The 139,753-nt window shown below is 47.8% G+C and overlaps 6 protein-coding genes across 16 annotated transcripts; 3 read left to right on the top strand and 3 right to left on the bottom strand.

The window, feature by feature from the left end:
* Positions 1 to 25,937: 25,937 nt before the first annotated feature.
* NLGN3 (neuroligin 3) lies at positions 25,938 to 47,127 on the bottom strand. Of its 3 annotated transcripts, XM_066249846.1 has the most exons (8): positions 47,003 to 47,127; positions 43,956 to 44,612; positions 43,277 to 43,336; positions 39,505 to 39,564; positions 37,729 to 37,878; positions 31,500 to 31,685; positions 28,368 to 29,157; positions 25,938 to 27,788 (listed from the first exon to the last, which is right to left on the bottom strand). In XM_066249846.1, the coding sequence occupies exons 2-8, from the start codon at positions 44,410 to 44,412 to the stop codon at positions 26,945 to 26,947; spliced, it is 2,547 nt and encodes an 848-aa protein (XP_066105943.1). In that variant the 5' UTR covers positions 44,413 to 44,612; positions 47,003 to 47,127; the 3' UTR covers positions 25,938 to 26,944. The 3 variants fall into 3 exon arrangements, with proteins under 3 accessions (XP_066105943.1, XP_066105944.1, XP_066105946.1); XM_066249847.1 differs by lacking the exon at positions 43,277 to 43,336; XM_066249849.1 differs by lacking the exons at positions 39,505 to 39,564; positions 43,277 to 43,336.
* A 2,017-nt stretch (positions 47,128 to 49,144) lies between these two features.
* MED12 (mediator complex subunit 12) lies at positions 49,145 to 74,096 on the bottom strand. Of its 8 annotated transcripts, none has more exons than XM_066250431.1 (46): positions 73,838 to 74,096; positions 73,252 to 73,356; positions 72,853 to 73,044; positions 71,511 to 71,670; positions 70,280 to 70,461; positions 69,640 to 69,750; positions 69,271 to 69,525; positions 68,743 to 68,889; positions 68,050 to 68,149; positions 67,794 to 67,930; positions 67,458 to 67,589; positions 66,969 to 67,095; positions 66,283 to 66,512; positions 65,465 to 65,545; positions 64,732 to 64,902; positions 64,378 to 64,522; positions 64,161 to 64,211; positions 63,760 to 63,878; positions 63,454 to 63,597; positions 62,851 to 63,014; positions 62,492 to 62,623; positions 61,852 to 62,079; positions 61,532 to 61,676; positions 61,244 to 61,364; positions 60,779 to 60,880; positions 60,567 to 60,692; positions 60,169 to 60,344; positions 59,813 to 59,992; positions 58,382 to 58,453; positions 57,824 to 57,957; positions 57,487 to 57,648; positions 57,125 to 57,236; positions 56,875 to 56,964; positions 56,290 to 56,399; positions 55,922 to 56,057; positions 55,503 to 55,664; positions 54,179 to 54,553; positions 53,826 to 53,976; positions 53,471 to 53,676; positions 53,227 to 53,304; positions 53,083 to 53,137; positions 52,920 to 53,007; positions 50,330 to 50,564; positions 49,893 to 50,027; positions 49,599 to 49,680; positions 49,145 to 49,418 (listed from the first exon to the last, which is right to left on the bottom strand). In XM_066250431.1, the coding sequence occupies exons 1-46, from the start codon at positions 73,934 to 73,936 to the stop codon at positions 49,375 to 49,377; spliced, it is 6,489 nt and encodes a 2,162-aa protein (XP_066106528.1). In that variant the 5' UTR covers positions 73,937 to 74,096; the 3' UTR covers positions 49,145 to 49,374. The 8 variants fall into 8 exon arrangements, with proteins under 8 accessions (XP_066106528.1, XP_066106529.1, XP_066106521.1 ...); XM_066250432.1 differs by having other exon boundaries at positions 60,567 to 60,680; XM_066250424.1 differs by having other exon boundaries at positions 52,920 to 53,137.
* Positions 74,097 to 80,935: 6,839 nt separating this feature from the next.
* Positions 80,936 to 85,037, top strand: IL2RG (interleukin 2 receptor subunit gamma). Its single transcript, XM_066249088.1, has 8 exons — positions 80,936 to 81,116; positions 81,333 to 81,486; positions 81,711 to 81,895; positions 82,101 to 82,240; positions 83,044 to 83,206; positions 83,760 to 83,856; positions 84,112 to 84,181; positions 84,524 to 85,037. The coding sequence occupies exons 1-8, from the start codon at positions 81,002 to 81,004 to the stop codon at positions 84,707 to 84,709; spliced, it is 1,110 nt and encodes a 369-aa protein (XP_066105185.1). The 5' UTR covers positions 80,936 to 81,001; the 3' UTR covers positions 84,710 to 85,037.
* Positions 85,038 to 85,566: 529 nt separating this feature from the next.
* CXHXorf65 (chromosome X CXorf65 homolog) lies at positions 85,567 to 87,489 on the top strand. Its single transcript, XM_066250211.1, has 6 exons — positions 85,567 to 85,719; positions 85,839 to 85,925; positions 86,128 to 86,262; positions 86,577 to 86,645; positions 87,053 to 87,156; positions 87,372 to 87,489. The coding sequence occupies exons 1-6, from the start codon at positions 85,695 to 85,697 to the stop codon at positions 87,468 to 87,470; spliced, it is 519 nt and encodes a 172-aa protein (XP_066106308.1). The 5' UTR covers positions 85,567 to 85,694; the 3' UTR covers positions 87,471 to 87,489.
* Positions 87,490 to 89,121: 1,632 nt separating this feature from the next.
* Positions 89,122 to 95,099, bottom strand: FOXO4 (forkhead box O4). The gene is made up of 3 exons (XM_066249600.1): positions 94,177 to 95,099; positions 89,620 to 90,679; positions 89,122 to 89,313 (listed from the first exon to the last, which is right to left on the bottom strand). The coding sequence occupies exons 1-3, from the start codon at positions 94,627 to 94,629 to the stop codon at positions 89,306 to 89,308; spliced, it is 1,521 nt and encodes a 506-aa protein (XP_066105697.1). The 5' UTR covers positions 94,630 to 95,099; the 3' UTR covers positions 89,122 to 89,305.
* A 23,031-nt stretch (positions 95,100 to 118,130) lies between these two features.
* SNX12 (sorting nexin 12) lies at positions 118,131 to 129,436 on the top strand. 2 transcript variants are annotated; one of them, XM_066249783.1, is made up of 4 exons: positions 118,131 to 118,399; positions 126,100 to 126,195; positions 127,059 to 127,183; positions 127,581 to 129,436. In XM_066249783.1, exons 1-4 carry the CDS (start codon positions 118,247 to 118,249, stop codon positions 127,681 to 127,683), a joined length of 477 nt encoding a protein of 158 aa, XP_066105880.1. In that variant the 5' UTR covers positions 118,131 to 118,246; the 3' UTR covers positions 127,684 to 129,436. The 2 variants fall into 2 exon arrangements, with proteins under 2 accessions (XP_066105880.1, XP_066105879.1); XM_066249782.1 differs by having other exon boundaries at positions 118,131 to 118,411.
* The last annotated feature ends 10,317 nt before the right edge of the window (positions 129,437 to 139,753 follow it).

Below are 139,753 nucleotides of genomic sequence, written 5' to 3'. Positions count from 1 at the left end.
AATTGAGCTAGCTGGCCAGAGCTGCCATTTTTATATCTTTTTTGATGAGATGTCTGTTACGGTCTTTAGCCCATTTTTAAATCTGTTTGTTTGTGTTCTTATTATTGAGTTTTAAGAGTTCTTTCTATATTTTGGATAACAGTTCTTTATCAAATGTATCTCTTGCAAACATTTTCTCTCAGTATGTAGCTTGTGTTCTCATTCTGTTGACATTGTTTTTCACAGAGCAAAAGTTTCTCATTTTAATTTTATCAATTTTTTCTTCCATGGACTGTGCTATTTTTATGGTGTTGTATCTAAAAGTCATTACCCACAACAAATAAATTTTTTTTTAACTTTAAAAAGTGAAATATAAAAAGAAAGGAAAAGTTAGGTTTTCTCCTATGGTATATCGTAAGCGTTTTAAAGTAGAATGTTATTTACATGTTGGTCTGTGATCTATTTTGAATTAATTTCTGTGAAGGGTGTAAAGTCTGTTTCTAAATTTTTTAAATATTTTTTTTGTGTGTGACAAAGACAGAGAGAGGGACAAATAGGGATGGACAGACAGACAGGAAAGGAGAGAGATGAGAAGCATCAATCGTTCATTACAGCACCTTAGTTGTTCATTGATTGCTTTCTCATATGCCCTTGACTTGGGGGCTATAGCAGACCAAGGGGCCCATTGCTCAAGCCAGCGACCTTAGGCTCAAGCTGGTGAGCCTTGCTCAAGTTAGATGAGCCTGCACTCAAGCTGGCAACCTCAGGGTTTCAAACCTGGGTCCTCTGTGTTCCAGTCCGTGTTCCACTGTGCCACTGCCTGGTCAGGCAAAGTTTGTTTTTATATTCATGGTGTTGTTTTTTATTTGTTTGTTTGGTTTTTGTATGTAGATGTCCAGTTGCTCCATCAACATTTGTTGAAAAGACTGTCTTTGCTCCATTGTGTTGCTTCTGCTTCTTTGTCAAAGATCAGTTGGCCATATTTATGTGGGTATATTTCTAGGCTTTCTGTTCTGTTTTATTGATCTCTTTGTCTATTTTTTTTGTCTTGATTACTGTAACTTTCTAGTAAGACTTAATGTTGTGTAATGTCAGTCCTCCAACTTTGTTGTTTTTCTTCAGTACTGTGTTGGCTATTCTGAGTCTTTTGTTTCTCCGTATAAACTTTAAAATCAATTTGCTAATATTCACAGAATAACTTGCTGGGATTGTGATTGGGGTTGCTTTGAATCTATAGGTCAAACTGTAAAGAACTGACATCTTGACAATCTTAAGTCTTCCAGTCCATGAACTTAGTATATCTCTGTATTTATTTAGTTCTTATTTGCCTTGGTCCATTAGAGTTTTGTCACTTTGTTTACATATATTTATACATACCTTCTTAGATTTATATCTAAATATTTTATTTAGGAGGATGCTTATATAAATGGTATTGTGTTTTAAATGTAAGATTCCACTTGCTTGTTACTGCTATTTAGGAAAACAGTTGTCTTCTGTACATTAACCTTGTATCCTGCAACCTTGCTATAGTTGTTTATTAGTTTCATATTTTTTTGTCAATTCTTTCAAATTTTCTTGCCAGTTTTATTTCTTCCTTCCCAATGTATATAAACTTTTTCTCCTTTTCTTGAATTATTTCATTAGCTAGAACTTCCAGTACAGTGTTGAAAAGGAGTAGTAAAAAGGGACAATATAAACCTTGTTTCTGATCTTAGTGAGAAAGTTTCAAGTTTCTCACCATTAAGCAAGCATATATTTTTTTGCAGATATTTATCAAGAAGAGGAAATATCCTTTTATTCCTAGTTTACTAAGAATTTTTATCATTACTAGGTATAAGATTTTATTAAATGCTTTTAATACCTATTGATATGATCATGTGACTTTTCTGTTTTAGACTATTGATGTGATTGATTACATTAATTTATTGTATCAGCCTTGCATACCTGATATAAAAACCTCCACTTGGTCATGGTGTAGAATTCTTTTTATATATTGTTGGAGTTGATTTGCTAATATTTTATTCAGTGTTTTTGCATCTATGTTTATGAGAGATATCGGTCTGTAGTTTATTGGTTTTTGTCTTTTCCTTGTAATGTCTTTGTCTGGCTTTGGAAATCATGTAATGCTGGCCTCGTAGAATAAGTTAAAAAGTATTCCCTTTACTTCTATCTTGTGAAAGAAATTCTGGAGAATTGGCATAATTTATTCCATAGACGGTTGGTAGAGTTCACCAGGGAAGCCATCTGGGTCTGGTGCTTCCTTTTTTGGTATGTTATTGTTTCAATTTTCTTAGATCTACTCAGCGTGTCTATTTATTCCTATGTGAGCTTTGGCTGCTTGTGTCTTTCAAGAAATAGGTCCATTTCATCTAGGTAATGAAATTTGCTGACAGGGAGTTGTTCACGGCATTCCTTTATTACCCCTTTAATGTTCGTGAATCTGTAGTGAAGATCCCTATTTCATTTCTGACACTAGTAATTTTTGTCCTCTTTTTTTCTTAGTTAGTCTGGCTAAGGCTTATCAATTTCATTGATATTTTCAAAGACTCTGCTTTTATTTTCATTGATTTTCTCTATTGATTTTCTGTTTTCAATTTCATTGATTTCTGCTCTAATTCTTGTTATTTCTTTTCTTTTGCTTACTTTGGATTTAATTTGTTCTTTTTTCTAGTTTCCAAATGTAACAATTTAGATTATTGATTATTAGATATTTTTTATTTTCTAATATAGGCATTCAACACCATAAATTTTTCCTTAAGTAGGGCTTTTGCTGCATCCTAAATATTTTGAGGTGTCTGTTCATTTTCATTTAGTTTAAAATATCTTAAAATGTCTCTTGTGATTTCTTCTTTAACCTGTGTATTATTTAGAAATGTAATTTTTAATCTTCATGTACTCAGAGATTTTCCAGTTATCTCTCTGTTACTGATTTCTATTTTAATTCCATTGTGGTCTGAGAGCAGGTATTATGTGATGTCTATTCTTTTAAATTTATCAAGATGAGTTTTAACACCCAGAATATGCTGTATGTGAATGTGCCATATGAGTGTAAAAAGAATGTGTAATCTGCTATTGATAGATGAAGTAATCTGTAGTCTATAGATATCAATTATAATTAAGTTGAACTGATTGATGGTGCTGCTGAGTTCAACTTTTTCTTTACTGATTTTCTGTCCACTGGATCTGTCCATTTCTGATAGAGGGGAGTTGAAGTCTCCAACTCTAACAGTGGATTTATCCATTCTTTCTTAACAATATTTTTTCAATTACAATACAGTATTATATTAGGTTAAGGGGTAAAACATGGTGATTAGACTTTTTTCTTTTTGAGAGAGAGAAATAAGAAGGGAGGGGGGAGGAGAGATATGAGAAACATCAACTCGTAGTTGTTTCACTTCTGGTTGTTTTTTATTGATTGCTTCTCATATGTGCCATGACCAGGGGGTTCAAGCTGAGCTAGTAACCCCTTACTCAAGCCAGGGACCTTGGGTTCAAACCAGCAACCTTGAGCTCAAGCCAATGACCTTGGGATCACATTAATGAGCTAGCGCTCAAGCCAGCAACCCTCTGCTCAAGTTGGCAAACCTATGCTTAAGACAACGAGCCCATGCTCTAGACCAGGGGTCTCCAAACTTTTTACACAGGGGGCCAGTTCACTGTCCCTCAGACCATTGGAGGGCTGCCAAATACAGTGGTCCTCTCACTGACCACCAATGAAAGAGGTACCCCTTCCAGAAGTGCAGCGGGGGCTGGATAAATGGCCTCAGGGGGCCGCAGTTTGGGGACGCCTGCTCTAGACAGTGACTTCCAGATTTCAAACCGGGTCCTTCACTGTCTGAGGCCAACATTCAATCCACTGAGCTACCACTGGTCAGACTCACATTTATATAACTTATGAAGTGATCACCCTAATAAATCTAGAATGCATCTGACACCATACATAGTTACTACAGTATTATTGACTATATTCTCTATGCTATACTTGACATTCTGACCTCTTTTATTATTTATTTTTTTCTTTATTTTTTGTGACTATTTTTATAGCTGCAATTTGTACATTTTAATTCCTTCCCTTTTTCACCTACCTGTTCAACCTCCCCTCCCAATCTGGCAACCATCAGTTTGTTCTCTGTATCTATGAGTTTGTTTCTATTTTATTTGTTCATTTTTGTTTCTTTTTTATTTCATATATAAGTGAAATCATATAGTATACCTTCTAGTTCCATCCATGTTGTTGCAAATGATGAGATTTTACTTTTTTATGGCTGAGTAATATTCCATTGTTTATATATACCATCTTATTTAACCATTCATCTATCGATGGTTACTTCAGTTGCTTCCATGTTTTGGCTATTGTAAGTAATGCTGCAATGAACAACAGAATGCATATGTCTTTTCCAATTAGTGTTTTGTGTTTCTTTGGATATATACTCAGAAGTGGAATTGTTGTGTCCTTCTTTGTCTCTTGTTACAGTCTTTGTCTTTTTTTTTTTTTTTTTAATTTTTTTTTTTTATTTTTATTCATTTTAGAGAGGAGAGACAGAGAGAGAGAGGAGAGACAGAGAGAGAGAAGGGGGAGGAGCTGGAAGCATCAACTCCCATATGTGCCTTGACCAGGCAAGCCCAGGGTTTCGAACCGGCGACCTCAGCATTTCCAGGTCGATGCTTTATCCACTGCGCCACCACAGGTCAGGCTACAGTCTTTGTCTTAAAGTGTATTTGTCTGGTATAAGAATTGGTACTTTATCTTTTCTTGTTTCCACTGTCATGAAATATCTTTTCCATCCCTTTACTTCCAGTTTGTGTGTGTCTTTCAAGCTGAAGTGAGTCTCTTGTAGAGATCTTGTTTCCTTATCCATGATCCAGCCATCCTGTCTTTTGATGGGATCATTTAATCCATTTACATTTAAAGTAATTATTGGTATGTATACAATTATTCCTAGAGGCAGGCTTAAAACTTAGACCTCAAAGGTGGGGGATGAAGAATATGATCATATATCATGGATGATCAAATTTCAAGAGTGGGAAGATGGCTTAGGAGGAATCTTTGCTAAGACTAATCTGGACAGGCCAAAGACAGGACAATGGTGAAGGTTGAGGCATAGTTGAAAAAAAGACTCACAGGAACCTGACTTAAATTTGGTCAAGGAGATAGTCTTTGCTAGTCCCTCCTCTTGTACAAGGAAAGAGGAGACATTCTTCTTTTTTCTAACCAACTTTAGTTCATTTCTCATCAGGTTACATTTTGTTCATTAATAACAAGCTGAACCATATGTTGAGACTTGGCAGGAAAGGATGAATATTTGTTGGCTCGTGTGAACTATCAAGCATTTAGTAAGGGAAATTTCCATGAAAAGAAGGGAAAAACAAAGATTAATGGTTGGAGCAGATCATAAACTCAGTTTATGAATCAAGAAAGCAGCTAGTCAAGAAGATTTCTATACACTGGGCTCGAGGCTTCTTTAGGTGGTAGAATGAGGACAGCAGTAGCAATCTTATGGATGACAAACTAGGGTCCCAGTAAGGATGTGAGCAGCCAGGTTTCAGCTCTCAGTGACACCCAGTCAGAGCAGTGGGAGAGAAAAATAAGAATGCCAGTTTGGAGACTTGTAACCAGCTGTTGAGGGAAAATAGAAGAATCAAGAAATTGGTAAGGAATGACAAAGTGTGCAGATGGCAGAATCCAGTCCAATTATAAGTGGAAAACAAAATAGAGAACAAAATGTAGTTCACCAACAGGTGAAAAACAGCTCAAAGACAGTGAACAGGACTAGAATCTAATAACCCACAAGAGTGACAGTTACAAAATAAACTAGTGGGGGTATAATGTACAGCAGGGTGACTATAGTTAATAATGGTGTATTATATATACTGCTCACAAAAATTAGGGGATGTTTTATTGCTTCATATTCATTTTGAAATATCCCCTAATTTTTGTGAGCAGTATATTTGAAAGTTGCTAAGAGAGATCACAAGAAAAGAAAATCATAACTATATGTGGTGTTAGATCTTAACTGGACTTATTGTCATCATTTTGCCATATATACAAATATCAAATCATTATGTTGTGTACCTGAAACTAATATAATATTATTTGTCAATTATCTCTCAATAAAATAAAACAACATCTGCTTTTCCTACTTCACATAGTTGTTGTAAGGGACAAATAAACTAACGCAAAAACACTTTGACAATTGTAATGCACCCACAAATGTGGTGTGCAAGATTATTATCACTGTTGTAATTATTATTGACCATGTTAACAGTTGCTAGCAGGGTTATGGACCTATCCATGTTACAACTAATATTTCCTCATAGGTCTTGCAAAATCAAAAGGCTATATTCCTGGTAAGAATGTAGTGGGGCATTGTTTACCTATGGTATGTGTTTACTTGGAGTTCACAAGGTTCTTTTTGTGTGTGTACATTGGGTCTGCCCTTAGACTCTGTTATGGGTTGAAATGCATTCCCTCAAAAGATATTGAATCCTTAACCTTCAGAACTTGTGAATATAATTTTACTTGGAGGTAGGGTCTTTGTAAATAATCAAGTTAAGATAAGGTCATTAGGGTAGGCCCTAATCCTATGCAACTGGTGCTCTTATAAAAAAGAAAAACTTAGACACAGAGACAGACAAATACAAAAGAAAGATGATGTGAAGACACAAGGAGAACACCGCCAACAAGCTGAGGAATGCTCGAGACTCCTAGAAGCTAAGAGTGGCATGGAACAGAGCTTTTTTTGGAGGTCTCAGAAGGAACTAACCCTACCAATCCTTTGATTTCAGGCTTCCAGCCTTCATAACTGTGAGACAATAAATTTCTGTTATTTAAGCCAAAAAAAAAACCCCCACCCAAACCCAAACAAAATAACAAAAAACATCACAAGGGTATACTATATAGTGTTCTATTGAAACAAAATTTCTCTTTTTTATGTCTGTTTACAAAATAAGTCTGGTATCATTAGATTTGGCATGGTTATTTACATACGTGCATCAAGGATGAGAACTGACCACAGAGGCCTTCTAAAATTTGTGTTGGTGGAAGTTTTCATAAGAAATTTCACATTAGCCTGGCCTGTGGTGGCGCAGTGGGTAAAGCGTCGACCTGGAAATGCTGAGTTTGCCGGTTCAAAACCCTGGGCTTGCCTGGTCAAGGCACATTTGGGAGTTGATGCTTCCAGCTCCTCCCCCCCTCTCTCTGTCTCTTCTCTGTCTCTCCCTCTCCTCTCTAAAAAAAAATGAATAAATAGAAATTTCACATTAGACTTTTAAAAGCCTACTGGAGGCTAAGCAGCAAAGTCAAGAACTTGCCACCAGATTTCAACTGCAATACTTGCAGATTTGGGTGAATTTCTCTCTTCTTGAAGTCCCTAAAACAGCCTACGATTCCTGGGCCTCCCAGGAAGTGACCTTCCTTACTCACCCGTGAGGCTAGGAGCCCTGTAAGCCAGGTACCAGGCCAGTTTTCTCAAGAGGACTTCTGTGCATTGGTTCCATAAAGTCAACTTTAGTTCCTTAAAAGTGTTTGATCATATCTGATTCTGTGCACATCATTCTCAAATCTGAGATTTCAATCAAAGTCTTAGTTTTATATGCAATTTTGAATTATGTTCTATTACAACGAGGACAGATTCTTACTGAACTTTTGCAAATTATTATATTGCCTTGAAAAGAATAATCAATAAGAGATTTTAATTCCAGGGAGATCATTAGTTTGAGGGAAAAGATGAATGTTTCATTTCTGTGTACAGAAGTATATAATCTTTGTTACAAGTACAGATGACTTAAAGGAAAAGAGCCCCAGCCAGTTGGCTCAGGGGTAGAGTGTCGGCCTGGCATGTGGACATCCCAGGTTCGATTCCTGGTAAAGGCACACAGGAGAAGGGACCATCTGCTTCTCCACTCCTCCCCCTTCTCTCTTTCCCTTTCTCTCTGTCTCTCTCCCTCCTGAAGCCATGGCTCAATTGGTTTGAGTGCATCGGCCCCGGATGCTGAGGATGGCTCTGTGGAGCCTCTACCTCAGGTGCTAAAAATAGCTCAATTGCAAGCATGGCCCTAGATGGGGGTTGCTGTGTAGATCTCCGTTGGGGTGCATGTTCGAGCCTGTCTCTCTGCCTTCCCTCCTCTCACTTGGAAAAAAAGAAAGAAAAAAAAGAGAAAGGGGTTTCTTAAATCCATCAGTCATTTTCCAAACAAAAGCCATAATCATCCTTCATCAGTTCATTTGATCCCATGTACCTAATGGTTTGTTTTTGTTCTCCTTGATTTTGAGTGAGCAGTTTTATAAACCTATTAGCTTTTCCACTGGAGTTCTGAAAACCCTGACTCAGTCCAGTAGTGTGGTTTCAAAATTATTTACGTAGTGTCATCAGAAGCCTATGCCTTAAACTACCTGGCACAGTCCCTTCCATGGGTCTCTGAGACTGACTTAAATTTTCAGGAATTTTGTGTGTTGGCATCAAATTAGTAGCTTCAAAAAGGCCACAGTGGGTGTATTTACAATACAGAGGTCATTACATCAGCATTCTCCCAACCAGCCAGAGCTGCTAGTTCAACACTTACCAGCACATCGCTGGATACCCGCAACTCAATATGTTCCAAACTGAACTCCTTTTTTCCTGTCTGACCTGTTCTTCGTCCTAGAGTTTCAATCTCTATGCCAATGATGCTACCACAGACACGGTTGTCAAACAAGAAATCTTTGGAATTGTCCATGATTCCTTTGTCTCCATCACTAACCATATCAATCACCGAATCTTATCAACTCGCGCTCAGAAGTAGTTTCTTGAATGAAGAATCCTTTCTGTTACCTTCTTGGTTCAAGCTCCCCTTTGGCCTGCACAATCATAATAACCTCCTTAGTGATCTGCCTGCCTCCATTGCATCTGAGCACTGTTTCCCATATAGTCTTCCTAAAACATCCCGATGCAACCCAGTCACTTGTCAACATAAAGACTACACTGGCCCTCCTTTTTCTATGGGAGAATGTCCGAGCTCTTTAACAGCACCCACAAAAGCCTTCATAATCTGGCCTTCAGACTCACAGTTCCCACCTCTCCTACCATATATGCCACAGTCCTGTGTGAATTGCTTATTGTTCATCAAATGTGCCCTACTCTTTCAAAACGTTTTGTTGCCTGGGCCATGCTATTCCATCTGTGTGAAATCCTCTGCACCAAAGCCTAGGAAATTTCTTCTCTTCTTTAAAGATGCAGCTCAGAGTTAATATTTTTTGGTGAATTTTCCCAAGAAAAGGTAGTCTCCCCTCCACTTCACCGTACACAGTCTGTTTGTGTCTCTAACAAAGAACTAATCACACAGTATTGGAACTACCTGTTTTACAGGTCTGGCTCCCCCTCTAGGTTGTGTCTTACCCCAGTGGCCAGCATAGCACTTGGAACACAGTGAGAACTCAAAAATGTTGTTAAAAGAATGATAGGAAGGTGAATGAATGAAGTTGACTCATAGCTCTAGTAACTGGACTGCGGCCCTGGCCAGTTGGCTCAGTGGTAGAGCATCGGCCTGGCGTGCAGAAGTCCTGGGTTCGATTCCCGGCCAGGGCACACAGAAGAAGCGCCCATCTGCTTCTCCACCCCTCCCCCTCTCCTTCCTCTCTGTCTCTCTCTTCTCCTCCCGCAGCCGAGGCTCCATTGGAGCAAAGTTGGCCCGGGCGTTGAGGATGGCTCTGTGGCTTCTGCCTCAGACGCTAGAGTGGCTCTGGTCGCAACAGAGCATGCCCCGGATGGGCAGAGCATCGCCCCCTGGTGGGCAGAGCGTCGCTCCCTGGTGGGCGTGCCGGGTGGATCCCGGTCGGGTGCATGCGGGATTCTGTCTGACTGTCTCCCTGTTTCCAGCTTCAGAAAAATACCAAAAAAAAGAAAAAAAAAAGAAAAAAGAGTAACTGGACTGTTTCTTTGTTTCTGGTCTAAAAGCCCCTATCATAGGCCCCTATTCTGGTGTCCTCAGCACTTTAGTCCTACCTACCTTGGTGCCCTGTCTGGCACCTTAGTATTGTCAAGAATAGTGCTTCATCTAGCTCTAGCTGGACCTTTTGACATCGGGCGTTCTGCTCTGGAAACCCAGGTCCCATGGCAGAGCCTCTGTTACTGTCTGCCAGATTCCCTGGCTGCCAAAGATCTGCCTGTCTGGCTTCCTCCGAGCGTCTGCTGCATCCTGATTACCCAGCTGCTTGCTTTATTTGCCTGCCTACATAGCTGGCTGGGGGCCCTTCTGCTGCTTCTGGGATCTTCTGCTTTACACTGGTCTGCTCTCAAAAACCCTGGCCCTCCCTTTTCTAGCTTCCTCTGCCACCAAATGTTGCATCACTGTCTAACTAGAAAATTAGGTAAAACATACTGACTAAATTCATGGCCTTTAGACTCTTACTGACCAGGTTCAATCAAATCTCACCTCTTCCACTTACAGTCAGTGTGTGATCTTGGGGCAAGTCACTTCATCACGTTGAACCACAGTGGGCGGGCTGCAAAACAGGCCTGATAATGATAAGGTCAATGTGAGCTTTAAATAAGATAATATGCTTTACACAGTAGCTGACACATTGTAAATACTCAATAACTATTTCCTATTATTATTATCTTTATGTTCCAAATATCCAGGACAGAGTTGACACCGCAACAAATGTGTGTTGAGAGGGAGGGAGGAGAAGCAATAACAGGCACAGGTTGTTCAAGCTTTCCTGATCAAAGGCTTCTCTATCTGCTCATTCTGCTCCCACCTCAGATGCAAATAGCTGGTTCTGTCATTCAGCTATTTCTGAAATCCCACCTCCTTCAGGAATCCTGTGTATTGGAAAGCCAATGGCTTTGCTCCCCTAATCTGCCTAGATATAAAACTCCCACGCTTGCCCACCCCCACTTTCCATCGCAATTGCATGCATTTATACTGACTCTTTTGCCCTACATTGATACCAGGGGATACACTGACCCCCTGATGCATCACTGGTGTGAACATCTCTGGACTACACATTTTCCACGTTAACCCACTCCTCCTCCCATGAGTATGTGCTTTCTGCGTTTTCCATGTCACTCAGCCCTAGTTCATTCTGGTTGCCAGAGCAAGGATTGTGTGTAACTAATGGAGACAGACAGAGCCTGGGACAGAGAAATGCATCAGAATTGTTTTTTGATGAAGATGAAGGCCAGGAGGTGGAAGCAGAAGCGGAAGTTGAGAAGCGGAGAGGATCGTGTCTGCTTTACCCTTCACCGCAGAGGGGTCAGAAAACATGCCGCCTCTTTCCCATTCCTTGGCTACATTCCTCTCAGAGGCCAGAGGGGAAGCCTGGACAATGCAAATGAGTAGTGCGTGGGACTTAGCCAAGGGGCCTCAAAGGGCAGAGCAGCAGGGCTGGCTAGGACTGGGCAGCAAAGAAAGGTGCCTACGTTTCCCTCCACCTTCTTTGTTCCCCCAAGCTGCAGAGTACTCTTTTCTCCCAGAGACACAATACCAAAGTGAAGAATCTCCCTCCCATGACGAGCCTGAGTCTAAGAGCACTTGCAGACTGGGTGGTCTCTGAGTCTCTAGCGTTTGGTACCATACCGACTCAGGGAAGTTGTTGTGAACCCACTATGCATAAATCTTATACAAAGAAAGCAGTGTTAAACGTAGGCAGAACTGCAAACTTTCAGTCACAGGCTTTTAACTGTGCTATAAGAAGCATAGAAGTGGCGACAATTGTGTGAACGTGAAAGAGCAACTTAGTCTCCAAGCATCCAAAGGGGACAAAGTTAGCCGGCTCCCTGCCAATTTCCTACTATAGATCGCCTGTTGGCTTCATTTGACCTTATCCAGAAATGCATGCTGTGAGGATATGCATGGGCACAGCATGGCAACGGACCCTGGCCCCATGCAAGTCCATTCATTCCTCTATTTAAGCAGACTGGGTCTGTGATGGCAATTTTACTTCCGTCTCAGCCCCTCCTCATCTTTGCTCTCCCTTCTTTCTCTCTAGCCCCCACTCCCATTAACGATTCAATGTGTGTTTCCTATTCTGGACTGCAGTCCCAGCAAAATATTCGTTTATGCCTGATACATATAGCCAAGACCCACAGAAAGGTTTGGGGATTTCAATCTCAATTGTGCCACCATGGACTCCTCACTGAGTGAGGGCAGCGTCGGAGTGGGACAGCTTGACCTTTACTAAGAACTCAGAGCTTCCTGGTGTGTAGACTTGAGCTGGAAACAGAGGCAGAAGTCCTGCGGGCATTTGTTCCTTCACCCACCCCCATCATGTTAAAGAGAGAGCTCAAAGCACAGCGACAGATTAAGCTCCTTATATAAGGAAATGGACCTCCACTTTCCTGTACGGAAATTTTTTCCCCCTTCTTCTATGTTTAAAGTACATTGTAAAAACTAGACGCGACAAGATTCACAAAACCCATTTCCCCAAAGGGTGGGGGGCAACTAGGAGCCGAAGGAGAAAAGACGGGCGGGGCGAAAATGAGGAAAGCCAGAGAACTAAGAATTTAAGGCATGAGTCATCAAAAAGAAGCCGGAAAGGGAGCGGAACTGGTAATCTCAGCTGGGAAGGCGACGAGCATTCATTAGACACTGTTCGTGTCAATCACATCTGGTCCACAAATGACCTGAGAGCATGCCGGTATTCTCAGTCGGAAAAGGGGTGTTGGTGGGCGGTCTAAAAGCTTTGAAATAGGAAAAGACAGAGAAAGCAGCTGTCAGAGGAGTCTGAGGCAGCGCTGGCAGATTTTGTAGGAAGATGGCGTTTGCCATCAAGGTCACATGGCTACTTTAGGGCACTGTCTGAAATGCTAGTGAGAATGATACAATCACCATAGGACCCAGATTTTCAGAAGCAGTCTCGAATGCAATTATTTTCCAGTTAGACTTATAAACGCAATTGTATTTGTCAGAACACATGTGCTGAAAATATCATCAAAACAATATGTCAAGGGGCAAAATTTCGCTGGAGTTCTGCTCTCGGGAAGCAGGGGAGGGTGGGTGGAGGAGCTCAGGGGCCAGGGTGACTGCAGAAGGCAGAGAGAGCGTGCCAGGCCAGAAGCAACGCAGGTAGCCAATTCGCCCTGGTCTGCTAATCTCACCAGATCTATGTCAGGCTAAAGCAGGGGTCCCCAAACTACGGCCCGTGGGCCACATGCGGCCCCCTGAGGCCATTTATCCGGCCCCCCTTTGCACTTACGGAAGGGGCACCTCTTTCATTGGTGGTCAGTGAGAGGAGCATAGTTCCCATTGAAATAATGGTCAGCTTGTTGATTTAAATTTACTTGTTCTTTATTTTAAATATTGTATTTGTTCCCATTTTGTTTTCTTACTTTAAAATAAGATATGTGCAGTGTGCATAAGGATTTGTTCATAGTTTTTTTTATAGTCTGGCCCTCCAACAGTCTAAGGAGCAGTGAAATGGCCCCCTGTGAAAAAGTTTGGGGACCCCTGGGCTAAAGTCTAGGTAGCTTGGTCTAACCTCTGACCTCTCACTTCTTATGATCCCTGTCCCCATGGCCAAAAGGGGTGTGGTTGGATGCCCTGTACATTGCACCAGGTAAGTTTACTTACAGTTAGATTTTTGTTGATAAGAAATATGAGTTAACCCATAATGCCTATGTTCTTATCATTAGGTTTCTAGAAAATGTTACTTTTAAAAATTGCAACCTTATATCTAAAAGGATTTGTTAATTTCTTTTTTTTTTCTTTTTTTTTTCTTTTCTTTAGAGAGAGAGAGAAACAGACAGGAAGGGAGAGAGATGAGAAGCATCAATTCTTTGTTGTGGCACCTTAGTTGTTCATTGATTGCTTTCTCATATGTGCCTTGACTGGAGGGCTACAGCAGACTGAATGACCTCTTGCTGAAACTAGTGACGTTGGCCTCAAGCCAGTGACCTTGGACTCAAGCCAGCAGTCATGGAGTCATGTCTGTGATTCCAAGCTCGAGTCAGTGACCCCACGCTCAAGCTGGTGAGCCTGCACTCAAGCCAGGGACTTTGGGGTCTCAAACGTCCCAGGCCATGCTCTATCCATTGCGCCACCGCCTGGTCAGATGAATCTCTTGGCCAGTCTAGTTAGAGGATGCATTCATGCCGCCCTGTATAGTAGGGACCTGTATAGCTAGGGCATGTAAAAAGAGTGATCTACAAATTGAAGCCTTCTTAGTTAATTCTTCCCTTTTGCCCTTCAGCCATTTTCATGCTCCTACCCCTACAGCAGGTCTGGGAGGGTGGGGCACTTCAAGGGGACCTGAGAAGCAAGCAGTGGAAGAGAGATTAACTTTTTCTCTAGCTCAGTCTTTTTTTGTGTGTGTGTGACAGAGACAGAGAGAGGGACAGATAGGGACAGACAGGCAGGAATGGAGAGGGATGAAAAGCATCAGTTCTTCATGCGGCTCCTTAGTAATTCATTGATTGCTTTCTCATATGTGCCTTGGCCGAAGGCGGGGGGCTACAGCAGAGTGAGTGACCCCTTGCTCATGCCAACAACTTTTGAGCTTAAACCAGCGACCATGAGGTCATGTCTATAATCCCCTGTCAAGCCAGAGACCCTGTGCACAAGCCAGATGAACCAAACTCAAGCCAGCGACTTTGGGGTTTCAAATCTGGGTCGTCTGCATCCCAGTCCAATGCTCTATCCACTGTGCCACCACCTGGTCAGGATCTCTAGGTCAGTCTTGTCCTTAGCAGTGAACACCCCAATTTGAGCCATCCATTCATCCTACTCTTCACTATTATTAACCCATTGTGAGGTGTCATCAGACCAATCCAGTTTTAGTTTTACTGATCTATTTAGGAAGGAGGTGTGAGGAAAAAGGGGCTACCATCTGTTTTATTCTCCAAGGTGCTGGTTCTTCCTCACCTAACTTTTTAGAAGGGCTGTAGGAAGCCTAAGTGTAGCCTCTGGTTTAGTCATTCTAGAACAGCATAGCCCACTCTGAAGGAAACATTTAAAACCTGAGCTCACAGGGAATCAAGCCCCTTGGCTACTCTAGAGGCTCACAACAATTTCTCTTGGTCACGTCTGAAAGCAGGATCTTGTATCATTTATTACAAATAGTCAAGCCATCATAACAGAGTGTGTGAGAGTAGAGGTGGAGGAAGGGCACATGGCAAACCCAGTGCTGTAGTACTTGGGGAAAATAGAAACTTTGGCAACAGAGGAAAAGACTGTCATGAGCGCTGGAGCAGCAGTTTCCTGTTCTCCCTCTGCTCTCCCATTGCCCAGATCCCAGAGTGCCTTTGAATGGCCAGCTGGCTCTACCCAGCTGGAAGGAAACTAATCCATCCCTAGTTGCTGGGGGGGGGGGGGGGGCAGTACAGTGCTCTAACCTGGGAAAGGAGGCGGCTATCCTAGTGTGTTATATTCTGTCTTTGACACCAGGTGGCACCAAATTATAACTATTAAGTCCAAAGAAACCAGCAAGAAATGGACCTTGAGAGCCCTTGAACTATTTTCCTCTCTCTCCTTGCTCCTAACAAGAAATTGAAGAATAAGAAACCTGTCAGACACTTCTCCCAGGAAGAAATACAAATGGCCAACAGATATATGAAAAGATGCTCATCTTCTTTAATTATTAGAGAAATGCAAATCAAAACTGCAATGAGATACCGCCTCACACCTGTTAGATTAGCTATTATTAACAAGACAGGTAATAGCAAATGTTGGAGAGGCTGTGGAGAAAAAGGAACCCTCATACACTGTTGGTGGGAATGTAAAGTAGTACAACCATTATGGAAGAAAGTATGGTGGTTCCTCAAAAAACTAAAAATAGAATTACCTTATGACCCAGCAATCCCTCTACTAGGTATATACCCCCAAAACTCAGAAACATTGATACGTAAAGACACATGCAGCCCCATGTTTATTGCAGCATTGTTCACAGTGGCCAGGACATGGAAACAACCAAAAAGCCCGTGAATAGATGACTGGATAAAGAAGATGTGGCACATATACACTATGGAATACTACTCAGCCATAAGAAATGATGACATTGGATCATTTACAACAAAATGGTGGGATCTTGATAACATTATACGAAGTGAAATAAGTAAATCAGAAAAAAACAGGAACTGCATTATTCCATACGTAGGTGGTACATAAAAGTGAGACTAAGAGACATTGATAAGAGTGTGGTGGTTATGGGGGGAGTGGGGAATGGCAGAGGGAAAGGGGGAGGGGGAGGGGCACAAAGAAAACTAGATAGGAAGTGACAGAGGACAATCTGACTTTGGGTGATGGGTATGCAGCATAATTGAACAACAAGATAACCTGGACTTGTTATCTTTGAATATATGTATCCTGATTTATTGATGTTGCCCATTAAAAAAATAAAATTATTAAAAAAAAAAGAAACCTGTCAGAGCCTGACCAGGCAGTGGCACAGTGGATAGACCATCAGACTGGGATGCGGAAGGACCCAGGTTCAAAACCCCGCGGTCGCCAGCTTGAGCTTGGGCTCGTCTGACTTGAGCAAAAAGCTCACCAGCTTGGACCCAAGGTTGCTGGCTCAAGCAAGGGGTTACTCGGTCTGCTGAAGGTCCGCGGTCAAGGCACATATGAGAAAGCAATCAGTGAACAAATAAGGTGTCGCAATGAAAATCTGATGGTTGATGTTTCTCATTTCTCTGTGTTCCTGTCTGTCTGTCCCTATCTCTCTGACTCTCCCTGTTAAACAACAACAACAAAAAATTAGCAAACGCGACCTTAGTCTCTGCCCTTCTCAGAGACATTTCTCAGCTGCAGATAAGGGAGCAGGTGATTTCCTGGTATCTTTCCAGATGCCTTCAGAAGAGTTGTTTTTCTTCAAGTTGATTGCGTGAGACCAAGAAGGCTCCTCCCCTTCTGAAGGACTGAATGCTTTAGCATGGTGTGTTGGGGATGACCATTTCTACCAAGGTCCATATCTACAAAGGTTGTAAGGTATCTCACTAGCCTCATTGCCTCTACAGGCAAACAGGACAGCTTCCAGCACCGCAGGCCTGCTCCATGAATTCCATTCATAGGGTCCTCCACCTGGAATGTTGTTCTCTTTCAGCCATTTTTGTCGGGTCCGTCCTCCTTGTCGAGGTGCAGATAGGAACTCTGTGAACCCTTCCTTGATTCCTCCCAGTTTAAAGGGACCTCCCACTGTTCAAAATTACCACAGAAACTTGTCCTGTTTTTTATTTTTAAATTTTTATTTATTAATTTCAGCAAGAGAGGAAGGAAGAGAGACAGAAGGAGAGAGACAGGAACATCAAGATGTTCCTGTATGTGCCTTGATTGGGGATCAAACCAACAACCTCTGTGCTTTGGAACAATGTTCTAACAAATTGAGCTATCCAGCCAGGGCTCTACTTTATATTATAGTTATTTGTGAACATATCTCCCCTTTAAATGTGAGCAACGGCCGAGGGCAAGGTTCAAGGGCAAGACCATATCTTATTTATCTCTTTTTTCCTTATTTATAGCTCTTTCCCCTTTTTTTATACTCTATAATGGTGAAGACAGTAGGTGCTCAATAAATAATAATGATGATATCTTTATTTTTTTTAGTGAAACAGAGACAGAGAGACAGACTGACAGAGACAGACAGACAGGAAGGGGGAGAGATGAGAAGCATCAGTTCTTCATTGTGGCACCTTAGTTGTTCAATGATTGCTTTCTCATATGTGCCCTGACTGGGGAGCTACAGCTGAGCCAGTGACCCCTTGTTCAAGCCAGAAACCTTGGGCTCAAACCAGGGACCCTGCACTCAAGCTGTTGAGTCCGCGTTCAAGGCAGCAACCTTGGGGTTTTGAACCTGGGTCTTCTGCATCCCAGTCCAACGCTCTATCTACTGCGCCACCGCCTGGTCAGACTAATGATGATATCTTACATTTGTATCATGCTTACTGTTTATAAAGCACATTCACATTCATTTTTCACAACAATTCTGTGAGGTAGGTGTTATCATCCCAATTTTACAGATGAGCAAAGAGACTCAGAGAAGTTCAACAACTTGCTCAAGGTCATACAGCCAGGAAGCAGCAGAGATGGGTATTGATGCAAGTTTTGTGACCCAAAATTCAGTTCTTGTAACTTTCTGTGCCTGAGCTATTGTTGGCTGGAAATTTGTTCATGGAGACTAAAGCCATGGAACTCATGTGTGAACTGAGAAAAAAGGAGAAGCTCTAAAGGTGAAATCTCTCTCCTCCCCACCCCTTCCCACTGCCTTGTTTCCAAAGAGGGTTTCAGAATACAATTTCATTTTGTTTAAGAACATCCTGGTGTGCCCTGGGCAGATGACTCAGTTGGTTGGAGCATCGTCCCAAAGCACAGAGGTTGCTGGTTTGATCCCCGGGCACATACAGGAACAGCTTGATGTTCCTCTCTTTCTCTCTCTCTCTCTCTCCCTTTCTCTCTCACTAAAATCAATAAATAAAAACTAAAAAAAAAAAAAATGTCCCGGTGTGAGAGGTCCTTGTGGATAAGAAGGGAAAATGTGGGGTGAAGACAGGACAGTAAGGTGTATTCACAGCTGGTGACTAATGGATCTTTGTCAGCCTGGAGGAAGGTCCTTGGCCTGTCCAGTGATTTAATTAATAACTTGGATGAGGACATTGATGGCATGCTGATCAAATTTGTAAATGATAGGAAGCCGGTTTGGGGAAGATCCCAAGAGGCCATAATGAACCAGAAAAAGGAAATGTAAAGTTTCATAGTTGAGTTTGTCAAGAACAAATGTCTAAGTGCAAGGTAGGGGAAACATGACTTAGTATAAATCTATGTGAAAGGCTTCAGGTGTTTGAGGTGCCTGTAAGCTCGTTATATTTTACATGAACTGCCCGAAATGCTAATGCATTTGGGGCTAGAATAAGAGAGATTAGAGTTGTGCTCTCTTCTCTGCTCATTAGACCATGGTGGAGGACTGTCTTTAGTTTTGAATACCACACACGAACGGGGGCATTAGCCACAGGGAGCATGCACAGGAGGAAGGCCAGGAGTGGGAGCTGACCACAGAACCCTTATATATGAACTACTGGGGCTGTTGAACCTAGAGAAAGGATTAACATGGTGATCACGGTGGTTTCAGATATTGGAAGGTTCAGAATAGAGAGAGGAATTCGCCTTGTTTTGCTTTTAAGAGGGAGCCAGCAGGGGCAAAGGGCAGATACTATGTGAAAACACATTTGACTCAATCTGAAGAAGAATTTTATAATGGTTCAAGATGACCAAATATTATGCAATAGTTTGCTTTGAAAGGACAAGATTTTCCCATTACTGGAGGTATTTAAGCAGATATAAGATAACTATTTTGCAAGGAGGTTGCAGAGGGAAATCAAGCATCAAATCACAAAGGAGGGGAATTAGGCAACCATCAAAGCTGCTTTTGACTGTAATTTTGGGCTTTAAGGAGGGGGAGCTAAAGGTGAAAATAGTTGTAGCCCTCAGAGTAGGTACCTCTTAACCAGTTATTATCTCTGCTTCCAGCCTCCCCTCCTCCGGGCTACCAGCACCCAGGCTCCAGAGCTATTTTCCTAAATGCTTTACCCTAAGACCTTCCAGTATCATAGGATCTCATTTACTCTAAATGGTCGTCTGGTTTGGGCCTTTATCAGATGTCTTTGCATCATCCGCACAGAGTGGTTATCCAGTTACTGCCGGAATAGCTTTGCTGATGGAGCGCTGCCTGCTTTTCGAGACAGTCCACTGCAATTTCAGACAGTACTAGTAATCATCAGAACATTTTTCCAGAACACAGTGACCTGCTTATATCAGGATGGTGAGATCAGGTTTTTTCTTCTGTTTTGGAAAATGGTGGCAATCAGTCTTAAAAGGACTTCAATAGGCTTGAACTATGAGCTGAAAATTTTTTTATCTTATTTTTATTAATTTTAATGCAGTGACATTGATAAATCAGGGTACATATGTTCAGAGAAAACATCTCCAGATTATTTTGACATTTGATTATGCTGCATACCCCTCACCCAAAGTCAAATTGTCTTCCATCACCTTCTATCTGGTTTTCTTTGTGCCCTTACTCTCCCCCCACCCCCTCTCTCTCCTTCCTCGCCCCCTCCCCACCCCCACCACACCCCCCCGTTACCATCACATTCTTGTCCATGTCTCTGAGTCTCATTTTTATGTCCCATCTATGTATGGATTCATATAGTTCTTAGTTTTTTCTGATTTACTTATTTCACTCCGTATAATGTTATCAAGGTCCATCCATGTTATTGTAAATGACCCGATGCCATCATTTCTTATGGCTGAGTAGTATTCCATAGTATATATGTAACATAGCTTTTTAATCCATTCGTCCACCGACGGACACTTGGGCTGTTTCCAGATCTTCGCTATTGTGAACAATGCTACCACAAACATGGGGGTGCATTTCTCCTTTTGAAACAGTGCTATGGTGTTCTTAGGGTATAGTCCTAAAAGTGGGATAGCTGGGTCAAAAGGCAGTTCGATTTTTAATTTTTTGAGGAATTTTTTACTATGATTTTTTCATTATAAAAAAGAAAGAAAAGAAAGGCATCTTCCTTGTGTCAAACCATAACTTACTTTTCTACAACTTCCACCTATAAGGTCCTGGAGCTCTTGGAGATATACATGGGAAAAACCTATAGTTCCCTCTTCGTCATGAACCTGGTACTGCATTGCCAACAGTGGGCACATTTCTCCTGGGATTTGCCAGTCCCTTCACTATTCTCATCACCCTGTCTCTGGATATACTTTTGTTGACATCTCCTTTGAAGTGTGATGCCTGCAACTGAACAAAGGGCCTCAGGTGTGGTCTGACCAGCACAGACCACACAAGTGCAGTCACAAGAGATGATCACCTCCTTTACTCTGGACATTATACTCTTATTAACCTAGCCCAAGGTCACAAGACTTTCTGTAGGAACCACAAACCACGCTTTTGACTCATGACTCATGATGAGCTTTTATTTACTCTAAAACCCTGTAAACCACATGTCTCCCATCCTACACTGATACTATTACATTTTGGAATTCAAATGACTGACTTTATATTTGTCCCTGTTAACTTTCTTTCTATTTTTTTTTCACAGACTGTAATCTTTATTGGAATCAAGTTCATATTTGTACGAGTTTGTTGAATAGTTGTATCTGTGAGCTTAGAGACCATGTCCATCTTGCTCACTCGTCTTTCTTGTTCTGGATACAGGATTGACAGTCAGTGCCACCGAGTTCATTACAGCCCAGACTTCCTAAGATACTCCATCTCCCAGCCACGCTGCTCCTGGCTCGTCCACTGCCGAGCTGCCCTTCCCACATACTTCTGTGGGTTCCTGCGGAAAACTTCCATGTTCCTGTGTCTGTTTTAAGGCTCTTCATCTGGGCTCCTGTGCCTAAGTTCTCTGTGGGACATCTCTCACCGCCTTAGCCCTAACCCTTTCACTGGATGCCTAGGAGCAAGGAAACAGGAGTAGGGACGTGAATCATAGAACGGTTATGTCCCTCTTAACTTCCATTTCGCTATAGTGGGTCTTGACATCTCTACGAATTCTGATTCTGTCATGTTGAATTTCTCTCCCAGCTACGTATAAATTTCAAATTTGATCTAATGACATAAAAGTAGAACCTTTTTGTGTGTAGTCATTTGATCGGTTAAGAATCTGCCCATGTTTATTTTGATTCACTCCGCATTTCTACGTCTTGTCCCAAGAGTATGGTGAATGTTTTGTTGAACTCCAGATGTACTGTAGCTATAGCATTCTCCTCACCTCTCATCCGGTCACCTTGTCTGAGGGAGTGAGTTGAGCAGTGGATGATTTGTTTTTCCTGAATCCACGCAGGGACTGAGCAGTCTTCACTTCCCTTTGTAAGTGATCACCCACCATCCTTCGAATGATTTGTCCTAGTCCCTTGCCTTCAATCAATGTTAAACTTTTTGATCTATAATTTATGGGACTCATCTCTTCCCATCTGAAGAACTTCAGAGCCATGTTTGCCCATCCCTACCCCTCTCCACAGGGTCTGCACAGCCACCACCAGCTGTCCTGCTGTCTGAGCTGCCAGTACTCAGAATGCCCTGAGCTGTGACGAGCCCTGTCCTTTCTCCTCTGGAACTTTTCTCCTCACAGAAGAGAAGGAGCAAAAGAGGAGCCAGCTGAGGAGGGTTTGTTCTCTCTAGAACACTTATTAGCAAAATGAAGAGTCAGGGCATGTCGTCACTCATCCCAAAACACCCAAACACCTCTGCTGTTCCGAAGACCTCCACAACCTGCCTTTCCCATTTGCTGTCTGAGCGTTTAACTTGGACCCCCTACTTTGGTCAAATCAGTCTCTACTGCAACTCCAGCCTAGACCTTCTCATGGGATCGCTCTGCCTGAGCTCTAGCTCACAATTCGGATCGGCCACGATGCTACCTGCCTACCCAAATCCCCCCTTGCAATGTCTTGCAGTTTCTCCAGCCCCTTTAACCTTAACTATACAATTGAAGTCACATGCTAAATCATGCATTTCACTCCTTTTATCACTGTTCAGTTTTGTCTTCCTGATAGTACGCACCCCAAAGAGGGTATTTTCGATCCTTCACCATATATATAAACTAGCACAAGGCCAGGCCTACGGTCTTGACAACCATCCTTGCTTTCTATGGAGATTTTCAGTGACCAACCTCTGGCTTTTCAAACCACAAGTTCAGACTCCAAGAGAGCTGTGTCCAGCTCCCGAAGGTCTAATATAGAAACCAGATAAATGTAGGAATGCATGCTGGAGCCTGTCTAGGCACTAATGATTTTTGCAATGTGAAATAAAATCCAAATATATCCTCAGCCCCTCTTCAGACAAGGAGCTGGGCTTTTCGGCTGAGCTCAGGACTGACTGTCAGCGGTGGGGATAAGAACACTCAAACTCCGGAGGCACAGCACAGACTGTCAATTAGATTGAAACCCTGCGTGTCTTGGTGGCCACCTCTTCCACCCAGACTTTTCAAAGGTGTAAAGACCAACTGTAATCTCCTTTTAAAAAAAATGTATTTATTGATTTTAAAGAGAGAGGAAGGAAAAGAGAGAGAGAGAGAGAGAGAGACAGAAATATCTGTGTTTCTGTATGTGCCCTGACCAGGGATTGAACCGGCAATCTCTGTGTATCCAGATAATGAACTGAACTATTTGGCCAGAACTCTCTTCAATTTTATTATTTTTTTTAAGATTTTATTTATTGATTTTAGGGAGAGGAAAGAGAAAGAGAGAAAGGCAGGGGTGGGAAGCATCAACTCATGTTGCTTCACGTATATACTTTTACTGAGCAAGCCCAGTGTTTTGAGCCTGCAACCTTAGCATTCCAGGTCAGCACTTTATCCACTGCGCCACCACAGGTTAGGCTGTTAAGCAGTCACTGATGGATACCAAAAAGGATTGGAGCTGGGCTTATTATAGCACCTTAAGTTCTTAGAGGAGAGGCAATGTATAAATCTTCCCCAAATAGAGATCCTCCTGATTTGGAGGTACACACACACACACACACACACACCCTAGAAGAGAGAAGGCCCAGTTTGGTGATATCTGAGATGGAGCAACCAAGGGAGTATAATAACAAAGACTTTGAGTTGACCTAAAAAGGTCACGTAATCCAGCCCTCTGCTTTCAGGAAGATGAACGGCAGTGTTTTCCTTAGTAGTCTTTCCCTCAACTGGGCAACTGATTTGGAGGACTTACTAAGTGTCATGATCACCTCTTAACCATATCAATGTTTAACTTAATCTTTCCCCTCTATCATTCTCGTAAGAAATGGCAGTGATGTCCATATTTAGTAGTTATAATTTAAGTGATATAATATACTTGTCGCATAGTAGGTGCTCTACAGTTATTGAATGTTACCTCACCATGTTCCTGTTCCTCCTTTCTATTTATTTATTTATTTTTATTTTTTATTTATTTATTTATTTTTATTTTTTTTATTTTTACAGAGGCAGAGATAGACAGGGACAGACAGACAGGAACGGAGAGAGATGAGAAGCATCAATCATCAGTTTCTCGTTGCGCGTTGCGACTTCTTAGTTGTTCATTGATTGCTTTCTCACATGTGCCTTGACCGCGGGCCTTCAGCAGACCGAGCAACCCCCCGCTGGAGCCAGCGACCTTGGGTCCAAGCTGGTGAGCTCTTTGCTCAAGCCATATGAGCCCGCGCTCAAGCTGGCGACCTCGGGGTCTCGAACCTGGGTCCTTCCGCATCCCAGTCCGATGCTCTATCCACTGCGCCACCACCTGGTCAGGCGTTCCTCCTTTCTAAATTAAAAAACTAAACAAACAAATACCCAGTCCTTTGGCACATTGTTTTCTTTCTTCTCCCGACCCTCTCCAGCTTTTCCACATATGCTGAAAATGTGATGACCAAGGGCAGATACATTAATGCTTTAAAACGCATAACCAATGCTAGGTAGGATGGAAAAAGTTGAGGACCATGGGAAAGGTTGCATTCCAGGTCTGTTTCTAACGCTGTGACACTGAATTTTTGGGGGTCCATTTCCCCAATTGTAACATAAGTGTGTTGGACTAGATGACTGAGGTTACTTTTAATTCTAAAATTCAGACTCTGATTACTGTCCAGCAACTTCATGCTATATTTTTGTTATTATACGCTAGTATTTACATTAGTTTAGGAAAGAATAAAGGGAGGGAGACTGGATAGAGGAGAAACCAGTTCTACATTATGGGCCCATTCTGCTGTGACCCACCCTGACACTGTGTCCCCAGTTCTTTTTTTTTATTTATTTTTATTTTTATTTTTTATTTTCTGAAGCTGGAAACGGGGAAAGACAGCCAGACAGACTCCCGCATACGCCCGACCAGGATCCACCCGGCACGCCCACCAGGGGGCGATGCTCTGCCCCTTCTGGGCGTCGCTCTGCTGTGACCAGAGCCACTCTAGCGCCTGGGGCAGAGGCCAAGGAGCCATCCCCAGCGACCAGGCCATCTTTGCTCCAATGGAGCCTTGGCTACGGGAGGGGAAAAGAGAGACAGAGAGGAAGGAGGGGGGATGGAGAAGCAAATGGGCGCTTCTCCTATGTGCCCTGGCCGGGAATCGAACCCGGGTCCCCCGCACGCCAGGCCGACGCTCTACCGCTGAGCCAACCAGCCAGGGCCCCCAGTTCTTTTTTGTTCTTTTTTAACTATACTGTGTCAAGTCAATCCTTGCCCATCTTTCTTGTCATCATGCATGATACAAGTAGATTAGTCCTTGTAGTACCTCGTGTCCGTCCCCTCTGAACATCACCCTGCTGTGTTGGTTCATTTCCCTCATAGTCTCAAGGTCACTTTGAAGAATTCTATTCCTGGTTTCTGGGGTGTCAGCAATCCCACCCAACTGTCACACTTGAGGAGCAGACTCCTGCTTAGGCCCTTCAAGTCACTGAGAATAAGATGAAATGCCATAATGCTAACCCTGCAGAACCCTCCCCACCGAATGTGTCCCCCAAGGTCGATAGGGAGCCATTGATCACAGCCTGGAGAGAAGCTTCTCCCAGGACCCTAAAGACTTCAATTCCAAGTCACAGAACAAGAGACAAACATCTCTGGGGAAGAGAGGGCCCCTGCTTGGTCAGTAACCCAAGGCCATAGAGTCTACAGACCTGATGCCTCACTGGGTTCAGATATGAGTAAGCATTTCAGCATGTCAGAGGTCAGACCTCCTCCCAGTCCCCAGTCCAGGCTGAGGGCAGGGTGGTGGCCCTGGTGGCAGTGGCAGTAGAGGAGAAGGAAGTGTTATTTTTGCCATTTCAGTAGGAGGCCCCGGGGCGCTAGGAGAAGGCTTCAGCAGCAGGAACCTATATAGCCCTTGGGGTGGGGACAGCAAACTGAGGAAGACTGGAGAGGTCTTCCTACAGGGCCAGCAGAGAGCAGCCTAAGTATGTTATCAGCTTAAAGGCACAGGAGGCAGAGAGCCGCTGCGATCCCCAGCCCGCAGAGGCGACTCCCAGCCTGCAGAGGCGCCCTGCTGCTATGTTTGTCGTTTGTCAGGGCAAGTCCTGTGCAAGGGAGGCAAGTTGGGAGTGCTAACTGGATTTTTTATTTTTATAACAAGACACTGTGTTTAAAATTTTTACAAAGGACAAACTCCATGGGTTTCCGTTAGTGTTTTAAGAACTTTTCTTTAAAAAAAAGCCAACAACAACAAAAAACACTGCCTTTTTGAAAGAGAAATGACAGACACAAAAGAGACTGTAAATAAAATGGGGTGAGTTGCTGATAGCTTTACCCCAAGGGCAGAGGCAGAACCCAAATTATAGCGGAGTCCCGATAATCACGTGGCCTCCACCAAACCTCAGTCACCAAACCTACTCTGCAGAGATGGCTGGAAATGGTCTCCCGTCAGGCTCTCCAACCCTTCCAGCGGCCACCCCTTCTTCTTCTCACCCCACAGTCTTCCTCAAATCTGTTTCTTTCTTGGGGATCTTGTTCCTTGGTTGGATGGTGTGAGCACGGCGAGTCCCAGGGACAGAAAGACCTGGGCCTGGGGTCTTCCTTTCTGGAGCCTCTTTGCACTCACAAGTTGGAGAAGTATTTGTTCCAAAATTTTTTTTTTAAAAACATCAACAAAAACAAGACCCAGAAAAAAAGACCAAATCTGGGGGAGAAAGAGCTACCCTGCTCTTTACAGCTCCCAAGTCTGCAGTTGGTCAGTGGTGCGGTTCCAAGAGAGGCGCAGGGCGAGCACCAAGGGGGTGGCCAGCGGGCGCTTTCAGGCCCCCGGAATGTCTGCGGTCCGGCTCAAGGACCTGGCTTCAGTGGCTGTTCCCTCGGGAAGCCGAGGACCCATTTGTGTCCCCGTTTGAAGGGTTTGTTCAGGTTTACTTCCTTTATTTGTGTTTTTGTACATGCAGGCGCATGTCTACATCTGTCTATGTTTGTGCAGGTGGGTCTGCTGTTGGGCGTGGGTGCATGTGTATACATATATGTGTGGATGTCTCTGTGTGTGTGTGTGTCTGTGTGTGCATGTGTGTTCATGGGTCTGGGGGGAGGGGCCGGGAGTAGGCTGTGCTCTGGGCTGGAGCTATACCCGGGTAGTGGAGTGTGAGTGCGGCAGCCCGGTACTGTTGAACCCTGCGGCAAACGTGTTATAAGGGTGCAACGTCTGCAGCCCTACCAGGGAATTGGGAATCATGGTGATGGTGTTGGGGGTCATGAGTGGGATGTCATCAGGGGAGCGCCGCAGGGTCAGCGTGTAGTCAGGCAGCGCAGTGAGGCGCAGGGTGTCATGGGGGGGACCAGCCTCACACTCATGGTGGGTGGGGCCCAGCTGCAGGGCAGCCAGCTCCTCCTCAGGAGCAGCTCCCAACTCAGGGGCCCCAGCTCCCCGCTGAGGGCTGGGCTGCCGCAGGGGCTCCTGCCGTCGTTTGTCCTTACGGTAGTAGAGGGCAGCGAAGGCCAGAACGTTAAGGAACAGAAGGGAGGCGCCCACGGCGATGGTGACACTTAATTCAGTGGAGTAGTCACGAGGATTCTCCACCAAGAGCGGCCCTGCATCCTGCTCCCCATCCCAGGGGCCCTGGGCGTTCTCATTGCTGTAGGCTGGGGGGATGGCTGGCCGCTTGGTGCTCCAGGTTTTGCCGTTGGGCCTTCGGGTGATGTGGGAGCTGTGGGTGGTGTCCGGAGGCGGCACTTTGGTGGTTGTGGACGTATAGTGGAACATGTCATGCAGGTTGTACAGATGGGGCACCAGGTGTTTCCAAAAGGCCACCTTAGTGGCCCGATAATGATCGCGGACCCTCGGTTTCAGGCCGATGTGCAGGTAGAGCTGGTCTCGGGGATTGTATTTGGACCAGGCCACTTCCTCAAAGCGGTTCGCCTTGGTGTGAATGAACTTGGTGTCCTGGGGGACCGGCTTGTTGGGATCCCTGAAATACCACATTGAAATCTGGGGTCACCATTCCACCTAGATGTGGAAAGGGTCCAGTATTCTTCCTCTGACACCCGCCCCTGAAAACCTCCTCCCCAGTCCAAAATTTCCCCATTGCCACCTTTGTCTCTATTCCTCTTTCCCAGCCTTGAACTCTGATTGCCCACAGCACCATGGAACCATCTTGCCCTCCCCTGTGCCCATCCTGTAAGACCATGCACCAATCCTTTCAGCTGCCCAGTTTTCCCAAGGGCCCTTTAAGGGCTCTTTCTGATGTACTTATTCTGTCTTCACACAGCCTCTGAGCATTTCACCTTGAGTCCCATAGTTCAGCCCAATGACTCTCACTCCTGCTCAGCCCTAACATTAACCGAGTTATGAGTCTCAGCAAAAATATGAAGGGAAAGAAATGACATGAAAGACTCAAAAGGAGGAAGTATGGGGGGAGGGTGAAAGGATTGCCAAGAAAGATGTGGGGAATACTATGGGAAGGGTGATGATAGAAGAGGTTTAGATAAGAGGAGTAGAGAGGAGGGCATGCTGGGGTCCCACAGAAGAACACCCCCTTTCTCCTTACCCAGTCTTGGCAAAGTTGGTCCAGTAGGTCATGACGACAGCACTGAGCATAACGTCATTCTTGGAGAAGTTGCAGGGGAAGAGATCAGTGGGGCCCACCATAGGGACACCAAAAACATAGGGGACTTCATCCCCATGAGCTGCATCTGACCACGCAGGCTTCATGAGGCTCTGGCAGTGATGGTAGAAGGCGTAGAAGTAGGTGGGTGAGCCGTAGCGGGCGTGCAGATCAGCTGTCACCACTGAAGGCTCCACCCACTGGTGGTCAGTGAAGAGGGCCACCAGTGTTTTCCGGCGGGTCTCAGGGTTGTCACGGTCTGCCCAGTCTGTGTACATAAACTTGATGGTCTCCCGCAGGGTGTCCTTACCCTCAGGATATCCATACAGATTGTCCACAAAGTTGGAGACTGAGTAATCAAAGTCAGTGCCAGAGACACCATCCTCAGGGTCCACCACCCCTTCCACAAACTTGAGCCCCTCGCCCTGGTTGACACCCAGCATGATGTCGTAATTGAGAAACTCACCCTGTTCCATGAGAATCTCAGGGTCGTCAGGAATGACATCACCATCAATCACAGGGCCAAAGGCCACATGGTAACGGGCGGGCTGGATGTCCTGCTCTACCAGCTCTTTGGCACTCTTCTGCCGAAGACAGTCCACCATGTCCACTGTGTCCAGCACATTACAGCCCACCTTGTCTGCCAGCAGGCTGGTATATTTCACCGGTTGGTAGTTCACAGCCCAGCTGGACAGAGCAGAGCCACTCTGGATGATGGCCCTCTGAAAAAGCCCTATGGAAGACAAGCAGCACCAGGTCAGGTCTGTTTGTCACTCACAGTCCAGGCCTCCCACGCCTGCCTCTGAGGGACACCTCCTCATTCCTTTGTTACTGAGGCTGCCCTATGGGTTGAACGGGCTGGGAAGGAGGAAAACCTTTAGGGCTGGGATGATTGGTGAGGACCAGAAGACAGGTTGCTGGGTCCCTTCTCTGAAAGGGTCCTTGCTTGTTTCTCGCTTCCTTGTCTTGGGGCAATAGTTGGTAACTTGTGGGTTAAGGACATGCCAGGGAGAATTAACCCCTTGGGTCCCAGACACCAGCTTCCTTAAGCTCCCTCTATCTCTCCTTGTCTTCCCCTCTTGCTTCCTGCCCAGCTGGGCCCAGTTCTGTGCCAGCACACCACCAGGGAGCTGGCACTTCCACCACAAAGGGGTCTTTTTCATGAGAGATGAAAAACGCAGGCAGGAGAGAGTGTCGCATTCTGGGAGTTTGGGGAAGGATTCCGAGGGCAAAGGTCTCAGGGCCTGAAAGTCTCCAGAGAGAGTGTCCTCCACTCCACAGTCTCCACAGAGACTTTCCTTTTCTCAAAGCTACTAATGCCTCAGACCTGGATTTCCCACTAGTTGAGGGAGAGCCAGACCCTCAAACTCAAAAAGTGAATGATTCTTCTCAAGAAAAAAAAAAAAAAAAAGGTGTCATTCTCTCCCTGCCCCCAGCATCATCAAGGGATGATCTGGTCCTTAGGCACACAATCTTATTCCTCTAAGAGAAAGGCAGTTTGGACGGGCGGAAAGAGAGGGAGAGAAATACAGATGACAACCTAAGAGGCAGTGTCACTTTACGAAAGGTTCTCCTCCACGAATCAATTACAGAAAGGCACAGAGAACAAATCTTTAAATCAGGCCAGCCTCCAGGGACACAGGCCCCCTGTGAGACAGAGTACAGCACCACTCCAAGGAAGGCCTTCTCCTCCCAGGGCGACAGTCCCCAGTCACAGGAGGTACCCTCACAGCCATCACTTGACCCTCCTTTGTGGAAAAAGCAATTCCTGCTGCCATCGCTGTCGCCTAGAAACACCTTCCAAGGTGGGACACAGATCCTACCTTAGACTTCCTTCACCAAGGCAGTGCCCTGGAGGGGCAGACACAGAATTTCCAGGTCAGAGAAGGTGGTTTTTCTCTCTCAGCGGGAGATCATAGGAGAGACTGAAAGTCTTGTGAGAATGTCACTAACTCATAGGGTTGATTTCAATGAAAAAGCCATGTCTTGGCCCTGGCTGGTTGGCTCTGTGGGTAGAACATTGGCCCTGAGTATGGACGTCCTGGGTTCGATCCCCAGTCAGGGCACACAGGAAAAGTGATCATCTGCTTCTCTCCCTGACCCTGTCCCCCTTCTCTCTCCCTTCTCTCCTTCTTCTCCTCCTGCAGCCAGTGGCTCGATTGATTTGAGCATTGGCCCTGGACGAAGGTTGCCAGGTGGATCTCAGTCAGGGTGCTCACGGGAGTCTGTCTTTCTATCTCCCCTCCTCTCACTTAAAAACAAACAAACAAACAAAACCATTTCTTCTTTCACAGATTTCCTCACTGTAGAGAAGGGCACCTTTACCTCTCAGGGACAGAATGTGCTAGAATCCAGAGGTGATGAGAACATTTCCTGTGAGTCAAAAAGGGCCTATTCAACCCTCTCGCCAGAGTCACTGACAGAGGGACTCACAACAAGAAGAGGGGCTTCCCTTTGGGCTACAAGTTAGCGTTTCCCTCACAGTTTTACAGCCTGGGAGGCAGTCTGAAGTCCAATAGCAGGTGTCCATCACTCAGAACAAGCCTGGCCTGCAGGTCAGCAGTCCTCACCTGAGACCCATCTCCCCACTCAAGGACAGTGCCCTTCTTGAATAGATGTGTTCTTCAGAGAGAATGGTAGAGAATAAGGGTTTCTTACACCTAAAAACTAACCTCCATGCTAGAGTGCTGCTACCTTGCAGTCACGTGTCCCTCCCAAACCGGAAAGACTTCCTGGCCTCACAAAGATGTCTTGTCCCCTCCAGAGAGGCACTGGGCTCCCACGCGCCCAAATAAGACGCCCACATCAGAAGGAGATATGAATGGGATTACTTTCTCAAGCGGTAAGTGGCATTCTCTCCACCCCCTCTCTCATTGGGAGAATTCTTTCTCCTTCTAGTAAAACATTTCCTTTCAGCTTTTCCCCCGAAGGGATACTGAGCTGATAGAAGAGGGAAGGCTGATTGCCCTGGTGCTACCGAGCCGGCCCTGGGCACTCTGGGACCTGGAAGGCCTGAGGCGCAGGGTGGGAAGCCAGCACTCTGTTCATTTGTGTTTTGACGCCAGAGCTACGCACCCTCAGAGTGATGTGACAGTGTGAGGAGGCTGACACAGGATGCTCCGATGCCTGAGCCGAAGACGGTAATTCGGCGGGGATCGCCACCGAAGAAGGCAATATTCTCACTCACCCAGCGGAGGGCCTGGATTTGGTCAAGGAGCCCATAGTTGCCCTTGGCGGCCTGATCTCCAGTGCTCAGGAAACCTGGATTCAACAGAGAGCATGAGGACAGTGAAGGCGGAGAGATGGGGGACCTGGGTTATGCTGGCAGTGGGAGTCAGGGCTGTGGGGCCAGAGGATGAGCATGCAGCACAGTTCTAGCCACCCAGCCAGCATAAAGCACTGCTCCTTTCAGCCAAGTCCAGTACCATCAGTACAGGAAGGATTGGTTCCCTGCCTCCCACCCACTCCCCAGTTTGGAAGGAGAGGTCTCCAGACCATTTAAAGGAGATGCCTCCAGTTGGGAGACTTGACTTGCAGGAACTGCAAATGGCCAGGACAAAGCATCCTCCTCCCTGATGTACTATCCGGGTCATGACTCTAGCACCTGGCAAGATAGAGTGGAAAAAGTAGGAACCCTGGACTCAGAGAGTCCTTGGTTCAAGTCCTGGCTCTACTACTTACTAGCTGTGTAGCTTTGGGCAAGTTATTTAAAATCTCTGGGCTATAGTTTCTCTTTCTGTAAAATGGGGATAAAAAATACTCCAACAGGTTGTCACAAGGATAAAAGGAACATACATAAGCATCTCTAACATACTGAGCACGTTTCAAATGTATAGTTACTTCTCTTTCCCCTTCTTTCTCTCTGAAGAAAGTGAAGATCCCAAGAGGCAACAACCCTAAGCTCTCCTTCCCCTTCCCGTGTAAGCTAGTCCATCTCCACCTCTTTCCAGGGCCTCAGGTGCCCCCTTCCCCTCATTCTCAGGGCAGGTCTCATTCCCTTCCTCCAAGGACTAATGAATCAGAAACTCAGGGGATGGGGTCCAGCAATCGGTGTTTAGCATACTCTGCAGGTGATTCTAATACTTGCTCAGGTTGGAAGACCACTGAGTTGGACCATGTTTTTCATCGGGCAAAGAAATAAGGGAAAGCCAGTACAGTACATTATTACCACAGAAACAGGTCTTCCCGCCTACCCAGTGGGATTTGCTGCTGAGAAGACATGTCACCATGGAGACTACCTTCCCACCCACCTACTGGGATTTGCTGCTGTGGAGACTTGTTGCCATGGCAACTACCTTCCCACCCACCTGCTAGCTATCCCACAAAGATGTCCTATGTTTCCCCCACCACCACCACCACCCTGCTTCTGTTTTAGGTGGATCCTGCTGCCTCATTTCATCCCTCTTCCCTGATCCCTAAGCTCCTTGGAAGGCTCTGCCTTCTCCCAGCCTAGGCTTTCAGAAGGGTTCTTTCCAGTGTGGATAGTTGTGATGCTCTGACACATTGGAAACCCATACCTGGTACGATCAATATCCTTTGGTTCCACAGTGAAAAGCTCATTCCGAGCACCTGACATCAAGTTTATGAGAGGACATGTTTGGGGAGGCTCCCTCAGCTTACAGAGAGCTCTCTGGTAGTCCTGGAAGTCCACAGGCAGAAGCTGAATTCAAAAAGACTCAAGCAGGCACAAGCCCTCATCCTTCTCAAGTCCTTCTGTTTCCAGCTTCTGCAAGAGAGCTCATTTCACCCTCTTCAGATGTGTTATTAATTTACCTTTGATACAATTAAGGATGGAAAGTACTTAGTTATTCCTCTCAAGACCTAGTCACAAGCCCTCTCCAGCCCCAGGATCCCAATGAGGAAATGAGACAGAATGAGAGAAAGCCTGAATGGGGGTGAATGGAGGAGCCTTTGTACCTCTGGATGAGGGGCCAGCTACTCCTCTGCTGGTCTTTTCATGGACTAAAGGTGCTCCTCCAAGTCTGAGCAAGCATGCTGACCAAGACTCAATCCAGCTGTCCAAGCCTAGAGACCCTCTGACAAAAATCTATGTGCTTCCTTTAGCCCACCTGTCCTCCCCTCCTTCTTTCCCTCTATCCTCTTTCCCTTTCCTTTCATTTGGGCAATAGCACACTGGGCTTTAGGCTTTTCCAAGGAAGGAACCATTCGGTGCAATGCATCAAATACATCTGTCCCAATCAGGAGGAAGAGCCTGCATTTGGATGAAGTCAGGCAGATTGCTCCATCATGTACTGGTTTCCTGGGTTAGGAACAAAGACTTGGATGGAGGGTTCAACCATGACTCTCGGCTCCCTTGGATTCCAAGAACCTTGGGATAGGAAGCACTGAAGCATGTGGACGATGTCATATCAACTGTCCCTATTACGAGAGTCCTGTTGAAGTGCTGTAGCCAACAGGCTCAGGAAGATGACACAGCAAACATGATCACACACAACACCTGGCAGGCTGGGGAAGCAGTCACTGTCCGTTAGCTCCCCCATACTCAGCCCATCCATGCAAAACATGTGATAATGAGGGCCAAAATACCAAAATCCAGACTTCAGGAGAAATCTGAGCTACTCTCCGTGAGCCCAAGTTTATGGTGCAGTATGCGGTAAGTTGCTTCTCAACAGAAGACAGGGAAACCTGGCACACTATGTCAAAACCAGATATCCATGTCACTCAAGGCTTGATGTTTACCAGGTGTTCAGTTTGTCTGAAGGGTACCTGAGCAAGGATGTAGGATTAAATTCTGGAATCCAGAATAAAACTTGGCAAGCCCCTACTTCCTCAGCCCCAGAGATAACCACATCCTATATCCTTCTCGAGTCCCTTTCTTTTGTTGGTCTCAAGCTCAGTGGGGCTTCTAAAATAATAGCTACCACTCTGCCTTGGCCATTCTCCAAACATGTATCGCCCAAGATGTGTAAAGAAGCACCTTAGAGTGAACTGTGTGTTTGGGCTCAGTGCTCCAGAGAAGCAGCCGGGATGGAAGGTAAATGAACACATATACATACAGCCGGTCCTCAAATAATGTAGTTTCCTTCAACATAGTTTTGTTATAACCTTGAGATGCAGTAGGAACTTAACTCTTGTTTCTATCAATTAATCTATGGCAAAATTGATGTCGTTATGCATCCGTCTTGGGATGATTTGGGAAACAAAACAGCAAAGCCTCAGCTACACTGAGAAAAATCTCTATGTGTCAGGGACAAAGACATGTCCTACATCTGGCCCCAAGAGACAATAACATCCTGTATGTACCCAGAATCCAATTAGTGGCTTACTGTACACTTGTGTTCTGGAGCAAGCACTGAAGAAATACACCGGAAGCAGTAAAGAATTTCTGACCAAATCTCTGTTTATGATGCCTTCTGAGGTTTGGGTAGTATTATTTTGATCATTAACTACTTAATCCCAAAGAATAATATCTCTGCCCCCACATATGCTGTGCTGGTTATCCAAATGAGAGAAGGTTGTGAAGTGGGGGGTTGTTGACCTTCAGAGGGATCCATGAAATCATCGCTAAATGTGTGTGTGTGTTTCCAGGGAGAGTCCATAGCTTTCATCAGAATCTAAAAGGGGTCCAAGACTCCCCCAAAGTTAAGAACTTCTCATACAGAAGCTTAAGAATTCAAACAGCTGAAGGATCGTGAAGTAATCAGCCAATCACGGGAAACGCTCAATAGCAACAGCCTTTTGTGCAGCCCACAGCTCGGGAGGGGCGCTTCAAATCTCTCTCCCATCTCCTTTCTGCCTCCTTTCTCTGTATCGCCTTTTCGTCTTTCCCTATTCTTTTCTCCTCTTTCATTTTTTCCCTTTTTTCTTTTCTTTTCTTTTCTTTCTCCTCTCCTCCCCACCTCCTCTCTTTCCTTCATCCCCAGCCAGTCCAATAATATGGAAATGAAGCATATTCTTAGTATTCACTGTGCTTTCCAATACAACTTCTAGAACGAAGCTTTAAACTGATAATTTTTAGAAACAGCTGAATTGAATGTTTTCTATTACTTTCACTAAGAAAAGGAAGTAGCAAAATTACTTTTGGCCTTAAGCCACTGGGTATGAGTGCCCTCTGTGCAGCTGTGTGTGATTGCGTTTGTATACCCATCACCCCTGAGGGTACAGCCCTAGTATGTGGGTTTCTGGCCATCTTCAGGGTACTATTTTTACTATTACAGATTCAAAGCCCCTTTCTCAACAGGACAGAACAGCTTAAGGGAGCCTTGCCAGGGTGCCTGGGACAATTCAGAGAGACAGAGGGGCAGCAGCAGAAGCATGAAACCCAAAGCACGCGAGACTGCTGAGAGACCGACGAGATGTCCTACGTGCTTCCCCAGTATCCAGATGCCACTCAAGGGCACACAGGCTCCACTTTTTGCAGGAAATATCACTTCCCTGGTCTGAACTCCAAAAAGGTGTCTTGCTATCCCACATAGTGTTAAGAGGAAGTCAAGAGGAGACTGCCTCTCTGTAGACATAACAGTACCCATCGGTAAAAGGCAGTACCAGGGTCTCTGGGCTTAGAACTGGCAAAGCAGTATACTCAAAAGCAAGGTAAAATAAGGTCCTGTCAGCCAACGAGCCATGCAGGAAGCCATGCCTAATTGCTGGTTCAGCATGCAAGCCTACAGACCTGACCACAGCCTTGACCCCCACAGGAATTCTGAGGACACAAGCCCTCCAGGCAAGAAGTGGCTTCTTCATGCCACTCCAGGGAAACGGGGCTGCTGGTGCCCTCTGAGGCCTAACTGAGCATCCGAAAGGGAGCGAGGACCTGTATGCCTAGTCACTCTCTCTGAGGCACTTGTTCACCTCAAGACCTTTGCCACATATAGGCATTAACAGTCACCAAGGAAGATGTAGCATCGAGTGGCAGCCTACATCATTGAAACAAGAGTATGGATGACCAAGTATGTGTGAGGAAGGGCACGTGGGTGTGTATGAGGAGGCAATGGGAAAATAAGTGTGTACATGTGAGAGTGTTTGTGTAATGGCTTGGAGTGTATGGGGATGTGTTCATGCACAGAGTAGAGGAAAGGTGTATGTGTATGTACAGGGGCTATGTAAGTGTGGGTGTGCATGAGTGTGAGGTGAATAGAGATGTGTGTGCATGGATGGCCAGGTGTGGGATTATGAAAGTACATACAGTTGTGGGGTAAGGTGAGGAATACATATGTGCATATGTATGTGTTGTATGCATATATGCAAGGCATGTATGGGATGTGCGTGTACATGTGGGTGTATGTGTAGGAGGGGCTATGGGTTTGTGTACATGTAAGGGGATATACATGTAGATGTGCAAGCAGGAATATGAGGGTTTTGTGTGTAGAATTTGTGCATATGTGGGGGGCATGGATGTGCAGGTATGGGTACATAAGTGTGGGAAGGGGGAATACTGGTTTGTGTTATGTAAGGAAGGTGAGGGACATATATGTGCATGTGAGTGTTGGACAGATGCAGAGGTGGGGTGTGTAGGGTGATGTGAGTACGTATGTGTAAGTGCAGAAGAAACATTTATATACACATAAGGTACATAGGTGTAGGGCTTGTGTGTGGATGTACAGGATGTGAGTCTTTGTGTAGAGCACACATGTGGATATAGGCACATGCAGGGAGAGTTATATGATAATGTGTGTTTGTATGGAAGGTGAGAGAAACCTATGTAGATGTGGGGTAGGGATATGGGGTGTATAGACACATATGGGCATGTAGATATATGTGGGGGCAGACACATGTGTGGAGTGTATATGGAGTCCTGGGGGAATGAGTGCTTACATAAGAGGGACATAGATGTGGATGTGGGGGTCTATATGTGTGTGTGTTTGTGGAGGGTGAGTGAGAAGTCATCGTATGCATGAGGGTCAATGAGGGCTGTGTACACGTGTGACATATGAGGGTGTGCGGGTGTGCGGCTATGTGGCTGGCTAGACTAGATGGAGTGCCTGTGTCTGTGCAGAGTGTCTCGGAATGAGCCCGTGGGTAGACAGGATGAGGACAGGACACTAGAAACTTAATGGGCTCTACAAGACTCAGCTGAGCAAAAGTCTGGAAACAGAGACCTGGATTAAGACCTAAGAGAAGATTTTAAGTTTTAATTGAATTTTCAGTGGCATCAAAACACCCAGGAAAAGGCCTGGGGACACAGGAAATCTCCTGTCACTTGGGTGGGGTTAATGGGACAACATTTGACTCATAATCAGCCTCAGCTAGAGAATCAAGGCCACCTGTTATTAACTCCCCAGCATTCGTGCCTCCCTCCTCAGGAACCCAGGCTTCCATCTGGGCACCGAGCGGGGAACCATACCTAGCACCCCAACCCGATAGTTGAGGGTGATAACGATGACATTGCCATAACTGGCGAGGATGCTGCCGTCAATCATGTTGCCTGTCCCTTCCATGTAAGAGCCTCCATGGATGTAGACCATGACTGGCTTAGCACCACTGTCCCGGATGTCTGTAAGGAGAAGGGGTGAGACACAGGCTGGGTAGGGTGCCCTTCCTCCCCCACCCCCGCCAGCCCTGGGGGGGTGTGGGCAGTAAAGCTATCCCAGGTGCCAGGACACCACCGCCATGTCTGAGGGCAGGACTCAGGGGGCTGCTTAGCCTGGACTTCAAGCACCGGCCAGAGACCCGTGGAGGACTTCAGTCATGTTTCAGGTGCCTCCCAGCAGCCAGGTGGGCCTGTCCCAGCTGAGCCCCGGTAAGCTGTGGCTGGGCCCTGGAGGCAGGGGGCCAGGAGGGAGAGGAAGGGCTGGTCCCTTGGTTGAATCGAGCGAGTCCCTGCCCTGCACACCCAGGGGTCCTGGGACCTGATATGGCTTTAGAGAGCAGGGGCTGGGGAGCCCTGGAACTCCCAAGACTAGATCAGTTCCATGGAAATACAGCCATTGGCAGCAGCTGGCCCCCCAGTGCAGACAGAGACAAGAGGGGTGGGAATAGGGGTAGCACAGGGAGAAAACAAGGAAGACTGTGGAAAAGGGGGGTGAATGGCAGAGACGGGGTGGGGGGAAGCTCAGTGACATGGTTTTCCAGCCATGTGCTCATTTACCCCGTTTTCCCCGGGCACTGGGCAGACTTATCTGGAGCCACTGGGGGTGTGGAAGAGGAAAAGGAAAGGGCAGAACTGAGAAGGAGAGACCCTGCCCCGTCAGCATTAAGATGAAGATGGAGCCTCCCAGAGGCTGTACAAACGAGGGACCTTGAAGTGGCTGCTGCCCAGCCCCAGCTGCCCGGGGGCAGGGCTGGGCGGGGCACTCAGGAGGCTTCAATCTGACCACCTCTACCTGTGGCCTCTCAACACTTGGCCACACCATCACAGCCCTGCCAGCCACCAGTGGGCCCCCTGAACTCTCTGACCTTCCAGGGGCAGAGGGCGGGGCCATGGCATGGGGGTAGAAGGAGAGGTTCTCCGCTGCCCAGCAAAACACAACCTGCTTTCCAAAGGATCCTATGCCATCTCCTGACTGGGCTATGGTGTCCTGGGCTCAGCCTGGCACTTCAGGACCGAATCCCGGCCCTGGCCTGAACCCACTGCAGCCCCTGGACCCAAGGCCATCTCTCCCTTGCTAGGAGAAAGGGGGTAGGTTCCAGCTGGAGCTCTTTTCCAGCCCTTCTAGTTGTCACTGCCTTGCTCCTCAGTCCAATGTCCTGCTGGGCCCCTTTCCCAGGAGCCAGTCTCCCCACAAAACACAGGTGTCTCCCCCCCCCAACCCTGCCTTCTCTCCACTGTCCCTGCTGTGCAGTGGGGGCAGGTGCCCAGGAGCCACAGAAGGTGGGAGAAAGCTATCTCCAGCAGTCCCCATTTGCTACTGGAAGACCAAGAACAGGTGGGTGACCGGGGCCAGGAGGATGCCCTCCCCATGGCTCTGCTCGTGGTCCTCTGCTCCTGCCAGCTGTGTCCATAACCCTGGAACTCCCAGTGGCCAACCAGGCCAAAGATGGATGAACAGCCCAACGGCTTTGTACAGAAACAGAAACACACCAACGGAAGGACAGACAGACAGATGGGGCTTCTCCCCATCGAGAGGGGGAGGGGCTCTGTGCCATGCACCAGCTGCCGCGCCCTGCAGCCCCCAAATACCTTCATCTTCATCCCCGTCATTATCCGCTAAGTCCTCGCCCTGTTTCTTAGCTCCGGATCCTGGGGACCAGACACGGGGAGACACAACAGCACAGAACAAAGAACAAAACAGAGAGAGAATTCAAAAACAGCATGACTGCAGTGTGGCCCAGCAAGCCAGCTCTGGGCCTGGGCCCAGGACAGGCAGGAGGGATGGCAAGAACTGAGGGAATGGGTGGGCTGAGGCCCAGACCTTCATCAGTATGATGGTGGGTGCAGGCCCTCCTGTGTGCCCTGCTGCCCTGCCTCCCTGTCCCCAACAGCCCATTTCAACCAACAAGCTTCCCAGTTGAAAAGAAGGTAGCAGCAGGTGGGCCAGGGCACAGAGCCAGAGAGCCAGTCGGGGAAGGGACCCCGCCCATCTGGAAGGGGCTGTGCATGTGCACACAGGCAGGCTGAGCTGGAGAACACAGGCTTAGGCACTGAGTGTGAGAGGCGGCATTGCCAGCATGTGTGGAGACGTATGTGAGCTGTGAGGGCAGAGAAAAGCACCAGGGACCCCAGCTGAGCTCCCCCAGCCCAGCAAGCAGTCTCACGCTGGGCCTCAGCTGACCCTGATTCCCACAGGAGAAAACAGGTGATGAAACAGTCCCTCCGGTCTTCCATGTTGGGGCCCCTGCTCTGGTTAATGGTAAATGGGGTTCCTGCACATAGGAACCAGGCCTGAGAGCAGCAAGCTTTGCTCTGAGATCTAGAGAGAGCCAGAGGGAGGGAAAGAAGGAAGAGGGAACAGAGAAATGAGGAGAGGGGAGGGAGAGAGAGAAACAGAGAGAAGCAGAGAGAGAGAGAGAGATAGGAATAATGGTAATAGCTCCTGCTACGTCCTATGTGCTGAATATCTATCATGTACCAGACACTCTACTTCTGCCACACGGTTTCCCCTTACACCCCAGTGAGGTGGGTATTCTCTTTATTCCTGCTTTACTGATGGGGAAACTGAGGTTCAGAGAGGTGAACTGACTTGCTCAAGGTCACACAGCCAGAAAGTGCTAGAGGTGAGATTCGATCCCAGGTCTGCTTGACTCCAAAGCCCATGGTCTTTCCACTGCACCATGCCATCTTTTGGGGATAGGGGAAAGGGAAGGAAAAAATGAGCAAAGAGGTGGAGCATGGCTGGGAAGGGAGGGAAGGGAAGTAGAGAAGAGACCAGAGGAGAGAAGAGAGACATTTAGGACCTGGGGAGAACTGGCACCAATTCTTCTTCCTGTTCTAAGGAGACAAGAAGTGCACGTTGAGAATGGCCATCGAGCTACCTGGGTGCTAGGCACTGTGTGGGAGCAGAGGTCAGTCTGCTGGCCCCAGGGCTGGCCCTTTTCTCTAGGACACCAGATACTCTAAGCCTGGAGCAGCAAATAGCCTGGTTTCTCAGCTGGCCTGGGCTCTGATGACTGAATTCCCTTATAGCTATTATCAAAACAGAAACTGCCCTCATTATACAAATGGCTTTTCAACTAGAGCAAGAGCCCAGGAGAAGGGGTAGAAACTGCTTGCAGCTTCCCAACTTCCAGTGGCATCTACCCTCTTCACTCTGAGACCCTGTGGGACATGGAGCATCATCATCCACACAGTGGGAAGCCCCCTCCCAGAGGGAAAGAAATCCCTTAGCTCTAAACTTGAATTCCCTCCAACTTGATGGGGGTGGAGGTGAGGATGGGGCAGGTATTCTCAGGAAATCCTTTACTTCCCATGGGTCCTGACTTAGACGATGCACCCTCCTCCCTCCATGGGATCCTTGAGTTGCTGCAGTCCCAGGCTTCTCCACACAGATGCCTTTACTCCTTCAGCTAAGCATGTGCTGAGCAACTCCTTGCTGCCACTTCTGTCACCCAGGCCAGCTCGACCCCCATCCCCCACCCTGACATGGCACAGCTGCAAGGTCTCAGCCAGGCCAGCCCTGCCAACCCTGAGCACACAACCTTAACCACCTCTGCAGATGAGTCTCTTCCAAAGGGCCAATTGGCCCTGGATAGGGAACTACTTTGAACAGCTAAATGACCAAATTACCTCCTGCACACTGTCTGAAAACCTATTTCCCAGGTGGGCTTGTGGGACTGAGCTAAACCAGCTGAGACTAAAAATACTAGTCTAGGAGCTTATTCAGAGTAGTGATCAGACCTTTGGTTATTTCTAAGTCTTTCCTTTGCCTCATCATCTCTCCACATTCCCAAAACACCTAGCACTTGGCCTTGCCCACAGTCTGCTACCGTGATCAGTAAATGCATCTGAGTGGCACTTACAGCCAGCTTGCTGGCCAAACTCCGAGGACTGGATTGGACTGCCCTGGGCTCTTGCTGCTGCCCTGGGGAGATCATCGCCCTAGGAAATGGTTAATGTTAAGGTCAACCTCCCATACACCCCAGAAAGTAACTCATAGCAGCAGGTCTAAGAGACCTCTCTTTGTGAATTCATCGATAGGCTAATGGAATGTTATTACAGAACAGTCCTCCACCACCTTCAAATGCAGAAACAGAGCTTCTTAAAGGGACAACATGCCTAAGCGATAGCTTGGACTCGGTCCGGCTTGTGGCTCCCAGACCTGTACTGTTGTTACAGCACCACAACGCTTCTCCATTGGTGTAAAAAGTGTTTGCTGATAGCCTACTGGGTGCAGGAGCCTGGGCTGGGGCTGGGGATATGGTGGGCCACCCCCTAGGGCAGCAGGCCTTCTTCCTGGCTTCTGTATCAAAAGCATTCAGCATGGGCGCCCGACATGGAGAGCCCGAGCCCTGCTCCCTGACCTTCTCACTCAGCAGGAAGCACCCGGTTGGGGAGTTCTGAAGACCCCACATGGGGGAACCCTGCTCTAGAAACTCAAAGAAGAACAAACTGCCAGCTTCTGAAGGGTTGAAGGGATGAGGCTGATTTTCCAGCAGTTTCTTAGGCTGTTGCTGTTTCCAGTTTGGCCTAAGCAATTTTCATAGTTGGGGAGGAGGTGGGAATGGCCGGACTGGAGTCGCCTCACGTGCTACAGTGGAAAGAACACTGCTCTGAGGGTCAAGAGACCCAGGTTTTGGTCTCAGCTCTGCCACAGACCAGTGAGGGGCCCTTGAGCAGCAGCAAGTCACCCCCTGGGCCTGTTTCTTCATCCATAAAATTGGGATACTGACTCCCGCTTTAGAAGCTTCCAGAGATGTGGGGAGGATTTTACGAGGTAAGTATGAAAGCACTTTACGGAATACATAAAGTGCCATTCAGACATGAAGGATCATTATGAGGGGGAACAAACTCCTCCCAGCAAGAAGGTCAATTTAAAATGCAGGGTATTGTGCCTCCTTCTGGTCCGCAGTTCTTGGAGACCCCAAGGTCACCACTGGGCCAGCCCAGGTCCTCAGCTATACTTGCTCTGGCGGAGGGGCTGTTGGGTGGCACGACCACTAAACCTGGACTATGAACCCAGCAAGGGACACAGAGGGATGGCTCCCCGATCACCGGGCAAAGGCAGCGCCTCTGGCTCCATGTGGGCTGCCTCGAGTCTCATGAGGTGGCTCAGAGGGAACCCAGCTCTGTCTTGGGCACACGCATAAGGGTGGAACTGGGGACTGAGAAGACTGAAGAAACAGGGTTGCTGCTTCTGCTCTGAACCTGCCTCAGGCCACCAAATCCTCCCTGAAAAGGCAACCGCCCCCTGAGCCTAGGCTACTGCAGGAAGGCTGGGCCCTCGGGGGCAAGGGCAGGTGGGCAAGCAGCCCTCCCTCTCTCTGTCTCTCTCCCTCCCCGCCGGCTCGCTACCTACCTCCTTTCCTACAAATTTTCTTGTTGGGCTTTCGGGCGCATTCCTTGGAAATCCGCTTTACTGTAAAATGAATAAAAAACTAAAAAATAACAAGAGGCCTCTGCCCAGGGACATGCACCCCCCCACCCCCCAGGCCCCAGGAGCTGCTCTGCAGGTGGCACGTGGCAGAGAGCCTGTCCCACCACCTCCTTGTTTCTGTCACTTACCTTAGTGTGACCCCTGTGGGAGGAGGCATCTGAGCAGTGCCCACCAGCCTTGCCCCCACGCCACCCCCACACACCCAGCTCGGCTGGCTACCCACAGCTACCATCTTTCAAAGCAGGTGGAATGGCAACAGGGGGCCTGTGGAGCCCACATCCTCCCTCAGGCAACTCAGCTGCCGGCAGGGACCCAGGACCCCGGGGAAACCCCATCCGGCACTCTGGCCCTAGACTTGTCACAGCTCTCAGGCCTGGCCAGGCCCCTCCTGGGAACAGTGTCACTCACACATGGGAGCTCAGACAATGCTGGGAGAGGGAAGAACAGGGAGGAGGGAGGGGGAGGTCAAGCAGAGTGATGGTTAGAAGCATTGTCACAGACAGACAGAGGCATGCTGCAGGGCACACAACCACATGCGAGCCACAAACACAACAGGGGTGTGGGAGGCAGGGAGGGCACAGTGCCTGGCTGCAGCACTCACCATCCTCCGTGGGCACATAGACATTCAGGTAGAGGCAGTCTTCATTGGGCTCCTGAATGTACGTGGCGACGATATCCAAGTTGGCAGTGAACCAGACGGGCAGCATGACTTCGGGCACAGCTGTATGGATGTTCTGGGGGCACACTGGGGGAAAGTGTGTGGCGTTCCGGATGCCCGACCAGGATGGGGGTGGTTCCGGGGGCAGGAACCGTTTCTCGCCGATCGGAGGAGCTGCGTAGGGTACCCCCAGGTATTGGTCCACAGGCCCCAGGATCTCACTGGGCAGTGGTACCCGGGCACCCCTTAGCTTCCCAAAGTGAGTGTTGACTGTGGGCGCTGGGGCCTGAGGACTGGCCCTCAGCACCAAGCCGAGGAAGCACAGGGTGAGGTACAGGTTCCGGCCAACTGTGGGCTTGGGGCTCAGGGACAGCCAGGGCAGGCCAAGCCGCAGCCACATGTTCTGGGCAGGGGGATTGGCAAAAAAGGCAGACTCCAAGGGTCACAGCATCAGCCCAACAGGCAGCCCCTTCATGGCCACACTGACTTGAACCTCAAAACTGGGCTCTTGAGGCACACCTACAGGTGCTGGCCACGTAGAGAGCAGGTCGTCCAAGCACCACGGCTTCAGAAAGGGGACTCCCTCAGGGCCAGACAGGCCTGTGGAAAGAGGGAAGTATTCATCACCGAGACACTGGGGAAGGCTGTGGGGTGGGTCTGTGGGACCTGCCAGGCTTGAGCTATTCTCACACAGTTAGTTAGGGGAGGTTTCACATGCCATTCTGTGTGCCCAGCCAAGGTTAGAAAACCGAAGGGGATCGATAGAGTGAAGGTGGCTGCCACCACAAGTTCCCAGTCCCCAACTTGAAGCCCTCAGCCAATGGAGCCACAGCAGCGTGTGGTAGCAGGGTGAGCACTGGAAATGGAGCTCAGATCCCTCGGTCTGCTGCACAAACACCGAGTTCTTTAGCTCCTGGGCTGGAAAGGCCACACAGGTGCCTCCACATCAGCTCTGAGGACAGGATTTTGACCCTCATACTGGTTCTCTGTGCCATAAGAAGGAAAAGCAGCAGACAGGCAAAGGGTCCCACAAAGAGACCCCTCGTGCTCAGGCGGGGCAGAGGCAGAGACAGGACCACCACCTGCCAAAGTCCTCAGACCCTCTTGTACATTTCTCCTCAGCCCTAACTGCTCCCAAATTCTTAAGCTTTGGTCAAGTCTGGCGGCTGGCTCTGATTCACACGGAATGCCAGAAGCCAGGCAGAAAACCTTCTTCCCAGGATCCTAGGCATTGTTGATACCCCCCACCCCACCCCGGGAAAATAAACAGCAGAGTGCATCGAACACATACTCAGAAACTCACAGAAATAAACACAGTCTCAAAGAAGGAGTGAGAGAGATCAAGCCAGAGAGCAGACACTCGCAGAGACATACACTCCAAAGCCACAGAGATCCCCTCGTGTGGTGCCTTGTTCTGAGACTGAGAGCGTCCCTGAGCCAGACTCAGATTCAGAGACACAGAGATTTACTAAAATACAATCACAGACACTGCTCAGGTAAAAATCCAGAGACACAGGCAGCATGATGGTGACACATTAGGTGGAGACAGGAACAGTAATAGCAACACAAGGCACAGGCCTTCTGACACAGCTCCACAGTCAGCACATATCCACCGGCACAAATAGACACTCATGCATGGACACACACACAATTTTATATTCCCCATTTCTCCCGCTTTCCAGGATTCCGGCCTTCTCCTTTAAGACTTTAAGAACTGCCTGAAGGGGTGGGGGAGGGAGATTGGGAACGCCCGGCAATCGGCCACCTCTAGAGGGGAATGAGAGAGAGAGAGAGAGTGTGTGAGAGACAGACAGACAGAGAAAGAGAGAGCGCGAGCGCGCACGCACAAGGAGAAGGTGGAGGAGGGAGGGGGGCAAACCGACCAAAGGGGAGGGGTTCCGAGGAAATGGGGAGCAAAGTATGGGGGGGTTAGATCCCAGGCACTACCCATAATGCACCCGGGTGGGGGGAGGAGGGGCTGGAGAAAGAAGGGGTAGGAGTAGGGAGGTGGGGCAGGAGGGAGTGGGTGTGTGTGTGTATGGGGGGGGGATAGTCCGCAGCTGAGTTCACACAATCCCCCCATTCACCGTCTCCATGGCAACTCTGGGGCACAGACCGCTCATTCACACGGCTTCCCCGCCAGCACCCCCCCTACCATTAACCCTGTTGATGCCACCCCTCCCCACAAATTCCATTAACCCTTTCGGGATGCCCCTGTCTCCAGTACCCCTTCAGTGCCAAATGTCGGCCCCCTTTGAGTCAATTCCCTATAGCTTCACCCCCGTGAACATCTAGCCAATTGACCCCCAAACGCCCTCTGTATCCTAGAGCCCACTGTGAGTCCCCAAGGCCAAGATCTCCATCCTGGTCCAACTTGCAATTGGGGAGAAGGCAAGGGGACGCAGCAATGCCGGGAATTAGACTGGCATCTGGGGGTACTGCTTAGGCTGGAGCGGCACTAGGTGAGAGGCATTGTGCAGGGACGCACAGGTATTGCAAACCGCAGTATCAGTATCAGGGGCTACCAGGGCAGGGCTCCAGTGGAATTGAGGGATGGAGCTGCATTGGAATGGGGGAGGACAGGATAAAGGCCTGGGGGGGGGCTGCAGAGAGTGGGGGAGGGAGCCTGGCTGTTAGATGCTATGATGGACGAGGGACGGGGCTGCACTGCGGGGTGGGGGGCCTGGCGATAGGCAACACGGGACCAGGGCTGGGGCCCCTCAGTATGGATATTTTGATGAGCATGCCGGCCGGGCTGTGGAAATAGAGGGACCATGGGCGGGAGGATGAGAGGGATGCGGGATTCAGGGAAGAGGTGGAGGAGAGAGAACGGGGAAGAACTGGGGTGTCAGGGGTGCCGATGGAGAACATGGGTGGAGGAGGATGGGGAGCGCTGGCTGGGGAGTGAAGGAGCCTGAAATTGGGAGGGAGTAGGATCGGGGCAAGGTATGGGCAGCTAAAGGATGAGAGACCGGGGCAGGCAGCCTCACCTGTTCCCTGGGCTGTTGCAAGCGACTGGACCGGGCCGCGGACCACCCATATTGCCTCCAGGCCAAGGGCTCCGCACCCGAATCCCCGAGATCCGCTCTCTCCGCTCTCTCCGCTCTCTCCGCTCTCTCCGCTCTCCGGCTGCCTGGCTGCTGTGCCCGCGCACCGAGGGGCGAGCTGCGCGTGCCCAGACACGGGGGGCGCGGTCCCTGCCATTAACTCCTCTTGCGCCAGAGATGGCTCAAGTCCTGGGGCATGGCCCAGTTCCTCCCCTGCTCAGGCACACACTGCTCGTGCATCCCCACACACACAACCCTCAAATCACGAACAGGTCATCTTCCAGGTCAGCTGGTTCCAACTTTACCTGCAAAGCTGAAGACCTTGAAACAAAGGGAGAAACTGAGGCACTGCCTGCAGGAGTCCCCATACTCCACGAAGACTCGCGCCACCTCTCAGGATCTCTCCTCTCTCTCCTCAGCACCAGCACTACTCAAGTAGCACCAGTAGGGGGGAAGTCTGCCTATATCCTGCCACTTGCCCACCTGGTGGTCAGTGATGTTCCTTCTGGCTGCTGCTGCTGAGGCATGTCAGCCTCAGGCCTTGAGTCTTGTGTTCCTGTATGTAGCACACCCACCCAGTCTGTTTAGCATCCCCACCCCAAAACCCTCAGAGTGTCGCTTATGCCAGCCCAGCCCCCACTCCTCAGGATCGGGCAGAAAGCTTCAGTCTTGTTGGCCTTCACCCTGCTGGGGAGATCCATTCCTTGAGCACGCAGCTCCTAAACTTCCTAAGTCCCATACTTCGAGGGCCCCAAAGAGAGAGTTGATTTTATTTTTATATTTTATAACTCGGAGAGGATTGGCGCTCCAGGTTTACCAGTACTCAACACCTCACAGCGACAGTGCCAGTATTGCCCTGGATGCTATCCTGAAGTTGTCAAATCACCCATCACTACTGCCCACCCACAGGGAGCTGCAGCTGGCCACGTGAGGAACTCCACTGTAGTAAACCCGCTGGCTCTCCTGGACAGCCTCGGAGCTACAGCCCCAGACCTGAAGGCAACCTGAAGGCAATGTGACTCCGCAGCGAATTTTGAGTTATCTCTAAAATGAGAGTGACCAAGTTACTCTGGGAAACTACCAAAGGGACTTGTGTAAAAGCAAGCAGATCCAGCAATAGAGAAAGAAAAAGGTGCTTCCTTCTATTGGTCTCTCTTCCTCCCCCCCCCCCAACCCCACCAGACTTCCACCACCGCTTCGAGGGTGACATTTGCTAATGCAGGGCAATTTTTCATCCCAGAAATAGGAATCTCAGGGAAGGTCTTGCTCACGATAACACTCAGTACATGACCACACAAGGTGGCAGAAATGGTGGCCGTTTCTGTTAGCCCCTCCCCCCTGAAGCATGTTCAAACCCAGCACGTGGGCGGCCTAGCATGCGGAGGACCCGGGTTCGATTCCCGACCAGGGCACACAGGAGAAGCGCCCATTTGCTTCTCCACCCCTCCCCCTCTCCTTCCTCTCTGTCTCTCTCTTCCCCTCCCGCAGTGAGGCTCCATTGGAGCAAAGATGGCCCGGGCGCTGGGGATGGCTCTGTGGCCTCTGCCTCAGGCGCTAGAGTGGCTCTGGTCGCAACATGGCGACGCCCAGGATGGGCAGAGCATCGCCCCCTGGTGGGCAGAGCGTCGCCCCATGGTGGGCGTGCCGGGTGGATCCCAGTCGGGCGCATGCGGGAGTCTGTCTGTCAGTCTGTCTGTCTCTCCCTGTTTCCAGCTTCAGAAAAAAAAAACCCAAAAAAACCCAGCAGGTGGGATGGGTGGCAGAAGGATCAGGTTTCGTTGATTTTTCCTCCAGCCTCACAGCCCCTCCCCAACCCTAGAGGTGTAACCATGGAGAAAAGTCATCAGGAAGTTGCATCTTCTAGGTGAGAAGGCAAGCTGCCCTTCAGAAGAGATTAAGGGCCCAAACCTTGATATGTTGCTAGGTTGCAGAAGTGAAGAGAGGCTAGCAATCCAATTCAAACTGAGAAATTTAGGGGACAGCAGGTAAACAGGGGAGATTATGTGAACAGAATGAAGGATCCAACTTGTCCGTCCAGCCTCCAGCCCGCCTTCCCCAGACATGCAGAACTCACACGCGCCCTTTGCAAAGAAGCTCTGTATTGGGTGCAACAGCTCTGGGGTCTCGATATAAATAATATACAAAACCCAACAGCTCAATGCCTCACATTAACAAAAATACTAAAAACTCATTAAAAATGGAGCCTGAGGGAAGAGCCTCAACCACTACTGGTGCTAGCCCGAAAAGGGGACTGATTGAGAATTCAGGGAAAAGGGCAGGGCCACATCCAGTCACAAGCGGCTCTTCCAGGTGGCTCAGTAGCGTCCAAATATGTTGGTACTGGGCTGGGGCTGCGTATCTGCAGAAAACCAAAGAGTATGAGAGGTGAGAGGCCACGCGGGCTGTGGGTATGCACGGAGCTGCCCAGGAAGGGACAGAACAGTGCTGCCCCCAGCACCTGGGCCAGAAGCAGTGGCCTGGCTGCCGGCCCCCTCCCCATGGCCTGCACGGGGCTCTCCGGGAAGGCAGGCAGGCTTACTGGAGAGCTGCTGTTGGAGCTGCCGCACCAAAGCTGCTGTCTGCTGCTGTTGCTGGGTCTGCTGGAGCCCCTGGCGCTGGAACTGAGGTGGAAATGGGAAGCAGAAGACTGAACTTGACCCTTCAACTCAGGACCTTCCACTTCCTTCTCCATCCTCACCTCTTCGTCCCTTTTTAGCACGCCCTGACTTGCCTCCTACCTCTACCCCACGGCACATGGTCCCCAACCTGATTCACTGGCTGCTCCCAAGCTGAGCAGCCGACCCTGAGCCCGTGGCTGTAGTGCAGCAGCTACCTGGGGCTGGGACTGGGGCTGGGGCTGGGGAGGGGCCGCTTGCTGCTGCTGCGGCTGCGGTGGCGGCTGCTGCTGCGGCTGCTGGTGTGCTTGCTGCGGTGGCGGCGGCTGCTGCTGCTGCTGCTGCTGCTGTTGCTGGGAGGACAGAAGAGATACTTGTCAGGAGCAGGGCAGCTGAGGCCAGGCATGGAGGGCTGGGGATGAGGAAGCTGCAGAGAAAGACACCCACCCAGGGTCCCCAAAAGACAAGCCCCAGCTCTCTCCCACGAGGACCCCCAGGAAACAAAACGGGGAGGAGGTGAAACCAGCTTTCTGAGACCCCACTGCCTGGCTCTTTGCGGGCACTGCCTCCGTCAGGCTTGGTGACAACCCGGAGGAGCCTGGGCCTCTCCTCCTCCAGGGGCTCCCAGGTCCCCGATGGAGACCCCAGGCCTCACCCGCAGGATCTGCTGCTGTTGCTGCTGCTGCTGCCGAATGTGGTATTGTTGTTGTTGTTGTTGCTGCTGCTGTTGCTGCTGCTGCTGTTGCTGCTGCTGCTGCTGCTGCTGTTGCTGCTGCTGCTGCTGCTCAGGCAGGATGGCAGCTGACCGGACTGCAGCCTGGACCCCCTGAGCGCCCAGCGGGGTCAGGCTGCCTATCATGGATGTCTGCTGCAGGGTCTGATGTGAAAACCTAAAAGAGACATCCAGAGATCAAGGCATGGGGCAGGGACTGAGGTGGAGGAGCAGCCCCTGGTTCTGCCCTGAAAGAACTTCAGCAAGCCGTTTCATTCCTTCCCCCCTGGCACTCATTTTAAGAGCCCCTAGAGTCCTGACAGGTTTCTAAGGAGGAAAATGAGGGGCTGAGACGATACCCCAGCTCAGTGTCTCATAACCTTTAGGATTAGGAATTTTTCAAATTTTTTTAAAGTATGTTTTTTTTTTCTCTCTTTTTTTAAAATTTAAATTTTATTTTTTTTACAGAGACAGAGAGTCAGAGAGAGGGATAGACAGGGACAGACAGATAGGAACGGAGAGATGAGAAGCATCAATCATTAGTTTTTCATTGCGCATTGCGACACCTTAGTTGCTCATTGATTGCTTTCTCATATGTGCCTTGACCGGAGGCCTTCAGCAGACCAAGTAACCCCTTGCTCGAGCCAGCGACCTTGGGTCCAAGCTGGTGAATTTTTGCTCAAACCACATGAGCCCCTGCTCAAGCTGGCGACCTCGAGGTCTCGAACCTGGGTCTTCCGCATCCCAGTCTGACGTTCTATCCACTGCGCCACCGCCTGGTCAGGTGGAATTTTTCAATTTTTGTTAGCTACTTTTCTCTTATAAAAATGAAAAACCAGTCCCAGCACACGATAGGCATTTTGTGAACACTCACTGAGGCTTTTGTTGGTGGTGATGATTCCCTGGAACATTTCCGGGGCTTAAAGACAACTGAGCTCTACCGCCCCTTGCACTTTTCCTGCTGCAGTCAATACATCACTGCACCAGGTACTGACCAGGCCCTGTCTCAAGTCTTCCCCTCAAGTCTTCTCGCACCTTCCCTATGTATCTTTTTCTTTAAAGGATTTTTAATTTTTTTTGTTTTAGATTTCATTTATTGATTTTAGAGAGAAGAGAGGGAGAGAGAGGAAGGACTGGAGGGAGGGGGACAGGAAGCATCACCTTGCTTCCCATATGTGCCTTGACCGGGCAAGCCTGGGGTCTTGAACCAGCAACCTCAGCATTCCAGGTCAACACTCTACCCCACTGTGCCACCACAGGTCAGGCTGCCTATGTGTCTTATCCACGCATTCCATATTAATCTCTTGACATGCCCAAATCCTCATGTCACTTTCCGGACAAAGAGCTCTTCCTGGAGCTGCATCTCAGTTTTGCACTGAGCATTCAGGGCCCTTCTCCAAAAGCCCACTCCTAGCCGACCCCTCACTACTTCCCTGGCACGGAGTACACCTTCACCCAAGCTCTTCCCCTCCCCGTCCTCTGGCCTCTCTCATTTGGGTCGCCATGTCTTTGCTCACACTATGTCTTCTACCTGGAGCTCCCCTCCTCCCCCTCCTCTCCACACATCCAAAGCACAGCTCTCCTTCGCTATAAGCCTGACCTCCTTCATGACACCTCCACTGATGCCTCAGGCCATGTGGGAGCGCCACCCACCTTTCCTGGGTTCTCGTGTGACGTCACGGCACACACTGGCACGCCTGATTATGTTTCTCCTCAGCGTTCTCTCAGTATTATTCTGTGGAAGTCTCATCTCCCCAACTAGAGTAACAATTCTTTTTATTTTTATTTTTTTTTATTTTTAACTTTATTCAGTTTTTTTTAGAGACACATACAGAGAGAGAGAGAGAGAGAGAGAGAGAGAGAGAGAGGAGCAGAAAGGATCAACTCTCATATGTGCCTTGGCCAGGCAAGCCCAGGGTTTTGAACCGGCGACCTCAGCGTTCCCAGGTCGACACTTTATCCACTGCGCCACCACAGGTCAGGCTAGAGTAACAATTCTTTGTGATAAGGGACTTCATAGTATTTTTAAAAAATATCTTTCCTCAACTCAACCGGTCCTGCCACAGAGCTGGACACATAGTGAGCAGTTAATACCTTAAGTAAAGGGCTTTACCTCTGGTCCACCCCTCAGTGTTCTGACTTAGCTGCAGAGCCTCAACACGTGATCATGATGTCCTAACTCAGGCCTGATTAACATTCGTTAGCCCATTCGTGCTACGCTGTTCTGATAGCAGCTTGGTGCCTCCTTATCACGCAGTGCAGCTCTGACCCCAGATTTCCCCTTATTGTGGCTATATAAGCACTTTCCGTTCTCTGGGCCTAAAAGAAATGCAGGGGAAGAAGGTGTGGGACTACTGGTCACCAGGGTCCCTTCCAGCTTTGGTACTTTGTGGCAATTGGCTACATGGCCAGATGAGTGTTCTTGATGTCTCCATAAGGTCTGACCAGTCCCATCACCTCCAGGCACACTTTTCCCAAGTCAAATGCCCCTCTGCACATCAGTGGCTCTCCAGCCCCCTGCTCCCCTGGGTACCTTTGAGTGGAGGTCAGTCCGTGTCCGTAGGATGGGGCCTGCTGGTGTACATAGCCACTGGGCCGCTGCTGCAGGTGACGAGTGGGATCTACAAGAGTAGGATTGGTAGAAGGGTGGGCGCTCTGATAAGGCTGGCTGGAGTAGCTGGGAGGCACCACGGTACCTGTGGGGCCTGCGTGCTGCTGCAATCCCACGTGAGAAACGTAAGGAGTATAGCCCTAGACAGGAGGAGGACAGAGCGTCAGGGCCAAGAGCGGGCAGAGCCACTTGCTTCAGGCCCCCAAGTCTCACAATCCTGTGCCCTTACCTGGGAGGTCTGCAAGCCGTACGAAGAGCTGGGAGTCATCTGGTGGACAGATGACTGGCCCAGCATCCCCTGACTCTGCTAAAAGGGGGAAAAAAGACAAGCTCAGACTCTGGAAACACTTCCCGCCATCTTGTTTCCTGTATCACCCACTCTGCACGTCCTTGTGAAGGTCCCAAGTGCCTCCTCCGTCCTGTGACCCTTAGGGGCCCCTCGCCCTGGGGGCCCTCCCTAGTGCCCCTCTCACTATCTTTGCCTGGAGCTGTTGGCGGAGGCGCTGGCCTTGGGGCACAGCAGGCTGCTGCTGGCGGTACATGGAGGGCTTGTAGGAAGAGGGTTCCAGGCCCATGACCCCGGTCATGGCTGTGGGCAGCACTGCAGGGTAGGGTGGTCGAGCCGGCAGCTTCTGCATGGGTAACCTCACAGGGCGGTATGGGTCCACACGAGGGCCGCCTGGAAAAGGGAGCACGCTGACCCTCTAGGGTCCTTGTCCTTCCGTCCCCCACTAGGTGTCCTGGCCACTCACAGCTCCTGGGAGGAGGGGTGTCGTCCCTCAGGCAGGAGGCGGCTGGATAAGACTGTCATTCCACGCTGGCACTGACCTGCAGGGAGTGGCTGGTTCTGGGTGTAGAGGCCTATGGGGCCCTGCCTGTAGCTAACGTGCGTTATAGAACCAGGGTTAGTGTGGTGCAGGAGGTCTGGAGGCACCGTCACACCGTAGGGGCCGCTCCGGCCTGGGCCCATTCCGTACTCCTGTGTGAAAGGCAGAGGAGGAGGTGAGGGGCGGGGCTCCATGGGATGGGATGGATGACGGGGGCCTGGATCCACACAGTTCACTCTTACAATTCCTAAGGCCCCCCTGCCCCCCCCTGTGCCCTGCCCCTCCCACAAACCAGAAACTGCACAGGACCCCAGAGAAAGTGGCTGTGGAAAGGCACTGCGGGGCAGCAGTCACCTCTGTCTTGGCGGCCGGCTGGCTGCGTTTCTTGCCCTTGGTGGACTTCTTCTTGCGCTCCTCAGTACTGGCTGGTGCGGCCCCAGGTTTGTCCGTTTTGGGGGGCTCTGGAGGCTTTTTCTCAGGCTCCAGCAGGGTGGGAGCAGGGGGCTCCTCATCCTCTGGCGGCAGTGGCAGGGGCTCCAGATAATAAGCCCGGGGCCGGGGCCTCAGGTGTGTGTGGTAGAGCAGCAGGCGCTGCTGCTCCTCGCCTCGGGCCACCCGCCGGTCTACCCGGACTGTTCCAAACCAGCCCCAAGACAGGGGCGCTGACGGCTTCAAGCCCTCAAAAAGATCCCAGGGAGAGATCTTTTGTTTGGTGGAAACCTGTAGACCCTGCTCCAGAAAATGAGAAACAATAAGCGACTGAGGCTCGGAAAACAGAAGCCAGACTTTAAGGACTTGAAGGAGAGAGGGAAATATCTGTAGGCAAACAATAACGAACAAGCCATGGACAGATTCAGGAGAGATGACCACAGGCAGACGGACAGACACTGACACACGCACATGTGCACAGGAGAGTGAGTCAGACGGGAGCGGGTGATGGGTGTGCGGAGCAGAGAGACTGAGACAGACACTAACACTCAGAGGAAGACAGAAACAGGGAGAGACTAAAGACGGGCAGAGAGAGAGACAGAGACGGGGAGAGAGAAAACAGGCAGAGAGACAGAGGAGGGTGCAGTGAGAGGCAGGCAGAGAGTGATACAGACACTCAGACAGACACAGACAGATGGGCCAGGAAAAAAAACGAGGAGAATGGATACATGAATGGCCTGGACTGCAGGTTTCAAACTCTGCACCCTCTTCTTCCTCTCCTTCCCTACTACACATATTGATTACGATTATTCAACAAATACTGCAACTGACGGATGGGAGAGAGGAAATTGTGCAGGGGTGGGGGAGTGGAGAGAGAGCTGTCAGCCAGACAGAGGAGCGGGGTAGGGGCAGGGGTGGAGGACAGGGGGCAGGGGAAAGGAAGGTGAGTGCTGAGAAATGGGTGGGATGTTAAAAGGTGGGTCGGTGCGGTGAGTGGTGGGTAGGAGTGAAGGGAGAGACCGAGGAAAGAGGGTGAGACCCCCAAGATGGGGAGAAAAAGTGTAAGTAAAGTTAAGAGTTAAGTGATGAGCTCAGCACCCTAGAAGCGGCTCTCATCGCAGCGCACAATGGATGCCCTGGCACGCCGAGCCTTTGTAGCTACGAGGTTAATAATGCAGGAAAGGCTCTTGTCCAAAGGGGGGGAAGGCAGGGATGGGGGGCACAGAGGGCAGAAGATAATGGAACATGCCTCCTTCTTGAAGATGGAGTCAAAGCCAGCAATCTTGTTGCCCTTGGTGTCAATAAGGGAGCCCTGTGGTTCGCAGGTGATGACATCACGGGTCGGCTTGGGCAGTGGCAGCAGCTGGTAAACCTTTTCCAGACTGTCTGACTGGCGTTCCCCCAACTCCTTCTGCAGGCACAGGAAGAGGGAAAAGAGCTCAGGAATACAGGAACAGAGGGATGCAGTGCTCAGGGGACGGCCCAGAATCTGGCCTGAACACGCTTAGTCCTCGCTGTACGAATAACCAAGAGAAAACAGCCGTGAAAGGGCAGGGTGGAGGCTGTGGCCAGAGCCGAGTCCCAGAGGCGCGGCAGCCACTGCTCGGTCAGGGACCAGGAGCTAGGAAACTGCCAGTCCCCTGGGCTTCCCCAGGCCCGTCCGCTTACCTGCAGCTTCTTCACCAGGTTCATGTACGCACGTTTGTTCTCCTCCATGCTGCCTTGAGAGATGCTGGACATGTCTGCGGCCAGCGTCCCGTTGATGAGCACACTCAGCATGTCCAACACAGTAGTGAAGAGCTCGCTGTGACAGCAGGCAGGGAGAGCAGCAAGAAGGGGTGAAGGCAAAGGCCGCAAGGTGGGACACAAGCAGAGAACGCTGCTTAAGATGTCGTTCAGAGGGCATCAAAACCAGGTGGGGAACCCAAGGCAGCCAAGGTCACAGTACGGGCCACACCGATCACAGTAGGTTGTGCGCCCGGTGTGGGGGAAAGGGGCCCCCTGGATGCAAAGGCTCGAGGAAGCGGGCGCCTTACTTGTTGGACTGCATGTCCACGGTGCCGCTAATGATGATCTCGAGGAGGAGCACCGCCCACTCCGTGGTCTGCTGCGTGCTGCGCTGCACCGTGTCAAACATGCCGCCCACCTGCCGGGAGTGACACGTCAGTCACGGGCTCAGGGCGAGGTCCAGCGCTTAAGGAAAGTTCAGTTCACAACCAGGGGTGGGTGGACTAGGGACATCTGAGGCCCATGTTCCAGTTGTGTCTCTGACTCGCTACAGAATCTCAGGCCAGTGACTTAATAATTGACGTCTCTGGGCCTTGGTTTCCTTACTGATTAAATGACATGAGTCGGACTAAAGGATGTCCAGGATCCTACCCAACATTCCAAAATGTGTTTCTAGGTCTCCTAGGGCCCAGCCAGAATCCATGATAGCTGACACAAGGTCCTTGCCAGGGTCCGGTATCCTTAACCACTCCCAGGTCCTCTGTCTTTAGGAGAGCTGGGTGAATGCGTGAAGACCCACAGCAGCCTGGGTCCTTCCTCCTCACCCGTCCTCGGCGGCCTGGGCTTCTTCACTCTGTAGTTCTAGCCCCACCCCTCCCAGTTCTCCCTCTCACCAGATTGAGCCGCAGTTTAAGAGCCTCATGCATTAGCTGCTTTGGTTTGCAATCATCTAAGTACTGGTCATCTCGCCAATTATTCACAATCTAAGACAGAAACAGGTATAACACAGATCAGGGATCTCCTCGTTTCCACTGCAAAGCACATACAGTGTTCATGGAAGGAAATGAAGGTTCCAAGCACTCAGTGTCCTCCTGAGTCCATCCTTCTTGCCCCGGGGCCAGGCTCCATGCCCCAGAGACTGACCTGGTGCACCTGGCTATAGAGGGAGGTGAGGAGGCCCTCGCGCTGCTCATCCTGTCCTTTCAGACATGTCAGCACCAGTGATAAGAAGGGCTGCTGGCTCAAGAGGGACATGCTGAAGATGAGAGGAAAAGAAACGAAAGAGACCAGGGCTTGGAGATCAGGAAGCTTTGAACCCCATTCCCCTAAGCCCCAGACGCTACTGTTTCAAGATCAAGCCTCCTGCTCAACAGTGCCCACTCTTACCCTCGGATTTTCCCCTTTCCCATGGGTTTTATCCTCACCCTTCTGCCCCACTCTACTTCTGCACAGGGTGCTTCCTCTCTTTCCCACCCCTGGCCCAGCCCCCGCCCCCTCCACTCTACCTCTTTTGCTTTTGCCGGTCACGTTCTTTGCGGGAAGAAGAACCCAAGTGCTGGCCCTTCTCCAGCTCCTCCCCTGCAGCCTTTAGCACGTGCCCCTGGACAGAGGTGGGCAGTTTAGCAATGAGAGGGGCCACCAGCCAGACACCGGAGCGCTCTAGAGAGCTGGAGGACAGATGGAGTCAGTAGGGTTACAGAGGAGCCAGGCAAGGCTGGGAGAATCCATCCTCCCCTCTCTGACGGGTGTGCCTGGCCTTTGTCTCCAGGCAGCGGAAACATCTACATCCCAGCACGAGAAACTCCTAAGGGACGGGTCCTAAGAAACACGTGGCTACCCAACCTGAGCACGGGCTTGGTCTTGTTGCTGCTGGCCATGTTGCTCGCAGTGTTTCCCGAAGACGACCCTGTCTCGGCTGACTGTTGGAAAACCTCGATTGTGGCCTTGGCAATGTTTTCTAACAGGGAGTTCATCTCCTGGGGAGGACAAAGGGCACAGGGATGCTAAAGACGTAGCTGGGGGTGGGGGGGAGAAATACCGACGGCAGGGGAGATGGGAGATGGGGAGATTAATGGGAAGGTAGGGCCATCCCTCTGCTGGGAGTCACATCCTCCGGTCCCTTCAGATCTTTCCTATTCCCCAGCCTTCTCCTTTCCATACCTCCTTAGAGTTGTGGCCACAGAACCAGCCTCCACAACCACCACCACTGCCAACGCCCCCACAGCCCAGAGCCCCAACACTCCCACCCCAGCTCCCTTATCATCGCCTCCACACATCTGCCATCTTCCCATCCTTCCTTATCTCAAGAAGCGCAGGGTGGGACCGAGGCTCCTCGGGTGCCCGGCTCCCTGACACATGGAAGTAGAAGTGAGCCTGGCAGAGGGCCGGGCCACCACTCACATTGTTGGGGGTCTGCTTGATCATGAGCTGCAGTTCCAGGGAAGACTGGCGCATGGTCCACTGGTCCAGGTTCTGTGACAGAGACCCCACCCCCAAGCCAGTCACCACTGTGTCACCCACAGCCACGCATCAGCCTGAGGCCAACTGCTGATCTCTTCCAACTCTGAACCGCATACTGAAAGGACCTCCAAGACTCCAGCTTTAGTCAAGACCAGGGGTCCCCAAACTACGGCCTGCGGGCCATATGCGGCCCCCTGAGGCCATTTATCCGGCCCCCGTGGCACTTCCGGAAGGGGCACTTCTTTCATTGGTGGTCAGTGAGAGGAGCATAGTTCCCATTGAAATACTGGTCAGTTGGTTGATTTAAATTTACTTGTTCTTTATTTTAAATACTGTATTTGTTCCCATTTTGTTTTTTTTTACTTTAAAATAAGATCTGTGCAGTGTGCATAGGGATTTGTTCATAGTTTTTTTTATAGTCTGGCCCTCCAATGGTCTGAGGGACAGTGAACTGGCCCCCTGTGTAAAAAGTTTGGGGACCCCTGGTCAAGACTATACCTAAACAATTCAAGGTAATTGAAAAATGTAACCTATCTCAAAAGGTTCAGGGAAGATTTCACACCTTTCCCCAGGTGCCCATTCCAGGGCCTCACATTCCTTCACACAAGGAAGTTCTGCCTAAAACTTTACCTAAATCCTGAATGTTAAAGTTGAAGCCTGCTTCTCCTGTTTCAAACCAGCTGCTCAAAGTCCTTTACAGACCTCAAGGCTACTGTTAGCTAATCTCCCTTTGGCATTATCTGCTCTGGGCTGAAGTGACATCATTCCTTTAACTTCTCCTTAATGGCTTTAGTTGTCTGCCCACCACTCACCTGAATGTCCATGGCTGCGTAGCTAAGGAAAACGGCACAAGCAAATCTGGGGCCACAAACTATCTCTCAGCTTACTAGCTGTGTGACCTTGCGCAAGTTACTTAGCCTTCAAACCTTAGTTTCCTCACTGGTCGAACAGAGATACTCACACCTACTTCCCAGAGTTGTAAAGATTAAATGCGAAAACGTGCACAGCGCACTGAGCACTGCACCAGGTTCGAAGCAGACAGTCTGACGTAGTAGCACCAAGTAGCATCACTGCTCACTACTGAGCCCCAGCCGAAGCGCCGAGTGTAGGCCTCCCAGACGCCATGCCTCCCACTGATAAGCAACAGCCCTACTCCATCCAGATAGCTGTGCCCTTCCCTAACAGTTTCCTCTCCAGTCCAGACCATTTTGGTTTGACTTTTAAATCCTCGCTGGGGTTGTTTCTCTCCCCACCACTCACCTACATCCTTGTCTGTCTTCCTGCTGAACTCCCTTTCTCTCAAGGCTGCCAGGATTTGACCCCAGGCTCAGGCCCCATTGCTCTGCCCAAGGCCCCATCGCCCTGGCCTACCTGGAGAATACGCTTAATGCGCTGGCGCTGCGGGTTCTCCCCGTCCTCGCTGTCCAGCACACGGTGTGGGTAGCAGATGAGCTGCATGAGCCGCTGGGCCTGGGCACTACTCAGCACTGGGTCTTGTAGGTCATTGCTGTCCTCACACAGCGACTTGAGGCAACGCTCTCCTACCCATTCCTACGGAAGCTGACCATCAGTGGACTGGGGCGGCCGGGGAGGGGGTCGGGAACAAGGAGGACAGCCTGGGGCTCAGTGAGAGACGTGATGGACAGCAGAGGTGGCATGCTCATCACTGGACCCAGGACCACATTACACAGAGGCACTCAGGAGGTGCGGGGGGAGCTGAGACTGACCTGTTGGCAGATGCTGCGCAGCACGTACTTGGCATAGACATCCAGACTGGCTGTCTCCACAGAGACGCTGCGGCCACCCTGCCTCCGACCGCCGCTGACACCTCCTCCCTCCTCCTCTGCAAGTTCTTCCGTTCCTCCTGTCACAGTGAAGCCTGAGCCCTTCAGTTCCGCGTCCCCTGTGGTCCACAGGCGGGAGATAGGAAGGGCAGAGTGAGATCCCAACACGGTGCGGAGACCCAGCCCACAGCCACAGAGGTAGCACCTCCTCAAACCCTGCCCTCTGGGACAGAAATACACTTCCTTCCCTCCCCTCCTAAAGGTTGGGGAGACCACCTTCAGCAGAGAGAAAGACTGTCCTCTGTAGTTTAGCTAGCACCCGTCCCTTCCTCCCCCCATACCAAGTACAAACACAGCCTTGAGAACAGCAAACACAGCTCCATCCACGATGCGGTTCTGAGAGGCAGCCAGCAGGTGGCGGTCACAGGAGGAGCGGATTCCTACAGCAGGCTTGTCTGGGGAGGGAGCTAAGGTCAGGGGAGCAGATGCAGAAATGGTGGGGATAGGGGAGCCACACTTTCTACCGCTGACTACCTCAGATGGGGTCACTTACTGCCATCGGACTGGCAAGGATTGAGCTGAGGTGTCTTGAAAAGATGGAGGAGGATGCGGCAGGTAAGCCGGGCCCCTGGCTCAGAGTCCTGTTCACTGCACGCTGTGGAAAGGAAGACAGAGTGGACCGGACAGGACGAAGGTGGACCGCACGTGCACATGGGTGTGTGGAGGGGTGGGAAAAAGGGAGACAAGGTCAGGCAAAAGGTAAAAAACAATAGAACGCTGGAGGACAGGTGGGGCAGCCAGCTATTTTGTTGTATCTGCGGAGCCCCTCGAAGAGTCACAAAATGGACAGACCAGGGCTGCAAATGCAGGCTCAGGAAGAGGCTCTCTGAGCCTGAGGCCCAGTGCAAGACGCCTCTGGCAACACCAGGGAGCCTGACACCAAATACTGACTGTGCAGATGGAGTGTGCTTTGAAATCTGGGCTCTGGAAAGTCCAGGGGACCTGGATTGTTGTTTACCAGCATTAAGGAGTGACGGGATAGCAGCACAGCGAATCAGATCCTCAAGAAGCAAACACTGCCGAGCGATAAGGATGGCGACAAAAGTGGCCAGGGAGTCATGAAAAGACAGGTCACTGACCTGGAGGAAAAAGCAGATAGACACCACCACTCAGTGTGGAAAGAGGGTGCCGCCTCCCAACTCAAGATGGTATGCACCAAAACTCTCTGTATGGCCCTGATGCCAGTGAGCAAACCTCCGCCCCCAGAATGGGCCCAGGCCCCAGCGGGACCTCGCCCAAGTCTCACATCCACATTGCAGAGGAGGTCGTTGAAACCACAAGTGCCATTGTTAGAGGAGCAGCACAAGGCCTTCAGTACTCCCAGCCATTCCGCACTCAGTGACTTGCAATAGCCAGTCAGCTCAGCGCACAGGATTGCGATGTCATTAACCCTGGGGAAAAGGACAAATGCCCTCAGGAAAAACCTTGTTTCACAAAACCTCAGACTCGTTAACTTTTCATCTCTACCCCGGCAATAACTAAGGTCGAAGTACCTCCCGGGCATCTCATCCCTCCCAATGTGGGGCTGGAGGGCAGTGCCCACTCCTCACTCAGTACACCCCATACCTATCGGGATCATGGTGCCCCACACAGACGTGCATAAGGGCATTGCAGACAAAGCTGTAGCGGTTAGCAGGGTTCTCACTAAGACTCTTGCCTAGCCCCATGTAGGTGAAGGTGTGAGCGGCAGGGTTCTCCAGAGTGTCGATCATGAATTCAGGTGCCCAGCGCATATTGGATTCTGATGGCTCCACGTTGCAATAGATGGTGTTCTTGACCTTGGAGCAGAAGTCGCTGCAGAGGCAGGGGAAACGAGATGGTAGTGTTGAAGGTCTGGTGAAGCAGATGGATGGTCAGAAAGGGGCAGGAAAGAAAAAAAAAGGAGAGCGTGAGAGAGCAGGGGCCTTGGGACAAGAAAAAGGGACATGGGACAAGGCTGAGTGGACAAGAAAGGAAGCCAGTGAGAAGGCACAGGGGCATCTGGAGGCAGGGAGGAGGAGGGAGGGCCGCACAGAGGTGGGGTAGAGCCCCGGCCAAGGACGAGGAAGGCCCGTTCAGGGAGCCAAAGGCACGAGGATGACACAGTTCCCAAATGACCTTGCAGGAACTGCAGGCTCCTGGGCTGTGCCCTGCTCCTGAAACGGGCAGCACTGGAAGCAGACAGGATGAGGCCCACTCTCTACCCCGTACCTCCCACCTCTCTTACCTGAAAAGCTCCCCAAATTTGATCTTTAAATGGCTACAGGAGGTGTACAGATCATAGAGATAAGCTAGGATACAACGCTCGGCGGAGGAGCCATCTGACCGGTTCATCCCGTGTTTCACTACGCCACACAGCCTGGCACGAGAAAGCAAGGTCAGGAGGGGTGGCAGAGCATGTGCCGGAGCCGGGGCCTGGGCGCCAAGGTCCCTGGACACTGATTCAAGTCTCCTGGCAATCCTCTCTCCACCCCACCTGAAGGGTGTGCACGTCCCCCAGGGAGAGCCCCGCATGCTCTCTGCAGGCCACTTCCGGTGGCATCCAGCAGGGCGCTGTGCATTCCGGCCAGTCTGAGCCCTGCTTACCCCTCGAAGACCTGTGCCATCTGGTCCTGGTTGAGGATGAGGCAGGCATGATAGTGCCGCAGGACAGCCACGATGCACAGGCACAGGCTGGTCGTGTAGCTGCCCACCAAGTCGGAGGATTTGAGAAGCAGCTCGGCCTCGACGACACTCAGCTCATTCAGCAGCTGGCAGAGTGGAAGAAGTGAGAAGGGGCTCTGCATGGTGCACATGTCCCGCTTCCTTTGAAGGAACTGGCAAAGCCGGACTCCAGCCCCTTCCTGCGGGAGCCCTCAGTCTACAGGGACCCCAGTGCCATGTGCCACTGCCATTTGTTCTCTTAATGCCATCAGCCACATCAAAGATCCAAGCAGTCTGCAGAATACCATTCTGTGAGGTCCATGGTGGGAGCAGAGTCTATGCCTGATGCCCTGATCTGTGTCTCGAGCCTCCCCGGGGAGCACTTGAGTCTCTATTCCTGCCTGTTCGCTCATGGTCCACGCCCCCTCCCCATGCTAGGCTTTCTGCCCCTCCAGTCTGGCGCTCTGACCTGAGCCCCTACTCCCACCCTCAGGAGCTCACACAGCACCAACTCCTTCCTCTACCCTTATCTTCCCAACTTCCCACCTGAATGGCAAAGTCGATGAGGCCACTGATGCTGAGCGAGTATTCCATGAGGTCAAAGATGAACTGCACGTGCTGCACCAGGGGCAGGTGGTACGACATGCCAAGGGCAAAGCTTGTGATCTGCTCCAGAACATTCCGGGAGACCTGATAAGGGCAGTGGGAGCAAGATGGGAGTGAAGAGAGGCGAGGGGAAGCAAAAATAGATACTGGTGGAAAGGGATGAAACCGGGGAGGTTTAACAGGGGAGGGGAGTGGAGGGGGGCACAGGAGGCCAGAATGTAGGAAGGGCTGCACTGAGGCCCACACCTGAGCAGTGACCTGGTGTTGGTCATAATGTGAAAGGTGCTGGAACTTAGCGAAGATATCTTCGGCTGTGGGGAAGGCTTCAGGCCGGCTGCGCCTCCGCTTCTGCCCATCCTCCCCACCTGAAGGGACAGCGAGGACAGGGAAGGTGAACTAGGGGACTAGAGTGGGACAGGGAATGGAGAGAAGGCTGTGGGCGGGTGGGAGGGAGGAAGGGAGTGGGGAAGGAAGGGGAGGGAGGGCAGGAGGGAAATGGGAAGGGAGGGCCAAGGGCTGGGGGAGGGATGCAGGGACGGGGACAGGGCGGTGAGGGTTCAAGGACCACAGACTCTGCGGCCTTGGGAGGAATACATTCAGGGAGGTGCCGGGGGAGGGCAGGCAGGACAGGGCTTACTGTGAGGTACCTAAGAATGTCAGGTCTCCAGGATTCAGAGGCACAATAGGAGCAAGCTGGTCTGCAGAGGGGGGGAACGAGGGGCGAAGTTTCAAAAGGACTAGAGCTCTCAGGAGACTCCAAGAGACAGGACACTGGGATGTGACTGGGGCGCCCTAGGCTGGGAAGGGAAGACTGACTAGGGTGCTCCGTGGGGGGGAGATCTGGTTAAGGAGTGTCAAACCCACCAGTTTCCGCTGTCCCCTTGCGGTTCAGAACCTTCAGAATATCCTTGGTGATTTTCTTGATGGCATGGCGGGCATCATCTCGCTGCTTTCCCACCCCAAACAGTACGACCAAGCGCTGGTTGCACTCATGGCTGCAGGACTCCTCCTGTATCCCAGCAGCACCGTCAGACTCCACACGGGTCTGTCCCTCCTCTAACAGCATGTGCCATGCGCCATGCGCCACGCCCATGGGCAGCCCAGCGCTCAAGGCCTGCCCAGCACGCGCACCCTCGCGGGCAGCTCCAACCCCTCCGCTGGTCCTGGGGCAGAACCTGGGCTCGAAGCAGAGGGTGGCCAGATACTGCAGAAGAGTACCTGCGGTATCGGAAAGTGGGTGGCATATTGCACATGCCGCGGCTGCTCGTAAAGAACCCCGAGAGTTCCTTCTATCTTCTCCTTGGCTGGTGGCTTCACCTCCTTCTCAACGTCTGCTTTCTCGGGGGAAGGGCTGCCCTTCCCCTCACAGGGCATGGTTGGGGAGAACAACTGAGAGAAAGGCGAGAGGACAGAACGTTTAGAAGAACAAAAGGAGGTGGAGGTGTATAAAGAAATCCCCAAAGAGGCCCTGGCCGGTTGGCTCAGTGGTAGAGCGTCGGCCTGGCGTGCGGGGGACCCGGGTTCGATTCCTGGCTGGTGCACACAGGAGAAGTGCCCATTTGCTTCTCCACCCCCCCCCTCCTCTCTGTCTCTCTCTTCCCCTCCCGCAGCCAAGGCTCCATTGGAGCAAGGATGGCCTGGGCGCTGGGGATGGCTCCTTGGCCTCTGCCCCAGGCGCTAGAGTGGCTCTGGTTGCGGCAGAGCGACGCCCCGGAGGGGCAGAGCATTGCCCCCTGGTGGGCAGAGCTTCACCCCTGGTGGGCGTGCCGGGTGGATCCCGGTCGGGTGCATGTGGGAGTCTGTCTGACTGTCTCTCCCCGTTTCCAGCTTCAGAAAAATACAAAAAAAAAAAAAAATAAATACAAAAAAAAAAAAAAGAAAGAAATCCCCAAAAGAGGAAGCATGGGGGGCCCCCAGGAGCTGCACTCTTCCACACCAGGCTCTAACTTACTGAGAAATCAGGCTTCTCCATGTCCTCAAAGAGCACGCTGGAACTCGGGTCGATGTCGATAGACTCCGAGAGCCCTGGATCCTGAGGGCACAGAACACAAGTGGACTTGCTTTAGCACCAGGAACCTGCTCCCCACCATCTAGAAGAGTTGGCAGCGGAGTCGGAGACAGGAGACTACATTGGGAAAGCACTGGATCTGCTGTAGATTTGAGCCTTGACTAGTCATTTAACCACCATAGGCCTCAGTATTTCCTTCAGCTTTAAAATGGGGAGAAGGCGACAAAAGAACAAAATGGGGGGTAGGATTACCCTCATGGGGCAGTTGTGAGGATCAAATGAAAAAGAAGAACAATGTAAGAACGCCATGTTAGCCTGACCAGGCAGTGGCGCAGTGGATAGAGCGTCGGACTGGGATGCAGAGGACCCAGGTTCGAGACCCTGAGGTCCCCAGCTTGAGCGCGGGCTCATCTGGTTTGAGCAAAAAGCCCACCAGTTTGAACCCAAAGTCGCTGGCTCCAGCAAGGGGTCACTCAGTCTGCTGAAGGCCCGCGATCAAGGCACATATGAGAAAGCAATCAATGAACAACTAAGGTGTTGCGACACGCAACGAAAAACTAATGATTGATGCTTCTCATCTCTCTCCGTTCCTGTCTGTCTGTCCCTGTCTATCCCTCTCTCTGACTCACTCCGTCTCTGTAAAAAAAAAGAACGCCATGTTAACTGCGAAGCACTAAGCACATACTGCCCTCCTTACTGGGCAAGAGGCTCTCAGGGAAACTCGGGAAGAGACCACCCAAGGCCAGGAAAAGGTCGCTCACCTCCAGCTTGCTACTGCTGCTGCCCTCAGCCTCTTTGCGCTCGGAGTCATCAGCAGGGTCGTCAAAGGGAGAGGGAGGCCGTGGCCCAGGGGCTCCAAAGGCAAGGTCCCCTCGGGAGATGAGGGTGCAAGTATACATGTTGTGGGAGAAAACATCATGTCGAATCAGTTCACAGAACAGCAGTACCAAGTTAAAGAATTCCACCCGCTCGCTCTCACTTCGGGGGTCCGCTGGAGGGGAGGGAAGGAGAAGAGACACGTTAGAAGCACGACAGAAGCGGGCTGAAAGACAGGGGGCCACACCTCAGGCATGCTCCTCCTAGAGCGCCTGAGGTGGGCAGAAAGAGGATGGATCAAGACCAAGATAAACAGAAACTGCTGAGGGACAAAGTGTAGCTGGCCGCCCACCCCGTGCCCACACACCGTCTCAGAAAGGAGCACAGCATCTCCGCTGCTAGGTATATTTGACAATGCTTCGATCGTTCGTTCTGGTTTCTACTCTTCTTTTTATTTCTCTACTCTGTTAAAACTATAAGATGATGAAAGACTACAATGATGTCCAAAAGTCATTCAGCATAGGCCCCCAGATAGAAAAATATACCAGAGGGCCCTAGATTATGCTTTCTGATGACAGTAACAGGTAACTGAGTCTAGGCCGAGATAAGCAGACGTGGCAGAGGTCCGTACTCAGCATGGGAGCCTGTGTATCCAGAAACTGAAGGAGGACGTCCTGGAAAATGGGAGCACTGGAAGCAGAAAGGGAGCCAGAGGCGATGGAACCTTTCTCGTCTGCGACTTCCGATTCTCCACAGCGCTGTAAGAGAGGACAGCAAACTGGAGGACTGGTGTCTACCTGGTTCCTCACTCCTTCCTCCCTGCGGAACCTGGGAACCACCACCTGTTGTGACTCCTCCCAAGCTTTTCAATCCTGTGCCCCCTCCGACCTCCATTTTCTTTACTGCCTCCCAGCGGAAGCCTTGACTGCTTCTCCAACTCGGTGTTCAATCCACTCCCCTTTCTACTTTCGCCTTGCTACGTCCTCAGCCTTCCCCATCGGCTCTACCACTTCGTTCTCCTCCCAACTTCAGCTCAGTCCCGCTAGCGGCCCGTCGGTCTCCACCCCCAGCTGTCCCTGCCCTGCTGGCCAGGTGCTCTCGCTCCTTTCTGCTCCCTGACCTCAGCTTCGATCTCCGCCTGCCTCTTCTCCAGGAGCTTGGCCACCACCATGGCGCGGTGCCGGCCGGACCGCTTGCAGCTGACAGCCCATTCACACAGCAGAGAGACCACGGCATCGTCATCTGAGGAGATCTGGGGACCAAAGGAAGACAGGAGGGAGCAGGGGTGGGCTGAGGACTGAGAACCCAGCTCCGATTTCTTAACCACTGGGCCCCATCTTAAAACACCTGAGACCCAGTAAGACCACCTCTTCAGATATCCCGATTTTCAGGTCTCACCACGCCTCCTCCTCATATACTATTGCTCTTGTAATGGCTTTTGCTCCTTCTTGCTTACCTCATGGCCATCCTTGCTAGGCCCCAAGCCAAAGATTCGGTTACAAAGGGAGTCAAGAGAGTTGCTGAAGTCAGAGCGCTCAAAACTATGGCTGTCCAGCACTTCCAGAGTGTGGAGCACCCGTCCAATAGTGAAGCCTAAGGAGGGAAGCGGCGAAGGGGTAACCTGCCCGGGCAGTCCCACTCTCTGATGCCGTCCCTCCCAACCTCGTCCTTTCCGCAAACCCCCGTGTTCCTCTCCACTGTCCGGCACCCACCTGCAGTAGCTTCCTGACACTTATCAAAAGACCAGCGGACCTCAACTGCCTGTCCGCGCTCCTTGATCTGCTGCTCGATCTCCCGTAACTTTGCACGGACCTGCAGTATTGACAAGGGACGCTTCAGGGACATACCAAGGCACAGGTATGTCCTGGCAAAAGGCCAGGTCCCCAGGCAAAAAGAATAGTGCCAGGCTCCAAGTCACTATTTCTTTCTTTTTTTTTTTTTTTTTTGTATTTTTCTGAAGCTAGAAACGGGGAGAGACAGTCAGACAGACTCCCGCATGCGCCCAACCGGGATCCACCCAGCACGCCCACCAGGGGCGATGCTCTGCCCACCAGGAGGCGATGCTCTGCCCCTCCGGGGCGTCGCTCTGCCGCGACCAGAGCCACTCTAGCGCCTGGGGCAGAGGCCAAGGAGCCATCCCCAGCGCCCGGGCCATCTTTGCTCCAGTGGAGCCTTGGCTGCAGGAGGGGAAGAGAGAGACAGAGAGGAAGGAGGGGGGGGGGTAGAGAAGCAAATGGGCGCTTCTCCTATGTGCCCTGGTTGGGAATCGAACCCGGGTCCCCCGCACTCCAGGCCGACGCTCCACCGCTGAGCCAACCGGCCAGGGCCCCAAGTCACTATTTCTGAGGAAACAATTGAGCCTCACCTCCCAAATCTGGGAGTACTAGGCAACTGGTCCAACATACCTGTTGAGTGAAGGCACTGTTGCCCTCTGGCATGGGCAGGTTGGAGGGGGCAATAGGCAGGTGGTCAAGTGGTGATCCAGTCTTAATTCGGCTATCAGTCAGCGAGTAGTGCCAAACCAGGGCACTAGGACAACACAGGAGGATGGTCTGCCAAACAGGAGCCACTGCGTCACACTCAGTTACCATAGCTACCTCTTTAGAATCCCATTATAAGACCCAACCCTTAGAGTTCCAATCCAAAGTTATTCTAAGTCCCTGGGGCAGCACCCCTCAATCTTTAAGCCCCTTCCCTCATCCACTAAAAGCCTTTGGCATAGTCTTTAGCCCTGGAAGAGAACTAACTAACTGAAAAAGAACCAACAGCCCATGAATGAGAAGTGATCATCTCCAACCAAGTACTCAGTGCCGACTCCCACCTCCAACTTAGAAGCACCCCCACACTCCAGGACAGGAGTCCAACTTCTCTCAGGATGCCTTTTTGTTTTTAGGACACCACTTAACACTTCCTTGGGGCCACCTAGTACCTACTTGAAGGATACAGCTGAGGCCAAAAACCAGGGGCCGGTGCTGAGGGCACATAAGCAGGTCACTAAAGGGTGTAGAGGGTGCGTTGCTAGTTGGGGGCTGAGGAGCAGGGGTGGTGGGCAGTGTGCCTGTCGACTGGGCAGACATAACGTGAGCTGAGTGACTGCTCATGCCATCCAGCTGCAGGGCCAGTCTTCGGGTACAGAAGTAGGCAAGGCGGCGGGAGAGGTATGCAGACTGAACGAATTCCCCAGAGTACTGTGAAGACACAAAGAGCAAAACCCCAGTTCCCTCCAAGGGACCCTGTTGTCACATCGTATTCCTCCTCTAACCCTCCTGAGCCGCCCCCCACCTCAAAATCCTAGGCCTTACTCGAAGCAGCAGGGGCAGCAGCAGTTTAAGCAATTCATCTTCTCCAGGGCGGATTTTCTCAAAACACTCAAGTACCCAGGTCAGGAACTCGTGTCTATCCAGCATTCCGTCCTATGTGCACCGGGGTGGGGGGGGGAAGGATTTGTTTAGCCTAGGGCAGGGGTCCCCAAACTTTTTACACAGGGGGCCAGTTCACTGTCCCTCAGACCGTTGGAGGGCCAGACTATAAAAAAAACTATGAACAAATCCCTATGCATACTGCACAGATCTTATTTTAAAGTAAAAAAACAAAACGGGAACAAATACAATATTTAAAATAAAGAACAAGTAAATTTAAATCAACCAACTGACCAGTATTTCAATGGGAACTATGCTCCTCTCACTGACCACCAATGAAAGAGGTGCCCCTTCCGGAAGTGCGAAGTGCGGCAGGGGCCGGATAAATGACCTCATGGGGCCGCATGTGGCCCGTGGGCCGTAGTTTGGGGACCCCTGGCCTAGGGACTACTACAGATGAGGCTGAAAAAGTCAATGACAGGATGAAGAGAGCCACATCTGGGGCAAAGTGGCAGGCAGACTCCACTCTCCACTGGCAGAGTGAGATCAGGCCCGACGCAACGTCCCCCACAACACGCCCTACCTGAAACATGAACATGGCCAGCTTCTCATTGTAGTCCCACTGTCGTATTGCCACCTCTACATCATGGGGCAAGGGCCCTATAGTGGAACCGCAGCCCCCACCGCCCGCAGGCCCTGGCCGGTAGTATTCAGCCATCTTTTGCAGCTGCTCCCATAAGTACTTGGTGATGATCTGAGTCCACTCTAAGGGAGAGATGGGGAAAGGACTACTTTATTCTGTCCCTCTGCTTAGAACACCTTCTGTTCCCCACCCTGCCACCCACCACCATACACAGTCCCCCTTTATCTATGCTTTTGCTTTCAGCCTTTTCAGTAACCTGCAGTCAACTGCAGTCTGAAAGTAAAATAAATTTTCCCAACTATCAACATCATCCGTTTCTGATATCCAACCATAGACAGTTATTCATGGCTCCATGATCCAGGATCATTCAAAGCAGGTGACCTTCCCTCTGATGTATCCTCAGGTCAATAGCTACGGAATGCTGCATGACAATGCCTACGTCATTCACCTCACTCCATGTCTTCACGCAGGCGGTCTATCAGCTCACATCGTCATAAGAAGGGCGAGTTCAGTACAGTAAAATATTTTGAGAAAGAGGGACTATACTTACAAAACTTACTGCAGTATGTTGTCATAATTGTTCTAGTTTTAGTTACTGCTGCTAATTTCTTACTGTGCCCAATTTATAGATCATACTTTATCACAGGTATATACATATAGGAAAAAACAATAGTAAGTATTGGGTTTGCTACTATCTGTGGTTTTAAGAATCCACTGGGGCTCTTGGAATGTATCCCTCTCAGATAAGGGGGGAGAGGGACTACTGTATTTCTAAATCCTATTCATCCTCTTCGGCTCTAGTCAAATGCCACCTTCCTAAAGCCTTCCCAGGTGTCCTCAAAAGAATAATCTTTCTGTCCACTAAAGTCTCAAAGAAGCTTCTGTCTCCTCTTTGACACTTACTACTTTCTATATTTAATTATGTCATTTGTACACATGCCTTGGCATCCTGACAGACTATAAGCATGCTAAAGGCAAGGATTAGGTACTGGTCATCTTTATAGCCCAGTACACGCACACAGTAGATACTCAAGATACTGCCTGTTTAGTAATTAAGAGACTGCAACATACATGAAAAAGCAAGGAATACAGATAAGGAGAATAATTCCAAGGGTATTATCACTCCTTGAAATGATCAGTGCTGGGACCACCAGTTTTAGGAGTCACTCACCTGTGAAGGGGTCAACGACCTGTCTCTTCTTAGCCTTGGTCTCATTGATTGCTGCATAGTAGGCACAGGTCATCTTAATGAGCCAGGCAGCCCTCATCACAGGCACTGTGTATTTGGCTAAGTACCCAAACACTTCTTCCTTCTTATTGAAAATGGGGACCTGGATGGACATCACAAATAGTGAGAACACTTGTAGCCTAATCTGAGAATAGGGGGTACAGTGATACCTTGACACACAAGCACTTTAAATCACGATCGATTTGAGAGATGAGCAGTCACTCATGGGAGTTTTTGCTTTAAGTCACGAGCGAATGTTTGGATCACAAGCTTCTGCCACCCTCCCTTAGAGAGCCTGCCAAATGTTTGGTTTCACAGATTACAGCAGCAGCAGCAGCGTAAGGTTTTGCAGAAAATTAGCAGGGAGGAGCTCGAGGTGGGCTCACTTGTACTGATGAGGTAATCAGTACAAGTGAGATTAAGGAAATGTTGGGGAATTAGGAAAAAATTAAACAGTTTACTAAAAAAACACACCCATAAAAAGTTGCAACAGGTCGTGTATTGGAGCTGTGTAATGACACTTGCTTCACATATTATCAAAACGTTCTAGAAGGAAGAAACAAACTTCCATGAAAAGGCTTTTGTTGAAACTTCCTGGGAGTGAAAGCAAGGAAAGTATGTAGTGAAAAAGCCAAAAGTCAGTGAAGAAAATGATGATTAACCAAAGTAAAAAAAAATAGCAACTAAGTTTAGCAATAAAGTTACATATCATACCTAGTGTGTAAGTTACATTTTGCAATAAATGTAGTGTTAGGTGTGTAGCGAGTAAATTGATAAAATGTATACACAGTATCATACATAGTTATGTAAGGTCAATTTTGTAATTAAATGTAGCATTAAGTGTGTGTAGAAAGTAAGTTAGTTATGTTAAGGGATAGCACATGAAATGAAAACCTCCTCCACCAGTCTCCTCCCCCTCTGCCAGCACCTTTGCCTGATTTTGAAGATAAATAACATTTCATAAACTAGTTTATTTCTTTACATTCTCTCCTATTATGTATATATGTGTGTGAGTGTGTGTATGTGTGTATGTATGTATTTGTTATTTATAAAGTACATTTTCTTATTTAAAAGCATATAAAACAAAAAATCCGTGTTGTTTTTTGGGGCCAGAATAAATTAATTGCATTTCCATTAATTTAAATGGGGAAATTCGATTTGGCACATGAGCAAATTGAGTCACAAGCTCGGCCATGAAATGAATTAAACTCGTCTATCAAGGTACCACTGTACTTGGTACCCATGCTCCCCACCTCCGCCTGAAGAACAGTAAACAGTATCTCACCTTCTTGGCTAGTTGTGTGAGTGGCTTAGTGCCAGCCAGGTCAGTGAACCAGGTGTTAATGGCACTCTGGGATCGTGGAGTCACCAGCCAGAAGTTGTCCTTCTGGTTCACTTGGGGCTTCCTGCGACCAGTGTCAGGGAGGGTGTTACAACGTAACTTCTCTGCAATAATGCTGCTGAAGTTGGAACTGATCTGAGGGAGGAAAATGATACGTCAGGGTGTGAAGAAAGAGCAGAGAGGTGGTTGTGTCATTGACAGGCAAATGCCAATGTGGCAGCATTAGGTTATGAAGGAATACTCAGCCACTTAGGTCGTCCCTTTAAGTCTTCCCAACCCATGTCCTTTGCTCCTTCTCAGATTCTTCCAGACTTTTCCTTCAGCCTGGCAGGGTTTTCTCACCTTGGCAGGATTGAAGTTGACATTCTTGGCAGTGCCATGTTCATCCCCAGAGACAGCCGGCTGGTTATTGAAACCTTGTTTCACATTCAAGGCCGTCAGCTCATCCTGAGGCAGGAAAATGACATTTTAGCGTTTTTTCCCTTGGGTGGTGGTGGTGGGAGAGGAGGGCAGAAGGGAATAAGGAGAGATAAGGCAACAGGAAGATTCAGAGTAGCACAGACTGTTATTTAGAGCTAGGCCCTGATATCATTTGGCTCCCACTCCCACCCTCCCTAAGGTCCTCCATTACCAGAGCTCACTCAACATCACTCTTTCTGCAAGCTGGCCAAGCCGCCCCAGACAACTTTCTGAGGGGACTGTGGAGAGGGGGACGCCTCCGCCTAGCCCCTCCATCGTTCCCTGGTCACACCCAGGAACCGCCCCTTGCCCCCAGATCCCCCTCTCCCGCACCCACTTCACTCTCTGCCCTATCGGGACTTTCGCTCCCACCCGCCCGCCCCGCCCCCCCTTCCCCAAACCCTCAGTGCTCCCTCCTGTGCCGATCGCCGGCCCCTGGCTCTGCGGGAGCCCCGGTTTGTGAACGCACCTCCTTCTGTTTGGGGTCTTGAGGGTACACATCGGGAGGCCCCAGCCTCGGCCGCTTCAAGGGCCGGTGTTCGTAGCTCAAGATCCCGAAAGCCGCCATCTTGCCCAGCCCGTAGTGCCGGAGGCGCCAGCCGGGCCGGCCGGGGCGCGGGGGGGGGGGGGGCGGGGGGTACCGGCGGTGGCGAGGACGGCGGCCGAGAGACAGCAAGGGGCACGTTAGAAACTCTCGATCATTGCCGGAAACTACCGAGGGACGCCGGGAACCTTCGGACAATATCGACTTCGACGAGGCGGGGCCGGGCCAGCGTGGGGCGGAGCTCCGCGCCTGGGAGCTTTCCGCCGGAGATGGATTTCACACAGCCTGAGCCGCTCAACCGCGCGTGGCTGCGAAGCTGCCGGGCGGGGCGGGAGGTAGCCGCGCTGCGGAGCTCTGACTGGCTCTGGCTTCCGGGCGCCTCGTTCGGTGCTTGGCCTGGGACGGGCGCTCCAGAGGATTTGAACTGGTTGGGAACTCTGCGTTTTACAAGCCAGTCTTCCTTTCTTCGTTTCCGCATCAGAAAAATGGATGTACTGATATCACCTTCAAAGGACCGATGTGAAGATTAGAATTTCTGTGTGCTGACAAAGCAAGCACTCATTAAACCCCTGGAAGGCCGAGTCTAATCCCTCAAGGTCTTTTTGGTCTAACACTGAGATTGTTAACCTTTTTTAGATTCACAACCCTTTTGAGATGCTAATGGAGCTGTGGCCCTGCTCCCAGAAAAATGAACATAGAAACATACAAAGTTACTTTCCAAGGAGACTGTTACACCCCTGAAGCGCATGTATGCATCTTTAAGTGTCCATGAATTTCAGGTTAATAACACTTGCTCTTGCCAAAGAGGCGCTACTAAGTGTCAGATGCTTTCCAGACGTTATCTCCCCTGTTCTGCACACAGCCCCATGAGATAGGGATTACTGTCTTCATTTTTGTAGATGAGAAGGCTGACTTTCAAAGAGTAGAAGTTCACTTGCCCTATATCATACAGATACTGAGTAACACAGATGAGACTAGGATTTTTTTTTCTTGACTTTTGAGCCAATATTATTTTGATGAATTTTTAAAAAATTTTTATTGTTTATTTTTATTTTCAGTTATAGTTGACATACAATATTACACTAGTTACAGGTGTACAACTCAGTAGCCAGAAATTACACAATTTAAGTGATCATCCCGACTAGTTCCACGCCCATCTGACACCACACACAGGCATTAGAACACTACTGACTTTCTTCCTTCTGCTGCACTCCATGTCCCCATGACTATTCTGCAACAACCAATCTGCACCTGCCATTCCCTTCACCTCTTCCATCCATCCCCCCTCCCATCTGGAAACCCTCAAAATGTTATCCACACCCATGAGCCTGTTTCTGCTCTGCTCACCTGCTCATTTTGTTCTTTAGAATCAATTGTTGATAGATACATATTTATTGTCATTTTACTATTCATATTTTATATCTTCCTCCCCCTCCTTCTCTTCCTCCTTCTTTTTTTCCTCCTCCCCCTCCTCCTCCTGCTGTTTGTCCTTAAAGAAGACCCTTTAACATTTCATGTAATGCTGGTTTGGTTGTGATGAGCTTTTTCTTGTCTGGGAAGCCCTTCATCTATCCTTCAGTACTAAATGATGGTTTTGCTGCATACAGTAATCTTGCTTGTAGGTCCTTCCTTTCGTCACTTTGAATACTTCTTCCCAGTCCCTTCTGGCCTGAAAGTTTCTGTTGAGAAATCAGCGGGCAGTCTTCTGAAAGCTCTGTTGTAGGCTACTTTTAAAACTTTCTCTGTATCTTTAACTTTTTGCACTTTAAGATTTTTTAATCTATTCATTTTAGAGAGGAGAGGGAGACAGAAAGAAAGAAAGAGAGAAAGAAGGGGGAAGGAGCAGAAAGCATCAACTCCCATATATGCCTTGACCAGGCAAGCTCAAGGTTTCGAACTAGTGACCTCAGCGTTCCAGGTCGATGCTTTATCCACTGTGCCTTTTTTTTAACCTTTTGCAATTTTTTTCCCCAGAGACAGAGAGAGAGTCAGAGAGAGGGATAAATAGGGACAGACAGGTATGGAGAGAAAATCATCAGTTTTTCATTGCAACACCTTAGTTGTTCATTGATTGCTTTCTCATATGTGTCTTGACCATGGGCCTTCAGCAGACAGAGTAACCCCTTCCTCAAGCCAGCAACCTTGGGTCTAAGCTGGTGAGCTATGCTCAAGCCAGATGAGCCCGTGCTCAAACTGGCTACCTTGGGGACTTGAACCTGGGTCCTCTGCATCCCAGTCTGATGCTCTATCCACTGCACCACTGCCTGGTCAGGCACCTTTTGCATTTTAAATAAAAGATTTCTTTTTTTTTTTTTTAGTGATTTGACAGCAAGAGAGAGAGAGAGAGAGAGAAAAGGGAAAGATGAGAAGCATCACCTCGTACTTGCGTTGCTTAGTTGTTCATTGATTACTTTCTCATACGTGCCTTGACCAGGGGCTCAGACTGAGTCAGTGACCTGTCGCTCAAGCCAGCAACCTTAAGCTCAAGTCAGAGACCTTGGGCTTCAAGGAAGCAACCATTAGGCTCAAGCCAGCAACCATGGGGTCATGTTGATGATCCCATGCTCAAGCAGGGAACCCCGCACTAAAGCTGGCAAACTCATGCTCAAGCCCATGACCTCGGTGTTTCAAAGTAGGGACCTCAGCGTTCCAAGCTGATGATCAATCCACTGAACCACTACTGGTCAGGCTAACCTTTTGCATTTTAATGATGATATGTCTTGGTAGAAGCCTCTTTGCGTTCATCTTGTTTGGGACTTTCCGTGCTGCCTGGACTTGGATGTCTATATATTTCACCAGGTTAAGGAAGTTTTCTGTCATTATTTTTTCAAATTGGTTTTCAGTTTCTTACTCTCTCTCTCTCTCTTCTCCTTCCAGCACCCCCACGATGTGAATGTTGGTACGCTTGAAGTTGTCTCAGATGCTCCTTACAGCATCCTCATTTTATTTATTTATTTATTTATTGTATTTTTGCTGTTCTGATTAGGTGGTTTTTGCTTTCTTATATTCCAAATTACTGATTTGATTCTTGGCATCATCTTCTCTACTGTCGATTCCCTATAAATGAGTCATCATTTCAGTTAGTGTATCCTTTGTTTCTGACTAGTTCTTTTTTATACTTTTTATGTCCTAAGTTTCTTGGTCATCCTTATAACCATTGTTTTGAACTCTGTATCTGTTAGTTTGCTTACTTCCATTTCATTTAGTTCTTTTTCTGAAAGCACCTCCTGTTCTTTCATTTGAGAAATGTTTCTTTGTCTCCACAGTTTGGCTACTTCCCTATGTTTGTTTCTATGCGTTAGGCAGAACTGCTACATCTCCCAGATTTGATAAAGTGGCCTTGTGTGGTAGCTGTCCTGTAGGGCCCAGTGGCACAGCCTCCCTAATCACCCAAGCTGAGAGCTCCAGCTACAACTCCTGTGTGGACTATGTGCACTGTCCTGTTGTAGTTGAGCCTTGATTGCTCTTGGCAACATTTGGGGGGGGCTGACCCCAAGGTCAATCAGCTGTGACTACAGGGGAGGAGCAGCTGTGCAGGAGTTGACCCTATGGAGCAGGGCTTGCTTCAGTGGGGCTTTGGTGCTCACCGAGTCTGCCCTTGGAGTGTGTTGCTCGGGAGGTGGTAGGGGGGTGATCTGGCATGGTCTGAAGCTGCCCACCAGGTGCACTGGCTCTGGGGCCTTCTAGGAGATGTGAGGTCAGCCACCACCTGTGCCCTACTTGGGGTCACCCAGCACGAGCTACAGAGCAATATGCAGATGGCTGCTACTTGTGCTGGACTTGGAAGTTCCCAGGACAGACTAAGATATGAACCAAGGCCATCTGCTGCTAGTGCTGGGCCTGGGGCCACTTAGCAAGGGATACAGGGTACACAGAGGCCAGAGGCTGCTTGTTTGAGAGATTTTAGGAATGTCTGAAGCATGAGGAAGAGAGGCCAATTGTACAGAAAAGCCACTGGAAATGGCTTGGATGGACCTGCAAGTTGTGTGAGGTGGGGGTCTCAGAAATCATCTGGATGGGGGAACAGGAGCCAGGTTAATGGAAACTCAGATATGGCGCCTGTCTGTCAGCTCTGTGAAGGAGGCGGTCTCAGAAAAGGAACAACGTCTGCCAGCACTTTTGTCAGGTAGAAAGCTGCCCCCAGCTATTTCTCTGATGCTAGACAGTTCAGTTCTTCCCTGTACATCCCTGGTTCCTTTCGAGCTGCTGCCCCGGTGCTGCTGCTCAGCAGGACTGAGTCTGAGTAAGTCTGTGCATGGGTCCTTTAGAAGAGCTCCCACATCTCTCCGTCTCACTCAGGCACAATCCCTGCTGGGGTTTTTTGGAGAGGGGGTGTCTTTTTTTTTCTTGTGTGTGTGTATGTGTGTGTGTGAGAGAGAGACAGAGACAGAGAGGGACAGACAGACAGGAAAGGAGAGAGATGAGAAGCATCAATTCTTCCTTGCAGCACCTAGTTCATTGATTGCTTTCTCATATGTGCCTTGACCAAGGGGGCTACAGCAAACCGAGTGACCCCTTGTTCAAGCCGGCAACCTTGGGCGCAAGCTGGAGAGCCTTGCTCAAACCAGATGAGCCCGCGCTCAAGCCAGTGAGCTCGGGGTTTCGAACCTGGGTCCTCTGCATCCCAGTCCGATGCTCTATCCACTGCACCACCGCCTGGTCAGGTGACTGCTGGTTCTTAAAGGCAGAAGTTATGGGGACTTCTCTTCTTATCTCTGGAACCCTGGGCTGGGTGGCCTGCTGTGGGGCTGGGACCCTTCACTCCTCAGGGAGAACCTCTGCAGCTGAGATATCTTTGCTAATTTTAAACTGCCACCATGGGTGTGGGACCAGCCAGTTTACCATCTCTGCCTTTTCCACTAGCCACCACATGGATTTTTCTTTATTTTTTAAATTTGATTTATTGATTTTAGAAGGAAAGGGAGAGAGAAAGAGACAGACACATAGATCTGTTTCTAAATGTGCCCTGACTAGGGATCAAACCTGTAACCTCTGCATACAGAGACGACGTTCTAACCAACTGAGCCATCCAGCCAGGGCCATGTGACTTGTTCTTTAAATCCCTAGCTGCAGAACTTCCATTCAACTAGATTTCAGGTGCTTCTGAATGATGGTTGTTCTGTAGTTTAGTTATAATTTTGACGTGGTTGTGGGAGGATTTGAGTACCATGCTTATCTACTCCACCATCTTGACCAGAAGTCCAATGGTACTGCCATTTATAGAATAGACATAGTTAACTATAATAAAATATAATAAAAATAAAACTAGCAAATAACAAATAAAAATAATAAAAAGCTATTGAGTCACAATGAGGGGACAAATGAATTCTGATTGGGAAGACAAAACATTTTTCTTGGAGGTGGTAATATTTGAGCTAACCCTGAGTAATTTTAATCCACAGAATATTATGGTGAATGAGAACACAAGCACAGTGCCTGGCACACATTCAAGGTTCAATAAATGTTTGCTGAATCAACAACTTTTGTAAATAGTGTCTTCAATCAGCCCTTTGTTGGGGGAAGATAAACCTAGCAATGGGATGAAAAATAGGATAGAGAGCAGGGGGCCTTTAGAAAGGAAGGCCAGCCCTGGTCGGATAGCTCGGTTGGTTAGAGCATCGTCCTGAAGCACAGAGGTTGCCAATTTGATCCCCGGTCAGGGCACATACAGGAGCAGTTCCACGCTCCTGTCTCTTTCTCTCTCTAAAATCAATACAATAAACATTTTTTTAAAAACAGACAGGAAGGCAAGTTGGTGGGTTCTGGTAAGAATCAGGACTAGCCTAACCAGGCTGTGGCGCAGTGGATAGAGCATCAGACTGGGACCTGGAGGACCCAGGTTCGAAACCCCAAGGTTGTCAGCTTGAGCACGGGCTCATCCAGCTCATCTGGCTTGAGCACGAGGTCGCTGGCTTGAGCGTGGAATCATAGACATGATCCCATGTTTGGCGGCTTGAGCCCAAGGTGGTGGGCTTGAAGCCCAATGTTGCTGGCTTGAGCCCAAGGTTGCTGGCTTGAGCAAGGGGTCACTCAGTCTGCTATAGCCCTTTGGTCAAGGCACATATGAAAAAGCAATCAATGAACAACTAGGGAGCCTCAACGAAGAATTGATGACTCTCATCTCTCTCCCTTCCTATCTGTCTGTCCTTATCTGTCCCTCTCTCTGTCTCTCTTCCTGTCTCTGTCACACACACACACAAAAAGAATCATGACTAGACGGAATGAAAGGGTGATTTTGCACAGTGGTTGTGCTCGTGGAAAGGACACAACTTGGAGAAACACCACAGAGAGTAGAGCTGATTGGATTCTCAGGGTGAGAGAGAGGAAGCAATTGGAGATGACTTTGAGGTTTTAAGTCTGGGTGACCGAGAGGGTGATGATACCATTTAAGTGAGAAAAGGAACACAGGAAAGAAAGCAGATTTGAGGGAAGATGAGGACTTTGAAGTTAGTATTGTTGTTCCTCCATTTCTAGAATCTACTTCTAAGTCAGACTTCCTCACCAGTCTCAACAAGGGCCCAGCAGCACAGCCCGGAGCTAAAGATGGATATTCTGATTTGGATTAGGTCAGACGAAAGACAGCTATATATGTGCCCACAGAAGTCAAGACTGTATTTTCCATCCAGCCAAGAAAGTAAAGCTTTGACAGAGGTTTCAAGGTGGCTAAGCCAAGGAAGGAGCATAGCATAGGATGGAGAAGAGGTTCAGATCCTTCGCTATACAGGATAAAATTATTTTGATCAGAAGGTGATTGGGAATGGTGGTGATGGTGGTGGTGATAAGACCCTTCCCAGGATCTAGGTGGTCTAACAACTCTTGAGTCCATGGCAATATGGTATACCCAACCTACTTAACACGGGCCACTTCGCAGCTGGGTGGTGTTACACCTACAGATTATATCAACACCTACTTTCCCAGAAGACAGCCTGTGTCGTAGCTCACTTTTGCCACACCCTCTGTAAAGCCCTGGTTTCAAAGGTTCTTTCCACCGGAAGCTATGACAGAGGAAATGTGTGGGTGGGGAGAGGCAGGGGTAAGGGGCCCAGGTTCCTGACACAGTACACCCAGGGAACGAAGAGCAAGAGCGCCATGTTGAAGCAGCCATTGCCACTGAGATTCCTTTTATTTCTGCAGCTGCCTCTGCTGGGGGTGGGGCTGACCACAACACTCCTCACACCCAGTGGGAATGAAGACATCACAGCTGGTGGGAAACCTGGGACTGGAAGGGGTTGGTGAGAAGGGAGGCTGTGGGAAGGGGCCATACAGAAATCTGGAACCTGCCACTGGCCATAACAAGGATCCCGGCAGAATTTAAGAGTACTGTGGGGAGGGCAGGGGAAGGGTTCCCTGCCTCACGCTGCTTCTTCTGACTATCATTTCTTCTCTTCCCCTTCCTCACTTCATTTTCTCCCCAACCTAGATTTCTTCCTGACCTCTACGCCCCCTGGGACCCACAATGTTTCCAGACTGCCACTCCCAAAGGTTCAGTGTTTTGTATTCAATGTCGAGTACATGAATTGCACTTGGAACAGCAGCTCTGAACCCCGGCCCACCAACCTGACTATGCACTACTGGTAGGAGAAAGGAAGAGGGGATAGGACAGGGGAGGAAGGGGAGGTAGGCTGGATGTGAGAGGCTGCATGGGAATCAAGAAAGAGGGTAGCCAGCATTCCAGGCTTTCTACTATTTTTGCATGGGGTAAGTCATAAGTCAGTTCAGGGGAGATGAGGCTGGGCTGTGGGTGTCTGTGGTACCCAACTTCACCCCACTATTCTTCTTCCTTATGACCCTTCCCCAGGTACAAGAATGCTGGTCCTGACAAAGCCCAGGAGTGTGGCCATTATCTATTCTCTTCACACATCACTTCTGGCTGTTGGTTGCAAAAAAAGGAGATCCAGCTCTATAAGACATTTGTTGTCCAGCTACAGGACCCACAGGACCCTCGGAGGGAGGCCATCCAGATGTTAAAACTGCAGGATCTGGGTAATTTGGAAAGGGGCTCAAGAGTCCAGGGATCCTGTGGGGCTATTGGAGTATATGGAACAGTTTTTGCCCATAAGGGTACCTGGGCAAAGAAGAGGAGGTGAGGGTTTGGGATGAGGAAGGGAGGAGGGGTCAGGAGCACTACCTTCAGGATCCTGACTTGTCTAGGCCAGGGGAATGACCACACCTACACACATATCTCCAGTGATTCCCTGGGCTCCAGTGAACCTAACAATTCGCAAACTGAGTGAATCCCAGCTAGAACTAAGCTGGAGCAACAGACACTTGGAGCACTGCTTGGAGCACCTGGTGCAGTACCGGAGCGACCGGGACCACAGCTGGACTGTGAGTGACTGGGGATGGGAACATAGTAGCTAACACCACGGAAGTGAAGATAAAGGATTAAATCAGTTGAACAGGAGGGCCTGATCCCAAGCTTCTGTTCTCTGCCTCCCAGTTCCTCCGCCCAACTTCCACCCTCCTCCAAACTCCTTTCCCTATCACCACCACTGAGTTTTCACTAGGGTTTCTCTACCTGTGCTCTTCCCAACACCAGGCAGACAAGTAAACCAAAGGAAGCCTTCAAGGGGATGTGGAGAGAGGCATCTGATTCTAGTCAGTGAAGGGAGCAGTGTAGCTTGAGTAGTCAGGAGAGGAGGGAGGAAGGGGGAAAAAAACAGATGATGACTTGGGGGAGGGGCAGCAGTTTTAATTCTCCCTTCTTTTTTTTTTTTTTTGTATTTTTCTGAAGCTGAAAACGGGGAGAGACAGTCAGACTCCCACATGCGCCCGACCGGGATCCACCTGGCACGCCCACTAGGGGGCAACACTCTGCCCACCAGGGGGCGATGCTCTGCCGCGACCAGAGCCACTCTAGCGCTTGGGGCAGAGGCCAAGGAGCCATCCCCAGTGCCCGGGGCCATCCTCGCTCCAATGGAGCCTCGGCTGCGGGAGGGGAAGAGAGAGACAGAGAGGAAGGAGGGGGGTTGGAGAAGCAAATGGGCGCTTCTCCTATGTGTCCTGGCTGGGAATCGACCCCGGGTCCCCCGCACGCCAGGCCGACGCTCTACCGCTGAGCCAACCGGCCAGGGCCAATTCTCCCTTCTTTTATAGACAACTGTCTTTATGTCAGCCTCTTTCTCCCTAAGGAACAATCAGTGGACCAGAGACGTAGCTTCTCCCTGCCTAGTGTAGATGGGCAGAAACTCTACACATTTCGTGTTCGGAGCCGCTATAACCCACTCTGTGGAAGCGCTCAGCGATGGAGTGAATGGAGCCACCCAATCCAGTGGGGCAGTCATACTTCAAAGGGTAAAGTGAACCTAATGCCTCATCCCAAATCATGAGTCCAGCACTCCAACCTTTCTGACCACCACTATCTTTGGCTCTATTTTCTTACCCCTAAGCTCCCAAATTTGGTGGCTCATCTCCCCCTCACTGTTCAACCCAACCCGCAGAAAGCAGGGTTCTTGTGTGTAGGGTTGGGTCGATGTGTTGTTAGAGTAAGGGAAATAGATTGAGAAGGAGGCCAAGGAACGCTCAAAGGGGAGAACATATAAGCTATCCCTACATTTCCAGGAAAGCTGCATGGTTAAGATGGCTTTGGAACCAGCCAAGCCGCAGGTTTGAACCTGCCTCTGCTATTTACTGCCTCTTTGATCTTGAGCACATCGCTAACCTCTTTGTCTTTCCTCATCTGTAAAAAATGGAGGTACTAATTGGTCCCCCCTCTCAGGAGTTGTGAGCATTAAATATACGGAAAGTGTTTTAGCACGGTGCCTGGCACCTATTTGGAGCTCCGCCAGTGTTGGCATGTCTTAAGGTGACAATTTTTAGGGCTCTTTTCCTTTCCTCTTCTCCATAGAGACCCTGTTACAGTTTGCGCTGAAAGTGATGCTCATCCCCCTTGGCTCCATGGGACTGATTATTAGCCTCATCTGTGTGTACTGCTGGTTGGAACGGTGAGACTTCGGGAATCCCAGAACAAAAGGGGTGGGGTGGCTGGGAATAGGGGAGGAGGCTTATCACAGGGTCTCCAGAAGAGGAGAGCTGGAAGCTAAGGAATGAGGGGTCACCCAAGTGGCCATGGTGATAGAAAGAAGCTGCAGGCACAGCAGATGCAGAATCTCTTCACTCCATATGGGAGAACTGGGAGAAGAGGGTAACAAAAGAGCGTCACCAATATGCTCCTGCCCCCCCTTTCTCCCCTACCCCAGGACGATGCCCCGAATTCCTGCCCTCAAGAGCCTAGATGATCTAGTTACGGAATACCATGGGAACTTTTTGGTGAGAACATGGTCATAGGCAGACTGCAGTCTGTCAACTGCCAACTTCCTGCAGCAAGACAGACGCAGTGAGGGGGTAGAGGGGAGGGGAGGGGACCTGCACTAACTGTCAGGAAGTGGCTGACCCATTGGGGGATGGGATAGACAGAGAGAGAGACGCACAGAAGAACTGATTATAGATTGTTTGAGGTGGATGGGAACAGTGTATTGGGAGCCCAGGAGTCTGGGTGTCCCTTCTATAATCACAGTGGTGCTAACGCTATGAGAGCTCCCTCGGCACAGAGCCTGGGGCTTTTGCTTCTTGCCCCTAATTGACCCCTGACCTGGAGATATCTGTCTTTAGGCCTGGAGTGGCGTGTCTAAGGGACTGGCGGAGAGCCTGCAGCCAGACTACAGCGAAAGGCTCTGCCACGTCAGTGAGATCCCCCCGAAAGGAGGGGCTCTGTGGGAGGGGCCTGGAGGCTCCCCCTGCAACCAGCAGAGCCCCTACTGGGCGCCCCCTTCTTATACCCTGAAACCTGAACCCTGACATCCTGACCGAACCCCAGGGTCCTACAGCCCTAGGTTGTACCAACTCCCCTCACCCAACCAGCCTGTGTCCAATCCTCTCCTCACCCCACTGGGGCTGATTTTGAATTTTGTGCCCCCTTTAACTGTCCCCTCATTCAATATCTCCTCCTTAAGAATTGCTTCTTTGCCCTATACGTATTCCTCATCTCCCTCAATCCAGCCCTTCCTCTGCGCGAAGTTCTTTCTCCCTCCCTTCCTCCCTCCCTCTTTCCATCTGCCCTTCAGTTGTTCCCGAATCAATGAGAAATAAAGTTTCTATTGATAATCATCAAGAATGTCTGCCTGGCCTGGAATGCTGAGGTTGCCGGTTTGAAACCCCGGCCTTGCCTGGTAGGGTGCTAACAATAAGGAACCAATGAACAGCTAGAGTGAAGCAACTACTTCTCACCCCCACCTCCCTCTGTAAAATCAATAAATACAATCTTTTTAAAATGTCTGTTGTTGGGGCAGGGAGCAGGAGAAACACAAGGTACAGTTAAGGGCGGGGCATGGCACTGAGGGTGCAGAAGAGGAGCGGACTCCTGCTGTACCACAAATTAACTAGAAAAAAGTAGTGTTCCAGAAACTTCACTTTTCTCTAAGGTGTCTGTCTGGGCTCCAGTTTAGAGTTAGATTGACCATGTTGCCCGCATTCCCAGTGAATCTTCTACAGATCTCCCTCAAGTCCTCTCCTTATCCTAGCTCCACCTTCTGTCACAGATACCACCTCTGACCTCATAATCCCTCAACTGCAGCCTCAGGCCCCACCCTTAGAGATGCTGGTTATCCAGACTGGCAGTGGCTCTCTCCTGTCTGCCTGGTCTGGGCTTCCTCGGGCAATGTAATCCATCTGCCTCTCTGGTCCCCCACCCCCTACCTACCCCATGGATCCCCCAAAGCCTCCACAACACCTTCCTTCATCATGAGTCATCAGGCCTCTCCCTGAAAAGTAACATCTTGAGAACATGTTCATCTACATCAAACATGGAGGTAAGGGGCACCATGGAGCTGGAGTCTGTGTGTCAAGCTGGGAAGGTTTGAGGGCAGGGGAGATCACAGGGAAGGTGTAACTAGAGGAGGGTCACATGTTCCAACCCATCTCTTCTTAGATAATGAGGAATTTCTTGTCAATACCAATTGCGCTGTCCACCGGATGCTGAATTACATCCGCAAAAAAGTGGGGTTGCCTGAAAAAGGTAAGGAGTTTGGGGAGGGGTCTAATGGCCAAGGGTCGAAGTAGGAGGGTCATCTCTGGCCCCCAAGCCCTCCTTCTGGCAAGAAGAGAGCCCCTTGAGTTCTGCCAGCCTCCTCCAGCCCGTTCTGGATAGGATCACTGGCTCCTTTTACCCTTACTCTCCTTCCTTAGTTGCCCAAATTACCCCTGTGGTCTCCCTCCAGACACCATTGATTTGTGTGATGAAGCAGGAACAATGAAGCTGTTTTTCCTGATGAAGAAGCCTGGAGACTATGCCATCAAATTCCTTACACCTCGGGACACCTACCACGTTTGTAAGGTGGTACGCGGGGCAGCAGGTAGATGCTTGGGAGCACTCCCCAGAGCTAGAGCAAGGCCCTTAGGATGAATTGTAGACCTCTTTAAAATAGGGCACCCTCAGCCAGATCCAAATGACCATTGCCAGTCAGCCTAACAAGAGGCACTGCCTGTGAAAATAGGTTAGGTTCACACATACCGTGCCCCCACCTGATCTTAGAAATCGATCTTATGGGAGGAAATAAGGTAAACCAGCTCAAGGTAGTGTTGAGTGTTAGGGTCCTGAAATCTTGGGCTTTGGAAGGGTGGAGACCGGGGGACAGGGGCTGGGGATAGCACACTGCTGTATCCACAGGAAGCCGGCTTGCGCGTGCGTACCTGGGTTTTGTGCCTATCCTGAAGAATCCAGACCACGCGCTACTTGGTAAGGAGCACGGGAGGAAAGTAGAAACACAGAGCGCACTGCACACAGCTGGGGATGGAGGCTACAGGGTGGGACTGATGTCATGCAGCAAATAGGATCACAGAAATCCTAGGAAAAGGGGAATAGGGTCAAGGTCCACTTTAGGAGGATGTTTAGTTCAAAGCAGGTGGAGTGTTTGTGTGTCATTCACCTTTTCTCTGTTTCTCAGCCCTCTTTTTCGTATATCTCCCTGTCATTTCCAACTCTCCTTTTGTCCTTTTTTTCATGGAGCTTAGACACTGTCACACCACTCTGCAGACTAACTTCAGGCTGGGTTGCTCCAAATGGTCATTTGAACAATGGGAGGGACAGGCCCGGTAGGTAAGGTCTCTAGTCCTCAGAGGTCGGGGTGCCTTTTCCTGGTACAGAGGCCTTGCACATACAATGTGACGCCATGGAGAAGAACAGGCTGAGACTGCTTAAACTCCGAGAGGCCAAGAGAGTCAAAATCAAGGTCCCTGCACACCCCGTGGTAAGACTCCCCAAATCTGGTCTGTCCCGGCGCCCCCATTCCCCACCAGCTAACCAGCTTCCTCCACGATGGCCCTGTGGGGTCGATTTCCTTTCCGAATCCAACACCCACGCCCAAGACCTGCCTTCCACTTCCTTTGTCCTGCCTTTGGCCCTAGTCTGCAGAAAGCTTCCCTGCACGAACTTTTTCATCTGACTGCCCCTTGCCTTTTCCAGTCCAAAACCGGTAAGGACAAGCCAGTTCGCAAGAGCGCGTTCCATAAAGCCAGGGAAGGCTTTGCCAGTAGGAGGGGGAGACCGAGACCAACGAAATAAAATGACCACGTGAGAGCAGCAACACTAGGTATGAAATTACTGGAATTTAATGTGAGGGTCCTTTTTCAAGAAACTCCTTCTCCCAGTATCAGCAGCGGAGGCTGGAGTCCGCCTCAGGCACCCTGGAGGCTCGGGGTGGGTTGGAGTGGCAGGAGAGGGTGGGGGCATGCACATGGGGGGATGTGAGGAAAGTCTGGGAAGTCTAGTACAATGAACCTTTGAGGACATGGGACAGAGTAGGGGGTGGGGTCTTTTCTAGCCAGAGTACCAGAAGAGGCCTATCACAGCCTGCCTACTCCTACTTGGATTAATTAGGTGGGTGATGGGCCACTTCCCGCCCCTCACGTCAAACCCCCACACTCCCCAGCCAAAATTCCCCCACCTACCTCTCAGCCTCTGGGCAGTCCCTCCCACCAAAGCCTTGCCTTTCTCCCTCCTTCCCCCTTGTTGGGGGGGCAGTAAGGCAGCAGAAACCAGAGTTGGTTATAGGCATTTATTGAATTCATTTATTGATTTGACACACTTCCCCACTCCAATCTAGCACATGATACAATCTGGATAGGCCAGGCGTTGACACAGGAAATGATGGGAACCCACAGCAGGGCTGGGGGAGGGGACAATGCAAGGGGGACTGGAGGAGGGGCTGCTTTGGGGGCTGGGGTGGAGGCGCCCCAGATGGCCTCCCTGGCAGGTGCTAGTAAACCTGATCCACATTCCCCTCCATCCTCGCTCAGTTCCCAGACCCTCAGCCAAGCTCCCCAGCTCCCGCTTCCCTGTTCCACCCCCCCCACCTCCCCACCCCTGCCTGCCACCACACACATTTCCACATAACCCCTGTAGTCAGGCAAGGGGAAGAAGGGCAGGGACAGCTGTCAGGGGCCTGGAACAGGGAGGTCTCTGTGCCTAACTTTACCACTTAAATCCTTCCCTCCTTCTCCTCCCCCTCCCACCCCCTTCCCTGGCCACAAACTAATTCCAGGCCTTCCATGGCTCCCACCGTAGGACTAACCCACAGCAGGTCACGGGAGAGTGTGGATGCATCCCAGCACTGCATGCTCCTAGGCACAAAGTGGCAGAATGTGGGGGGCCTGGCGTGGTTCTTTCCTTTGGGAAATTCTGAGCCAGTCCTGCTGCTCGCTGCTGCGCCCCCCTTCCCCATGTCTCCCCCAGACATTATGTAGTGTTTGTAACATGTCACTAGGACAAAGCCTTCAGAAAGAAAAAAAAAAAAAAAGCAATCCCTCCATCACTAGCACCTTGCCACTGGTAAAAATCTCTATATTTGTGTTTATAGTTCTTTAAAAGTTTATAAAAAGCCTTTCTGTTATCTGCAGTCTTCCAAGGGTCACTTGGCCTGGCGAGACACTCCAGTGCTCAGACCTTGGCCCTTCCAGGTCCCCCCTCCCCCCCACTGGCCTAAGAGGCCACTGCATAAAAACCCCAGGCTCAGCCTCGCCTGGACCAGCTCAGATAAGACACTACAAAAAATCCTGCTCCCAAAGGCAGGGTAAGGCCACTGGTGACTTCACATTTCCAACAGCATTGCTGCCCGTTACAAAACCTAGGAGATGGCTCTAAAGAGGGGGCCTAACCCCCTAATTGGCACAGTAAGGATAAATCCCCTCCCTTCCCCCCCCTACCGTTTTCCCTCCCCCCCACAGTTCCTATACGGGGCAGCTGTAACTTTACTAATTTCCTCAACACCTGTGTGAGTAGACCCCATTCTAGCTCTACAGTAGGGTCCCAAATTCCCAGGATGGGGCTAAGGGTAAAGAGTGGATATGGGTGCCCCTGGCTCCACCTCTGAAGCAGGGGACAAAGCTTCCAGCCATGGCTCAGGGATCTGTTAAAAAAAGAAACAGAGGAGAAGGTAAGAGGCTCATCTGGGGCGTGACTACGTCCCATCATCACAGTCCACCACTCAGGATAACAGGAACAGCACGCTACCCGGTAGGGGTGGACACTGCTGAAGGGCCTGGGGGGGTCCTATCTGGAAACTGCAACTCTGCTATGGCATTCTCCCTCTAACTCCCAGGAGCTGTCCCTCCCCCTTGTTCCACGTCTCCCCTGCTCTCAGACAGAGGAAGCAGCTGGGCAGCCAGCAGTGGGCACGGTTGAGAGATGCTACAGTGATCAGGGCATGCAGTACCTGGCTCAAAGTTGAAGTCCAGGCCCTCGCCCCCATCCATGAGGTCACTGATGATGTTATCCATGTCACACTCCAGGTTCTCCAGATACATATCAAGATCGAGATCCTGAGGCATTCTGGCTTGGCTTGTAGATTCAGTAGAGGGTGTGGGCATGGGAGTCCCCAGGGCCTTGGGGACAGGAGCACCCACCATAACTGGAGGTGGTGCTATCATTGGAGGTGGGGGAACCAGACCGCTGGGGCCTGGAGCCTCTGGGGGCTTGGGGCACAGGCCAACTCCCGTGGCTACTTTACTGGAGGAAGGTATCCCCCCCAACAGCAGAAGCGTGGGAGCCTGGGACAGAATGGGATCCACTGGGGTCATGAGGACATCGGCGGGGGGCGGGGGGGTATCTGAGGTGAGCAGGGCCTCCAGGGACTGGGAGCTGGAGAAGCACCCTTCCCCCACCGCCAGGGGCCCCTCCACTGGGCTGAAGAGGGCGCTGCTGTAGGTGTGTAGGGCGCCCGGAACCCCAGGATGCTGCAAAGAGAAGCCGGAGAGACTACTCCGAGAGAGCAGGGAGTGGGGAGATGTTAGATTGAGCCCATCCAACAGCTCCAGATCTTCCTTCAGAGGCGGCGGGATGCCGCCCGCATAGCCACTGACGGAGGCAGGCATCTCCTCCCCCGCCAGCACCTCGGCCTCGGGCCTCAGTGGGGACAGCCGGGTGCTGACCGTGCTGGCGTTGGAGCTGCTTCGTGGACGGAAGGCGGTCCACACATCGGCCTCCTCGCGGTTTCGAGAGCCAGGGCTGCCTGACCACTTAGCGAAGTGGCCGGCGGGGCTCTTCGGGGTGGCGCCTTCGGGTGGCGCCGGCAGCACGGCCGGCTTCTTCTTGGGCGCCTTGCTGCGGCCCCGGAGCAGCTTGCTGCTGCTATCCATGGAGGCGGCCCTGCGGCGGGGCGCCTTGCCGCTCTTGCCCCCATCGGGGTTCAGCATCCACCACGAGCTCTTGCCGGTAGCCTCGTTGTGCACCTTGATGAACTTGCTGTGTAGGGACAGGTTGTGGCGGATGGAGTTCTGGAGAGGGCAGAGGCGGCAGGAAAGGGGCATGAGTCCTGGACAGGGGGGGTCAGTGGCCCGCAGTCCGGTCTCAAAGGATGCTGGGCCGCAGCCACAGCGTTCCTGGAGACTTGAACCTTGTCACATACAGGGGGGGGGAATAGGCTCGGGTGGGGGTGGGTTGGGGGGTGGGGAGGAGACCACACACGCGGCTCCCGCGGGAAGACAAGCTGCTCAGCCTCAGCTCCAGACTGCTCTGTGCAGGGCGCCAGACCCAACCTGAGCACCAAGCGGCGGCAGACCGCAGGGTGCCCACCCTGGAAAAGCTCAGAGCATGAAACTGCTCCCCAGTTTCTGGGGGGCTGTCTGGGGCTGGGGGGCATCACGGAGACACACTCCTGGTTCAGCAAGCACTAGGCTGGGATGGGAAAGCACATTCCACGGCTCCACCCCTTTCCTTGAGTGCAGGCCTGGGTGGAGTTCTCAGGACAGTGGCGCAACCCCAGACCAGGACTGACCCACCCTGTCCTGAGCCAGTTCTCCCAACAGGCTGAGGGGCTGGAACCTCCATGCAGCTGGAGCTCCGCTCCCCGCAGGGCATTTGGGTCCCAACTCTCCAGAAGATTCGAAGATTCCTTTTTTTTCTGATTTCTCCCAATTCCCAGACACACACCCTCAACTACATTCAGGCCAGGCTTCTCACTGTGCCTCAAACACACGAGGCACATTCCTCTCTCCCTCCCTCCTTGTCCGGGGCAAGAGCTTCCCTCTGTAAGTTCTTCTGGTCCGTCCAAGCCAAACCTAAGTCTCCTCTCTTTAACAAAGTGCTTGCTTGACTCTTGCAGCCAAATTTATTGCAGAGTATTTTAAATCTCTTCCACACAATTTTCCCCAATCTCTATTGTGTCTTTGACAGTTTCACAGAATTAGTCCCGACAAGTGTAAGTGCACAGGACACAGATCAGGTCATCTATTGAGGCGGTGCCCCCCAGTTGTGTGCCTCTCAGAGTGCCTGGCTGCAGATACATAATCAAGCTCCCAGTACAGAACGGACTCTCTCTCGCCTGATCGGTGGATGGTCCCCAGGTGCTAGCAAGTCCCCTTGAGGCCCCGTTGGCTCCTGAGTGCCTTGGATATTAGGAGTTACATGTTGGCCCTTCGTCTCTCTGCTGCTGATACTCTGCTGGAGATAAGTTTTTCCCCCAGTGGCCCAAGGCATGGAGATTGGCCGATTCTTGAACCTCTAGAGCAGCTTTTTTCTACTGGCTGCCCCAGGCTTGTTACGCCATCCTTTTGTGCCCCCCCAACCTCCCTTCTCTTTCCTACCTCCATTCCCTCACTTCTCAGGAATTTGTGCATGTGATCTCCAACCTTAGGGACACCTGACCTCCCACATGGAGCTCCTTAGAGTTCCAAAACTCGGGAGAAGCCCAGAAGGGCTTGGAGCAACTAGGAGGCTGAGGCCATGGACAGTGAAAAATCACTTCATGTGTTCCTGACTCCTCTACATAAGGAGACCCTTTGCCTACAGAAAGATGCTTAAGAAGCTTCTTGTTCCAAGGCTCTCTAGCTAAAGAACTCCTCGTCTTCCTGGGACCCTACAGTAATGGCACTTCGCCTACTCTGGCTACGTTAACCCTCTTACTTCCTTCAAGGAACCACAGTGGTCCATGCAGCCTGGACTCTTAGCAACTGAGGACCACCAAGACCTCTGGTACCATGATTCTTCCTTTACATCCTCTAACTCTGGGTCTACTGAGAAGGCCCATTCCTTTCCCTACTACTCGGTACGCATGAGGCCCAATTCTTCATCCCCTCTTCTGTAGGTCTTGGGAGTGGTGCACAGTACAGCCACCTACCTGGAGAGGCCAGCTCCCTAGGAGCCTATCATTCTTACCTGTTGGAAGGGGGGTGACTGCTAACTGCTACCCAGGCCACCTAAACTAAGTTTTCTTGTTCTAAGTGGGTGCCGCCCCCTGGTGGGGTGGTAGTAACCTTGGCAAGTCACCAGTTAAGCCAGTTCAGGCATGAAGTCTCCTTGGAGTTGGGTGGGGATGGGAACTGCGGGCTGAGGGCCCAGAGGCCCCAGGCTCAGTGTAATTTGGCTTTGCCATCATTCCAATGAAGAGAATTGGACAGCATGGACTAGCAGCGAGAACATACGATTTACAGTTAGACCTGAGTTCAAGTCCTCAATCTGCTGATTTTAAGCGAATTTTCTAACCTTTCTAAACCTTAGTTTCCTAATATGTAAAATGTGGAATCCCAGAATTGCTGTGCAGATTAATCAACTATTAAAAATTAAAAAAAAACACTTTGTAATCTAAAAAGCCCCGTATAAGAGTGAATTACAAGGAGGGATGACACTCCCACAGCATAACCAACAACTCACGGTTATTTCTTCTACCCTGGAAAATGAACCTAAGGGAAAAGAAAAACAGCTGTGTAGGCTGGGTCCAAGGAAGGGAGCTCTTTATGAGCTGAGGCTGTGGTGTGGCAGTCTACCCAGAAATAGTGCCAAGGGTCTCAGTCAGCTGTCCTGTTTTCTGTTCTACCCAAGCCCTGGGGCTACTACAGATCTGATCCCTTGATCTCTTAGACCCAGGGAAGACCCTCTCCTCTCTCAACCCTCTGGACTCCCTTGTATGCTGACCTCACCACCTCTGGCGCGTACAAGACATTCAGAGGGGTTGAAGCTCCCCGATTCCGTGATTAGAGACCCATATTTCTTAAGACAAGTTTTCTAAGCATTCAGCGAGATCTTTCTTTCCTACAGTGTCTTCATGGATAGCCAAAGGAACGCTCAACCTCACACTCTAAAGTCACAGCTCTCTCTCCCCCTCTTTTTTCCTTCATGATTAGTATTCCTCAACTTTCCTCCCAAAGTTGGATAGCCTCTTACTAGAGAGAGTTTCCTGGCATTATCAGATAAACGGAGGCAGGTAGCGGCTCCCAGCCCTTTTTTCAATTGTGAGTAAGATAAGCTACTTCACCTCATGAGTATCACTCTTTTCAACTTTTGCCAACTCCACTCCGTCTCCTTGGGTGGAGGAGTTCTAGAACAGAAGCTCTACCCTTAGGGATTGGGAGGCAAGGACGGAATCTAAGTAATCCCACAGAAATGGGAGAAAAGGTGTTGGGGTGGGAGGTGGGGGCGGAGGGAAGACTAGGTTTATGTGGAGAACCCACACAGCTCCTGCAGTACATAGGATAAAGACTTCTCTGTGGGAATAAGTGTTTGGGGCAGCCCAAGCCAACACTTGTGCTGGGAGTGTTGAGCAGTGAGCAGAGAATTCCATTTTCTCCAGGGCAAGGACAGTGTCTTATTCATCTGTGATCATCCAGCATCAGGCACTGTACTCTGCCTTAAGTAAGTGTTTGTCTAATTGACTATTGAAGGTGAATCTGTGGGGTGGGGGGTGGGGTAAAAGTGGTCCCAGAATAGCAGTAAGGAGGTAGGGGGCCCACGGGCAGGTAAGATAGTTTTGGGACAGAGGTGAGGGGGTCAGAATTACCTTCCATCCTGCCGAGCTGTTGCTGTCACCCTTGTCCTTGAAGTAGGGCACAGTGCGGACCATCCACTCATAGATCTGGGCGAGTGTCAGTCGCTTCTCCGGGGCGCTTTCAATGGCCTGGCTGATGAGCTCTGCATATGACTGATTTCCCCAGGCATTCCGGCGGGAGCCTCCCTTCCGAGGACCTGTTACAGCCCCCAGGATCCCGGTCTGGGGGCCCCCTGCCGGCTCTGGGAGCTGGGAGGGCAACAGGATTGATTCTGAACGACCCTCCGTGTGTACCTTCTCTCCCAGACCTGGCTCCACCTCGCGCGGCTCGGGCAGCTGAGTAGCAAGATCTGGTCGGGGCAGGGGCCAGGTGCAGGAGCGGGGACGGCTCTGGGGTTCGAAGTCGGGGTCGAGGTCTGTGATCGCGGCAGCCTCTGTGGCTGAATTCGCATTCCCTGGATCCATACGTGGAGCTGGACCTCTGCGCCTCAGCGTTCAGAGGAGCCTGCCACAGTCCCTCACGATGCCTCCCCCCAGGGGGGACGCACCCAGGGCCAGGAGGCACATCCCTGTCAGTCCTCAGAAAGTCTGCAATTTCCCCGGAGTCCCCGGACCCTAGTCCCCCCGTCTGTCCCTTCCACAGAACTCTGCTTCTGTTCGTGACTACAGCCTGCAGCCCCAGAGCTCTGTGCGAGACACCACCTGTAACCTCCGCCTGGCGAAGGCGCTTCTCCTCCAACCTCTCACTCGGCTTCCTGCTCTTTTAAACCCGAGCCACCGGAGCCCCTCATACTTGGCGCTCCCGTCTGCGAACGTCCCCTTGCTGCAGTTCCCACCCCCTTTTAAGTTGCTGTCCCCCGGACACTCCTCCCAAATTTCCTCCACCCTGATCACTGCCCTCCCCCACGCCCCGCTCCCTCGCGTCACTTGCCCCTCCCCTGGCTCCCCCTCCTCCGTCTCTTCTCTTCCCTCCACTCTTAGGAGTGTCCACGTCCCCTCGACCCCAGCCTCTCTTATTCCAGAGCCAATTCCCCTACCAATCCCCCCACCCCCCGCCCCCCGGGTCTTCCTTTTGTTTTGCTCGGAGCTGCAGCCCCGTCCTGACGTCTCTGTTTACCACTCGCTGGGGCAGCCATCTGCGCACGCGCCTGGAGAGCCAGTTGGGAAACCGAGTTCATCAGGCGTGCCACCCCGTTCAGGCTTGGGGACTGCGTTTCCCGTCGTGCTTAGCGGCCAGAAGCCCGATAAGGGCGGCAGGGGGACGGCGTGGCAGGATATCGGGAGGTGGAACTTTATCAGAGGTGGTTGCGAATTCTTTATCTTTCCTTGAAAATCTTCCCCCCCTCCTTTCCCCCCTTTCCACCTCCTTCCTTGTGACTCAGGGTCACCTAGGTGACCAGGTGGAGAGATGCTAGACTTTTCCTTCTTTCAGTTAAGAGAGGGAAGAAGGAGAAAATGCAGTCTCTACGCGAGGCAGACCGAGAAACCAGAAGCGAAGAACTGACCAGGAAACAGGCTGTTCTGCCTGTCGGGGAGTTGGGGGCGGCCTTGTGTAACGTAAACAAATGGTTAGTTGATGGTAGTGCGTCCTCCACCCCTCCTAATCCCCCCTTACTCAGGTCACACTGACGGTTTGGTCGCTGACCAATCAGTGTTCTCCATTGGCTCTTCTGGCCTCGGGGTAAAGATTGATATCCTTAAGGTACCCACCTCCGGCGCCTTCACTTCTTCTTCCAACAGGCCCCAATCTGAACTCCTTTCTTTGTTCCTGCACCCACACCCCTATCCTTTCTCTGGCTACTCTTATCTCTAAATTTGGTAAATGGTTGCCCTGACCCACCGAGTCTCCCAAGCTAGACTTACCCCTCACCTTTTCATCTTCCTAGCTTCTCACATCCAAATCCCTTTTCAAGAGTTTATTTATCACTGGATTAAAATCCAACGTCATCTTAATCGAACTAATTACCCTCACCAATATTTTCCTCACCACAGTGCATGTTTAATACTGCCAACAAAATTACCTTTCTAAGACACTTTCTGGATAATAATAGCTAAAATGTATGGTGTGCTATGTGCCAGGCACTGTCCTGATCGCTTTACATGCACATTAGCTCATTTTCTCTTCATCAATCCTGTGAGGTAGGTACCACTATTATCCTCACTTTATAGATGAAGGCACTAATGGTATGAGATTTAGTGACTTGCCCAAAGTCACACAGCTAGGAGGGAGAACTGGGACTATATCGCTTATATGTGATCATATAATTTCCTTGCTTAACACTTCCTTTGATTTCCCTCATTGCCTATGCGCTCAAGTTCAGACTCCCTAACAAGGCATACAGCTCTCTTCAGAGCCCGGCCATTTCCCAACTTTTTTTTTTTTTTTTTTTTGCATTTTTCTGAAGCTGGAAACCGGGAGGCAGTCAGACAGACTCCCGCATGTGCCCGACCAGGATCCACCCGGCATGCCCACCAGGGGGCGATGCTCTGCTCCTCTGGGGGGTCACTCTGTTTCATCCAGAGCCATTCTAGCGCCTGAGGCAGAGGCCACAGAGCCATCCTCAGCGCCCGGGACATCTTTGCTCCAATGGAGCCTCCGCTGCGGGAGGGGAAGAGAGAGACAGGGAGGAAGGAGAGGGGGAGGGGTGGAGAAGCAGATGGGCGCTTCTCCTGTGTGCCCTGGCCGGGAATCGAACCTGGGACTCCTGCACGCCAGGCCGACGCTCTACCACTGAGCCAACCGGCCAGGGCCTCCCAACTTTCTTGCTGCATCTTTCCCTGGGCTCACTAAGTTCCAACCAGTCAGAATTTTCTGGTTTCGTGGAAATGCCACCCCCTTTCTACCTTTCCTGGGCTGTTCTCCCTCTCATCACCTTCATCCCAAGTCTCTTATTCTGGAAAACTTCTATTCAGCCTTTCCTATTTCTGTCAGGTGCAGTCAGCTCTTTCTTTTCTGAATTTTCAACCATTTCATACAGGCTTGTGTTATACAGCACAAACCATACTGTATTGTAATTATTTGCTTATATGTATGTCTCTTCCACTTAACTGATCTTGAGAGCTCAGACCAGTTTTATGTAGCTCTGTGACGCCAGCTTGGGGTCACATACAGTGGTAGACATTTAGTAAGTGATGTTCAAATGAATGGGATCAGGAACTGAATGACATTGCACTTGTACATTTGATGGCTTTTTTATAGATTTTTATTAATTTTAATGGGGTGACATCAATAAATCAGGGTACATATGTTCAAAGAAAACATGTCCAGGTTATCTTGTCATTCAATTATGTTGCATACCGATCACCCAAGGTCAGATTGTCCTCTGTCACCTTCTATCTAGTTTTCTTTGTGCCCCTCCCCCTCCCCCTTCCCCCACAGAGGAGCAGGGTCAGAGACCTTTGCATGGGCTGTGACCAGAGTCTCGGTGTGGTCCCTGCATCCTGAATATCAACAGCTTTTTAATAAATGTATCATATGTATTTTATGCCTGTCCAAGCCCAAATTGTCCTGTTACATGGCAAGCTCATAGGGGTTGGGTGTGCAATTTAACTCCTAGCATTATTTGCAGTGTTGCTTGACACGTACTGCGTTGTGGTGACCAGGCTTTGCTCCTGTCGGGAAGGATTTCCACACAACCTGGAATTTTTCAGAGGCAGCAGCACACAGGGCCTTCAAAGTCATATTAGTCTACTCATGGTAACATAATCATCTTGGCTTTACATATTCCTGCTTCCTTGTACTCCAACATGCAATGGTCCTTCCTTTGTTGTGAAGAGGGTAAAGACTTACCAGACCGTGTATTTCTATCTGAGCTCCAGACTAAAGAGATGGGACATAGTTGTTCACAATGCCTACAAACATTTCCTCTGTATCCCTCTCCCTCCTGCCTGGAGTACTTGGTAAAGGCTGCATGAGTGGTGAATTTGGTTAGGAGAGACCCTGGTGGGCACTAAGTCACAAGGAGCTCTCTTCTAACTGAAACAGGCATGGTGGGAGATCACGCAGAGCTGCTGAGACAGGGAAATGGCAGGGCAAGGCAGGCACCTGCCCTGGCTTGAGTTATATCTTGCACTGTCGCCCTTTGTGCATTTTTTAGAAAATGTCCACCTTTCCACCACCTCTTGTCCATTACCTCCTTACATTTCCAACTCAAAGCTCAAAACTTAGGTGCTCTTGGAAACTTTCCCAGACTGGTCCAACTTGACAGATCACTTATCTACTTTGTATCTCCTGAACCTCTGTGAACTCACAGTTTGTATTCTTTCATTTTGTGCTTGTGGTTAACATGGCTTCTCATTTCATGAGGGCATAATTGTTTCCCCAGCTAGATTGTAAATGCTGCAGTCAATCAACAGATGGTTATTGAGCTTTTACTGTAAAGATGAGAATATACCTTGAAACTCTGGACAGATAAAAATGACCATAAGCCATAGGACCAGATGATTTCAGAAGATTGAGTTGAAGGGGCAATGGAATGGTAAAAACACTACAACTTAAAAGCATGTGCCTGGAGAGATCAGGGTTGTTCCCCTTATTACTGTGGGAGTGCTAGCATATACATTAGTCAAGAAAAAGAGTTAGCAAGGTGGCCTTAGAGAATAGAAGAGACAATAGTGATAAAGAGGACTAGTAGAAGTCCTCCCGAAACCACTGTAGTCATAAATTATGAACAGATATGGCAGGACATGGCAGAGTGGGCACAGGCCTTTTTCCTAGTCACAGTCCCAGAGTTTGTGGTCTCAACTGGCTCCCCATTCACCACTTGTTTTTTTCCTTCCTCTTGAAGGGCACAGGGTTTGGCTTTCTTGCCTCTTTACTGCCACCGCCCATTCTTCTACCTGGGTGCCACCCCCCAAGCCTGCTGCCAAACTGGCTTTATTAATTTGAATTGAGACAGACGTTTCCCCGCTTCTTTTTTACCCTGCCCAGCTCTGAAAAAACACACAACCCCCACCTAGGGTTTGTACAGGATTTTTGCTAGTGCCTACAAGGAAAGCTCTGAAAAAACACACAACCCCCACCTAGGGTTTGTACAGGATTTTTGCTAGTGCCTACAAGGAAAGATGCAAAAATTAACAAAAAGCACTGAGAAAGTTCAAGGAATCTCAGAAAGCACCACCTCTACTTGTGCCTGGTTTTCACAGACATGTATAAAACGTACATTTTTAAATTTTTTTATTTACTGATTTTAGAGAAAGAGGAAGGGAGAGAGTGAGAGAAATATTGATTTTGTTGTTCCACTTACTTAGACATTCACTGGTTGATTCCTGTGTGTGCCCTGATGGGGATCGATCCTAAAACCTTGATGTATTGGACATGCTCTAACCAGCTGAGCTACCCAGGCAGGGCCATGCATATTTTTAGTAACCTTCTTTTCTAAGTCCTTCCTTATGTGTTTCTGCAGAAGATTTCTAGTTCTTCTCTTAGAAGCCAGTACCACCCTCTGAACTCTGTTGTTTTTATTTATTTATTTATTTATTTTTATTTTTGTGTTTTTCTGAAGCTGGAAACGGGGAGGCAGTCAGACAGACTCCCGCATGCACCCGACCGGGATCCACCCGGCATGCCCACCAGGGGGCAATGCTCCACGCATCTGGGGCATCGCTCTGCCGCAACCAGAGCCATTCTAGCGCCTGAGGCAGAGGCCACAGAGCCATCCTCAGTGCCCGGGCCAACCTTGCTCCAATGGAGCCTTGGCTGTGGGAGGGGAAGAGAGAGACAGAGAGGAAGGAGAGGGAGAGGGGTGGAGAAGGAGATGGGCGCTTCTCCTGTGTGCCCTGGCTGGGAATCGAACCCGGGACTCCCGCACGCCAGGCCGACGCTCTACCACTGAGCAAACCAGCCAGGGCTTGAACTCTTTTGTTTTTAAAAAATCTTTTCAGTTAGTAAATACTTATTAGGAGCCTACTGATTTTTTTCCAGACACCAGGCTAAGTGCTTTTATGTCAAGTGCACTGAAGTGGACTGAAGCTCCAGTGAGATTTGGTTTGGCACCATTACGCAGCTCAAGGCAACATTCAGTCCCTACTGGGCCCTAGAAGTCCTTCGGATGCAGTGAAAAGAGCACTCGATTGAGTCAGGAGATCTGAGTCATTCTCATAGCTCCCATCACTAGTTGAATGATGATAAAATGACACTACTATTAATAACTAACATTTATTGAGTTTTTAGTATGTGTTAGGCACTGTACTAAGTTCTTTACATGAATCATCTGATTTAGGCCACACAAGAAGCATGTGAGTTAAATGCTGTTACCGTTTTGTTTCGCACAGGTGAAGGGACCTAGTGAAGGCCCAGAGCTCCAAGCGGTAGATCAGAGTTACAAATCTAGGCAGGCTGACTCCGGAGCCTCCATGAGTCAGTTCACCTCTGCTGGCTTTGTTTGCTTCAGTTGTAAACTGAGACTGTTGTACTCGATATCTCTGAAGTCTCTCCTAGCTCCAAAGGCCTAGCTATCTCCTGTGATCTTTTGGCCTTAGGCTGCTCTGAGCTTTCACTCGCCCCCACGCTGATGGCTCCTGGCCCCTGTAGGAACAGGGGCCGCAAGGCCCCATCTCTCAGGTTTTGGCCTCCTCCGAACTGACCTTTGAGCTTCTCCCAACAGGTCTCCATGGTTCCAACGATTGAATGTCGTACTGGCGAGATGGTTACTGGAGTTATTAACCAAAAATTTTCCACTACATGAAAATATGCTTATGTTTTAAAATTACATGAAGAGAGAATATGCCCATAATCTTGTTTAAAATACATTGAGAGAAGATAGGAGAAATGCCAAAAACTGTTAACAGTACTTATCTTTTTTTATTTTCTAACTTTCTTATAGTTCTCCAATTTAATATGACTGTGTATAACTTTTGAACCGGGAGAAGGCTTTATATTTTGTCTCGTTCTATAAGGGATATGAGACACTTTACACCCCCCCCCCCCCGGCAAAGAGTACAAATGTCATGAGATTGTAGAAATGGAATATCAGAGGCACAGAAAGGAAGAGGAAGCTAATGTGCTGAAAACTAAATTCACCTTTTGGGGCAGCCAGGGGAAAAGGGAAACAAAGTAAAATACAGAACTCTTGTTATCAGAAAGAAAGATATGTAGCAATTCCTCAACAGAGACAGATTTTCCTGTCACTAAAGTCTTTCTTCCCCCATTGAAAAGACTGGGCTGCAGCAAACAAAAATTTTTGAACAAGTAAAACCTTTCTAACCCCATTGCCCTCATTCAATTTTCAATTTTGCCTATCAGCTTTCAGTTCTTGTCCACAGACACAAATAATTTTACATGGCTGCAGTTATAGTCTGTATGCTGGGTCGTGTTCTGGTTTTTTTCAATGAACATGTCCTAAACACATTTTTATATTTAGTCCTCCAGAATTATAATTTTAACAGCTACAAAATGGTCCATTGCTGGCACTGAATTCCATAAAAAAAATTTCTCATGTGGGATTAACGTAAGGAACAATGTCCTCAGTAAGTTTCATAGCACACACAGAAGAGATTTTCATATTACTTTCTTGTAACTACCCTGGCTAAAAGCCAAGGGTGTAACATTAAAGCCTTTTCTGCAGGGGCTGAGCTAATATGGCTCAGGCGTGTAACTTTCTGGTGTTCTAACTTGATCTGAGACACAACTTAAAATGCCACCTAAAGGAGTGGATAGATAGAATGTCCCTTACAATATATTCCATAAGTATCTCTTCTCATAGCCAATTTTTTGATGAGACCCTCAGAGGCTGATAATACTTATTCTCTGATGAAGGCCAGAAATATTGCTATGCTCTGTTGTTGACTGAGGCAGGATCCATATGTTTTGGAAGCCAGATGAACAGGTGGTTGGGTGACAGGGTTTACATTCTGTCTTGAAAGTTGAGAAGCCTGACCAGGGCTATTGCCTGCATGGAAGTCTAGTCCATATTCCCACGAAGGTAGGGTGCAGGTGAAGCCTGCTTTTTCCTAGGAAGCAGCTTTTGGGTCTAAACAGTTTTCAAAAGTCATCACCAGTCAGGTGGCCTGAGAACAAAAAGGGAAGGTTCGTAAATATTCCGAAGGAAACTTTGCTTTTAGGAATTGTAGGCTCCTTGTGTGCCTGCTGGTATGAATTGGTTGCAGAATGGGCTTTTTATATTGGAAAGTTGAATTTTGGACACTGTCACTAAGGACAATTAAAAACTTTTACAGAAATGATGTTGAGCTGTTATTTATGACACAAATTATATACCAGAACCAATTGCCTCTTAATAACTATACTTCATATGTGATAAACTAGTTAACAGCATCAAGGTGGATTCATTGTTTTTATTTAACATTTTTTATTTTATTAACATTATAGCCACAAGACAAAAACATAGAAAAAAATAGAAAAATAGAAGAAAATAATTATCCACAATCCAACTACCTTATCACAATTATTTTCAGGGCTCGTGTACTTCCCTTATTTTTTCACCATCATATTTTTATATATCTATAGTCATATTGTATATATAATTTGAATCCTATTTTAAAATTCTAATTATACAGGTAAAATGTGAATATATATATATATTCATTTAAAAATTTAGACTATTACAGAAAAATCTAAAGGTCCCATTTATCCCTTTTCACCCCCATGAATTTACCATGGTCATAAGTTTGGCATGTATTCTTCCAGATTTTTATTTATTTTTCAGTTTATTATTGATTTGAGAGAGAGAGAGGAAGAAGAAAGAGAGAGAGAGAGAGAGAGAGAGAGAGAGAGAAACATCGCTCTGTTCCTGTATGTGCCCTAATTGGAGATCAAACCCACAACCTCTGTGCACTGGGACAATGCTGTAACCAACCAAGCCATCTGGCCAGGGCCCAGACCTTTTTAAAAAATTAGTATTACATAGGAAAAATGTAGTATTGTTTTGTGTGCAATAAATTGTTACATTCAGCAACTGACTTCTTTTTTTTATTTTTTATTTATTTTTTTATATATATTTTTTGTATTTTTCTGAAGCTGGAAATGGGGAGAGACAGTCAGACAGACTCCTGCATGCGCCCGACCGGGATCCACCCGGCACACCCACCAGGGGCGACGCTCTGCCCACCAGGGGGCAATGCTCTGCCCCTCCGGGACGTCGCTCTGTCGCGACCAGAGCCACTCTAGCGCCTGGGGCAGAGGCCAAGGAGCCATCCCCAGCACCCGGGCCATCTTTGCTCCAATGGAGCCTTGTCTGCGGGAGGGGAAGAGAGAGACAGAGAGGAAGGAGGAGGTGGGGGTGGAGAAGCAAATGGGCACTTCTCCTATGTGCCCTGGCCGGGAATCAAACCCGGGTCCCCCGCATGCCAGGCCGGCGCTCTACCGCTGAGCCAACCGGCCAGGGCCTCTTCTTTCTTTTTTTAAATATTTTTTTGAGAGAGAGAGAGGAAAGGAGAGAGAAAGAGAGAGAGAAGCATCAACTTGTTCCACTTAGTTGTGCAGCCATTGATTACTTCTCATATATGCCCTGACCTGGGCTCAAACTGGCAACCTCGGCACTCTGGGCTGATGCTCTATCCACTATATCACTGGCCAGGATAGCAATTGATGTTTTTCACACAAAAGTGTTTTTGAGATCTATTCTCAAAACATCTAGTTCATTCCCTTTAACTGCTGCACTGTATTCCATTTAATGGATAAACCATATTTAGCCATTCCCTGAAGGAGAAGTGTGTGTGTGTGTGTGTGTGTGTGTGTGTGTGTATGTGTGTGTGTCAAGAGGGCTAATAAGTCTGCAAAACTGCTTCAACTTCCGGATGTTACTGGGCACAGTAATGCAAAGAGACACCTGAAGTAAGAAAAAAGTAGGTCACTTTAGATGCAGATCCAGAGATGCCTGGTCCCAAATAACAACACTGTGAGTCTAGGCTTAACAGTGCTATCCCGTAGGACTTTCTGTGACAAAGGAAATGCTTTATATCTGCACTGTCCAATACAGTAGCCATTAGCTACACGTGCCTGTTGAGCATTTGAAATGTGGCCAGGCAACTTAGGAGATGAAGTTTAATTTGATTTAAATTAATTTAAATTTAGTCACATGTGACTACTGTATGTAACTACTGTATTGGGCAGAGCAAGACTCTAGCACGGGGTAATGGAAGCCACAATCTTGTACACTACAAGTTACATGATTGGGAGCTCTAAGACGATTGTGCCCACCCTATAAAAGTCAATGGATGATGCTAAGATCTTGTATTGGTCCTTTTACATGTTCTTCTTTTAAGATTAAGTCTCCTTGTTCCTGGTTTCCAGATGGGTTAAAATATGGGTTATCTTACGGAAAAAACAAGGTTGCTAGAAAGCTTGTCTGTGTGGGAAATGACCGTACTCAAACCGAACCATGTCGAAATTCATTTCTAATCCCAACACCCTCACTTGACATTTAATAAACTAAAATCCCCCATCAGCCATCCTACTAGCCCAGTAAAAGTTTCAAGGATGACAGAAGTAGTACACAAAGTCAAAAGAATAGTATACACATCTTACAAAAATGGTCTTGGCTATGAGCCAGCATTGTTCAGGGAGTTGAGTTGTATGTCATAAATGGGGTTTAGACCCAAAGAGAACTTATCTACTTTCTTGTTTACCATAAATGCCTCTGGGCTCCCTGAATCCCCATCCAGATCCCCTTTATCACTCAGAAGGTTCCTGACTGTCCCACATAGCCTGCTAAATCTTTAACTCACATAGATAGGCTCATGGTTATGCAATTTGCTTCAAGAGTAGGCTCCAGAATGTCCAGATCTGGTGTCCAGTTGATCTTCCCTGGCAGGGTCAGGCAGATATGACAGCACATGTGAGCTGAAGAAATACACATCTGGCCCCCGGGAGAAATAGTGAGGCGTAAGGCGCAAATATGCACTTAATACAGATAATAATAAAGTAACATAAAAAATGTGTTAACTATGCCTGTTATAAAAATCCACGACTATCTCCTCTTTTTCATATGGGCGCCAGTGTATGAAAAGATACATACCTATCTTCTTGTCTTTCGCTCTCCTTCCCATTTCCTGTTCTTTTATGTTTACTTTCTCTGATCTCTGCTTAGTCTCTCCTTCTGCCTCTGGCAGTCTCCACTGCTGATCCCCTTTTCCTGAGGTCATCCTCCCAGCATCCTTCCACATGGTCATGCACTCACTTAATCCACGACTGGTATCAGGTCTTTGAGATGTAAGTTCAAGAGAAAGGAGACTTAAAAACAGTCCTGTTTTACTTGTGATTGTGGTCTAGTATACCAGTGACTTTTACCTACCTCGAGACTTTCTATTTTAAACCTTTAAAAAAGTCCCCCCAACCCACTTATTAGAATAATGCATATTTATGAAAGAAAAATTATAAAATACAGAAAAAATTACAGCACCAACAGTTCTATCACCCAATAAAAATTACAGTTAATATTTTACTATATTTCTTTCCAGTATTATTTTTCCCTTCTACATATATTTTTAAAAAACATTGTTATAATCACACTGTATGTATAATTTTGTATTTTTGTTTTTTTCTCCCACTTAACGTATAAGGATGTTTTCAAATGATCACACAGGTTCATAAATATAACTTTAGTTCCTGCATAACATTCTATCAGTTGGATGTACCATAGTTTAATCATTTCCCCCCAAAAAACTAGCCATTTATTTTGAAGTAGTATTAAAATGATTTTCACAAGCATTCATTGCCAGGGATCTATGTTTTTGTCCCAAAACAGTAAGTGCTCATAGAATCCCAGGAAAATAATAGTTCAATGAAAGCTGCAGTTTTTCAGAGACAGTAGATTTCACCATCAGGTTTAAGAGAGTATAATAGCAGTGAATCTTACAGTAGTGTCAGTACCTCCCTCTACGTGACGACAGCCTAGTGTAATAGAAAGAAAAAAAAATACTTTGGAACCAGAATTCTTTCCTTTTATTCAATACATATTAATTGAGTGCCTATTATATGTCAGAGACTGCAAATACACCAATCAGGAAAAGAAAGTGCATGCCCTCAAGGAGAATAGAGTATAGTGGAGTTCACGGGCAATCAAACAAGCAATTACATACACTGTAATAAATGCTGTGGTCAGGGAAATAAGGGGGCTATAGGTGTATAAAAGAGGAGAATTTAACTCAGACTTAAAGGATCGGGAAGGCTTCCTGGGTGAAGTGGCATCTAAGCTTAGGTATGAAGGATGAAGAGGAATTAGCAAGCTGAAGTCTGAAAGAGATGCTGTGTGTTCTAGACAAAGGGAACATCACTCAAGAATAAAGTCTTAGCCTGACCTGTGGTGGTGCAGTGGATAAAGCGTCGACCTGGAAATGCTGAGGTCGCCAGTTCAAAACCCTGGGCTTGCCTGGCCAAGGCACATATGGGAGTTGATGCTTCCAGCTCCTCCCCCTTCTCTCTCTCTGTCTCTCTCTCCTCTCTAAAATGAATAAATAAATAAGAAAAAATACGTTAAGAATAAAGTCTTATAAGCATGAGAGAGACTCCCTTTTATCTGAATATGTCTTTATTTGGCCTTCGTTTTAAATATTTTATTGATTTTTTTGGAAAGAAGGGAGAGAAAGAGAGATACAGAGAAGGGGAGGGAAGAGCAGGAAGCATCAATGCGTAGTTGCTTCTCATATGTGCCTTGACGAGGCAAGCCTGGGGTTTCAAAGCCGGGACCTCAGCATTCCAGGTGACACTCTATCCACTGTGCCACCACAGGTCAGGCTATTTTGCCTTTGTTTTAAAAGAATATTGTTATTGAACATAGAATTCTGGGTTGGCAGTGATTATTTTCCCAGCAATCTAAAATTGTTTTCCTACTGTTTTCTAGTATTCATAGTTTCTGAGGAAAAATCTATTGTTATTTGAATCATTATATGCAGTGTGTTGTTTTGCTTTTGCTGTTTTCAAGATTTTCTCTTGATCTCTGGTTCTCAGCAGTTTGATTCTGATACACATAGGTACAGTTTTTTCCATATTTATCCTGTTTGGGCTTTGCTGAGCTTGAAACTCTAAATGTATGCCTTTCACTAAATTTGGGAAGTGTTCAACCATTATTTCTTCCAGTGATGTTTCTGACTCCATTCTCTTTTCCCTCTTTCTCTACAATTACATGTATTGTAGACCTGAACATTGTCCCTCAGGTCTGTGAGGCTCTGTTCATTTTTTTCAACTCTGCCCCTTTTCAATTGGATACTTTTTATTGCTATATCTTAAAGTTCACTGACTCCTCCTGTTAAGTCCATCTAATTTACTTAAAAATTTTAGATACTGTGTTTTTCAGTTCTAGAATTTCCATTTAGGTTTTTTTTTTGCATTTTTCTGAAGCTGGAAACGGGGAGAGACAGTCAGACAGACTCCCGCATGCGCCCGACCGGATCCACCCGGCACGCCCACCAGGGGCGAGCTCTGCCCACCAGGGGGCGATGCTCTGCCCCTCCGGGGCATTGCTCTGCCGCAACCAGAGCCTCTCTAGCGCCTGGGGCAGAGGCCGAGGAGCCATTCCCAGCGCCCTGGCCATCTTTGCTCCAATGGAGCCTTGGCTGTGGGAGGGGAAGAGAGAGACAGAGAGGAAGGAGGGGGAGGGGTGGAGAAGCAAATGGGCGTTTCTCCTATGTGCCCTGGCCGGGAATCGAACCCGGGTCCCCCGCATGCCAGGCCAACGCTCTACTGCTGAGCCAACCGGCCAGGGCCTTAGTTATTTTTTATATTTTCTATTTCTTTCCTGAGATTTCCTATCTTTTCATTCATAACTGGTGTATTTTTCTCTTCTTATGGAGCATCATCATCTCAGAGTTGGCCTCTATTAATTGTCTTTTCCCATGGAAATGGGTCACATTTTCCTGATTCTTCATATATTGAATAAGTTAGAGGGTTTCCTGGACATCGTGAATGCTATAGAAACTCCAGATTCTGTTATATTCCTCAAGAGTGTGGATATATTTATTTCAGCAAGCAATTCACTTGGTTAGATTAAAACTAAAAACTGTCTTTCCAATGATGGGTGGCGGCTCAAATCTCTGTTCCATTCTTTTAGTCTTAGATGGAAGCTGCTTTGAGTCTGCCCTATGTATTTGTCATTCAAGAGAAGTCTTGGGGAGAATCTATGTAAATCATTTAGGGCTCATTTTCTCAGGATTTTTTCTGAGTTATCCCCTCACTTTCTTGAGACCCTCATTGCCACAGGCCCTGTTGTCTGGTTCTTCAGGCTAAAAAGATGAAGGTTTTCTAATATAGTTTAAATAAGTATGGCTTGTGACTGCAGCCTGCCCTCAGGCTAAAGCCATAAAAATGGGATATTTGCCCCATGCTGTTCCCTTATTCCAAGTTCCAACCTCCCTCCAATATCTGCCTGCTTTTGTTCACTCTCTGGAGCTTTCAGGGCTGTGCGTGCACGTGTGCATGTGTGTATGTGTATTTTGTCAAGAGTTTATAGTTCTTATCTATTGAGAGTTTACTGCATCAAACAGAACAGAACCTGTGATAGATTCTCAGATGATCTTACTTCATCTATTTTGGGGAAAATCATAACCCTCAACTTCTCTCTTTTCACCTTAACATTTCTCTGCATTGTCACCCCATATTTCCCTCTTGCTTCAGAGAGGGGGAGGTGCCTTTTTTTTAAAACTTTTTCCCCTTTTTCCCATTACCTCCTTTTTGGGGGCAGGGATTATTATTCATCCATCCATTCATTCAGTTATTCAACAAATGTGTATAAAATAGGCATTGTGGTAGTCATTAGAGATAACAAGAATAAGTAAAAATAAGAACCTACTTCACTGAGACTGCTCTTTCCAAGGTCATCAAAAGTCTAGCGTCTTATTCACCAGATCAAATAAGTTTTTCTCATTCTTATGCTAACTTCATTGCTCCAACCTCCATAGACTCTGAGCAGCCTCTCTTTAAAATTCTCTTTTGTCTTCCAGTTCTCTGACCTCATTGATTTCTCCTGTCATTTTCAAGTGGAGAAATTCTCAAAGACTTTGTCCTTGGCTTCTGTCTTCTCTTGTCCTTGGAAGTATTACTCAATCTTAGTGTTTCAACTACAACTTCCACACCCAAGACTCCCAAGTCTTTATCTTCAGCCCTGACCTCTCTCCTGAGATTGAGACTTGAATTTATGCTGTGTTTTTGTTTTTTTTTTACACTGGTTGGCTAACAGTCACGCTAAACTGCACGTAGTCAAAATTCAACTCATTATCTAGCCCCTGAACCTACTCTTCCTCCTGTGTGTCCTATTTTGGTTAATTCCTGATACTGGAAACATATAATTAAATAAGAACTGATCATGGCTGTTGCAAAAAGGATTTTTTGCATTGGGTGGGAAGTCTGACAATAGGGAAAGCTCTACAGTCCCTTCCAATTCTGTGATTCTGTTATGTTCCCAGCACAGCTCTAGCCATTTCTTTCAAGGGGATAACTATCAAATTGGGGGAGAAAACAGTGGAGAGATAACTAGTCCTGACTTCAAATGCATCAGGGACTCAGAGAAAAGAGTGTACCTTGAAGTAATAAGAGAAGGCTAAGCTAAGCTCTTCAAAGCACCATTATTCTCTACACACTGTCGAAACTCCATCGACTTTTGGAATGATAATTATTATTAATGTTTATTGAGTACACCTTGAGTGCATAGTTCTTCACTAAATGATACAGAGTTAACAAAATTTGATGCAGTTTCTGACCTTTTTCAATCAATCAGTCAACCAACAAATATTTACTGAGTGCCTGTTATTTGCAAAACACAGTGCTAGGCATTATAGGGGAAGCAAGATGCAAGAGAAATACTAGAAGTCTTACTCTCTTCCCTTAGAGAATTTACAGTGTGGTTGGTAAGAGGAGACATAAATGCATGAAAACCTAATTTAGAATGCAAGTCAGAGCCAAATGAACATTACAGACAATAAATCTGTAAAAAAGTTATTGAAGTACAGATCACTGTACATTTGGATGGATATGGAGGCTTATGGTGGAGGTAGGACCTATGCTGGGCTTTGAGACTAAAGACCAAAGAGATGAAGAACATCTAGGCAGGAGAAGGAAGCTACACTAGAATGTTACTGAGCAGTTGGTAATGACATTCTACTCATTCCCACCCTGTGCATTTTTTTTTCTTTGGTGGGGCTTTCTTTCTTTCCTTTTTCTTTTTCTAATATTTTCCCATCTTGCTTCCTTTATGGTGGCATACAAGGCTAAAGGAATCTTCTGCAGAGGCAAATTAAAAACCTGGACTCCAATACCAGACTGTCTGGGTTCAAATCCTGACTTTACCACTTATTAGCTGTGCGATTTGGGGCAAGTTGCTTGATCTGCCTGTGCCTCATCAATAAAATGTAGATATAAAAATAGTACCAATATCATAGGATTGTCCTGAGGATTAACTGAGCTAAAATATATAAAGTGCTTACTTAAAAGAGTGCCTGGCACATAGTAAGTGTTCAATAAATGTTAGCCTTTATTAAGAAAGGAAGACTGGCTAATTACAACATTATTATCTTTCTAGGTCTTATTGTTACTAGATAATTCAGTATATAATTAACCTATATGGAAGCTGGAGGCCAGACTCTTGTCAACTAAAGAGTTAGGTCTTTAGCAACCCTTGATAAGCATGCACAGACACTGACAAACTTAGATCACACCACTTTTTCCCAGATTGCCCTGACCCCTAGGCAATCTAGAGATACTATAGTAAAAGAAATCAATCACTAACTTAAGTAGAAGAACATTTCATTAAATAGGGAGGGAACTGACAACTTTCAGAAAGGGTTTAGTTTAAAGTACAGACTGTCCCAAAGGAGGTGCCAGGTGAAATTAGGGTTGAAATGAACTTCAAGTAGGGAAGAAGCCCCTAATGGTAGTAGGCAGCTGGATGGTGTGCATGGAAGAGAGTGCGCTCCACACAAAGGCTGCTCAACTCTGGATCCATATTCCCTGTAGTACAGGCTGTATGTCATGAGTGCTGCTCTCTGGTGTTCCTCACAGCACTGCCTCTTACACTCAAACCCTCCCCTATTCTCTCCCTGCAGTTCCAGGCCTCTGCTCCCAAGAACACAAAACAAGATTATAGGGGCTTTTGATTTGTTATTTCTTTAGGACAGTCTGAATAGAGACTAAAAGTTCTTGTCAGTATGGTTGCATAACATTGAGTTGGAGGTTGTGCAACCTCCTTTGGAAAAATGTAAGGGCAGGAAGATGGATAGGTGTCTGATTAAGGTACAGTAGTGCCCGTGGGCAAGAGGATGGACGAATGAGATTTCTTCCATTTTAAGGGGATACTAAATTTCTATCTCATATATATTTTGTTTCACTCTGGATTCTTTTGGCAAAGAATGAACGTGGTCAAGGAAACCCAAGAGAGGAAAATGGCATTGCCTACCTCACATTCTGATGTTACCTGTTTGCCAAGAGATTTGATTCAACTATGTTTTTCTTTTTTTGTTGTGATAGTTGAGGTACAGAGGATAATTGCGCTTTGCCAGCCTCACTTGGTAACTGTGCAGCTCCCTGCCTCTCATGAAAAGCAAAAAGTAGTGTGTGTGTGTGTGTGTGTGTGTGTGTGTGCACGCGCGCGCGCACGTACCAGCTGGTGACAGCTGTTATTTTGTTATTACTGCAATGGATTTAATTAGCCCAGTACCCTCTACTTTCCTCTCTCCACACTATGAAATCTTTCTCTTAAAAAAAAAGCCGTATATTTACACCTCATTGTGAATTTCACTTGCACAATTCTCCTACAGCTATTTGATTTTAAGCCTTATTCCTTTACTTACTTGTATATTCAACTTCTCACTTTCTATGAAATCTTCCTCTCCCGCTATTAAGCACAGTTATGTCTCTTCCCTCGCTAACAAAGAAATCCTTTGACAAGGCATTGCCCTCTAGCATTCCTTTCTTAGGCAAGCTTCTCAACAGAATGGTGACTGCTAGATGTTTCCACTTCTCCCCCAATTTAGTTCTTAATTCACTACCATATGGATTCTACCTCCAGTGCTCTCCTGAAACTGCTCTCATTTAGGTAATTGTTAAACTTAGTGGAGTTGCTCAGGCCTTATTTGACTGTTCTATTATATTAAACACTGTTGACTTGTTCCCTTTGGAAACAATTTTTATCTCTTCCTCTCAGCTTCCTCTTGTCTCCTTGTTGTTTCTTTCTACCTCTCTGACCACTCCTTGAACTCCTTCACAAGCTTCTCTTCCTGGACCTATATTTAATCTTTTTTTCTCAAGGGAAATAGTTTTATTTATTTTCTTATTAAAAATAATATATGTTGCCTGACCGATGGTGGTACAGTGGATGAAGTATTGACCTGAAATGCTGAGGTACCAGGTTCAAAATCCTGAGGTTGCTGACTTGAGCGCAGGTTCACTGGCTTGAGCCCAAAGATCACTGGCTTGAAGCCCAAAGGTCACTGGCTTGAAGCCCAAGGTCACTGGCTTGAAGCCCAAGATTGTTGGCTTAAGCCCAAGGTCACTGGCTTGAGCAAGGGGTCACTGGCTCAACATAAGCCCCCAGGTCAAGGCACGTATGAGAAGCAATCCATGAACAACTAAAACAAAGCAATTACGTGTTGATGCTTCTCACTCTCTCCTCTCCCTCTTTCTTAAAATCAATTAAAAAATATAAGTTCAATGTTTAAAAAATTATAAATAAAAAAATCTATGACCAAGCAGTGGTGCAGTAGATAGAGCATCAGACTGGGATGCAGAAAACCCAGGTTTGAAACACTGAGGTCGGCAGCTTGAATGCAGGCTCATCTGGCTTGAGTGTCAGCTCACCAGCTTGAGCACGGGGTCGCTGGCTTGAGAGCGGGGTCACTGGCTTGAGCTTGGGATCATAGACATGACCCCATGGTCACTGGCTTGAGCCCAAGGTTGCTGGCTTAAGCAAGGGGTCACTCACTCTGCTGGAGCCCCCAGCCAATGAATATATGAGAAAGCAATCTGTCTTCCTGTCTGTCTGTCCCTATCTGCGCCTCTCTCTGTCTCTGTCCCTGTCACACACAAAAAGTCCAATTATAACCTCACCACAAAGTGGTTAGTAACCACTGCTAATATTTTGACTTATAAACTTCTAGTCTTTAAAAATTATAATATATACATCATACTCAGTAATACAAATAGTATCATATTACAATATTTTTACCACCTTTTTCTTTTTTTTCTTTCTTTTTTTTTACAGGGACAGAGAGAGAGAGAGTCAGAGAGAGGGATAGATAGGGACAAACAGACAGGAATGGAGAGAGATGAGAAACATCAATCATTAGTTTTTCGTTGCGACACCTTAGTTGTTCATTGACTGCTTTCTCATATGTGCCTTGACCGCGGGCCTTCAGCAGACCGAATAACCCCTTGCTCGAGCCAGTAACCTTGGGTCCAAGCTGGTGAGCATTTTGCTCAAGCCAGATGAGCCCGCGCTCAAACTGGCAACCTTGGGGTCTTGAACCTGGGTCTTCCGCATCCTAGTCTGACACTCTAGCCACTGCGCCACCACCTGGTCAGGCACCTTTTACATTTTTTCATGTGCAGCATTTCATATCAATAAGAGAACTCCAAATTTGACCATTTACATGAGAGACTTTTTTTTTTTTTGTATTTTTTTTTACAGAGACATAGAGAGTCAGAGAGAGGGATAGACAGGCAGGAACAAAGAGAGATGAGAAGCATCAATCATCAGTTTTTCGTTGCAACACCTTAGTTGTTCATTGATTGCTTTCTCATATGTGCCTTGACCATGGGCCTTCAGCTGACCGAGTAACCCCTTGCTTGAGCCAGCGACCTTGGGTCCAAGCTGGTCAGCTTTGCTCAAACCAGATGAGCCCGTGCTCAAGCCAACAACCTCAGGGTCTCGAACCTGGGTCCTCTACATCCCAGTCCGATGCTCTATCCATTGTGTCACCACCTGGTCAGAAGAGAGACTGTGTTTTATGATGGAAGTGACTGAGATACAAAGTCTCATATGAGACTCATAGACCCCTCTACTTCTTTTTTTTTTTTTTTTTTTGTATTTTTCTGAAGTTGGAAACAGGGAGGCAGTCAGACTCCTGCATGAGCCTGACTGGGATTCACCCAGCACGCCCATTGGGGGTGATGTTCTGCCCATCTGGGGCGTCGCTCTGTTGCAACCAGAGCCATTCTAGTGCCTGAGGCAGAGGTCACAGAGCCATCCTCAGCACCTGGTTCAACTTTGCTCCAATGGAGCCTTGGCTGCGGGAGGGGAAGAGAGAGACAGAGAGGAAGGAGAGGGGTAGGGATGGAGAAGCAGATGGGCGCTTCTCCTGTGTGCCCTGGCTGGGAATCGAACCTGGGATTCCTGCACGCCAGGTCGATGCTCTACCACTGAGCCAACCGGCCAGGGCGACCCCTCTACTTCTTCACAAGACTTGTCATGTAAACAAATTAACCAATTAGAAAAAATGGCTACAAAAGTATTACACTGTATAAAATGAACAATTATTTACTGGTAAAGACAAGATCTGTATTTTGGTATCTTTAAATGATTATCTGATCATTTTCTCAGGATGAATTATTATAAGTGAAATTTATAAATCAAAAGTTTTGATGATATGAAAATATTTTTAAAATAGAAAAAGTACTAAAACATAAATGAAAAGAAAATGAAGAACAATTCTCCTTGCTGTCTCTGACTCCTGTTTTCCAGTTTTGCTCTCCAGAGACAACCAGTATTACAAGATTCTTGAGGTCAAAGGTTTTTAAAACTACATACTACCAATTTGCCCCCCAGAAAGATTGTACAGATTTACACTCTCATTGCCTTTATTCCTTCACCAGTTTTTTTAAACTATTTTTTTCATTTTTTATTTTTATTTTATTTATTCATTTTTAGAGAGGAGAGAGAGACAGAGAGAGAGAGAGAGCATAGAGAGAGACAGAGAGAGAGACAGAGAGAGAGAAGGGGGGAGGAGCTGGAAGTATCAACTCCCATATGTGCCTTGACTAGGCAAGCCCAGGGTTTCGAACCAGCGACCTCAGCATTTCCAGGTCAACGCTTTATCCACTGTGCCACCACAGGTCAGGTCCTTCACAAATTTTTAAATCTTCTCTCCTTGCCTCTTCACATTTTTCTTCCACACTGTGTGCTGACTCCCAAATCTCTATCACACCCTTGAGCTCCAGGCCAGCATTTCCAGCTGCCCGCTGGACAATCTCTATCCGGATGTCCTATAGACACCCAGATTTATCTAAACTGAGCTCATTTTCTTCCCTCCCAAACTTACTTTTCTTTCTGTAATTCCAACGTTCAATGTTCGTTGGTGGTACCAGCATCCACCTAGTTACCTAAGTCAGAGAAACCTAGGGGTCATTTTCAGTTTCCTGCCTCTCCTCTCAAATAGTAATAATAGCTAGTAGTTACTGAGCACTTATTATTTGCACATATTTTATTTCACTGAATTCTTATATGAGCTCCAGAGGTAGCTTTCAGTCTTATCATTTCCACTGTACAGATGAGGAAAACTGGATAACTTGCTCAATGTTATACAGTTAGGAAGCAGGGCTTTAAACCACTGGTCAGGTAGCTTAAGTCCATAGCTCACATGCTTAAGTCCTATACTATATCTAATCTGACACAAGTCCTATTTTATTTCTTCCATCTCAGGCTATCTCTTCCCTTTACTCCATTCCCTGTCACTGCCTATTCCGAGTGTTATTGGCAATACTGTCATAGTCCCATTCAATTAAAATGTATCTTCTATGTTGCCTGCAAAATAATACTTTTAAAACACAAATCTGATCATGTCTTTTTCCTGTGAAGATGCTTCAGTGGCTCCCTATTGCCCGCATCATAAAACCAGAGATAGTTTGCTTGATATAGAAGAATCACCCCCATCTGCCCATCCCTAGCCAGCCTACCTCTCTAAGAACTTCCATTACATTGCTTTAAAATAATGCTTGACCAGGCGGTGGCGCAGTGCATAGAGCGTCGGACTGGGATGCAGAGGACCCAGGGTCAAGACCCCAAGGTCGCTAGCTTGAACGCGGGCTCATCGGGTTTGAGCAAAGCTCACCAGCTTGGACCCAAGGTCGCTGGCTTGTACAAGGGGTTACTCGGTCTGCTGAAGGCTCACGGTCAAGGTACATATGAGAAAGCAATCAATGAACAACTAAGGTGGCGCAATGAAAAACTGATGATTGATGCTTCTCATCTCTCTCTGTTCCTGCCTGTCTGTCCCTATCTATCCCTTTCTCTGACTCTCTCTGTCTCTGTAAAAAAAAACACACACACACACACAAAACAAAAAAATAGTATGCCCTGGCCGGTTAGCTCGGTTGGTTAGAGCATCGTACTGAAATGCAAAGGTTGTGAGTTCGATTCCTGGTCAGGGCACATACAGGAACAGATCAATGTCTCTGTCTCTCTCTCCCTTCCTCTCTCAAAAATCAGTAAACAAATCTAAAAAATATATCATACTGTAGTCCTGGCCGGATAGCTCAATTGGTTAGAGCAGGGGTCCACAAACTACGGCCCGTGGGCCGCATGCGGCCCCCTGAGGCCATTTATCCGGCCTCCACCGCACTTCCAGAAGGGGCACCTCTTTCATTGGTGGTCAGTGAGAGGAGCATAGTTCCCATTGAAATACTGGTCAGTTTGTTGATTTAAATTTACTCGTTCTTTATTTTAAATATTGTATTTGATCCCGTTTTGTTTTTTTACTTTAAAATAAGATATGTGCAATGTGCACAGGGATTTGTTCATATTTTTTTTATAGTCTGGCCCTCCAACGGTCTGAGGGACAGTGAACTGGCCCCCTGTGTAAAAAGTTTGGGGACCCCTGGGTTAGAGCATGGTCCCAATACGCAGGCGTTGCTGGTTTGATCCCTGGTCAAGACACATACAGGAACAGATAGGTGTTTCTGTTTCTCTGTCTCTCCCCCTTCCTCTCTCTAAAAGCAATCAATAAATTAAAAAAAAACATATCATGCTGTATAGCTTATCCCGATGACTTTGCATGTTACTGCCTGTGCAGAAAATTACCTTTCCCCATTTCCACTCCTATTTGTCCTTTAAGTGCTTTCATGTCTGTCAAACTCAGATATCAGTTAAATTGAATCAAATAACTTAATTTTGAAATCATAGGGCCTTGTACTTTGTTGAAAGAATTTCAGCCATCAGTGATACGGGTATTTTTATGTGAGCAGAAGGCAGGTGCTGGGAGAGAAAAAAGATGACCTAAAATCGCCATCCTTAATATGGGGCACTCCTTCATGTGGGCCTGTGTAAATTAGTCATATAAATATTCATATTTCTATACACATTCTCATGTAGACATGTATTCTATCTCTATTATGGGCTGGCAAGTAACCTCAGAGTAGTGCCAAGTATGGAGTTCTGCAGAGTAGAGATAGAAGGTATATGAAATAAATGCCTTCAATTTGCTGAGAAACATATCTGTGTACACCCTGGGTTCCCTCTCATGTGGCCCCAAGTGGAGAACGAAGATATGCGCAAATTTTCCTGAAAAGTGAGAATGAGAAATCATCTTTGTTTACCCTATCCTCGCTGCTTTCCTGGTAACATAGATAGTGCTCATTGCATGCTCAACTGCGCGTGGCGGTATTTGAAACTATCAGCGGCACGACTGGCGAGCTGCACTCTAGGTTCTCAATACTATTGTTGGAACTCGCCCTCTGGAGACCACCCTTCTACTTTCGCTCAGAACTCTGACTTAGGTCCCGTCGCTTCGGCCTATCACTGCAGGACCCTTCGGTGTGGGACAGTGCCCACGGCTGATTGATAAACGCCGTGTATCTGGGGTTTAGGAGCAGCGATTGGCCGATCCCGCCTGTAGTGCTTCCCAGGATACTGGGTGGTACGTTCCGGGGATGCAAGCTCCGAGGCGGCTCCACAAACAGCGCCCGGAAGCCTGAATGAAGCCTCCTTCGCCCAAGACTCCCAGCAGTCAGCAAGGCCGCAATTCAGAGCGCCGGGCCATAGCAGGCGACGTGCGCGCGCATGCGTGCGTGCGTCGTGCGTGCGCGTGCGCGGCGCCGCAGTCTGTGGGTTGGCTGGTTCTTTTGCAAGCGGGAGGGGCCGTGCGCGCTCCTGCCTCCGGCCTGTGTGCCCCCACCCCCTCCCCTGGTCCCACTCTCTCCTTCGGAAAGATGTCGGACACTGCCGTCGCGGACACTCGGCGCCTTAACTCGAAGCCGCAGGACCTGACCGACGCTTACGGGCCGCCAAGTAACTTCCTGGAGATCGACATCTTTAATCCACAGACGGTGGGCGTGGGCCGCGCGCGCTTCACCACCTATGAGGTTCGCATGCGGGTGAGTCACGGGGTGAGGGCGACAGCTGAGGGCAGGACCTGGCGGCTGGGCGGGGAGGGCCGCCTAACGGTGGGAGGACGCTGGAAGGGGCCCGTGGGGGTTCAGGGTTGCTCAAGTTCGGACAGAGGTGTGCGGGTGCAGTGGTGGTCCGAGGGCATAGCAAACTCTGGAGGGGGACAGCGGAGCGGGCTGGGAGAGAGCGAGTACCCGTGAACAAGAAGTGAAGCAGGTCGGACTGGGGGTAGGACGGAGCAGCGTGTGAGCCACTCAGAAACAGGAATCCGCCTGTAGCCGCAGGGAATGGAAAGGCACGGCGACGTGTCTCCGGGACCCTTGCTAAACTAGCACGCGGGAAGCCAGGGCCAGGGAGGCCCCAGCGTCTTCCTAATGCGGTCTCCCTGGCACGGTGGACTTAAGCAAAGCCGGGATTCGAGGGAAGATAGGGTTCCAGGAAAGGGACACTGGGCTCGGTGGAGCAGAAGTAATAAAGGGAGCCTCCCTGAGCCCGAGTGCGCCCCAGACTTGTACAGTATGAGCATCTGAAGGAGAAAAGTATTTTCTGCTTAAGTTTTCTCAGGTTCTGCATGCCGTGTCTCATTGCAAAACCCAGCCTTTCAAGGGGACTGGTGGTCAGCTGCTACTCTCATGCTGTGCCTATCCTTTAGATTTGGACGTATCCAGAGTGTTTATTTCAATATTTACTGGTTCTCTTTTGGTGGCTATTTGCCCTTTCTGTCCTAGATTAAACTTTGGATTCAGACCCTGGTCTGTAGTTACTTTAATATGTGACATTTCACGACTCCCCCAGGAGTGGCTTCTTCAGTGTGTTGTACAAAGGACTTTATTCTCTAGTTCTTAGTCCACAATGCAAGGATGGAATGTGCAGGTAGACTAGTGGTTTGCAGTTTCTTTACGATTTGAGGTGGTTACAGGCAAAAAAAAGTTTAAGAACCATTTTATAATTTGCCTCATGTTTTCTTCTCAGACTAGAGGGCCAGAATATTCTCTGTGGACAGCATGCTGCTCAAACAGCCCTTGGAGACCTGAAACAATGTGTGTACTTTCATTTTTGAATGAATGAATTGAATGAGAGCACGTACTCTCCTACTTGGGCATTGAAATCTAATTGAGAAATGATGTTCTCCAAATTCCAAGTTTGGCAAAGTCCAAACTGAAAGACATAGTGCAAACAGAAAAAAAATGAGAAAACTCACCTACATAAGAACTATTTGAAATAATCTTTTTGGAGAAGAAGGAAGTTAGATCCCTCAAAATATGAAGAAAGTAAGGATACCTGGGCAAAACTTGTTCAGTGTTGGGACTGTGCTGTGACATTTTGTAGACATGATCTTGAACCTTACTGAGTATGAATGAAATAGCTCTCGACTTCAGGCATCCTAATAACAGGGACTGTTCATCTAGTGTTAACTATGTGCCAGGCAGTGAATTACATTTTAGTTTCCAAATCTTTACAAAAACACCATTTTACAGCAGAAGAATGATATTTAAGTAACTTTCCCAAATACACATAGCTAATAAATTGCAGGGCTTGGATTTGAACCCAGGTCTGTCTGACTCCAAAGCCCATCTTACTCTTTCCACTAAATTGCAGTATCTTTGGCACTTCTTACTTACAAAACTTGAGTGTGCAGGTTTTCTACCCATTTAGGCTTTTCATCAGTCCTTTCCACAGTTTCTAAGTGTATAGTAAGTGTAATATAGGGTTGCTGGCAGTCTGAGGATTTGAGTTAATTTGTGTTGTTTATATTAATATGTATAATTATTTAGGCTTTTAGCATGTTTGTTGAACTCTTTTGGGAAAAATTGATAAATCATTTGGTTTTAAATTACTACTTTAAGTGATTGATCATGGTAGGCTTTACAGGGAATAGGAGAGTCAGAGAGTGGACTTTGGGGGTTAGGCATTGTGAATGGTAGAAGCATACAGCACTCTTAGTTTCTTTGTGTGATAAATAAATATTCCTGAAGCTGTTCTTTTTCATTTTATTCAGCAAAGAATTCTTGCCCTCCGTCCCATGCTCTTCAGGAAGTGAAAAGTATGTATAGGTGTCCTAGTAGCTTGACATGATGTGTATGAAAATTTTCAAATGTCAGTTGTCCTATGAACTTTAACTTTGATTCTTCCCTTTCCATTGACTTTGCGTTGATCAGAGCCAAAGGACTCTATATCCTGTACTGCACAATCCTGTCTTCTCATATGCTTTGTAGGTTGCAGTTGGGAGACTATCCTAGAACATAGTAGCCCCGTCCTTTGATGTCTAGGTGCTGAGATGAAAGGCTATTGTCACCATCCTGTGGGGGTAGGGAAAGAATAGGATTTTTTTGAGTCAAAGGAGGAAGTTTACAAAATGGCAGTGGGTAGTTTCATTGTGCCCTGGAAGAATCTACTCAGCATTTTTTTTTTTCTTTTCCTTTTGTCCTTCTGTTGGCTTCTGTAAAAGCCTTCTAGTTCAGGTTCCACTGCTTAGGGAGCACAGTATTTGTAATGAACTGTGTCAGAAACCTAGAATCACATGAATCTGAAGGGCTTTTTTTCTTGCAGGATTATCCCCCCCCCCCAGTTTTATTGGGATATAATTGACAATGTTGTGTAAGTTTAAGGTTTATAATGTGATGATTCGATACACATGTTTCTTGCAGGATTCTGAGAATATATAATGGCTTACCTTGAATAGTAAGTATATGCACAATGTGCAAAAGTCAAAAGGTATAAAAGAGATGTGCTATAAAAATTGTCTCCCTTTTGCCTTCCAGAGGTTCCTCTTTTTGAAGAAACCACTGTTTCCAGTTTCTTATTTATTCTTCTAAAGAACAGTTTACAAACTGACCAGGCAATGATGCAGTGGATAGAACATCGGCTTGGGATGCAGAGGACCCAGGTTTGAAACCCTGAGGTCACCAGCTTGAGCACAGGTTCACCAGCTTGAGTGGGGGGGTCACTGGCTTGAGCGTGGGATTGTAGAGATGACCCCATGGTCACTTGCTTGAGCAAGGGGTCACTCAGTCTGCTAGCCCGCCGATCAAGGCACATATTAGAAAGCAATCAATGAAAACTAAGGTGCTACAACAAAGAATTCACGCTTCCCATCTCTTTCCCTTCCTGTCTGTCTGTCCCTATGTGTTCCTCTCTCTGTCTCTGTCACAAAAAAAAAGATATGTAAATATACCTTAAACTTGATCTTCCATACTAATGCCCGTTGCATTTTATTTTAAGACATAAGACCCAGCCTGACCAGGCAGTGGCACAATGGATAGAGCATTGGACTGGGATGTGGAAGACCCAGGTTTGAAACCTCAAGGTTACCGGCTTGAGCACAGGTTCATCTGGCTTGAGCGCGGGCTCACCAGCTTTAGCACAGGGTTGCTGGCTTGAGTGTGGTATCATAGGCATGATTTTATGGTTGCTGGCTTGAGCCTAGAGGTTGCTGGCTGGAGCAAGGGGTCACTGGCTTGGCTGGAGCCCACCCTCTGTCAAGGTACATACGAGAAAGCAATCTATGAACAACTAAGGTGCTACAATATAGAATTTATTCTTCTCATCTCTCTCCCTTCCTGTCTGTCTGTCTCTGTCTGTCCCTCTCACTAAAAACAAAACAAAACAAAAAAAAAAAAACCCAAAAAACAGTTTGCATAATAAAGTATTACTTTACATGTATCTCAATCAACTTTAATTCATTGACATTCTTTGGAACTCAATCCTGGGTAGACCTGTAATTAATGTAAGTCGACCAGTTTTTTGGCTTTTGATGACGTATTTAGATCTGAGTCCTGAAAAGATAGTTTCCAGACTTGAGGATGACAAAGCATGGTGTAGGGAGGACTGTACATTTCTAGCATGGCTCCAAGATGCTCTGTTCCTGACCTGAGACAGTTGTGGAGAAAGAAGAGAGATTAGTTCCTTTTATTTCCATCTGCTCAACTGAATTGGCTGGTGGGAAACATAGTCAGCATTAATACATGTGGTTGGCCATTTCTGTTTAGAACTTGAAGACGGGAGTAAGGATCAGAGCTTTTTGTTGGGGATTCATGTTGCCATTAGAGTCTCAGAAAAATTCTCAATGATTAAGATGCGGGAGTAAGCTGATTTATATCGGGAAGCGATGTAATTGCTATTTATGCTATATTTTCTTTTTTGTGACAGAGTCAGAGAAAGGGACAGATAGGGACAAACAAGCAGGAAGGGATAGAGATGAGAAGCGTAAATTCTTTGTTGTGGCACCTTTTCATTGTTCATTGATTGCTTTCTCATATGTGCCTTGACCAAGGCGGGGGTGGCTACAGCAGACAAAGTGACCCCTTGCTCAAGCCAGTGACCTTGGACTTCAAGCCAGCTACCTTTGGGTTTAAGCCAGTGACCATGGAGTCATGTCTATAATCCCCATGCTCAAGCTGGATGAGCCTGCGCTCAAACCGGCGACCTCGGGGTTTCAAACCTGTGTCCTCTGCGTCCCAGTCCGATGCTCTATCCACTGTGCCACCTCCTGGTCAGGCTCTGATACATTTTCTAGATGAGGTGAGGGTAAACAGATACATAGGGCCTCTCGTAATCAATTGAATATTTATCGAGTAACTTCATCCCCATATGAAGTTGGACTTGAGCTGGGATTTGTAGATGGAGAGGCTTTGGACAGGAAAGACAGAGGAAGGTGTACCTTGGAGGTGCTTGTCTCATGTTCTTTACAGGGAATTTAAATTTACTTTTCAATTGAAAATGTAAATTTAAATTGTACAATGAAAAATGTGACCTACCCATTCCAGTTGTCTAATCTTATTCTCCAAAGTCACTCACTACTACCAGTATCTTTTCATAAGCATAAATACATATAAATATACAAATTCTTTTTTTATATATTTAAAAATTGATTGGAGTGGCATTGGTTAATAAGATCATACAGGTTTCAGGTATACATTTCTGTGATATGGGACCTGTATATTTCATTGTGTGTCCACCACCCAAAGTCAAATCTTCTTCCATCACTATATATTTGACCCCTTTACCCTTTATGACCCCATACCCCCCTTTTCTCTAGTAACACCATACTGTTGTCTATGTCTGAATATTTGTTTTATATCGCACATATGAGTGAAGTCATATGGTTCTTATCTTTTTATGACTTATTTCCCTTAGAGTAATATGCTGTAAGTCCATCCACGTTGTCACAAATGGCAGTAATTCATATTTTCTTACAGCTGAGTAGTATTCCATAGTACATATGTACCACATCTTCTTTATGCAATCCTACTGAGGGACACTTCAGTTGTTTTAATGTCTTGACCACTGTGAATAGTGTTGCAATGAACATAAGGATGCATATATACCTTCGCAAATAAATGTTTTCAAGTGTTTTGGATAGGTACACAGAAGAGGTTGTTGGGTTCTATGGTAATGCGATTCTTAATTTTTTGTTTTTACTTTTTTTTTAGTGAGAGAAAGGGAGACAAAACAGAGAGGGAGTTAGATGAGAAATATCAACTTATAGTTGAGGCAGTTTAGTTGTTCATTGATTGCTTCTCATACGTGCCTTGACCGGGGGCATGGGGGAGGGCTCCAACCAAGCCAGCGTCCCCTTGCTCAATCCAGTGACCTTGGGCTTCATGCCAGTGACTTTTGGGCTCAAGCCAGCGACCCCGTGCTCAAGCCAATGAATGACCTCAGTGTTTTGAACCTGGGACTTAGTGTCCCAGGTAGATGCTCTATCCACTGCACCACCACCAGTCAAGCTCATATATTATATTTGTCTTAATGTAGTGTTTATTTTTGCCTTTCTGTGCATATAAATACTTACACACTTTCAAACCTGCAGAACCAATCTCATTTGTAACCTGGGGACTGCCTATATCAATGATTGACAATCTTTTGAGCTTGGTGTGTCAAAATTCGCCAAAAAACCGACCATAACTCGGGTGGTGTGTCACTTCGAGAAAAAAACCATAATTTTGCGATATTTATAGTTTAAATAGCAAAAATGTATAATTGTAATATATAACCGTATTTAATAAACCAAAAACTAATTCTTTAACTTACTTGCTTAGTGACTTCTTTGTTCATCTGTCAGTCGGTTTCTTTTGTGGTCTTGCTATTATTTAATTTGTGTGGGGTGCCGTGAACTAAGATAAGTGAGGGGGAGGGGGAATTCTTTAACTAACCTGCCTATTAGTGACTTTTTTGTTACTGAATATCATTGGCTAAATCTTCAATTGAAGGTTGGTATTTTGTACACTTCAAGCCCAAGCAAGCGCTACTAACTTCATCTGTCAATCTGTTTCTTTTGTTGGTTTTGATATTATTTAATGCTGAGAATAATGTTGCACAAAAGTACGTAGAGGGAAAAATTGTGAGTAAAGCCATTGCTATATTTTTCAGGGTGCTAAAAGTGTCTGGTAATTGGTTCCAGGCACTCCAAATTTCCTGTTTGTAGTGGCACTCCTCTTGATTCTCCAAGCGGCACCTTTTCAGATTCTCAAGCTTTGACCTCAAGTCGACAAACACCTGAGCCCAGATGCTGTCTTGAAATTCTGCAAGTTGCATCTTATGTAAATTAAGATGGCTGCTGCTATTTCTAATGGCGGGAAACGGCACCTATAGCACAGGCCCTCGCCTCTCCCAGCCTCCCACTCACTTATCTCAGTAATGATGGTCAATTAGAAATCCACGACACCCCAGAACAGTAGATTGGATGATGGTTGCTGTGGTTATGTGGTTGCTGGTAATGGCAATCACAGGGCCCTCAGAGATGCGTCCCCCGCGGCATTCCACTGCTCCCTGCTCCTCCGACTGGAAGTGAGGTCAAAGATCCCCTAACAGCCTAACCGAAAGTCCCAGAACTAGACGGCTCTGTGCCGGAGTTCTGTTGTTTTGGCCTACAGACCTCCGACACAGAGTGTCTACACTACAGCAAATGTTTTATCCTCGGCTACTGCACCTGGCCATGCAGGAGCTGAGGATGAAACATCCTCGGCATGCGGCCCCATACTTCTCTGGTATGTGGCTGCGTGTCATTGAAAATGGCTATGCGTGTCAGTGCTGACATGTGTGTCATAGGTTTGCCATCACGGGCCTATATACTGTTCCGTACCTTGATTTTAATGCTTCCTGTCTCTGGCTTAACCTGTGGTGACGCTGTGGGTAGAGGTTGACCTGGAATGCTGAGGTTGCTGGTTTGAAACTCCCAGTTTGTCCAGACAAGGCACATATGAGAAGCAACTACGAGTTGATGCTTCCTACTCCTCCCCCTGTTTACCCTAAAATCAATAAATAAAATATTTAAAAAAAATATCTTTCCATACGGGCAGTCTTTCACGTCATTTTCATAGTTTGTAGTATTCCACCTCCTATGGTATAGGCATACCATATTTATTTGACCAATTACCTATTAATGAGCATTTATTATTTTTACAAATAATAAAATGCAGCACAGACCCTTGTACATGTTACTTCAAGTCTGTTTGTAGGAAAAATTCCAAATAGCAAAGGACTTCTAATGAACAACTGTGACAAGGCTAAATGTAAGGATTGATATTTATCTGGTGGTGTTTTGAAAGGGTTGTAGGAGCATGGTCCATAGGAGGTGTTTCTTCATTGGGACTGGTCCATGTGGTTCTGACAGGTGGCCACCACAGGCTGAACATTACTTATCATCTCTCCTCTTATTCTTGCTTCCATGTAGACAAACCTACCTATCTTCAAGCTGAAGGAGTCCTGTGTACGGCGGCGCTACAGTGACTTTGAGTGGCTAAAAAATGAGCTGGAGCGAGATAGTAAGGTATGGCCCTGTTCCCTGTGTGGCGCCCTTGGAGGACAAGACCTGCATAGGCTGGGAGGGCATACGATGATCAGAGTTTGTAAAACCTTGCAGGCAGTGGAGAGGGTGAACACTGTCTACCAAATCCCAGTATAGTGGATCTGGGTGACAGCCTTTGAAACCTGAAAGTGGTAAGTTCAGGAAAAGTCTTAGAGAGAAAGTATTACTTCACTTAGTGGCTAGTAAAAGCATACGACTTAACTCCTGTAGATCCTAAAAATGGAAGGTATAGTGTCAGGAAAGGCCTAGCTAGATTCTTGGATCGTAATAGATTGTTAAAGAAAGTGAGAAATATTTGGTGTTTATTTCCTTTCTTTTGAGATGGTAAACCTGTCCTCCCACCAAAACAGTCACATTGATTTTTGACCTGAGCCACCCTGACTGTTCCTATGGTCAGTTCTTGCAAGCTGCTGGTTGTGGGGTAGGATAGCCCCTGAGCCTTAGGAGAGTGGTATCCAACCTCTTTTGGGCCACGGACCGGTTTAATGTCAGAAAATATTTTCACGGACCGGCCTTTAGTGTGGGATGGGTAAATGTATCACGTGACCGAGACAAGCATCAAGAGTGAATCTTAGATGGATGTAACAGAGGGAATCTGGTCATTTTAAAAAAATAAAACATCGTTCAGACTTAAATATAAATAAAACAGAAATAATGTAAGTTATTTATTCTTTCTCTGCGGACTGGTACCAAATGGCCCACGGACTGGTACCAGTCCACGGCCCAGGGGTTGGGGACCACTGCCTTAGGAGATGAGTATGAATGCTATAGCACCCCACCCTCTCTGAGCTCCCCTGTGGCTGCTGTTTTGCATCTGCCCACAGATTGTAGTACCCCCGCTGCCTGGAAAGGCCTTGAAGCGGCAGCTCCCTTTTCGAGGCGACGAAGGGATCTTTGAGGAGTCCTTCATTGAAGAAAGGAGGCAGGGCCTCGAACAGTTTATTAACAAGTAAGCCAAGTTCCTGCGGGCTCCTCTTACTACTCTTCCCATCTTGATCTTTCTGTGTGTCTCTTCTGTCTCCTCTTGTACTGGGTCATATGATGTGGCACCTATTGTGTGGTGGGCCGACTGGACAGTAAAACTCCATTCCTTTGAGTAGAATTTTGATCCTGTACCTCAGGGCCTGAGAAAGCACTGCATTTTGGGTTTGTCTATGGATTTGGCTGCGCCTAAGCCCTCTGTCCCTCTTCCCTCTGCAGTATTCGGTGAAAATAGTGTCCTGCCGTTGTCCTCTGCTTGCTCGAACCTCAGGGCTCACCTGTCCTGCCTTCCGTCCACAGCTCCATGCCTCTGCAGACTCTCTCTGACCTCAGATACCATGGTAACCGTCTTGATCTCTTTATAGAATCGCGGGACACCCGCTGGCTCAGAATGAACGCTGCCTACATATGTTCCTGCAGGAGGAGGCCATTGACAGGAACTACGTCCCTGGGAAGGTGCGCCAGTAGGAGCCCCTCTCACCACGCGCCCTCTACTTTCCTGCTGAAATGACATTGATTTTTACATTAAGACTCTCTCTCTTTCTTTGACCTGAAGTTGGCTGCCCATGCCCTGGCCTGACAGACTGTCGGGCAGTGCGTTCTTTGGTACCTGACCACACCGCGGGCACTCTGCTGGGAACCTCTTCTCTGGAGAGAGATGGGGCACCACAGGCAGACACTCTTTGCTGGGGGTTGGGGTGGGCGTGGGGATTGGACTGAAAGGCAATTTCTCAGGCATGGACCCGTGCCTGAAGGCTAACCTGGGGGGCAGGGGTCTTTGCCAGTGAAGCGCTCGACTACATACTGATGCTGCAAGTCCAGGGAAGTTTTCTGTCTCTTAGGTTTAACCAGGAACACTGAGCAGGGGAAAACCCTGCCTCTCCTACCTGCATGGATTTGTTTCCTTCTTGGGAAGGTGGTAGAGGCTCAGAAGCTATCCCTGTTTTTTCTAGGCCTACTCCCAGTCTTTTCCAGTTTCTTTTGTTACTTTCTCTCCCCCTTGTTGCTTTTCATGGCAGTAACCCTCCTTGAGTCTAAGCAGTTTGTTGTGTGGAGTGAGGTGTGGGGGTTTGCTGGGCCCGTCATCATGGCTGCTTCCGAGGCAGAAGATAGCCTGAACGCAGGAGGCGGCTCGTGCTGCCGAGCCCCTGTCCTTCGTGGCTCCCCGCTCTGGTGTCTGTTCTTGCCCACCAGCCGGTGAGTCACACAGGATGGGCCAGCGGCTCTCCCTTCCCAGGCCCTGCTACTTCATGGATCAGCGTTGCAGGTTTGTTGGGTTGAGGGGTGAGGGCACCTCCCCATTGCCAGGTAATTCCCTGAAGGTGGGAGTGGATCATTTTCTACTTACCTCTCAGTGGTGGGGAATAGCATCACCCCTCTTCCTTCCACTCCCCCTTTCCCCATCCCAGTTAGTGCTGTCACAGGGCAGAAGCGCATGAACAAACCACACACTTTCTGCCTTCTCCTAAGCACTTGGAGCTGTCAAAACGGACTCGGGCAAGAGTGGTTGCTGCCCTCCCCAGCTTGGTCACAGGGTTATTGAACTGCCTTCACTCTTCCCCATGGAGTTCCAGTGTTCTCCCCAGAAGCTGAGCTAGGGATAGCAGCTGGGTATGGATTTCCCAACTCTTGGAGTCTGAAGCAACTTTTAGAGACAGTCAGCTTCCCTGGGCTTGTGTTTAGGAGGTGGTGGTTTGTTTGCTGCAGCCTGGTATCTATCCCAAGGGGTAGGATGGGAGCGAGTTAACTCTAGTGTCAAGTCAAGTGGAGGCTCTTTGCTTAGACTCCCTATAATGGAAGGATTAGATTTCTCTGTCCAGGGTCTTGGGCAAAAGAATTACTGATTCTGACAAGACAAGATTCTGATCAGAGAGATTAGGATTGGGTTTGGACAGGCATTTGGAGTCCATCAAAACGTTGAAGTTCCTTGTGATCAGCTATCCAGCTGCCGAGCCTGTCCCAGGGGCTGTGCAGCCCCTGGAGAGAGGCTCTCTTCTTTCTCCACCTCTCCACTGTTGCTGTTGTTGCTGCCTTTTTGATTTGTACCCTCTGTTACTGGTTTTTTTTTAAGAATTCTTCCATTGTGCACAAGTGCTGAGAGCCTGAGGCCCCATCTCTGTGTATATATCCTGACTCGGGGCTTTTATTCAGCAAACTGTTTGTTCTTCTGTCAGACAATGTCATATTCAACTCTGTTCATATTAAACCACTGTGAAGCAAGCCTCTGCTGTCCAGTTTTTTAAATTGTCTAGGATATTCTGGGTATTGTGCCAGAATCACTCAACGTAGTCAATTTCCTGAGGTGATAAGCTTTGCATTTAATATTTTTTATTTATTTATGTATGTATATATGTATTATGTAAGTATTTTAGTGAGAGAGAGAGACAAGAAGGGATATAAGAAGCATTGGCTCATAGTTTCAACACTTGAGTTGTTTGTTGATTGCTTCTCATATGTGCCTTGACTGGGGGGGCTCCAGCCGAACCAGTGACATGTTGCTCAAGCCGGTGATCTTTGGGCTCAAGCCAGTGACCCCATGCTCAAGCCAGCGACCTAGGGGTTTCTAACCAGGAACCTCAGCATCCCAGGTTGACGCTCTATCCACTGTGCCACCACTGGTCAGGTTTGCATTTAATATCTTTAAAAAATTTATTTATTGACTGTTAGGAAGGGAGAGAGAGAGAGACAGACAGACAAACATCAATCTGCTACTCCACTCACTCATGCCGTCCTTGGTTGATTCTTGAATGGGCCCTGACTGAGGGTCAAACCCACAACCTCGGCATCTCCAGGTGACCTTCTGATCACCTGAGCTACCAGGCCAGCACCTATACTTTTTAAAAAAAAACACGTTTTTAAATTTATTGACTTTATAGAGAGTAAGAGGAGAGAGATCAATTTGTTCCACTTATGCATTCATTGGTTGATTTCTTGTTTGTGCCCTGACCGGGGATCAAACCCACAAGCTTGGTATATTGGGGTGACACCAATTGATCTGCATGGCCAGGACAAGAAGCACACTTTTATAAGGAATTCAAGTTTATGCATGGATCTAGGTGTTCACTACTAATTAATTCCCTTTACTCATAGCCCAGAAGCGCCCAACCTTACACTGGGGCCTGGGGAAAAGAGGCTAACAAAAAGTTTGAACATAGTAGCTAGACCCAGAAGAAGTCTGAAATTTCACATTCCAAAGCTGCCTTCCCTGCACTTTGACCCATTCTTTGAGATGAGGACTTGAGCGAGTGAAGGGTGGGACAGGTGAGCAGCATTCAAGCTTCTCTGGAGTTTTTGTTTGGTGAGATATTGTAGGTGAAACACTTCTACAAATACGTACTGTAATTAAGTAAAATTACTTTATGCTGTGCAAGTGCAGACTGTTCACCAAAATGAATTTTCTTTTAAAAATTTATTTATTGATTTTAGAAAGGCGAAAGGGGAGAGAGAAACATCCATTTTGTTCTCCTTATTTATGCACTCATTGGTTGGTTGTTGTGTATGCCCTGACTAGGGATCGAACCCACAACTTTGGCATATTGGGATGATATTCTAAACAGAGCTACTAGACCAGGGCTGAGAAATGAATATTTCTTTTTATTTTTGAGGACTCTTGAGCCATGTCTGGTCTCTCTTAGACACAATAACAGTTCTAGTTTTTCCTCACTTGGCTCATTAATCTTTATTCTGAAATCTCTCCAAGTTCCTCAAATTTTAAAAATATTTTTATTAAATATATTCATGTGACATTTATTAATAAGATTATATAGGTTTCAGGTGTACATTTCTGTGATCTCTGATCTGTATGTTGCATTGTATGCCCACCATCCAAAGTCAAATCATTTTTCATCAAACCATATATTTGACCCCCTTTACCCGTTACTGCTGCCCCACCCTTCCTCTCATAACCACCATACTCTTATCTGTGTCTATGAGTCTCAGTTTTGTATCCACATATGAGTGAAATATAGTTTTAGGTTTTCCTGACTGACTCAATTAGCTTAACATGATATTCTCAAACTCCATCGAGGTTCTTGCAAATGGCAATATGTCATATCTTATGGCTGAGTAGTATTCCATTGTATATATAAACCACATCTTCTTTATTTAGTCCTCTATCGAAGGACACTTTGGTTGTTTCCACGTCTTGGCCACCATGAACATATGGGTGCATATAACTTTGCAAATGTTTTCAAATTTTTCGAGTAGATACCCAGAAAAGGGGTTGCTGGATCCTATGGTAATTCTGTTCTTAATTTTCTATGTCATGGAGTCTAAAACTGGACCCCACTTTAATTATAGTGTGATTGTTATTTTACAATCCATTTATACAGTCCATTTATACACTGTAGTATTCAGGTTTATTTATTTATTTTTTGATAGAAGCATCAATTTGTTCCACTTAGTTGTGCCATTGATTGCTTTTCATATGTGCCCTGACTGGGCTCAAACTGGCAATCTTGGGGTCAAGCCAGTACTTGGTATTGAGCTGGTTACCCTGTGCCCACTGCACCACCAGCTGGGGCTCAGGTTTACTTTTAAATATAAACTGTGTGACTAATTTAACTTGTGGTTCTCTACCACTCTCTTTCTCAACATCTGCCACCCTTCATTCTTTTTTTTTAAAAAGATTTTATCTTTATTCATTTTAGAGAGGGGAGAAAGAGAAAGAGAGAGGGAAGGAGCAGGTAGCATCAACTCCCTTATGTGCCCTGACTGGGCAAGCCCAGGGTCTTGAAATGGTGACTTCAGCATTCCTGGTTGATGCTTTATCCACTGCGTCACCATGGGTGAGGTCTGCCACCCCTCATTATCTCTATTTTTGCCTTGTTTGTACAAAAAAAAAATTGTTTCCTTTTTTTCTCCCTATTCTATCTGCTTTGGAGAACAGAAAAGGTATTCCTTACAAAACAGACAAAAGTGGGGTAATTTAATTTTTTATTGATTTTAGAGAGACAGAAAGGAAGGGGGAGGAAGGAAAGAGTTAAGCATCAGCGTGTAGTTGTGTCACTTTACTTGTTTACTGATTGCTTCTCCTACGTGCCTTGACCGAGGGCTCCAACTGAGCCAGTGACCCCTTGCTCAAGCCAGCGACCATGATGTCATGTCTGATCCCATGCTCAAGCCAGTGGCCTTGGGCTTCAAGCCAGCTACCCTTGGGCTCATGCCAGCGACCTTGAGATCATGTCAATGATACTGTGCTCAAGCCAGAGACCTCGAAGTTTCGAGCTGAGGACCTCAGCATTCCAGGTTGATGCTCATCCACTGCACCACTACTGGTCATGCAAAAGTGGGGTAATTATTAACAATACAAAAAGATTCTTTAAATTATAGCAAGTTTCCTTTAAATGGGTACTTCCTATGTGGTTTTAAGTGTTTGTATATTGATAATCAACTACTTGATACAGAGAAACTGAAGGTAATGGGTGAAGAGAGACACTGCCAACTGAATATCTACCAGAAATTGAATACAACAGGTTTTTTGTTTTTGTTTTTTTTGCGTGACAGTCAGATAGGGACAGACAGGAAGGGAGAGAGATGAGAAGCATCAATTCTTCCTTGCGGCTCCTTAGTTGTTCATTGATTGCTTTCTCATATGTGCCTTGACCGTGAGCCTTCAGCAGACCGAGTGACCCCTTACTTGAGCCAGCAACCTTGGGCTCAAGCTGGTGAGCCTTGCTCAAACCAGATGAGCCCCACGCTCAAGCTGGCGACCTTGGGGTCTCGAACCTGAGTCCTCCACGTCCCAGTCTGACGCTCTATCCACTGTGCTTCCGCCTGGTCAGGCAAAAACAGTAGTTCTTAAGTGGAAAATAAAATATAGTTAGATTCACATAAATTTATTACTTTTCAATAAAATGGTATATCATTATACCATTAATGTTTTTTATCTAAATACAGTCAACTTTTGATCATCTGTGCCCATGGGGGGATACATATTTTTATTTCATTATACACTTATCTAAAATTTAAATATGGGGTATCTAATACAAGGCTGATTTCCTAATATGTCATTAGTAGCATGAATACTCAGGAAGATCTGCTAAGAAGTAGAAAGAGTAATAGGCCTGACCTGGCCATACTATTAGCTGGCTATAGCACGTTAGGCAAATTGCTTTACCACTCTGGGCCTGTTTTCTTAACTCTAAAATGAGGAGATTTGACTAAATGATATTTGAAGTATCTTAAATCTCTTCAGTCCTTGCCAAGGGGTAAACCCTAGAAGTGATACCACCAAAAAGGTGAAAGCACAGTTTTCCCCATATGATACAGTTTGCTTTAGCATAGTTTTCTCTCCTAGAAATGAATGACTTCGTTTACCTAGATTAGATTTTGTTTGCCCACATCCTGTTGTATCGTCAGGAGTACCCCATTGAAACTTGGTGCTGATTTAATTTACAGTTACCCTAATTTTATTCTAGATCTCCTAGTTGAGATTTTTAAAATAGCTCATAACTATCAGGAATTATTCTTACTTACAAAATATAATGTATAACTTCATTGATTATTCTCATTACAAAAGTGCCTATTTTGGTAAAATATTTTATTGTGATCAAAATTCAAAAGTAATTTATGCTTATTGACAAAAATTCAAACAAAACATAAATGTGTAAAATGTGAAAGATTTCTCCTTATTCCATTTCCTTGTTCCCATTCTCTAAGAATAACTTAATTTGGTATGTGCCTTCCCAGATCCCTTTCTATGTGCCAAATATGTATATGACAATATACATACACTCATAGATAAATATACATATATTCATACAATATACATGTATGGATAACCACACACTTGTATATATACTAGTTTAAAAAAAAACAAAGTGACTATTATATGTACTATATATATGCAACTTAAGTTTTTCACTTTGCAATGTATTATAGACTTCTCAAATTAGTGTATGAAAATTTACCTCATTTTAAAAAATGGCAGCATAATATTTCATAGTATGGTTGTGTCAAAATTTTCTTTTTTGGTTGTTACAGAATTTAATGATTCACTTATTGATGGAAATTTGTCTCTAATCATTCACTATTACAAGTAATACTGCTACATATAACCTTATTCATGTGTTTAGTATTTATATAGAGTTGTTTAAAATATTTTTCTTTTTTTTTTAATTTTTTTAAAAAATTTTTTTATTTATTCATTTTAGAAAGGAGGGGGGGGAGAGAGAAGGCAGGGAGGAGCAGGAAGCACAACTCCCATATGTGCCTTGACCAGGCAAGCCCAGGTTTTCGAACCGGCAACCTCAGCATTTCCAGGTCGACGCTTTATCCACTGCGCCACCACAGGTCAGGCTAAAATATTTTTCTTTATTGACTTTAGAGAGGAATGAATAGAAAGAGAAAGAGAGAATAATCACTTTGTTGTTCCATCAATCCATGTATTCATTGGCTGATTGTTGTGTGTGCCCTGACTGGGGATAGAACCTGCAACTTTGGTGTATCAGGACAATGCTCTAATCAACTGAGCTATCTGGCCAGGGCCAAATAAGTAGAATAGATTTTTAAAGAAGGAATTGCTGGGTCAAAGGATGTGTACAGTACATTTTACATCTTGATAGGTACTACTGAGTTGACTTTTTTTCTTTTTTGAGTTGCGTTCTTCAAGAGTGCAGTTTAGGCTCCCACTTACAGCAAATGAGGATTTGTTTCCTTAACAAAAGTGGAGAAATTCCTGTTTCTTCACAAAAATGTTCTCTGCCCAAAATGGCAAAATATTAAACAACTGATAATTATCCAAACTAGTCGGTGAAAATGGTATTTCTTAATTTTAATTTGCATTTCCTGGTACATTTGTTGTAATAACACTACCAGGATTTCCCTGCATATTTCATTTGGATTGTTTTAGAAGCAGTATTTATTGCTGCTAATTGAGCATCCTTACCACTCCTCACTGTAGATAAACCAACACTCTTAATTATAAGGCTCTGAATGTTCCTAGGCTTCTTCCCACCTGACTTAGTGGGGGAAATGAAGCTACTAGCCTGAAGGCAAGGCAGCATTATCTGAAGCGCTCTCACGACCAGTACTTTTATCAAGTTGGTAGCGCTTGAGACCAAACGCAGAGCAGCACTAAGTGCAAGACTCATCTCCCTGGAAACTCTGGCAAGCATTACTTTGCCTCTTGGGCTAGCGTCCTCCAGCTTAGACGTCTGTTTTGGCTATTTCTCCCACACTCAAATCATAGACTCGCACTAAGGGGAAAGGACTGGGACGTAGATCGAGATGGTGACTGAAATGGGGCAAATCACCAGCCTTGGCTCTTCCGGTTGGCTGTCCACCTGTCAGTCAGAAATGAGCAAGCTATTAGTTGGTTCTACACAATGGGAAGCGCATGCCATCTTCTGATTGGCCTCTTAATCGAGGGGTGGGCCATAGAGAGGTTTGCTGGTTGGCTGGGATGCAAGACCAATGGGAACGCTGTGGCGCTGCTTTTGAAAGCAAAGCGTGCTTGGCGTTATCTGGAAGAGTGCGGGTTACCATAGAGCACTCTCGGCTTAGTTGGTGACTGCCCCACTCCCCGGCAACTTAGCTACCCATTACCCCGCCTCCCACCCCATCTCAGAGTGTTTTCCGCTGTGCCGCAGCGGCTATCTGTAGCCTCCCAGACTGGCGCTTAGGGAGGCCCTGTATTAGGCTGCAGGTCTCCTCCACCACCTTCAGCCCAGGCGCTGTGCCTCTGCTGTGGCAGCCGAGGTCCTATGTCCTAGGTCCGCGGCGAGTGGGGATCCGGATCGAGGAATGCGGAGAGTTTGCAGGCATCAGGCGAGGTTCAGGACGGTACTAGTGAGAGAATCGGAGTTCTGTGGCCCTGAAGTCCTTTGTATTAAGTCCCAGCTAGGGAGTAGGGGGTGTCTGACCCAGAAAGTTCTATCATCCAAGTGGCCACCATTTCAGCCAGCCATCCCCTCTATCATCTGATTTCACCTCTAGTGGCTCCTTCTCAGATTCATCAGCTTGTAAACCACTGCAGCAAAGACATTGGCCCTCTCAGCCTGGACTCAGAGTTACTCCGCTTCCTTGTTTTGTTCCTTCTTCCTAATTATTTTTAGTTACACTAGTGCATTCTCCTTCTAAGAAAAAAACTCGAAACATTACACATAGGTAGGGTTAAGGTACCACAATCCGAGTCCTCTTTATCCCCCTTCTAAAGGTAGCCTCTGTTAGCACTTTGGTAGGTAAACTGGTAGCCTTCCAAGGTTTAAAAATTTTTTTAAATTAGTTAATATACTATATTATATTAGTTTTAGACACACAACAGTGATTAGACACTTATAACTTACAAAGTGAGCACCCCAATAAGTCTAGTACCAACGTGACATCATACATAGTTCTTACAATATTATTGATTACATTCTCCATGCTGTCCCTTCTATTCCTGTGACTCTTAATGACAGGCAGTTTGCACATCTTAATCCCTTCCCCCTTTTCATCCAACCTCCTCAACCACCTCCCATTTGGCAGCCATCAAAATATTATGTGTATCTGAGTCTGTTTCTGTTTTGTTTTGTTTCTTAGATTCCACATGTAAGTGAAATCACATGGCATTTGTTTTTCTCTGTCTGACCTATTTCACTTAGCATAATACCCTCAAGGTCCATCCAAGTTGGAGATGGAAAGATTTCATTCTCTTTTATGGCTGAGAAATATTCCATTGTATATGTACCATCTCTCTCTCTGTTTCTCTCTCTCTCTCTCTCTCTCTCTCTCTCTCTCTCTCTTTTGCAGAAGTGGGGGAAAGGGAGAGAGATAAGCAATAACTTGTAGTTTCATCACTTTAGTTGTTCACTGATTGCTTCTCATATGTGCCTTGATGGGTAGGCTCTAGTCGAACCAGTGACCCCTTCCTCAAGCCAGTGACCTTGGGCTCAAGCCAGTCATGGATCATGTTGATGATCCCACGCTCAAAGCCAGGGACCTTGGGCTTTAATCCAGAAACCCTTGGGCTCAAGCCAGTGATCATGGGATCATGTTGATGATCCCACGCTCAAAGCCAGGGACCTTGGGCTTTAAGCCAGTAACCCTTGGGCTCAAGCCAATGATCATGGGATCATGTTGATGATCCCACGCTCAAGCCAGCGGCCCCGTGCTCAAGCCTGATAACCCTGTGCTCAAGTTGGTGTCCTTGGGGTTCAAACCTAGGTCCTCAGTGTCCTAGGTCAACACTATCTACTGCGCCACACTGGTCAGCCTGTACCATCTCTGTTTTATTAATTCGTCTATAGATGGACACTTAGGCTACTTCCATATCTTGACCATTGTAAACACTGCTGCAATGAACATAGGAATATATATGTCTTTTCAAATTAGTGCTTTGGATTTCTTCGGATGAATACCCAGAAGTGGAGTTGCTGAGTCCTTCTTTGCCTCTTGTTACAGCCTTTGTTTTAAAGTGTATTTTGTCTGATCGAAGAAATACTGCTTTCCCAGCTTTTCCCCCTATTTCCATTTTCACAAAATGTCTTTTTCCATCCCTTTACTTTCAGTCTGTGTTTGTCCTTCTGTCTAAAGTGGGTCTCTTGTAGATAACATATATAAGAGTCTTGTTTTCTTATCCATTCAGCCATCCTATGTCTTTTGATTGGAGCTTTTACATACATTTAAAGTAATTATTGATAAGTATATAGTTATGACCATTTTATTATTCTTTTTTTTACAGAGACAGAGAGAGAGTCAGAGAGAGGGATAGATAGGGACAGACAGACAGGAACGGAGAGATGAGAAGCATCAATCATTAGTTTTTCGTTGCTCATTGTGACACCTTAGTTGTTCATTGATTGCTTTCTCATATGTGCCTTGACCATGGGCCTTCAGCAGACCGAGTAACCTCTTGCTCGAGCCAGCAACCTAGGGTCCAAGCTGGTGAGCTTTTGCTCAAACCAGATGAGCCCACGCTCAAGCTGGCGACCTCGGGGTCTCGAACCTGGGTTCTTGGCATCCCAGTCCGATGCTCTATCCATTGTGCCACCACCCGGTCAGGCTATTATTTATATTTTTTTTTTATCTTTTTTCTTCTTTATAAAGATGTTCCTTTAACATTTCTTCTTGGTGGTGATGAATTCTAGCATTTCCTTTTCTGGGAAGGCTTGGTTTTTTGTTTTAAAAATATGTTATGGTGTAGTTTTATTTCTACAGCAAGTATATCATACTATACATATTATGCAAGTTTTTTATTTTTAAAAAAATATTTAGAGTGAGATAGAGAGAGAAACATTGATTTGTTGTTTTTTTCTATTTGTGCATTCATTGGTTGACTCTTTTGTATGTGCCCTGACTGGGGATTGAACCCGTAACCTTGGTGTATCAGGAGGATGCTCTAACCAACTGAGTGAACTATCTGGCCAGAGCTCATTTGATGTTTTGGAAACACTTTTATTTTGTTACATCTAGATTTACTTAATTGTTTTTATATTTTGTGTGTGTGAGAGAGAGAGAGAGAGACAGAGAGAGAGAGAAAGGGAGAGAGATGAGAAGCATCGATGGGTAGTTGTAGCACTTTTGGTTGTTCGTTAATTGCTTGTCATACCTTGACTGTGGGCTCCAGTTGAGCCAGTGATCCCTTTTCTCAAGCCAGCAATCTTGGGCTTCAAACCAGCAACCTTTGAGCTCAATCCAGCAACCACAGGATCATGTTGATGATCCCACGCTCAAGCTGGTGACCCCGCACTCAAGCTAGATGAGCCCATGCTCAAGCTGACGATGTTGGGGTTTCAAACCTGAGCCCTCAGCATCCCAGGCCAACACTCTATCCTCTGCTCCACCACTGGTCAGGCAATTTACTTAATTTAAAAAGATGTGGCAGAAATATAGCTAGAGTATGGCTGTACAATGGTTTGTTTAACCATTCTTTATTCATAGACTACTAGATTTCCCCAAAATTTCTGCTTTTACAGGTAGTACAGGCATACCTGAGGGATACTGTGGTTTCAGTTCTAGACCACAGTAATAAAGTATCACAATAAAGTGAGTCATAATCCTTTTGCTGGTGGAGGGTCTTGCTTTCAATTTGTAATGAAACACAATACCCAGGAAGCACCATAAAGCAAGCGCAATAAAAGGACGTATGCCTGTATTGCTACGAACATTTCTAAACATTAGTCCTTCTTTGTCAGAGTGTCTCTGGGGCAGTGGGTCTCAAACTTTTGAATCTCAGGATCCTTTTACACTCCTAAGAGAATTTGTTTATGTGAATTTATATCTATTGTCAATGTATTAGAATTATAAATGATAGATTTTTAAAATATTTATTTATTAAAAATAATAGCAATACACCCATTATATGTTAACATGAATAGTATCTTAGATGAAGAATAACTTCTCCAAAGCAATAAAAAAATTGTATTATCTTTATTGCAATCTTTAAAAATAGGTTAATAGAAGACAACTGGATTCTTATATCTGCTTCTGCATTTTCTCTATTGTGATGTTTAGTTGAAGCATATCACACAGATATACAATCAGAAAACCAAGGACTATTTTAATAGCCTTTTTTTTCATTTTTCTTTAAAAGTGGTCTCTATTTATTGACTGATTT

The sequence above is a fragment of the Saccopteryx bilineata genome, chromosome X (assembly GCF_036850765.1).
Source record: "Saccopteryx bilineata isolate mSacBil1 chromosome X, mSacBil1_pri_phased_curated, whole genome shotgun sequence".
Taxonomy (NCBI): domain Eukaryota; kingdom Metazoa; phylum Chordata; class Mammalia; order Chiroptera; family Emballonuridae; genus Saccopteryx; species Saccopteryx bilineata.
The sequence above is the reverse complement of the archived record's forward strand: the minus strand, read 5'-3'. Positions and strand labels throughout refer to the sequence as shown.

What these genes read in the sequence shown, in the direction of transcription:
- NLGN3 (XM_066249846.1), bottom strand. Translation starts at nt 44,412, where the DNA reads ATGTGGCTGCGGCTTGGCCTGCCCTGGCTGTCCCTGAGCCCCAAGCCC. An exon ending in CTATGTGCCCACGGAGGATG is followed by an intron (nt 43,337 to 43,955) that starts GTGAGTGCTGCA and finishes TTCATTTTACAG; the next exon opens with TAAAGCGGATTTCCAAGGAA. An exon ending in ACTGTCACATCACTCTGAGG is followed by an intron (nt 29,158 to 31,499) that starts GTGCGTAGCTCT and finishes TGTCTTCCATAG; the next exon opens with GGCTTTTTCAGAGGGCCATC.
- MED12 (XM_066250424.1), bottom strand. Translation starts at nt 73,936, where the DNA reads ATGGCGGCTTTCGGGATCTTGAGCTACGAACACCGGCCCTTGAAGCGG. An exon ending in TACACAGGCTCCCATGCTGA is followed by an intron (nt 66,513 to 66,968) that starts GTACGGACCTCT and finishes CCTCCCCTCCAG; the next exon opens with CGGACCCCCGAAGTGAGAGC. An exon ending in AGCCGGCCGCCAAGACAGAG is followed by an intron (nt 53,977 to 54,178) that starts GTGACTGCTGCC and finishes CCTTTCACACAG; the next exon opens with GAGTACGGAATGGGCCCAGG.
- IL2RG (XM_066249088.1), top strand. Translation starts at nt 81,002, where the DNA reads ATGTTGAAGCAGCCATTGCCACTGAGATTCCTTTTATTTCTGCAGCTG. An exon ending in GTTAAAACTGCAGGATCTGG is followed by an intron (nt 81,896 to 82,100) that starts GTAATTTGGAAA and finishes ACATATCTCCAG; the next exon opens with TGATTCCCTGGGCTCCAGTG. An exon ending in AATACCATGGGAACTTTTTG is followed by an intron (nt 84,182 to 84,523) that starts GTGAGAACATGG and finishes ATCTGTCTTTAG; the next exon opens with GCCTGGAGTGGCGTGTCTAA.
- CXHXorf65 (XM_066250211.1), top strand. Translation starts at nt 85,695, where the DNA reads ATGTTCATCTACATCAAACATGGAG. An exon ending in CATCTACATCAAACATGGAG is followed by an intron (nt 85,720 to 85,838) that starts GTAAGGGGCACC and finishes ATCTCTTCTTAG; the next exon opens with ATAATGAGGAATTTCTTGTC. An exon ending in AGGTCCCTGCACACCCCGTG is followed by an intron (nt 87,157 to 87,371) that starts GTAAGACTCCCC and finishes TGCCTTTTCCAG; the next exon opens with TCCAAAACCGGTAAGGACAA.
- FOXO4 (XM_066249600.1), bottom strand. Translation starts at nt 94,629, where the DNA reads ATGGATCCAGGGAATGCGAATTCAGCCACAGAGGCTGCCGCGATCACA. An exon ending in ACAGCTCGGCAGGATGGAAG is followed by an intron (nt 90,680 to 94,176) that starts GTAATTCTGACC and finishes TGCCCTCTCCAG; the next exon opens with AACTCCATCCGCCACAACCT.
- SNX12 (XM_066249782.1), top strand. Translation starts at nt 118,247, where the DNA reads ATGTCGGACACTGCCGTCGCGGACACTCGGCGCCTTAACTCGAAGCCG. An exon ending in CCTATGAGGTTCGCATGCGG is followed by an intron (nt 118,412 to 126,099) that starts GTGAGTCACGGG and finishes GCTTCCATGTAG; the next exon opens with ACAAACCTACCTATCTTCAA. An exon ending in AGCTGGAGCGAGATAGTAAG is followed by an intron (nt 126,196 to 127,058) that starts GTATGGCCCTGT and finishes ATCTGCCCACAG; the next exon opens with ATTGTAGTACCCCCGCTGCC.